Source organism: Peromyscus eremicus, chromosome 1 (genome assembly GCF_949786415.1).
Source record: "Peromyscus eremicus chromosome 1, PerEre_H2_v1, whole genome shotgun sequence".
Lineage (NCBI taxonomy): Eukaryota > Metazoa > Chordata > Mammalia > Rodentia > Cricetidae > Peromyscus > Peromyscus eremicus.
In genome coordinates, this window is record NC_081416.1 from 75,885,251 (window position 1) to 76,021,644 (window position 136,394).

The following is a 136,394-nucleotide window of genomic DNA, read 5'->3' on the forward strand; positions in this document are numbered from 1 at the left end:
CAGGTTCCTCTGGGGCCGGGGTGCACCATTTCCTGTTGCTTTGAGCTCCCTTGTCCGACGGCTCCCAGGCTCATTCTCAGGACCAGGCGGATGGCAGATGGGAGAGTCTGCGGGTGTGATGTCCCCGAGGTTGTAAATAAGTAGCCACCGAGCAGCTTGTGGTGTCTGTTTCCCACCTAACACTCTGGCCCGGTGCCAGGGCATTCATTATTTAGTTCTTTTGTTTGTACCTGTCCTGAGTTCATACGGTTCCAAGCAGGTCTGGTCCTCCCCTTTCTCCTCACCCCAGAAAAGGCTGAGCTGCATAAGAGGTGAGATGGAGACAGACAACCACAGATCCACTAATCTGTTCTTCCATGGCTTGTCTGTGTGATCTTGGCTAAGTTTGAGAACCTTTCTGGGCCTCGGTCATATTGCCTGGGTCTGAATCCTGGTTTTGCCACTCCCTTGCCAGGAACACCTGTGTGACTCAACTCCCCTGAGCCTTGGAATGCTTATGTACAAATGGGGACACTAGCAGGAACTTTACAAAGGGCTTCTGGTAAGGATTCAAAAAGGCAGGCATAAAGTGCAGTTCCTATACGAGATCTCACTGTGGTAGTCACTAATGACTGTCCCACTATTCGTTTTCTATGGGACTTGGGATTAAAGCCAAGAGTCGTGCATGTCTTGAAAATATTCTACCATTGAGCCACCCTGCTCCTAGCCCATGAGACAGGGTTTTATATGTAGCCCAGACTATTCTCAAACTAAGGATCCTCCTGTCTCACCTCCCATGTTCCGGGACCACAGGTATGAGAGCCGGCGGACTTGGCCCAGGGCAGGTCGCAAATGCAGCTTCTTCATCCCCCATGATAAAGCCCTAGACAAAGGCTTTTCTTCTTCTTTTCTGTGTTTGTTTGTTTTGAGACAGGGTCTCTCTGCTTAGCCCTGGCTGTCCTGGAACTCACTCTGTAGACCAGGCTGGCCTTGAACTCAGAGGTTCACCTGTCTCTGCCTCCCGAGTGCTAAGAGCAAAGGCGTGGCCCACCACTGTCTGTGGCTTTCATTTTCATATTAGGGATGCTGAGAAAACTCTCTCTCTCTCTCTCTTTCTCTCTCTCTCTCTCTCTCTCTCTCTCTCTCTGTAGTGTGTGTGTGTGTGTGTGTGTGTGTGTGTGTGTGTGTGTGTGATGCACCCACGCTACAGCATGTGTGTGTGTGTGGAAATCAGAGGAGTCCATTCCTTCCTCCCACCTTTACATGGATTTGGGGGGTTGAATGCAGTTCATCAGACATGTGTATACCTGCTGAGCCATCTTGCCAGCCCAGGAGCCTTTTCTTAATATCTAGAAGACAATGTTGTCTGATAGCCAATGGACGGGTTGAAATTATTAGATCAAAATGATCCTTCTCAGGGTCATGTCTGAGCTTGCCGAAGCTTCTTTCACCTGCTGGTCCCTCTGGATCTCTCAGCCAGCCCATGATGATGGGGAACATGGTATCCTCTTCTCTTTCTGGGTCAGTTCAACACTATCCTATCTGACACTCCCGGCTTTGAACTTCAGGTAGAATGAGCATGGCAGCTATTGGCTATGATCAAGTCAGTGTCTCCCTACCTCCTGCTGATGCTATAATGTGGGTAGAAGTGAGGCCTTGGCGAAGTGAGGCACATATATCATCCCTCCTATTGGCTTGTCTGGGACACTGTCTGCCCTCCTACACTCTGGAGGAGCCAATGGTAGGAACCGAGTTCCATCAGCAGTGAGTCTGGCCACTGCAGAGCATGGGTGAGCCTGGGGCCCGTGCCAAGGCTCACATCTGTCTGTTGGAAGGGGCTGAAGTTGGGGGTGGGGTGTGGGGTGGAGCTTGCATCATTAGAGACCTTTTCTACAGTGGAGATGGAAACTAGCCTCATCCTGGTCCCTGAGACTCAGAAAAAAAAAGAATCTCAAGGAGGCAATCTGCTACTGCTTCTAGTCAACAATGCTGACATCAGGGGCTAGCTGAGCACTCATTCTGTGCTCAAAGTCATCTCTGAGGAGGCTTAGAGGTGCCGAGGTGCCGTAAGGAATGGCTGGGCCCCTGGCATTGTGATTGAAGGCTCAAAGGGGATTCAGGACCCAGAGGCTCTTGGGTGACAAAACTTTTTTCCTGGGGAAACACACACACACACACACACACACACACACACACACACACACACACGATTTACTCACCCCAGATAGGCAGCCTAGGAAAGACCAAAGTACGGATACCACCAAGGTCCAACTTGGTGAACCAATAAGATTTGTTGGGGTTACTTAACAGGAATATGGGTGAGGGGTTACTTAACAGGAATATGGGTGAGGGGTTACTTAACAGGAATATGGGTGAGGGGTTACTTAACAGGAATATGGGTGAGGGGTTATTTACAGGAGCAGAAATAACTCAAAGACAGCTGCATCACCAAAGCCCACCCCGGGTTAGGTGACAGTTCACAAAACCTGAGAACCTGGAGCACGTGCACAGCCTGCAGGCAGCTCAACAGGTTGGAGAGGGTCCTTCCCACGTGACTCCGTTGGCCTAAGTCTAAAGGATCTTTACAGCTTGTCTTGTCTAAGAGTGACTATCAGCATTTGTTGCTTACTCTGGCAGGTAGAGGCCTGGTGAATCTGGTCAGACTCAGGGACTTCCTGAAGCTGTTTTGAGTTGTTTACCTTCCTGCTTACGGAGCTTCCCTGAAGGGTGGAATGCTTCAGTCTTGGAGGAAACTGCCCAATAGGGGCACAGACTTGGACAATTTTTCTTTTCTTTTCTTTTCTTTTCTTTTCTTTCTTTCTTTCTTTCTTTTTTCTTTTTTTTTTGTTTTTTGTTTTTTTGTTTTTTGTTTTTAGAGACAGAGTTTCTCTGCCTTAGCTTAGCTGTCCTGGAACTTACTTTGTAGACCAGGTTGGCCTGAGCTCACAGAGATCTGCCTGCCCCTGCCTCCTGAGCCCTGGGATCAAAGTCGAGCGCCACCACCTGACAATTTCTGTAGCTTTCTTGTGGTGTAAAAAAGCCCATGGGAGCCAGGCATAGTGGTGCACACCTTTAATCCCAGCACTCGGGAGGCAGAGGCAGGCAGATCTCTATGAGTTCAAGGCCAACCTGGTCTACATATCCAGGGCAGCCAGAGCTACATAGTGAGACTCTGGGGAAATAAAATAAAATGAAATAAAAAGTAAATGAACAATTAAAAAAAGGAAATCCAGGGGAAGCAGCTGTTGTAAGTACATCAGGGGAGGGAGGAGAAGCAGGTGTGCGGTGGCACTGTATCCCAGGCCTCCACAGGAGTTGTGTCTCTGTGTGTGCACATGCATGTGCACACTTCTGCACCCAGAAGGTTAGGAGTGACTCAGGGAAGCTGAGCACATTGGACGCCAAGGGAACAGGTGCCAGAAAACACTTCATCAGCAAGTAGAATCGGATTTGGATCTGAGTGGTTTATAGAGTCAGTGGATATTGTTTTCTGGGTGGCCCCAAGGCCAAGTGCTAGAGCTTGGGCTATGGAAACAAATCAGGAGAAGCAGCCCAGCACTAGCTGTCTGACCCAGGGGCCAGGAAGACATGGAGACATTCAGTACCCTGGGATGAGGCTGAAGAGGGCAGAACCCAATGCAGCAACTACTGCCTGAAGTGTGCAGCAAGACCCTGAAAGGGCAAAACCAAGCACCAGCCTGAGGGATGAGGAAGGAGTTCAAGAGAAAGAAAGGGAAGGATGTTCTAGGCAGAGGGAACAGCATCTCAAAGGCCTCAGAGCTGAGACTCTGGGCATGGCTCAGCATCCCTTCAGTACATCTTACATTGGGCACTGAAAGAATTGATCAGGCACAAAACCGTATCTATTTATATACGCATGCCCTGTCCTCCAATAGAATGTCAGCAGGAGGGAAGTAAATTTGCTTTATTCTTGGAGCTGTGGAGGGAAGCCAGAGGATGCTGAGTAGATGACATGGAGTCTGCTAACGCTGTGTTTTATCTTGCAGTCAGGGGGTTATGGTGGCTCAGCATAGACTAAGAACAGGACTAGGTGTGAGCATGGCACTCAGGAGGCTGAGGACTGCTGTGAGGCCCAGACATAGTGTGAGTTTCAGGCCAGCCTGGGTTACAGAATGAGACCTTGTCTTAGTAAACAAAACATGAACGAAGGAAAGAAAAAAAACGCAAAAAGCTGGGCGGGGGAGGGGGGGACAACTAAAGCTGGTGAAGTGAAACAGGCTGAAAAACATTTGATATTTCCATAAAATTAATGAGGAGCCTGGCAGGGAAAAAAGGGTAGGCCTTGGGGATGAGGAACCTGGGGATTAGTATCTCCCCTCACTTACAAGCTTTTATCTTGAGGCTCGGTTACCATTTAGTCTGAGCATCTGTCCTTTTCATGGGACCAGGGGAGTTAATCCTTCTTTTGCCCCTCTCCAGAAAACAAAGTTTAGAAACACCGTATGAACGAGGCAGGCAGTTCCCCTTTTGCAGAAGAGGGAGTGGACCCAGCCTGCCTCCTCCGGCATCCAGCATCTAACGAACACCCTTCCTGGGCCAGCGGTGGCGAGAATTCGCTATTTCCCTCTAGTTCCGGAGGGAAAGCCAGGATGGTGGCGACGACCTAGGGTAAGTGGTCGAAGAAGGCAGAGCGGGTACAGTGAGGCGGGAATGGAGAGTTTGGGTCTCTGCGGCCGCCGTAGAGGCAGCACTGCGGTCCCCATGGCAACGGCAAGAAGCAGCGCCAAGCTCCTGGGCGGTGCTGGCGCCTTGGCGGTTCGGACCCAAGGCGGCGCGGGATCTGTAAACTGCCCGCGGCCCTGGGGTGTAGGCGGTGTAGGTGCTGTGGCCGCGTGGCCTGAGGGACCGTGGCCAGGCCGGAGGGGAAGGCGCTGGACCCCGAGACCCCCGCCTGTCCAGCCGTCGTCCGTGGGCCTCAGGTTTCCCTCGCGGGAAGAGAGAGGAGATTGGGTACCCCAGCCTAAGGGTACTCGATCTTTGAGCCCAGAATCTTCTCTCTTCTGCAGCTCCTGGACGGACTTGTGTTGCCCTTCCCCATGGACGTGAGTCCAGTGTTATGTGCTGGGGAGGGGACCTTCGATCCAATAAAAACTCTTCTGGACAGGAGCTGTGAGACAGTGCCCGGGATTCACTTCCCGTGAGGAGGCACGTTTTGGGGCTTCCTAGCAAGACAGTGTACTAACAACGAGACAGCAAGCGATACAGGCAGAGGCCTAGGGGCCAGGGAGAGGATGGAGCCTCGGGAACTGCTTAGACCTCATTGTGATGGCAGGGTATGGGGCGGGGGAGGGAGTAGCTAGGGCTAGGGTGGGGGAGCTTGGTCCCTGAAATAAGCAGTTGTAGGGAGCCGTGGGTGGAGATACCAGGGCAGCTGATGTGGAAAGAAACAAGTCGGAAGAGGGACCAGTGATGAGGGCTGAGGGATGGGAAGTTTGTCAGACTGGAGTCAGATAACAAAAATCTGTGCAGAGAAGTATTCTGGAAAGAAGGGCAGTATTTCGCAGCTAATTCTAAATTGACAGCCGATACTTGGTAATAAAAGGAGGATGGCAGAGGGACAAAGTGGCGGCCAGTCAGGGTGGCACCCTATTGACCTCTGACCTTGTGCTGTGCCCCTCCTGGCATCCTGTCCAGCTCTTGCCCCACCTCCCTTTCCCCCTTCCTCTGTGCCTGTCCAGGCCTCTTCTGGCCCGTGGGATCCCGCCTCAGCTTCCATCAGCAGCCCTTCCCTGCTGCTCCCCATCCCAGCTATCGTCTTCATCGCCGTGGGCGTGTACTTGGTGCTGCTGGGCCTGGTGCTGCTGGCTAGGCACTGCCTGCTGGTGAGGAGCCTGGAGGGGAAGAAAGGGTAGGCCTCGGGACCCGGGAGATTAGTATGTCCCCTCACTTGCAAGCGTTTGTCTTGGGACACCTTTACCGTTCAGTCAGAGCATCTGTCCTTTTCATGGGACCAGGGGAATCTTGCCCCTTGACTCCAGTTAATCCTTCCCTTACCCCACTCCAGAAAGTAAAGAGAGAGTTGTCTGTCCCTCCCTGCCGGCTGGCCCAGATCCTGAGTCTTGTCATCTCCTAGGCTCAGGGCTGCTGCACAGACTGCAGCTTCCCATGCAGGAAACAAACTGCCTCAGAGACCCAAGACTGTTGCTGGAGCTGCGCAGAAGCCTGTGACTTCCCTCTGCCCAGTCCAGCCCACTACCTGGATGCCTGCTGCCCTCATCCCAGCGAAGTGAGTTCTGTTCTTCACCCACACAGCTCCCTCTCATCTGGGTATGGTCCGGGCCTTCATTTTCTTTGTTCAGCACATTTATTACTGAGCTCTAACCCTAGGCCAGGTACTGAGTCATAGGCAGACAGCTAAAAGCAACATAGCAGCGTATCAGATTGTTTCTGGTGATGATGAATGGTACTTGAAAGAAAAGAAAATAGAGTGACTGCTGGAGAAGGATGGTTTGTGTGACATGCCCAGTACATAATCAGGACTTCTGAACACGGCAGTTAAAAGAAAACAGGGCTGTAAGTAGAGTGCCTGCCTAGTGTGGACCAGGACCCAGCTTTGATCTCTGTTCACTGGGTGGTGTTTTACTCCAGAGAACAGCACTCTTGTATTCATTGTACTGTTTTCACTCTGAGAGCTGAGGATTGATTTAGATTTAACATTACTTAATTTTTAAATTTTTGTTTCAGCAGGGCCTTGCGTATGAGGCTGGCCTTAAACTCCTGGCCCTCTTGCTTCTGTCCCCCAGTACTGAGGCTGTCGGTCGGTGTGCGACACAACTGCCTGGTTTAACTGTAAAATTTTTTTCGTTTTTATTTATTTCCTTTTGGTTAGTTTAAATTTTTGAGAGGATTCTCTGACCTTGGCCTTTGCAGGAAGGTCGCTTTGGGCTCTGGCACGGACCCTGCCACTGCTTCCATGGGTCTAAGTTGCCTTCCCCAGCTGACTCTGGATTTTCAGTTTGCCCCTAGGAGTCAATGTGTTAGCCTTGTTTATACACATAAACACGTCTCTTGCCCAAGTAGAATCCAGTTTTATCTCAGCCATAACCACCTCAGTCTTAAGAAGAGCCATGTGCTCTCTTTGGTTCGGGAGACCTCGCTTCCAGCCAGCAAAAATGGCCCTGGAGAAGCCTTTCAGACGTGTTTGCCTTTTAGAGGTCCCGTTCCCAGCAGGACTTCATAGGTGCCAAGATGGTGGGAAGCTTAATTACTTCTTAAATTAAATCACATTAATTATTAAGCAAGCTGGATTTTTGCTGGCTTGGTGGTTGTTCTGTTTTGATTTTTTGAGACAGGGTCTCACTATGTAGCCCTGGCTGGCCTGGGACTTGCTGTGTAAACTAGGCTGGCCTCAAACTCACAGAGATCCTCCTGCCTCTGCCTCCCTAGTGCTGGGATTACAAGTGGGTTTTGTAATTAAAAAAAAAAAACCCTACATTTTTATTACAAAAAATATTGTCTACAAACTACTCATGTAGAGAGGCAGCGTGGTCGAGCACTTGGCTAGAGTCATAAGAAACAAGGGGAGGCGGGGAGCAGAGATGGGAAGGAGCAGTGTCTAGATCAGGTCTGCACAGTTGTCTTGGGTGTGCGTTACCCTCATGCGTGGGTTACTCCCGTGCATTACTGCCTCCCTGGCAAAGGTGGAGCCCACACACAGTGTGCCTCACCAGGACCATTTCAGCTGGACATCGCACCTTGGCCATGTGTCCATGCCTGAGCATGGCGCTATATACATGTTATTCTGCCCCCCTTGCAGAGGGGTAAGAGAGCCTCGGGATGGTTGTGGCTTCCCCAGTGTTACACAAAAAAGCCTCGGCTAGCAAACTGCTCAGTTTAAGTCGTAGTAGGATCCTCGGGGGAGAAGCTGACCCACAGAAGACAATTTTTACATTTGTGGGTTTAAAAATGTCCAGTGTGATCGACCACTTTCTTGGACAGGGACTATTTTGGGTTCAGAGATTTAGACAACAGAGTTCTTGTCCTTGGAGTGATGACCTTCCTTAGCAGAGCGGGGGGGTAACAGACTGAGCCGAAGCAAATTCATAACTTGGATTGATTGTACTTGCTACAAATCCCTGGCAGATGTTTTGAGTTTCAAAATAAATTATGAGGGTTGGAGATTTAGTTGAGTTGGTGTAGAGTGTTTGCCTAGAATGCAGGAGGCACTGGGTTGATTCCCAGCACCGCATAAACTAGGTATGGATGCCTTCTTCTGGTCCATAGGCAACAGGCATGCATCAAAACACTCATACACATGAAATAAAAATAAAATCTCAAAAAAGAAATCAGAAGTTCAAGGTAAAGCTACATCAGAAGTTCAAGGCCAGTATGGGCAAACTGCCCTATCTCAAAAAATAAGTATGAGGGCTGGAGAGATGGCCCAGCAGTTAAGATTACTGGCCGCTCTTCCAAAGGACCCGGGTTTGAGTCCCAGCACCCACATTCAGACTCAGAACTGTTTGTATTGCCAGGTCCAAGGGGTCTGAAGCTCTCTTCTGTTCTCCAGTCATACAAGTAGTGCTCAGCCATCCACGCAACCAAAACACCCACACATACAGGATAAATTTAAAATAGAGAAATTTAAATCTAGGTTGCAAGATAATTGCAGTAAGTAGGGCCAGGCATTGGCATTGTAGACCTTCAGTCCTAGCCTCAGGAAGCAGAGACAAGTGCCAGTTCAAGGGTAGTCCGGTCTGCATAGCAAGTTCCAGGCCAGCTGTGGCTTCACAGTGCGGGAAAGCAGCTAGCTGTCTTTCAAATAGGCCGCTCTGGTTCCCTAGTCAGACAGGGGTGGGCTCCCAGTGGGAGAGGGGAAAAGGGGGCCTTAGGTTCTAAGAACGCCTATCTGAAGGAGTTACAGGATGATTCATGGTCCTGACAACCCTGTCTTCTTCCTTATCTGTCCACATCGAGTGACAAGTCAGGGATCCAGCTTCTCAGCAACAATGATGAGCTGAGGTTGGCTGTGAGAAGACAGAGTCTCCCACCTGTTGGTCCAGGGCTTCCGAACCTGTGGATCAGATCCTGTCCAGTTTCTGCTGGATACAGGAAGAGATGTAGAGTGACCAAGGCTAGGGCAAGCTTGTCCTGTCCTTGATCTGTCTTTCCTCAAAGTACAGTGAAGTCCCTCTGTTCTCCGGGTTCCTTAGGGTAACAATGTCAGCCAGAAGGTTACAGGGCTTGTCCGTTTGGCAAGTGTAGATACTGAGGCTCACAAAAGATTGAGTGACTCACTTGCCTGGGGTCAGACAGATGTGCCAGCCAGACCACAACCCCAAGGTTTCCTTCCTCTCTGTAGGAGAGACCTGCTTACTGAACTACTTTGTTAGGAGGATGGAGTTCCTCCATTTCTTCCCTACCTCATGTGTACAGTACACACAGAGCCACTGTGTGAGGCTTTGTGCTGACCCTGGGGGCTCAGCAAAAATAAGCCAGACAGTATCCCTGTGCTCCCAGGACTCAAGTTGTGGTGAAGGGCAGAGACAAATGAGTAGCCAGTTCTAGATGATCAGAAATAAGTGGGAGCCTCACGTGGCAGCCCTCCAAGGCCTTTCGCCAGTGGGTCTGGGGTGGGATTGTAGTTGGTGCTTTTTAACAAGACTTTGTAATTCTGACGCACATTAGAATTAAGAACTGCCACTAAAGCCGGGCATAGTAACACACACCTTTGATTCCAGCACTCAGGAGGGAGAAGCAGGTGGATCTCTGTGAGTTGGAGGACAGCCTGGGCTACATAGTGAGTTCCAGGCCAGCCAGAGCTACATAGTGAGACACTCTCTCACACAAACAAACTACAGAGCAAAACCAGACTGTGATGACAAGTGTGGCCGGCTCCACTGAGCACTCTCTCAGGGTCTCGTTTCCGTCCACTGACGCTGAAAAGTCAGTGCTATGACTGTGTCAGAGACAGGAAACAGAGGCTCAGAATGTAGTTTAGCCAAGCAGAATTCACACCTAGGTCTTATTACTCTAGTGCTTGAACACTAACTAGCCGGTAAAAATGTCTGGCCCTCCCAAAGTCCAAAAGGTAAACCCCACCCAAGAACTCAGGAGTTAACAGGCTGCAGAGTCCTTATTTATACTTAAACAGTAGAGTTCTTCCAGAAACCTTTGCTTGTGAGAGTCAAGAAATCCATTAGCCAGTTATTAATGGCTGGACTAAACCCTTGCACAAACAGAGCCAAGAGATGCTTTTAATACCCTCTTTTCTGTGGTAAGGGCAGTGAAGTGTTCTGGCCAGTGGCTCTGTACACAGCACGATGGTGTGGTCCTCTGGAAACCCACAGACCCAGCTTCATCCCCAGAGATGCCCAAACCACTCTTCACACGGAGAAACCACTTCTCTCCCTTCCACCATTATGCCTACGGCCTTCGCCCCCTGTTGCCGGTTACACAGTCCAGTTTAGACCCCTTTCCCTGGAGCTGGCTGGTCTCCTCCCTGCTGGAGCCTCTGCTGACAGCTGATCTCACTGGTCATCTGACACCGTACCCCGAAACCTCAGCTGTTGGAAAGGTCATTTCCCTATTCCTGGCTTGGCCCGGTTTCTGATCCAACTGTGGCTGTCATTAGCTCTGCTCGTGGCCTCAAGGAGCCTGTCTTCTGTCACACAGCCACTCTGGGTGTGTCCACTCCAGCTCCTTGGCCTGCCTCCCATCCATGCCTGGGGCAGTTGCAGAACATCCCTGTCCCAGGCTAGAGGAGCTGTGGGTTGGAGTGTTGAATGTCCCTTCCTGTCTCTCAGGACATTATGTCCATGAGACAGACATCTTTCCTGCAGTTGAGAGGCCCCCTTCTGCCTTTGCCTAAAAGGGCAAAGTGATATGCTTGGCTTAATTTATACTTCAGCATTTATCTGGGGCTCAGACACCTGCTGAGCGTGAGTCCTCTCACCAAGTAAAGAACTTGAGACCAACTGTTCTTGCCTTTGAAGCTTTAGAATGAAGCTGACATTCCTGGCCTTGGGAAAGTGGGCACAAGGGAAACCCAGACCTGGGGAAACTAACTCTAGTTCAAGCCAGTTCCTCTCTCTGGTTGTATCCCTTTGGGCAAATCACTGTGAGCCTCCATTACATTTTTGTAAAGAGCCCTCCTCCCCATTCAGGGGAGTTCAATAGTAGAGTGCTTGCCTAGTGTTCATGAGGTCCTGAGTTCTCAGCACTGAGGGGAAAAAAAACTTTTTTTTTCTTTAGATTTATTTTATTTTTCTCTATGAGCACTTTGCCTGAGGAAAATGATCCACCCACCATATGTGTGCCTGAGGAAGTCAGAAGAAGGTGTCAGATCCCCTGGAACTTGGGATCTGGAGTTACAATGGTTCCGAGCCACTATGTAGGTGCTGAGAATTGAACTCAAGAAAGTGTTCTTAACTGCTGAACCATCGCTCTAGTCTCTTTTATTTTATTTTTGTTTGTTGGTTTGTCGTTTAGAAACAAGGTCTCATGTAGCTCGGGCGGACTTGAACTTCTCTTCCTGCCTTCCTGTCCCCCAAGTGCTGGGATTACAGGCTCAAGCCACCATACCTGGCTTAGAAAGTTGGGTTTTGTATTGTTTGATTTCTTTTTTGAGACAGGATCTCCCTATGTCAGTGGTTCTCAACCTGTGGGTCGTGACCCCTTGGTGGTCACACAGTTCTTTCACAGGGGTCGCCTAAGACCATCGGAAAACACGTTTATATTACGATTCATAACAGTGGTAAAATTGGTTATGAAGTAGCAACAAAAATAGTTTTGTGGGTTGGGGCACAGCACGAGAAACTGTATTAAAGGGTTACAGCATTAAGCCGGACAGCGGTGGTGAATGCCTTTAATCCCAGCACTCGGGAGGCAGAGGCAGGCGGATCTCTGTGAGCTCGAGGCTAGCCTGGGCTACAGAGTGAGATCCAGGAAAGGCTCCAAAGCTGCACAGAGAAACCCTGTTTCAAAAAACCAAAAAAAAAAAAAAAAAAAAAAAAAAAAAGGCTCACAGCATTAGGAAGGTTGAGAACTGCGTTGCGCTGTTTTGTAGCCCTGGCTGTCCTAGAACTCAATATGTAGATCAGGCTGGCCTCAGACTCACAGAGATCCACCTGCCTTTACACTAGGAATCGAATGAGCTCCAGTGTAGCCAGGCCACACAGTGAAACCCTGTCTCAAAACAAAGAACAACAGAAACCCCAAGTTCTTGGGAGGCTGAAGCAAGGGGATTGTCATGATTTTTGAGGCCAGCCTTGGTTTCATAGTTCCAGATTAGCCTGAGCTATACACCAAGTAAGTACCTGTCTCATAAAGAAAAGAAGGAAGGAGGACATCTTGCAGTTTGGCTTGATGCCAGCAAAGCATTCAGAACCGAGGAGTTATCTTCACAAGGATCGATCGAAACGTGCTCTCTGTCTTGACTTCCTCTGGGTTGCACGGGGCTCGGAGAGTAGAGCAGAACTGTCTTTGAGCCGGACACTGACACCCCAATTCTAACCAGACTTAAGGCTAGTTCTTCACTGGTTCACTCTGCTCACACCACAGAGCCCCTGAGTACTGGAGCTTGGGGGCTACTGAGGTAGGCTAGAGTACCACATCACTGCTGAATTCTCAACATGGAGAAGGGCTTTGTTTCCAGAAATGGTGGTTGGAACCCTCTGTTCCACTGGGCAGAGGGACCACCCCAGGCCCTCTGTTCACTTCTCCAATTGGAGGGAAGTCCTGGTATTCACCCTTCTCTTCTCCCTCAGGGCTGGGCGCCTCGATGCCCTCAATGCTGCCCGTTGTGTGACTGTGCCTGTGCCTGCCAGCTTCCGGACTGCCAGAGCCTCAACTGCCTCTGTTTCGAGATCAAGCTCAGATGAAGGATGGGGGTGGGGGGCTTGTTCTTTGGGGAGTGGCCTGCCCCTAGAGCCCCCTCTATAATGGCCCTCAGGACACCACTACTAGGCCCCTGGAACTTCAGCTGGCGGGCCCAGCCTAACTACCTGGGAGCCTTGAGTGGAGGGCCTGGTTCCCTGCAGGACAGGATTCTGACAGCCCTTGGACAGCTGAATTTCGACCCCTTTGGAGGGCTGGAAAGAAAAGGGGCTGGTGTTCTGGCAGTGCCCCGGCCATCATCACCCCCTCCGTCCCCTGGTAAACGATATACTTGAAGATGAGGATGCAGGACATTGCTCACCTTGGCAACAGTATGGGAGGGCTCTGCCTACCAGGAATATCAAGATGTAGGGATGGCCGGCACACCCTGTCTGTAGACTCCCTGTTAGTGTAAGAGGTGAGTATCCTGCCTGTATTTGCTCCTTTAAAAAAAAAAAAAAAAGAAAAAGAAAAAGTACAGCCACCAACAGGCCCAGAGTCAAGGGAGGAAGGGGGCCAGAGGAGTCAGTGGGAGGCAACATCCAGAGACACCCCACCAATCTTCCTTTACTTCTTGCTCTGCCTTATAGATCCCAGACTCGAGATTGATTTCTCTTGATCACTGTATTTTCAAGGAAGAGTTTCCTCTAAAGACCGGTGAGTGGGCAGGGGCACCTCCTCCTCTCCAGGCAAACCGAAGCTTTCTTTCTTCCCCGACTCAGGGGCCTCAAGCTGGCATGAATGTCAGGAGCCTCAGGTTTCCCTAAATATAGGTCCCTGCCGCGGGATTCGTGGTGGGAAAAGGGCAGGGGTTACGGAGAAGGGACACTGGTGCGGGGGTGTGTAGGGGAGGGGTGGAGGATAAGCGCTGCCTTATAACCCAGCCCAGGGCTGCTGGGCTCACTCGCCGCTGACCAGGCTCTGCGGGCTTCTTTCACAGCGCCACAGGTGGGCCGCTAGCCCTATCCCAGGGTAGGGAGGGGGTTGCAGATTGGGAAGTGGATGCTCTGCTGTAAGTGGGTGGCAGAAAGCTCGGAGACGGATTTTGTGTGTGTGTGTGTGTGTGTGTGTGTGTGTGTGTGTGTTTTCGAGACAGGGTTTCTCTGTGTAGCTTTGAAGCCCAGACTGGCCTCGAACTCACAGATATCCGCCTGCCTCTACCTCCCGAGTGCTGGGATTAAAGGGGTGCGCCATTGCCGCTCGGTGTTGGAGACGGATTTTTATTTTGGAGAAGGAAATCAGGTTTGGGGAAGACGAGTCCGGCTTGAGCCAGCCCCTGCGGATCATTTCCTCAAAGATGGTGTTTAGGTGTAGCGGGTGGTGACTCCAACCAATCTGCTAGTCTAGCCCGGACCAGGCTAGGCCACTCTTCTGCGATGTGGCTGGCGCGCTGGTCCGAGGAGGCTTTGCCTGCGTACCCTGCTAGCTGCGTCGCCCTCTCCCGATCCTTGTGGGTGCTCAGGCGGGGAGGGATCGGCTGAGCCCGGTAGCCATGCGCTGAACGAGGCAGGAAGGCGCGGAACGTCTGGGTTCTTTTCAGTGACGTCAGGCTGCCTTTGCGCAGGCCGGAAGCCAGGGGTCTAGGAGGGGAGGCCAGCCATCATCTCGCTGACACCCCCACCCCCTCGCCAGCCCACATTCCGGCTGAGTCACGATGCTCGCGCGCGCGCCAGGCGGGAGCTGGGGGAGGGAGGACCCTGGTGGCCAGCGGGATGTGGCTCGAGTCACGTCCTGGCGGAGCGGAGGAGGGACCGGGTTCTGGCCGCTTGTCTCCTCCCCAGCGCCTCCTCCTATCGTAGCATCTTGGGGCCGTGCCGCGCACAGTGCCCGCCTGCAATTGGACACTTAGTGTCCCAGCAAGGAAAAAACCTGCAGAGGGCGGAGCGGCGCCTTTAAATGTCCGAGGCCCCGCCTCTCGTCCCCCCCACCCCTCAGCTGAATAGGCTGCGTTCTTTTGGAACGCACCGCAGAACGGGGTTCTGGAGACTGTAGCATCGTTCGCTCCTCAGTCCTTTTGCTTACCCACCGCCGTACCCGGCAGATCCACCCTCCTGTGCCAGGTGAGCGCCATTTGACACGTGCGCGGGGAAGGGACCTTGGGGTTAGGTCTTGGGTCGGTGGCGGGCAGGGCCGCAGCGCGGAACCTCCATCCCCATGGCCCCTCGTTTCTCCCTTCTCTACCCCCACGATCTCTCCCAGCCCGGGTTCTCCTGCCCTCCAGCCTGAGCTCTGCCAGTGAGCTGCGCCACGCAGCAGCTTCGTGCGCTGAGTCATGGCGGAGGAGGAAGCAAGATGAGATGGAACACCAGACCCCTCTTTTATTTTTATCTTTGCAAGGACTCCCCCCTATGGAAACATTAGGGTCCCATTGCCTATTCAGGGATCCCAAGCAGCGATGGGTGTGTGTGGGGGGTCAGTTCGTATACTGCCTCAGCGTTCCTCGATGGGGTGGGGGAGTTTGATTCCTTTCTGGGGGAGTCCCCGGGAGGAGGGGAATCTCCTCAGCTGCCGCGCTCCGTGGCCCATTAACACTTCACTATCTTTCCTTATCTTGTGACCTTGATTCTGAGCCTGGAACTGCTGCCGCCGAGCAGACGGGAGCACTTTTCAGGGAAGGGGTGGGGCACGTGCCTCTTATAAACCTTTTCCTCTTTGAGCAATATGGAAGCAAAGCTTCCCTTCCACCTGGGCTCCGTAGCCCTTTCTCTGTGTTTCTGATTGCTCTGTATGTTTCTTAATACTCTTTTCCTTCCACTTCCCCGCCCCATCCAGGAGGGAGAAGCCTGACCTTGGGGTGTCCTTGAAGCCTGGGCCAGCCCTGGGTAGATTACAAGGGACGCCCCACCTCAGAAAATCTGGGTTCTACCTCAGCTCTAGCCTTTGGGTTGTTGTGTGGCTACAAGCACAGACCATTTCTTTCTCTGCTCTTTCAGATGAGGGTATTGGGCTCTCTGCCCTATTCATATCCTTATATTCTAAAATACTCCCGATTCAATTTTGTTTCTAGGCAAGGTGACCCATGGCAACGCGCAGGCCAGATGGGTCCAGCTTCAACATGACCCGCCTGTCCCTGGCTCTGGCTTTTTCCTTTCCCCCAGTTGCCAGTGAGCAACCCCACTCTCAGCTGGGCAACACCCAGCAACAGACAGAGTTAGGAAAGGTACAGGAAGAGGCAGGTCTAGTATAGGGAAGTTGGGTGTAGGGGAGAGGTCTGGGACAGGAAGTATCCCAGGACCCTCAGGGAGTGGGGCAGGGGAGGTGGGGGCTCCTGCCCTGGCCTCCAAGGAAGGAGTCCTGTCTTGCCCAGGGAGACTCTAGGATGGCCCAGCTAACCACTTGTCCTTGACTGTCTGCTTCACTCAGGAACGCGCTACCACTGGCACCATGCCCTACCCATACCCAGCACTGACCCCGGAGCAGAAGAAGGAGCTGGCTGACATCGCTCATAGAATTGTGGCTCCGGGCAAGGGCATCCTGGCTGCAGATGAGTCCACCGGTGCGGTACAGGCAGGAGAAAGGGGGAGGAGGGCCCAGGGTTGGAGGTGGCAGGCTGATCCCCTTATCCTCCTACATGACTGTCCCTTCAGGAAGCATTGCCAAGCGGCTGCAGTCCATTGGCACCGAGAACACCGAAGAGAACAGGCGCTTCTACCGCCAGCTGCTGCTGACGGCTGATGACCGTGTGAATCCCTGCATTGGGGGGGTGATCCTCTTCCACGAAACACTGTACCAGAAGGCCGATGATGGACGTCCCTTCCCCCAAGTTATCAAGTCCAAGGGCGGTGTTGTGGGCATTAAGGTAAGGGCCCTGGGGTGTGAGATTAGAGATGGATCTAGGGGGATAAAAATAGGGTAGGGATTGAATGCTGGGTTAGCAGGCCCAGAGACTTTGGTATGGTTTGCTCCCGACATAAGGGGTGCACTCAGCACATTCTTTTGTCAGTGTTTGGGGAGGAAGCCTGGGTCCTTATGCATGCTAGGCAAGTGCTCTATCGCCGAACTCTACAGCCCCCTATGATTCTGAAGTTTTTCTCATTTACAGTTGAGAAACTGAAGTCCAAAGCAGTAAAATGGTTTGCTTAGTGAGAGGTAGCTCTAGCTCCTCTAGTCTAATTAATATTCCTCTCAAATAATACATGTATCTTTCTTTCCTCATGGGACTCAGAAGAATATTTGCAGGCCATGAGAGGCTGCGGTGAGGGATAAAGTTGGGGCTGGGCGGAGGGAAGAGTAGTAGAGCTGAATTGCTGCTGCCTTGTACTCTGGCAGGTAGATAAAGGCGTGGTGCCCCTGGCAGGAACCAATGGTGAGACCACCACCCAAGGTAAGTGATTTGCCTCCTTCCCTTCCTCACCTGCTTACCACAGTTCTGGAGTGAGGAGGATCATGCCTCTGCCCCTCTTAACTGTTTCTCTTCTTCAGGGCTGGATGGGCTGTCTGAACGCTGTGCCCAGTATAAGAAGGATGGAGCTGACTTTGCTAAGTGGCGTTGTGTGCTAAAGATTGGGGAACATACTCCCTCAGCCCTTGCCATCATGGAAAATGCCAATGTTCTGGCCCGTTACGCCAGCATCTGCCAGCAGGTGGGACTGGACTACAGGGCCGCAATAGGCCATCTCCTACATCATTTGGTTCCAGTGTGGGCTAGCTTTCTGTCCATCTGCCAGGATATCTACCTCCCCCAGAGCAACTGTTCTCCATACCCACCAGGCATCAGGCTCACCATTGGAGGCCACTCTGCAAAGTGGTGATGGGAATGGGGGTGTGTGGGCAAGTCTGAGAATATTGTCCCCAGTAATCTGCTGAGGCCTTTGAAGCCTTGATTCACTATCATCAAGATAAGATCTTGGCTAATGGTGGTGGAGAACAGTGGGTGGGGTTCCCAGGTTCCCAGTCAGGAGTCCTCACACTACCCTGTCCCCACAGAATGGCATTGTACCCATTGTGGAGCCTGAAATCCTCCCTGATGGGGACCATGACCTAAAGCGCTGTCAGTATGTAACTGAGAAGGTAGGTTGCCGATCCACCTGGCCAGGGCAATGTGGTGGACTGGGTCCCACTCAGAGGTAATCCTTGTCCTCCACCATATCACCCTGCCATGTTCCAGGTACTGGCTGCTGTCTACAAGGCTCTGAGTGACCACCATGTCTATCTGGAAGGCACATTGCTGAAGCCCAACATGGTCACCCCAGGCCATGCCTGTACCCAGAAGTTTTCCAATGAGGAGATTGCCATGGCAACTGTCACAGCGCTTCGTCGCACAGTGCCCCCTGCTGTCCCTGGTGAGGCCCACTCCCTCATCTTGGCTTGGTGAAGTGGCTACGTCATCACATTGGACTCCTTTCCAGGGTAGCTTCTGGCCGCTCCTCCCTGCCCTGCATCTCTAATGAAAGCCACCCCTTTCCTTCTGCCCTTGTTTCTCCAGGGGTCACTTTCCTGTCTGGAGGGCAGAGTGAGGAAGAGGCGTCCATCAACCTCAATGCTATCAACAAGTGCCCACTGCTGAAGCCATGGGCCTTGACTTTCTCTTATGGCCGAGCCCTGCAGGCCTCTGCTCTGAAGGCCTGGGGTGGGAAAAAGGAGAACCTGAAGGCTGCCCAGGAGGAATACATCAAGCGAGCCCTGGTAAGGCAGCATGAAGGTGTGGGCAGGTGCCTGGGCAGGTAGGCTGCACTGAGAAGAGCTCTCATCTGACTTGTCTTCCATTTTAGGCCAACAGCCTCGCTTGTCAAGGAAAGTATACCCCAAGTGGTCAGTCTGGAGCCGCAGCCAGTGAATCTCTCTTCATCTCTAACCATGCCTACTAAGCAGAGTTGACCTAAGGCTGCCCCATCGACACTCCAGCCCCCTGCCTACCCACTTGCTATTCAAGAGGGGCCTTCAGGCACTTTCCCATCACTCTTCTGCTGCCCTCGTGACTGGTGTGTGGTGTCGTCTGTGAATGCTAATTCTGCCATCCCTTCCAGCCCACTGCCAATAAACAGCTATTTAAGGGGGAGTCTGTTGTCCATGTCTTGTAGGGTATAGGGGAAGTCTGAGGAGGTGGCTAAGTTCAGAAGAGGAAAGAGCCTTGTTTTGGGTTCCTCCTTCCTGGGAAGTTAAAAGGATGGAGGAAGGGCTTTGTTGGTCTGCAAATTTTTTGACTGGAGTTTTCAGAAAGGCAGAGTATTGTGAAATGTTCTGACCACATCTAATTGAAGGTGACATCTGCCTTTACCTCCTGAGTGCTGGGGTTATAGGCATGGGTACAGTGCCTAGTTTAAGCCATGCTAGGATCTAATCCAGGCTTTGTGAATAGTAGGCGAGGACGCTGAGCTACACCCCCAGCCCTCATTGCTAACTTAGGCTTTGTTATCTTGCCCAAGATGAAAGTTTCTTGGTGGGAACAAGGCATTTACTGTCTCTCTCTACCCTGCACTGTGTAGCTGTTTCCATTGCAACATGAAGTGAATTACCAACAGCTCTTAAGGCTTCTTTGGAACATGGAACATTTTGAAGAATCAAGAATTCTCTCCCGCATAGCCATAGGTACACAACCGTAAAACTCAGGATTAAGAATGGAGCCTCTGAGCTGCTGGTGTTGCTTGATTCTAGAACAAGGGCCCTGCACCAAACCGTGGGACGTTCTTTGAATCCCTGCCACCCAATGTTGGGAGTAGGGTTTTGTTTTTTTGTTTTTTTTTTTTTATTTTCTTAATGGTGTGTTCTACCTGAGTGTTTGTGTATAGTGTGTGCCTGATGCCCTTGGTGGCCAGGCCTGAACTCGAGTTACTTATGGTTGTAAGCCACCATGTAGGTGCTGGAAATTGAATCCGGGTCCTCTAGAAGAGCAAGTGCTGAGCTATCTCTCCAGCCGCATCATACCTCTAGTAATTGAAAGTTGCTGAAGATTCTGGGTCTACACAGGGTCTTAACCATTGTTTCCTTTAATCTCCCACCTTCCTGGTCTGGATCCTTTATGTTCTGTTTCCCTTTCAAGGAATTTTTTTTACACTTTTTCTGTTTTAGTGATGATCTGCATAGGACAGTTTAGGAGTATTAAAACATGGCTTCTGCAGTCTCTTTATGTATTTCCTATAGCCAAAAACCAAGCCCAGGCTGGGGACATATAGCTCAGTGGTTGAGCACTTGCCTGGCATTCATAATGCCCTGGTTCGATCACCAGCACTTTTAAGACAAGGTTTCTCTGTAGCTTTGGAGCCTGTCCTGGAACTCAAACTCAAAGATCTGCCTGCCTCTGCCTCCCGAGTGCTGGGATTAAAGGCATGCGCCACCACAGCCCAACTAGGAAACATCTTAAGGCACATAAAGACTGATGTTCAAAATTGAGGGACAGTAGAAGACTGAAAAAGACATTTCAAAGTGGAGTGTGATGGGCAAAAGTGGAGATCAGGAAGATTAAAATGAATAACCTCCATCAAAACACTAAGGAAGCAAAAGACTTCCAATGTGAACTTGCAGAGTTTTTGTGTTGCTTTGGGTTTCAGAAAGTAAAAGAACCTGCCTTTCTTGGGTTCACATTTGAGCCTTGGTTCAAACCAAATTTTTAGCTTTGCAACTGAGTAAGTTAATTTCCGAGCCACTGCCACCTTGAAGAAATGTGTTCAGGCAATAGGAATTAATGTTGGGTGTGGTTGAATAACACCTGTAATCACAGCACTTGGGAGGCTGAGACAAGATTTGCTATGAGTTAAGGTCAGCACAGATATTCTGCAAATTTTGGGCCATCCTGAGTTACAACTGAGACCCCGTTAACAGGAAGAAACATGTTAGGCTATTTTTGGAATCAAGGGAGTCTTAGAAACAAGCTTGGTGTGGGGAGAGTAGGCATTTTATTTTTTTCAATTAGACTTGTGTGTGTTTTCTCTCTGTTCACCCTGTGGGTTCTGGGGGTCCAATTCAGGTCAGTTAGGCTTGGTGACAAGTCCTTTTTTATCAAATACGTCATCTTGGTAGGTTTTGATTTTGAGCGTTTACAATGTAGCATGACAGCCTCAAATCCACGGATCCAGCCTCAGCCTCCTGAATTCTGGAAGGTTCTGAACTCCCATGGCAAAGGTTTCAGGCCCCGGCAAGATACCTGGAGAGAAGCCGGTGGTGGAGGCGCACTCCTTTAATCCCAGCACTCGGGAGGCAGGAGGATCTCTGAGTTCGAGGGCAGCCTGGACTGTTTCACAGAGAAACTGTCTCAGAAAAACAAACAAAAAAGATACATGGCTAGGGCTGCCCCATTCATTTTGCAACTATACATGTCTGCAAAGCTGGGCCTTATTCTAAACACTGGAAAAGCAATGATGAGCAAGTCAGTTTCACCCCTCGGATCTGTAGTAGCAGGACAGAAAGCAGGCAAGGGAAAAGTGTAATGTGAGATGACAAGCCTAGCACAGCTTACGTCAGTTGGCGTACACCACTGAAACAGCGATGCTTGCCTCCCAGACCCCGTCGCCCGCCCACTTCCGACTCCTTCCGACTCCTTGGTTCCTTCTTCCGTGCGCCACGATAGGGGCGTGACCTGTATATGTCACTTCCGGTGCGCGAGAGACCTGGCCTCCCTCTGCTTCCGCGGCGAGGCCGGAAGTAGCAGCGGTGGTGGCGGAGGCCCAAAGCGGAGGAAAGTGGGGAGTCGGAGAGACCCAGCCGGAGTCCTAGCGGCGGTAATTGTCCGAGGCCCCTCTAGGCCACCGTCCTTAGCGCGGGCCCGCGGGGTTCGACGGGAGTTGGCGGGGTGCGGCCAGGGCAGCGGGACGCCGAGGGTCCTGGACCGCCGTGAGGGGAGGGGGGGCGGTCCCAGAATCGAGTCCCCCCCCTCCCGTACGGACCCTCTGATTGGCTGGCTCGTCTTCGCTTTTCCCAGGAGACCCCTGTGCGGTCCGGAGGGGGCGGCGGCCCCAACTCTGACCCGCGCCGGGGGGTGGGCCATGGCGGAAATCAGCGACCTGGACCGGCAGATCGAGCAGCTACGGCGCTGTGAGCTCATCAAAGAGAGCGAAGTCAAGGCCCTGTGCGCTAAGGCCAGGTGAGCCCGCAGGCCCGCAGGAGAGGCCGGCCGGGCGCCCCCGGGTTCCGCCTGGGCAGACTCAGAACTCAGGGCTTGTCCCATCCCGGAAGCGTTCCCGGAGAGGAGCGGTCCCGAGGGCCACTTCTCCCCGGGAACCACGGGTCGCCTGTAGATGTGTTTCTAGTGGAGTGAGAGCGAGTGGCAGAAAGTTCTTAGGAAACTCAGGGAACCCAGACGGCCTTGGTGGGGCGAAAGAGAAAGTTTGTTGGAGGGGCAGAGTTCTGGGACATCGTCTTGAAGAATAAAGAGCTGGTTCAAGGAAGCAAAAAAACCCTTGTGGTTTGTCAAAGTCTCGCAATCCTTAAAGAGAAGGTGGTTTTGTGCTCAGTTTAACAAGTAAGGACTGTAATTGTTCAAAATTACCAACAAGAAAGGAATGGAATCTGAAGTCAGTTCCCTGAACACTGATCTTTTAGTTGTGATTCAAGATGGAGTTGAGTCACTCTCTTGTTCAGTTGGGATCGAAAAAACATAGTAAATAAACTAGAGCAGAACATAATGAGTTCCAGACCAGCTTGGTTTACTGAGTGAGGCCCTATCCCCACCCCCTAAAAAAAGCCACAGCCTCTGCACACCTCTAATCTCAAGCACTTGGGAGGTGAAGAGGGAATAAGGAGTTTAGGGTCATCCTCAGCTAGGTCGAGGCCACCACATGAGACTCTGGCTCAGAAAAATAAAGTAAAAAAAAAAAAAAAAACCCTGGAAGAGTTAAGCGCTGTATAGATATATAGAGAGGCAGGGCTTTCTAGGAAGTTGTAAATAAGGATCCCAGTTTTGGGATGCAATGATTAGGCTTGAATCTGAGCTCTGCAACTTTATGTGGTGATGATTTTGAAGTGTCCAGGAGTCAGTGAAGTGGAACAAATTGTGTTCAGTAAAATGATTGTGAATGTTCATTCAGTGAATCTGGGCTCGAGGTAAACAGTGTGGTGTTTGTAAGTCATGAGGTGGTGATATTTATGGCGGGAAGGACACTGACGGTGTATTTGTGGATTGAAGCTATCTGGGGGCTTCTAAGAAAGGGTAGTCCTTGAAAGAGAAGACTCTAACTGACAGAGCACAATGAGAAGGAACCTTCAAGCAGGGTAGGAGTAAAAGGGAAATATGTAGGCAACAGTTGAGGCGGGTTGCCTGCCTCTTCTGGGAACTGTTTCAGTGTGGCTTCCACCTGTTTAATGGAATAGTAGCCTGGTCCTCACCCTTGCCCTCCAAGACTGTGGGGTGAGCGCGCACGTGTGTGCGTGTGTGTGTGTGTGTGTGTGTGTGTGTGTGTGTGTGTGTGTTTCCTCCCATGTAGCCTTAGCTGGCCTTGAACTAGACTGGTCTTGAACTCAAAGATCCATCTATGCTTCAGCATCTCCAGCTGTGCTGGGCATCTCGGGATCTGCCCCAGTGTTGGCTGTCCATGACATTGACCCTAACAAAGCTGTCTGTGCTGCCCTGGCCTGCGGATGAGCTGCAGTACTTACCGCATGCACTTACCAAGAAATAGAGGGCTGCTGAGATTGGACACCAGGAACTGTCGAAGGGATTTGGAGAAGTAGTCCACACTGCAAGGACTGGAGCCAGTTCTGTGTGCTGTAAATTCATGCTATGGTGATGCAGTCCTTTAACCGCAGCACACAGAGGCAGAGACAGACAGATCTCTTGAGATTGAGACTAGCTTGGTCTACACATGAAGTTCCAGGCTAGCCAGGGATATAAAATGAGACCCTGTCTCCAAAAAAATAAATAAAATATATTGCTGACAGTGAAGGAGCAGCACAACCCTTTGAAAAAGTACATCTGGGGACATCCTGCCCTGGGCCTCACCCTTTGGATAGCATGAGAGAAGGGCTCTGATTGGTGGGGAGTGAGGTCAGAGCTCAGCCTAAGGACAGTCAGTGCTCTAAGGGAAAGGGACCTCCCTCCCAGGAGTGTGTGCTGTACTTGTGAGAGAGAACCACAGGGAGAATCAAGGCTGGAAATGTCCCAGCCTACTTGGAAGGGCTTGAAAGGGGGTTGGGGTGGGAGTGAGAACTTGGACTTTGTCCACTTGACAGCAGGAAGCCATGAGCAGGTATTGAGTGGTGGAGGGCCATGGTCAGTGCTCTCTGACCAAAATCATGGGGAAGTGCATACTTCCTTCTGTCCCATGGAGGTTCAAGGACTACCCCATGTCCTCCCTCCCTCCAAAAAAGGTCAGGAATTGGGCTGGGCTGGCCTGGCTGTGGTGACCCTGGTCTTCTCCTGTCTCCAGAGAGATCTTGGTAGAAGAGAGCAACGTGCAGAGGGTGGACTCGCCAGTCACAGTGAGTACTCTCTGTCCCTAGAACCTGACTTGGTCTTTTTTTTGTTTGTTTGTTTTTCGAGACAAGGCTTCTCTGTGTAGCTTTGCGCCTTTCCTGGAACTCACTCTGTAGCCCAGGTTGGCCTTGAACTCACAGAGATCCACCTGCCTCTGCCTCCAGAGTGCTGGGATTAAAGGTGTGCACCACCACCGCCCAGCTCTGCCTTGGTCTTTTAAGACACATGGAAACCCTGTGGTTTGATACTAAATTTATGAGAGGCTAGAGCATCTCAGATCTTTGCTTCTCAATCTTCAGGTAGCCCTGATAGAAAAATTAGATGATGGGCAGAGCTTGCAGCTTTAGTGATGGAATGGTCTCCCAGTATGTATGAGGCCCTGAGTTCTAGCCTCTGCACCACAAGAACATAAAGGATGCTGTAGGAATTTTGATTTGTTGTGGGGATGTTCATAGCCAAGGCAGAAGTTTGTGGATCAGTGACCCTGTGTTAGTGACTGTGCTGGGCACACGGGGACAAACAGAGATGAAGCTAGTCTTCCTGAAGCTGCACGTCTACCTGGAAAGACACATCCCTTGCCCCAGAGCAGCTGGCTTTCCCTGTGGGGGATAGATGATACCAGAACAGGCTCCCTTGGGACGAGAGGGTGGAATTTGGATCCTGAGATGGAGTGGTACAGCCCTGGCTAGCCTGGGAAATAACAGGTGTTTTGAAGGATGGTCTCTGGGAACAAAGGGACTATGCCTTTGTCCACTCTGTGGACCCACATTCTTCCTTTCCAGGTATGTGGTGACATCCATGGACAATTCTATGACCTCAAGGAGCTTTTCAGAGTGAGTGGAGGGACACTGGGGCTGTGAACTAGGGGTGACTGGGAGACATGATCATTGAGAGGTTTTCGGCTGCATGTGGTCTGGGTGAGAGAAGGGCTCAGCTAGTCTCTGGCTGCCGCAGCTGGAGAGGATAGTTTGGGGCCAAGCAGAGCCATATCCCTCCTCCCAGGTAGGTGGCGATGTCCCTGAGACCAACTACCTCTTCATGGGAGACTTTGTGGACCGTGGTTTCTACAGTGTTGAAACCTTCCTCCTCCTGCTGGCTCTTAAGGTGAGGACCCTTGGCCGCCACTTGCTGTCCTCGTCACCTTTCCTGTCACCTACCTTGGAACGTGGCTGTGGCTGTGGACTGTGTGCTTAGCAGGGCTGGTCATGACCATGAGTGGGGCCGTCTCCTGAGCCCTTGAGGAAGAGGCTGGTGATGTGAGTTCTGGGAAGCAGACAGGCTATGTGTTCAGGGAGCAACAGGAGTTGAGTGAACTGGGAGAGTTCATTGGTGCGGGGCCACAGTGGGGTGAGGGTGGGGCGCTAAGGACGGGAGCCTGAGTCTGGCAGGTGAGAGGAAGCATTAGTCTTGTCGTGCTTCTCTGGAAAAGGCCCCCGGGAGCCTGTGAGGCAGGGACCCTGTGAGTTATGTAAGAGACTGCAGGAGTCTCGGCCAGCAGGTTATGGTGCGGACTGAGTGAGGCTGGTGGATATGTCCCCAAGACTTGGGAGGGGTAAGTGGGAGAGAGAGACTAGAACCAGTCCTGGCTTGGTGCTGCCCCTAGGTTCGATATCCAGACCGCATCACTTTGATCCGGGGCAATCATGAGAGCCGCCAGATCACCCAGGTCTATGGATTCTATGATGAGTGCTTGCGTAAATACGGCTCAGTGACTGTATGGCGCTACTGCACTGAGATCTTTGACTACCTCAGCCTGTCTGCCATCATTGATGGCAAGGTAGGTTGGCCCTGGATCTCCTTGGGGGTGTGGCAGGCGTGGGTCTCTGGGCTTCTACCTCACTTCTCTCTGGTATTACTTTTCCTTCTAGATCTTCTGTGTGCATGGGGGCCTCTCCCCTTCCATCCAGACCCTGGACCAGATCCGGACAATTGACCGAAAGCAGGAGGTACCCCATGATGGACCCATGTGTGACCTCTTGTGGTCTGACCCTGAAGGTGAGGGCAATACCTGGGCTGGCTGTACCTTTGGCTTGTGGAGACTGGGTTAAGTAAGTATATGAAGGGAGGAGAGTCAGGCCAGGGAAGAGGAGGGCAGGGTTGGTCCACACTGCCTTCTGCCTTCCACCTGCCTGAACGGACCTTCCATAAGGAGCAGAAGGCATGAACCCCCCATTCATGTACTGAGTACATGTGTACTGAGGCCTACAGTGGGTTGGCCCGTGAGTTGCATGGCTCAGAGGCTCTGCTTAGGATGAAATCATTGCCTCCCTGGGTGGGAAGAGGCCATAGACCTTGACAGTAGCTGCTTTGGAGTTGAGACCAGTTCCCCTATAGAAGGATGACCTCTGAGGGTTCCTTATTTTGTATGGTTCCCCTCTAGTTGGGGACAGAACTGAGATTTAAAACCTGGCTTTCTGAGTACCAGTCCTAAGCATACGCTCTAATCCTATCCCTGCTATTGCAGTCTGCTCCATGTGGCATAAGGTGACCTTACTGCCAGGAAAGTCCTCGTTCATAGCTGGTGCCCTGGGTGTGAGCACCTCTTAACACTTAAGTGCTGCTTGGACTGTACATTGTATGGTCACTGTGAGAAGGTCCCAGTCATGAAGCAGTCTCTCTTCTTAGAGCTTCTCTGCTCCAGCATTTGCTATCCTGTCTCCCAGAATTCCCTAGAACAAGCCTCTGGTTAATGAGGGAAAAGGCATGGTATAGTAGGCAACCAGAGGAGCCCACGCATCGTTCTTGTCTTGTCTCAGACACAACAGGCTGGGGAGTGAGCCCCCGTGGGGCAGGCTACCTGTTTGGCAGTGATGTGGTGGCCCAGTTCAATGCAGCCAATGACATTGACATGATCTGCCGTGCCCACCAATTGGTGATGGAAGGTTACAAGTGGCACTTCAATGAGACCGTGCTTACTGTGTGGTCAGCACCTAATTACTGCTACCGGTAAGCTGCCAGGGGCAGGGCCTGGAGCCAGGGCCAGGGTAGGGACCTAGGCCTCCAGTGGCTAACTGTGTGTGCTCTTCCTCAATCCAGCTGTGGGAATGTGGCAGCCATCTTGGAACTGGATGAGCATCTCCAGAAAGATTTCATCATCTTTGAGGCTGCACCCCAAGAAACACGTGGCATCCCCTCCAAGAAGCCAGTGGCCGACTATTTCCTGTGACTCCTTGGCCCCAGCCCCTCCGGCCCTCGGACCACTGTGACTGCCTCTTCCCAGTCGGAGGCTGGGTGTGGAGGGCTGCCTGGATTTGCTTGCCCCAGGGTGCGGACTGCTCTGGAGAGGTTGGGGCCTCTGCTCCAGGCTTCCTCTCCTTTCTCCCACTTGATCCATGAAGTTTCCAGTCATTTTTTTCTTTTTTCTTTTTTTTTTTCTTTTTTTTTTTGGTTTTGTTTTTAGATAAAACATTTTGAGAAAAAAAAGAAAAAAATTCTAATAAAAGAAGAAAAATAGTCTTGGGGTTTCTGTCAGGTTTGACTGAGGTGGACATGGAGACCTGTCCTGCTTGCCCACTGGCCCGGCGCCTTCAGGCTCCATCTGCTGATCTTTCGCAAAGGCTTGCTTAGTGCTGGGTAAAAAGCAGGTTCCAGGACAGCCTTAATTCTTAAAATAAGCACTGTGAAGAAACTTACCCATCTTCCTGAAGGGGGACATGCCTGGAGCAGGCTGCTTCACGTCCACAAGGACAAGCATCTGGAAACTGCTTGGGTCTCCCCTTAAAGCTGTGGCTACCCCAGCCCCACCCAGGGCCAACACCATTAGCCCAACGTTTCCTGAGCACTAATGTCTTTTGAGTTTTATTAACAAAAATACTCTGATCCTGAGAACAAATTGGTGTGGCTTACACCAGTAATGAGGCCCCCGGGAGGTGGGGGTACTGGGCTGGGACTCCATTTGGCCAGGCAAAGTCCCTCCATTCACACTGAGGTGAGAGCTGAGAAGGGGAAGCTGGCCCCAGCTGGACTCTGAGCAGCCTTGCCTGAGCTTTGAAGCCCGAGGGGGGGGGAGTGAAATCAAGGTGTGAACTAAAGGGTAGAGGAGAGGCCCAAGGCAGCCATTTGGTGGGGGGGAGGGGCACCTGAATGAGGGTGCTGCCAGGCTGGGGGAAGGGAGCCGGAGGTTTGAAAGGGAAGATGGCATAGGCCCTGCCTTGGCTTGCTACATCATGGCTCAGTACATTGGCTTGGATCCCATGTCCAGATATCCTCCAGGTCCTGGGTATGGTAGAGGGAAGGGGCCCCCTTGAATGAAGTGTGGGGCAAAGGATGTTACAGAAGGAGCTGCCTGATAGGCAGAGCCCCCTGGTCCAGGCTGTAGCTCCAGGAACGCAGTTGAGTAGGGGGTTGGGCGCCCAGGGTCTGGAGCCTCAGGGAAGCTGGGGTTCCTGAAGTCAGGAGAAAAAGGTATCAGGAGAGGAGAGGCACACACCCTCCTGGAGCACCCAGCCCTCCGTGCACCTCACCTGGCTGGTAGGTGACTGGGGGCCCCATGGAAAGCTGCAGGGTGCAGGAGGTAGGCCTCAGCGCTGGGACCACCACATGGAGGAGCTGGGACAGAAGCAGCTTCCCGGGAGACTGGAGCCTGCTCTGGATCTGAGTCCCGAATATCCCCACCCAAGGTGGAGTCACAGGGCCCCCCGGGTGTATCTGAGGAGACAAGGCACAGGTTGGCTAGGGAAGGCTCGATGTCTCGAGTTTGGCCCGTCACCGTCAAGAGAGCACTCACCCCCACTCCCACAGGCCTCTGTAGCCACTGGCTCTGGGCCCCGAAGTTTCCTCTTCACACGGGCATCTCGCTCCCTGGGGAATGATGATGATGGTGATGATGGTGATGGTGATGATGATGGCACTAATAGTACTTACCAGGTGCCAGGTATTTCACCCTATCAGGCACCCTGTTGGGCAGGTGCTATATTATACCCATTTTACAGATAAGGAACTGAAGGCCAGAAAATTAAGCCACTAAAAACAGCAGAGCTGAGGCTTCTCTCTGACTTGGACTTGGTTAGTTCTTTAGTGCTTTCCTCCTTGGGTATCAAAATCCAAGAAAACACCTTCCCAGCTGCAAAGGCCAGGCCCTCTGCTGCATCACGGCCTGTCTGGAGTCTCCACACCTGACTATGCTTCTTGCAGGAATGCCTCCCTGATCTTCCATAGCCACACACACGTCCCTCCAGACATGTCACTGTCTACATCTGGGATAGACTAGAAGCTCTCCCAGGGCCTAGGTCAGCTCTCCCGGCTGTATTCAGAGCCCACGCCAAGTCTTTGATTGGTAGCAGTATCTGACTTCCGATCACTTCCCTGGCTTGCTTTTTACTCTTCTGCCTGTAGCATACTTCTGCCTCAGGGCCTTTGCACGTGTGCTTTGCCAGACACCCACATGGCTCCTTCCCCGACGGAAGGTCTTTCCTCAGATGTCCTCAGGGGTGCCTTTTATCTGCTACTTCCCTCCCGTCCTTCATGTCCTTTCCATGCTTCATTGCTCATTAGAATGTATAGGTTTCTCTTGTTTTCGTCTACACTGCCCACTGGATATCAATTGTATGAGGACTGAGCAATCTTAAGTATTTAAGAGTGGATAAGGTGTTTCTACTCACCATCAGGTTCCCGGTGCCCTGGCACAGGGCCGGGCACACAGTAAGCAATTAGTAGACACCCACTGAATGAATGATGCCCACCTCTTACAGTTTCTGCCGTTCTCTCGGAAACCTTTGGCAAAGGGATTGGCAGCAATCTTCAGCTGTGTGATCTGAGAACACACATCCAGGTCAAGGCCCCTGCAGCCTGGGCAGGGCACTGCCCCTCCCTCAAGCAAGGCCACTCACCCTAGGGTTCTGGTAGGCTGTCACAGAGATGAATGTGGTCTCAGGAAATCGGAAGGAGGCCACACCTCCCCAGTGTTGGCTGCAAAGCTGGGTGGCCCTCACCAGATGGATTCGGGGCTGGTACTTGTGCATGGAGTGCAAGATCAGCTGGGAGGGAAGAAACGGAGTGATTCCCTGACCTGGGCCCCAGCCTTAGCCTTCCACCCAGCATCACCCTAAAACTCCATCAAGGAGTCCCAGCCTGGGCCTCACGTGGCCATGGGGGTCCAGCGTGCTGTTGGTGAGCTTAACGCGATGGAAGGATACTGGCTGCCGCATCCAGTGGGCACCCGTGGCAGGAGAGTCAGGGTGAATGTAGACACGGTCAGGTAGGCGGGGCTCAGCCTTGCCACTAGGCTCCCAGTGCTGGCCCTGCCATCGGTATCGGGCCCCATCCACTGGAACCACATCCAGAAGGAACAAGTAGCGGGCCTCCGGATCCAGGCCAGTGACTGACACTCGGCAAGCAGGGAACATACGCCTGCACAGGGGAGGGAGGAGGAAGGGAGAGGCCTGGAGCCACCCACTACCAGACCTGAGCCCAGTACTAGCAAAGGGACTAGAACAGGCACCGCAATTTTGGCACAGTAACAGCAAGAGAGGTGTAATTAGATTCTCGAGTGCAAAATCTCAGAGCTGGAAGGCTTACTCCATTTTACAGATGGGGAGATGGGACAGACAGGCGAGGGGCTCCGGCAGGCCCCAGCAGGTCCGTCTTTCCACTTACCCCTTCACTCTCCACTGCTAGTAACAACATGGCGCAATCCTGTCTCAGAGTCCCTACCACTTCCTGCCTAGGCTTCTGACCCCTGTCCCTTCAAACTCTGCAGAAACAGTGGTGACCACCTTCTTCCTGAGGAGCCTCTCGCTCCCACCTAGCGGCAGCACAGACTAACCTTCTTCAGAAATAATAGGTGCTGGGCCTGGGGACAGGATTTATCTAGGCCTCAGGCCCTAGAGACCTTGCCAGAGCTCACACACTGACCACTTACCTTCCTCTAGGGTGAGCTAGGACTTAGCCACATACTGACCCTGACCCTGGACTGATTTTCCTGACCCTGGTCCCTGGCTGGTCCTTACTCCTTCTCATGCTGTCTCTGAGTTAGGCCACATGCCAACCTATAACCCATCCAGACTTCCTTGCCCCAAGCCCAGGCTGACCTCTCTGACCCTTAATAGAACGGCTCCTAAACCCAGCCACAGACTCTCCAGACTCATCCTTGAACCTCGCTACAGTGTAACTCCCGTCCGTCCCAGAGTCACAGACAGTGTCAGGCCACATTCAGATTTTGCTCTCTGGGTTGTACTAGCCCTGGAGAAACGCTTAAACCTAGCTCTGTCCCCAGGAATTCTATCTTTTCTAGAAACTGATTTGGCCATCCCTCACCTGCCAGCCTTGGTGATGATCATCTCTGTCCCCACAGCGCTGAACTCCTTCCACAGTTCCTGGTTCTCCAGGCTCAGGCTGACCCCAGGAAGCGAGTGAAGGGCCTCTGGAGGTGGTGGTGCTGTCTCAGGGCCCAGAGATGGCAGAAGGGGCAAAGGAGGGGGTGCAGACAGAGTGTGGGGAGCTGCCTCAATCCCAGAGAGGAAGCAATCCAGTTTAGAGGTATCCAAATCTGGAGATGTGGGAAGAATGAGGATCCAGGGGAGGGCCACATATTCCCAGTCTCCTGCCCCCTACCCAGAGCCGATCCAACCGCTCACCAGGGTAGCGGTAGCCCTCTGCCAGGGCAGGTGGGAAGCTAGAGTCTGCCCCAGGCTGGGGGTGTCCCAGACGGTAGCCAGTCCCCAGGGAGGGGTACAACTCTCGTGGATGGTACATGTTGGTAGTTTCTTCTGGCCTTGTGTCCCGTTGCTAGAGTCCAGGGTCTAAGAGATGCCCCCTTTATAGCTCACAGCACAGCCCCTTCCAAACCAGAGATCACAGCCCCTCCCCTCCCTGGGGCCCTGGAGGTGGGCAGGAATGGAGACCCCTGGGGCCTCGAAGGGGTCCAAGAGGAGGCCGGATACCTGGGTACCCTCCCCTCTCCCTCACGGCTTCACTAGTCCCGACCCCCTGCCCCCTCATTACATAATTAACTCCTCGGCCTGATTGATCCCTAGGGCTAGGATAGGGACGCAGTTTGGCGCTTCCGGCCAGCTGGTCTCCGTTCCCACGGAGGGGGGAGCCCGGCTGGGGGGCAGGGGTGGGATCTGGATCCTGGTACCAAGTCTAGGATCCCTGGTTAGACCCTAAAGCCCCAGACTTTCTGGAAGGTGACCCCTCCGTTTTCTTCACTTGGAGGACTAGCCTTGCGAAGTGAACTGGAGGACAAGTGCAGAGTTGGTGCCTGAGCTGATATATGCCAGACACTGGCCATCTTCAAGAGACCGCAGCAGAGAGCTAAAGCCTAGAGTCCTCCTTGGTTTATAGTCTGAAAAACCTCCAAGTCTCAAAAGTCGAGGGGCGTGCACAGCCTCGGGTCTCGTGCTAGGAGAGAGGTCTCGCGCCGAGAAACACTTCAACTACATTTCCCAGTAAGCACTGCGCCAGACGCGCGCAAAGGCCACAGACAGGCAGTGCTGGGGTTGTTGGGAATTGTAGTCCAGAGAGGGGTAGCAAAGCCAGAAAAGTGGTGGCCTTCCTTGAAGCTGCCTCAAAGGCACTGAAGTCAAGACTTACGTTGGCAAGAGGTCAGAGGCTAGACCAGCTTGGCCTACTGTTCCTGCCCCATCCCCCCTGCTGAGGCTCAGAATGGAACCTATCTATAGGAAAGGGGCCTGGATTCCAGGTCCCCTTCCTGTATTCCATGTGAGCCAAGGGCTGTCTCCATTCCACTGTTTTATTATTTACAAACGCTACAGAACGAGAACAGACACACTGCGGGTAGGAGGGATCCAGTGGGAGAAGTTCACAGAAAGATAGTGCACCGGGGCCATGACAGCAGCACACAGGCCATATCTACGGGGCAGGCAGGACAGGAAGGGGTTAAAAAATGAGATCCAAGCCAGCCAGATCGCAGGGAGGTACTGGGGGTGCAGTCCCCCTCCTGGTCTCCCCCCCAAGGTCACAGTGCATGCAATAAAATATATGTACAGGAGCTGGATCCTGCCCCTGTGGGGGCCCTGAGGGTCCAGAGCTCCCTTCAGGAGGCGCGAAACCAGTGGCTCCCCCTGGCGGCCAGGCCAGGATGAAGCCACATGCGTCAGGCGCTAGGTCAGTCCCAGCCGTTGTCTTTGATCATGTGGTTGAGTTCAATGATGTACTTCCCCTCTTTGTACTTCTGGCTGCTTTCAAAGGCTTGCTCCTGAAAGGAGAGAAAGGGCTACCATCCACGGACAGGACTTTCACCCCCAGGCAGTCGGGTTGGAAATGGGTATGACGGGTCTTGTTTTGTATATGAAAAAACTGTGGTCCAGAGAAGCCCAGCTACCTGCACCCTCCCACCCCCCTCCCCAAAGCTAGCAGGGCTGCTTTTCCCCTGGAACAGAACTTTGAATCAGGGGTGCCTTTTGAACATTAAAGACCACTCCACCAGGAAAGTACCCAGAAGACTTCCTAGTCCAGGGCTGCAAACTGGTGGCCTAAGGGTCATCTCAGCCTACAGGTAGTTTTGTTAGATAGCAGAGAACTTAAGAGAAATAACTTTAGGGGTTGGGGATGCTTAGCATGTGGGAGGGCCTGGATTTGATACAAGCACCACATTAAAAAAACAAAACAAAACAAAAAAACCCACTAAACTATAAACATACACGCTCACTCCATTTTGCCCCAGCCTGCTTTCCCTGCCCTAAATCGATGCTACCCATTCACAAATCCACAGTAACTGCTTGGCTTTCTAGACATTTGAGAGGTTTTTGTTGTTTTTTGAGACAGGGTCTATGTAGTCCTAGCTGTCTTGGAACTCACTATGTTATACTAGGCTGGCTTAAAACTCAGAGATCACCTGCCTCTGCCTCCTGAGTGCTGGGACTAAAGGCATGTAACACCACACCCTGATGACATTTGAGTTCGTTTTTTTGTTTTTCAAGACAGGGTTTCTCTGTATAGACCTGGAACCTGCTCTGTAGACCTGGTTGGCTTTGAACTTATAGAGATCCGCCTGCCTTTGTCTCCTGAGTGCTGGGATTAGAGGCATGTGCTACCACTGCCTGGCTGACATGAGGTTTTGTTTTGTTTTTTTGTTTGTTTGTTTGTTTGTTTTTCAAGACAGGGTTTCTCTGTATAGCTTTATGCCTTTCCTGGAACTCACTCTGTAGACCAGGCTGGCCTTGAATTCACAGAGATCCATCCTCCTGCCTCTGCCTCCCGAGTGCTGGGATTAAAGGCGTGCACCACCACCGCCCAGCTGACATGAGTTTTGAACCTCTGGTCTAGGTCACATATTTAGGAATTTCAGAGGGGCCAGGCCACCTGTCAGGGACACACAGAAAATCTGTGGCAGGGCCAGAGGTAAAGTCAAGTTCGGACTGTCCCTGCCTGGGGCATCCAGCTCACAGGAGTGATGCCTCGCCCCAACTCCTTGTACGTTCCCCAAAGCACCCCCTTTGCTACATCTAATCAGATCCTCGTGAAGCTCTTCCACGCCAGGTAGTGGCTTTACGCTCCAATGCCAGATAAGGAAATGAGACTTGAGGTTGTGAAATCAGATGCTAGACAGCACCAGAAGCAATGTGAGCTGTGCAAAGGAGATCTGTGGACCTAATTTCCATTTAGTTGTGTGATCCTGGGCAAATGTCCTCACATCTTCAGACTTGCCCTGTCTTCTGGAGTAAGATTCTGCCATCAGAACCGTTGTAATGACTGGATGAGAGACTATACACCAAGTGTGTTCATGTGCACGGCATATAAGCATGCACTAAATGCTGGCTCTGCTTGCTCTTTATCTCTAGGATGGGGGCACTAGTGCCTCTGAGGGAAGGGGAACGGCCTCAAAGCTCTGTAGAATGCAAGGGACCAGCACCAGTCACCGGGGACAAACAGTCTGTTTCGTCTGTGCTGAGCCAGCCCTACTCTGAAAGGTGTATGCTTTCGAGGAAGAAGGGATATGAGGTTAGGTCAAAGGCCAGCCCGGGGTCAGAGATCACGAACTCACATATTTCCAGCCCAAAGTGGTCTTGCAGTTCTCGCAGTGGATGTCAGCGACAGCATGAAGACCTGTCAGCAGCACCCGCTCCTCTGCTGGCCCGCAGCCCACGTTCACCCTGTGGGGATAAAGGGTAGTCCCAGGGAGGGTCTCAGCAGCCCAGAGCCCCCTCTAGCTAGTATGTTCAGTGTCTGTTCTTAGCCTCTAAGAGAGGCCTGATCGTGGCTTCCTGTCTGAAACAAGGGACTCTGGGAACATCGGCATGATGCCAGGGGTCACAGGTCACACCAGAGGTCAGGAAAAAGAAAGGAAGGAGGTGAATACTCACACAGAGTTGAAGAGGTAGGCACGGCCCTGACTGCCCTGGAAGGACTGGAGGGTAGTGGGAAGACGAGAGGAGGGGTTAGGGCTATTGGTGGGGAGTGGCCAGGCAGCCCCTTGCCATTCTAGACTCAGATGTGGCCTGCTTACCTTGGAGATGAGGTCGTCGTGGTTGGCCAGGTGAGCACGGCAGTGGGCACAGCTATACCTCCGGTGACAGTCATCCAAGTAGGCCTGAAACGTCTTGGGCTTGGAAATCCGCACCATGGCGGGGGCCAAGGGCAGTGGCCCCACGCGGGGAGCGGCCCACGGGGAGCAGAGGGAGCCCAGTGCCTGCCAGGGAGGAGAGGTGGACTGTCAGGACCAAGGCCACACATATGCAGGCAAGCCCAGAACTATGGGGACTCTGTCACACTTGGCTGCTCTCTCCTGTCCCTGGAGCCAGCAGACTCACCAGGGACCAGAGTCATCTCAGTTTTGACTCACTGAGGAGGCCTCAGGTTGCATCAGCGGGTAAACTGAGGCTAGGAGGAGCTCCAGGTGAGTCACCCACCTGCTTCTGGCCTCACCCCTGCTGAGCTGGCATCTGAAACGGGAAGAAGGGGCTTCAGAGTGGATGGGCTGCCAGTTTTCAGTTTCGAGGGAGTATGGGGGGTGGGTAAGGAACTGACTGGCCCTTGGGACCCTATTTGGACTAGGGGCAGGGGCAAATGTGGGGTACATGGAGTTCTCTTGGGGAAAGGGTCTCTCACCTGGAGACAGAAGGCCTCCCCAAAGGAGGAGGGTCCCCTAGGAAAAGGAGGGGCTTTTACCTGGAGGCGCTGAGCCTCGTCTCCGCCGAGGGGATCTTACCTGCATCGCCAAGCCTTACCTGAGACCCCAGGGCTCACCTGGGGCGAGGGGATGGGGGCGCGCGCGGGGGGGAAGGGGCAGTCCTCGCTTACGGGGCGGGGGCGACGCGCAGCGACGTCGGTGCAGGCCTCACCTCGCCTGGGCGCGCGGAGGGCCCGGTCCGCGGGGTAGCCTGGCCTGGGAGTGGGGGGCGCTCCTGATGGGCGCCGTCCCCCCCGGCCCGGTTCGCAGCCGCCTCGACTTGTTTACACCGAGACCAGCTGCTGCCGCGGCTGCGGCGGGAGGGGGAGGGGGCCGGCCTCCCGTCCCGGCGGCCGCCGTGGCCAATCGGAGCGCCGCATGCAAATGAGGGGGCGCGTCATACGGCGGCCAGCGCAGGCAGGGCCGCCCCTCCCCCTGCTCCCGGCTTCGGCTTTGCCTGCTCGCCCGGAAATGCGGCTGCGACCCGCAGCCTAGTCCGGAGGCCAGTCGGTTCCCCGGGCCTGACTTCGCTTTTCACTACCCCCCTCCCGTGCTCGAAGAGACTAGGATTCTAACCCGACGTGGGGTTAGTAGGAGGCGGTGTCTAGACGCACACTCCCGAGAAATAGTCGTAATTGTCTTCGTTTATGCACTGGCCAGGCTGGTAACCCCTGCCACAATCCCGTAGTTTCTCCGTTTGACCAGGTTCTGAGGTTTGGAGAAGAGATCCTCTCCAGAGATTATCCAGATGGTAAGAGTCAAAGTTGAAATTCTCACTTTTTCCCAAGCACGTGGAACAGACTCTTAGAAGGGAAGAGCTAACGGTCGCCCTTTTGCTGGTAGACTCCCAGGAACCAAAGCTTTAGGAGGAGTCAGTCTCCACTGCTGGGCATCATCTGCTCCGGGCATCCTCTGGTACGCCTGGCCTCCAGGTTACTGTAGGTCTGACCCCAGTGGAAATGCCTGTTTAAATATGTGTATGCATACATGGACTTGTGTTCACTGCAGAGTCCCAGTACCCAGCAGGCCTGCAAAGTACTGCATTGGGAATATCTATTAAATGAGTTAGGTCCCAGTGTTGGAGATCAGAAAGTGGACAGTCGGTACAGTGAGGGAGCCTGTGAGCTCACCCATGCCTGCCTGCTGCAGCTCAGTATGTAAAGCCAACAGCAGCAGCGTGAGGGAAATCAAGTCCTTTGTGGTATGCCTGGGTCTCTTAATGGCTTCAGGAAAACCACTCATCTATGGAACTCTAGAGTGAGGCCAGGACACCTGGGTTAGTACTACAGAGTGGAGGCCGAGCTGGCGCAGGGTGTGGTGCCACTGCTGGGTCTGGAATGTAGTGGAACAAGTGGGCCAGCCTAATTAGGCCCCCAGAATTTGGTGGTGGTGGGGATGGGGGTCTCACTTTGTAGCCTTGGCATCTAACTCAGAGATCCACCTGCCTCTCAAGGGCTGAGGTTAAAGATGTTCATCACCAGACCCAGCTCATCCCAGGTTTTCTTGCTCTCCCCTATGATGTGTGCCCTCTCACGCAGTATGTATTAAACCCAGAGCCACGTCCGTGATGTGCAAGCACTACACCGCTGAGTTCCATTTCCATCTTCAGAGTCTTCAGGATTGAACCTCCAACTCCCCGATCCATGAACTATGTGCTGACAAGAAAATATTTATTTTTCTTAAAAAGAGAGGACAGGGCCTCAGACTGAGGAGGCAGGGGCCCTTGGTTCCTTCTTGTCTAGGTAGTGTCTCAGGGCCGTGGGGAAATCCGTCATGACACCACTAGCCCCCAGGTTGAAGGCCACTTCAAAATCCGATTCTTCATTAAGGCACCAAAATAGCACCTGAGCAGGAAAGAAGGCCCAGGTTAGTTTCCAAATCTACCCAAAGCTTCCTTTAACTTCCAGGAGGTGGCACCCTGTTCTTCTGCACAGACCTCTCTGTAAATGGAAGTTTCTGTCCCACCAGCAACTCCCAAATACCTGGCAGCCGCTTCCCAAATAACTGACTTGGAGGCTTAATATTACTTATAAATGCTTGGCTGGTAGCTCAGGCTTTTTACTAACTAGCTCTTACACTTAAATTAACCCATAATTCTTACCTATGTTTAGCCATGTGACTTGGTACTTCTCCTCAGTACGGCATTCTCGGCATTCTCATCTTGCCTCCTCTGCATCTGCCTGGTGACTCCTGACTCTGCCCTTCTTCTTCCCACCATTCTTAGTTTGGTTACCCCGCCTATATTTCCTGCCTGGCTACTGGCCAATCAACGTTTTATTAAACCAGTTTGAGTGACAAATCTTTACAGTGTACAAGGGGATTATTCTACAGCAGATTTCCCAGCAATGGTGAGCTGGAGCTGATGGTTCCTTTTTAGGGACTTTCAAACTGGTTATTAAACACAGCTATTATTGATGGATGGTGGTGGCACACGCCTTTAATCCCAGCACTCGGGAGGCAGAGGCAGGCGGATCTATATGAGTTTGAGGCCAGTCTGGTCTACAAAGCGAGATCCAGGACAGGCACCAAAACTACACAGAGAAACCCTGTCTCGAAAAACAAACAAACAAACAAACAAACAAACAAACAAAGTCTATTTAAAACAAAGGTAAAAGCTGGTGGTGGTGCAGGACTCTAATCCCATAACTTGGGAGGCAGAGGCAGGCAGATCTCTGTGAGTTCCAGGCCAGCCTGGTTTACAGAGTGAGTTCCAGGATAGCCAGGATTACACAGAGAAACCCTGTCTTGAAAAACCAAAAAACAAATAAATAAACAAAAGGAAAAAGGGGTGTGGTGGTGCATGCTTGTTTTTATAGCACTGAGAGGCAAGAGACAGAGGAAAGGGAGTTCAAGGACACCCTCTGCTACATAGGGAGTTCAAGGGCCAGCCTGGGCTATGAGACGTGTCACAAACAAATAATCAAAGAGCTGAGTATCTCAGTGGTATAGCACTGGCCCGACATATTCAAAGCCCTGGGTTTGATCCCCAGGGCTGCAAAGCAAAACAAAAACCACAAGCCAGCGCCAGTGAAATGACTCACAGGTGAACACCTGAAGACCTGAGACGGGTCCCTGGGAGCCAATGGTGGGAGGGAAGAACTGATTCCTGGAACTTACTCTCTGACCTCTACATGCACACTGTGGGATGTGCCCCCCTCCCATGTACACACACAGGTAAATGTAATATGTGTTTTAAATTAAATACTAAACAGCCCATCACTAATTATTTTACCGTTTCCTATGTTCTCATCTCTTCTCTCTGTTAGGGCCTCTCTAACCAAGCTAGCCTCAAACTCTCTATGTAGCTGGTGATGACCTTGAACCTCTGTCCTCTCCTTCCATGTCCCAAGTGCTCAGGTTACAGGTATGTACCACTATACCTGTTGTTTTTATTTTGTTTTGCTTCTTGTTGTTGTTCTTTTTATGAATTATTTGTATTTATTTAGTTTTTCTTAAAGGTTTACTTATTTATTTTATAGGTATGAGTGTTTTGTCTACGTGTATGTCTGTGTACCAACACAGGTCAGAAGAGGGCATCTCATCCCCTGGAACTGGAGTTACACGTGATTGTAAGCCAGTGATTACGGGTGCTGGGAACCAAACTTGGGTTCTCTAGAAGAGCAGCAAGTATTCTCAACTGATGAGCCATCTCTCTAGTCCCGTTACCTCCTTTTCTTTTCCTGTGCTGGTGACTGAACCCAGGGCTTTGTGGCTGCTAGGCAAGCAATCTACCAACTGAGCCACATCCCCAGCCATTGGTTTTGAATTTAAAACAGTTTGATGATGTTTATTTATGTGCGGGTGGGTGTACACCACACCAGGTGTGTGGGTCAGAAGACAGCTCTTAGGAGTTCTGGGTCAAACTCTGCTGTGGGATGTTCTGTATGGCAAATGTGTTGCTGATTCGTCAATAAATAAATCACTGATTGGTCAGTGGCTAGGCAGGAAGTGTAGGCGGGACAAGGAGGAGAATAAAGCTGGGAAGTGGAAGGCTGAGAGAGACACTGCCAGCCACCACGATGACAAACACCATGTGAAGATGCTGGTAAGCCACGAGCCATGTGGCAATGTATAGATTAATGGAAATGGATTAATTTAAGCTGTAAGAAAAGTTAGCAAGAAGCCTGCCATGGCCATACAGTTTGTAACCAATATAAGTCTCTGTGTTTACTTGGTCGGGTCTGAGCGGCTGTGGGACTGGCAGGTGAGAGAGATTTGTCCTGACTGTGGGCCAGGCAGGAAAACTCTAGCTACAAAACTCAGATCATCGGGTTTGACAGCCGAAGCCTTTAGCCACTGAATCACTGTACTGCTTTTCCTGTTCATCTTTGTTTTGTTCTTTTGAGGCAGGGAGTATTATTTAGCCCAAGCTGGTCTAGAACTCACCATCCTCTTGCCTCTGTTTCCCAGGAACTATGTGTGTGAGCCCCTGCAGCTGGCTAACATGACATCTTTAGATGTCTTAGTTTCACAGGCAAGGGTCCCGTCTTTAAACTCATGGAGGTCAGAGGTGAGAGGGGGCTGGTAAGGAACAGCTGTTCTTCCTCGTGCCTCATCCATACAGGCAGTGGCCCAAGCTCCTCTCTGGGAGTTAACTGTTCTGTCTGTCCCCACTGCGGTCACTCAAGTTTGACTCCTGTTCATGGCTGCATCAGGCTCTTAATGACACCCTCCTGTCCCACTATCACACGGTCGCCATGTTGTAGACCAAGTGAATCTTACTGTATGAATTTATCTGGGCCGTGTTTCCTACGGCAGACCTTCAAAAGCTTCCCTCCCTGGGTGCTAAGGATCGTGGTCCTGTTAGACATGAGGCCAGTGGGTCTAACTGACCTCCACTGCCCTTAGCCAAGGGAACCCACCCAGTTCCTTGGAGCTCAGCCTTGTGTCCTCCAAGCTTTAACCCTCTAGATGCCTGCCTGTGATGCCCTTCTTCTCCCCAAGAGCTGTCTTCCCCTCACCCTTCTTCCAACTGATCCCACCTCCCTCTGTCTGTGGCCCATAGTACTGGCTCCTGTCCTTAGCTGTGACATCACATCCCACGCGGGGTTGACAGGCTCCTTTGTCCCCCCCCCCCCTGTTTCATAGAAAGCTCTCATCCCAGGTAAATGTGTGGCTCCATCTCAGTGAGGCTTGCTGACTTAATGTCCAAAGCCAGGCACAATGGTTTATGCCTGCAACTCCATCATTAGGGAGGTAGGGCAAGAGGATTGCCATGAGTGAGGCCTGCCTGGCCTACATAAAATATCAGATAGCTCAGTGGTTAAGATCACTAGTTGCTCTTCCAGAGGACCTTGCTTGGATTCCCAGCACCCACATGGTGGCTCACAGCCAATTTGTAACTACATTTCCAGGGGATCTGATGCCCTCTTCTGGCCTCTTTGGGTACCAGGCACACATGAGGTACATAGATACACATGCATGCAAAACACCCATATGCCTAAAATAAAACAATAAAAAAATGAAAACAAGCCAACAAAACAAAACCATGGCCAGGCAGGGTGGCACACGTCTTTAATCCCAGCACTCAAGAGACAGAGACAGGTGGATCTCTGTGAGTCTGAGGCCAGTCTGGGCTACATATCAAGAGTTATATGGTGAGACCCTGCCTCAAAAAAAAAAAAAAAAAAAAAAAGAAAACCAACAACAACAAAAAAAAAAACCAACAAAAAGGAGGCCAGTGAAATGGTTCAGCAGTTCAGAGCACTTGCTGCTCTTGCAGAGGAGCCAGATTTGATCCCAGTATCCACATGGCAGCTCAAAACTATCTGTAACTCCAGCTTCCAGGGACCTGACACCATCTTCCAGCCTCAGTGCCAGGCCAGATAGATATGCAGGCAAAACACTCATTACACATAAAAACAAAACAAACAAGTCCACCAAAACCCAAACCAAGATGCCTTCACCGCTCCCATAGACCACTGATCAAGGCAGAGCAACAGGGTAGTTCCCAGCACCTTCTCAGCAGGCCCCAAGCATCATGACCAGTGGTGAATGCTTATCAGTCCCTGATTAAGTACCAGGTACACATTCAAAAGAGCTACCGATACCATTCTCTGCATTTGGGGTGTGTGTGTGTGTGTGTGTGTGTTTCAAGACAGGGTTTCTCTGTGTAACCCTGGCTGTTCTAGAACTTGCTCTGTAGACCAGGCTGGCCTCAGACTCAGAGATCTGCCTGCCTCTGCCTCCCAAGTGTTGGGATTAAAGGTGTGCACCACTACCGCCCGGCTCCATTCTCTGCATTTTATAGGCGAAGAAACTGAGACTCAGGGGTGAGATCCTGCCCAAATGATCCACCTTGTAGCACAGAATGATGGGAACTGTATATAGACTGGGAACCAGCTCCTTGCTGGGGGGTAGTGGTTGAGTCCTCACCTGTACCCCTCGGTCCTGCAAATGTTGGATCAGGCTTTTCCTCATGATGAACCTGGGAGGAAGGATGGGGATGGCAAGGGTGACGACACAGTGATGAGAGGGACAAAGGAGAAGGGTGGTGGCAGGTCCCCGTGTGGACCCTCCCCCCAGCAGCCCTGCCCACCTCACCATTTTGTAACCGTAGCTGACAGTCGATTCATCCATCCACAGGAAAATGGGAAGTAAGTCCTGTGGAGAAGTGGCGGGGTCAGCTCCTTGGTGTGGTCCCTCGATGTCATCCCTCACTCCTCCCCCGACTCCCACCCCTCCACCCCCTCCCTGTCACAGGGATGGAGTGGTAAGGACTCTTTGACCAATGTAACCCTGGCCTGGCCTGAAGAAACTTGGAAGCTGCCTACAGTGAGAGCCTCTGTGTCCTGGAGTCGTTGGTTTAAGAGCTTGTCTCTTTCCTGTCTTTTTTTTTTTTTTTTTGGTTTTTCAAGACAGGGTTTCTCTATGTACCTTTGGTGGCTGGCCTGGATCTCATTCTGTAGCCCAGGCTGGCCTCCCGAGTGCTGGGATTAAAGGTGTGCGCCCTGGCTCCCTTTCCTATCTTTTTTTTTTTTAAAGATTTATTTATTTATTATGTATACAGTGTTCTGCCTGCATGTATGCCTGAGGGCCAGAAGAGGGCACCAGATCTCATTACAGATGGTTGTGAGCCACCATGTGGTTGCTGGGAATTGAACTCAGGACCTCTGGAAGAGCAGTCGGTGCTCTTAACCTCTGAGCCATCTCTCCAGCCCCCCTTTCCTATCTAAGGACAGGGAACTGAGTCGTAGACAGTGGGGTTGTGCTGGAGATCTAAAGCACATCAGTGATGGCCTGGGACCAGCTTGGTTCCAGAACTGGACGTCACAGGGGTCCTCCTGGTTGAGTCTGGGTGGATTTTTAAAGACCAGCTGGTCTGGAACTTGCAACCCTCTGGCCTTGGCCTCATGAGTGCTGGGATTACAGGTGTGTGACGCAGTGCCCAAATTTGGAAGGGTCTTCAGATGAGACACTGCTCAATAGGCTGGCTACTTGTCACAACTTACCTCACTTCCGGGATGATTTTAGAGCAGTGTCCTAGGTCAGACTCTGGAGTTTGCCTGGGCTCCATATTTCCAGCTGTGTGACCTTGGGCAAGTCACAGACACTCTTCGCATATCTGATACTAATGTGTGTGTGGGGGTCATGACTTTATCCTTCCGGGAGGGGGCACTGTAAGGTAATGGTCAAATACCCCCACAGTCTGTGAAAACCTTTAACCCTGTGTAAAACACGGCAAACACAACGCTTTGGAAAGGGGCTGTGGGGCTAGCTAGCTTTCCTGAGAACCAACCACATAGCTGAACCAGAGCTTTGGGGACAGTCCTGGAGAAGTTGTCAGAAAGGCAAGGGAGGAGGCAGGCCCCAGCTAAGGAAGTACCTAGTCCCTAATACTTCCTCCTATGGTCACTTTGTTAACAGCGCTGCTGTAGGGTGGACCGACCCAACCTTTTGAGAATGAGAAAGCCATGCTGTCAGCCCAGAGGGCCTGACCCAGGCTCGTCAGTTGTATTTCCTAGACTGACCTACCCACATTATTACACACTACAACTCCACTGACCAGAGAGGTTTCCATCAAGGTACTGAATGAATTCTTCCTAAAACTGCAGACTGATAACATATTTGCCTGCAAGTCAGGGCGTCACAGACCCCTTAGTGTTCATGAGTGCCAAGCAGGAACTACAGTGGTGCAGCACTAGGAAGGCTGAAGCAGGAGGATTGAGAATTTGAGGTCAACCTGGACTGTAGTGAGACCTTCGTTTCAAACAAAAAAAAACAAAACAAAACAAGATCAGGCCTTCTCGATGGCTTAGTGCAGTGGCCGTCAGCCTTCCTGATGCTGCGACCCTTTAATACAGCTCCTCACGTTGTGGGGACCCCCAACCATAACATTATGTTCATTGCTACTTCCTAACTGTAATTTTGCTACTGTTATGAATCACAATGTACATAGCTGTTTTCTGATGGTCTTAGGCTATCCCTGTGAAAGGGTCCTTCGATCCCCAAAGAGGTCTCGACCCACAGGTTGAGAAACATTTGCTTAGTGGCTAAGACTCTTGCCATGAAAGCCCAGGTAACGTGAGTCCAATCTCTGGAACCTATATAAACGCAGAAAGAGGGTTGTCTCTGGCCTCCAAATACATACCATGGCACATGCGCGCACGCACACATGCACACACGAGCACACACACACACACACACACACACACACACACGCATCTATAACAAATTAAAAACAAACCAGGATGTGACCTGGCTGGTAGACTGTTCCCCGGCATACACTGTGTCCCGTGCTGACTAGAACCAGGCAGGTGTGGTGGTGTATGCCTATAATTGAAGCACTAGTGAAGTGGAGGCAGGAGGATTAAAAATTCAATGTCTTCCTCAGCTGCTTAGTTCCAGGCCAGTTTAAGATACATGAAACGCTGTCTCAAGAAAACCAAACCAAACCAAATCTATAAAGGGCCATGGGGTTGGAGAGCTGGCTCAGTGGTTAAGAGTGCTTGCTATTCGTTCAGAGGGCCTGAATTTGGTTCTAAGTACTCATGTTGGGTTGTTCACAACCACCTGTAACTCATTCCGGGGGATCCAACCCTCTTCTGGCCTCTATCCCTGCACACATGAGGTAGGCTCACACACACTCACAGTAAAAAAAAATATTTAAAGAATCTTGGTGACTCTGAGGGAACTAGGGAACTGGGGATCCTGGGCAATGTGGCCTGAGCTGGGTGTTTCCAAGCCTTATCTCATCACTGGTACCTGTTGATGATGGTGGGCAGGAAGCAGAAGAAAAACTTCTCAGGGATGGAGACAAAAGGTAGCAGCCCCAGGTAGTAGAGCAGCAGTATCCAGATTGATCTCAATATGGTGAAGGCCATCGGCATGTCAGGGTTCTGGGTGGCGAGGGGAGAAGTGAGAAGCAGACTCATTGCGCCTGGGACATCAGAGAGTTGGTATGGGCCCATGGGGTCAGGGCTGGACATCAAAGTCACACTTGAACAGTGTAATGGTTAATTCTGTCAACTTGATTAAGAAGTGGTACCGCCGGGCGGTGGTGGCGCACGCCTTTAATCGCAGGACTCGGGAGGCAGAGCCAGGCGGATCTCTGTGTGTTCGAGGCTAGCCTGATCTACAGAGTGAGTTCCAAGACAGGCTCCAAAGCTACACAGAGAAACTCTATCTCAAAAAAAAAAAACCAAAAAAACAAACAAACAAACAAAAAAAAGTAGTAGTAACTTGGAGTTTGGTGAAACACACCTGTGGGCATGTCTGAGGATGTTTCCACAGAATTAGCTAAGGGAGGGAAGAAACCCACCCTGAGTGTGGGCAGCACCATCTCTGTAGGCTAGGAGTCTGGATAAACAAAAGGGGGGAAAAGGAAGAAGCCAGCCCAGGCATTGTCTTCCCTCTGCAGCCTCACTATTGAGTGGCTGTTTCTCATGCTCTCTACCTCTAGCAATTGGGCCAAAGTGGCTAGGGGTCAAAATCTCTGAAACCATGAGAACCTGAAGGTCTGTTACAGTAACAAACAACTGACCAACACAGCCAGTACTGGGGGGTCCCTAGAGCTGACCTCACGGCGACATCACGGCAGTGCACACAGCCACACGCATGGTCCTACTGCTCCAAGTCCCACTCTTGGGGACTGTGCTCAAAGTAGGGCCCTCCAGCATGGACTCCCTGGGCTGGGGTGGCTTCTGGCCCCATAGCAGAGAAAGGGGGACTCACGGCAGCCTTGCACTTCTTCATGACTGAGCTCTTCTCTGAAGTCCAGATGGTAATATGGCTGCGGTCAAAGCTCCTGGCCAGGTTGGCTACCTAGGACGGGAACGAGGGGAGTAAGGAAGCCAGGCCTCCTCTCTTGGGCCTGCCCTCACCTGCCTGGCTTCAGTACCACCTTGTGAATGAGCTCTTCATTTTTTTCTTTGATCTCCACACTCACGGGCAACCTTGGAAATTTCTGGAATACATCCTCCAGTCGTATCATGTGTCGATCTGACCCGTGGGCAAAATGGCCTGGGAGTCAGGTCACAAAAACTGGGGTCAGAGTGGGATAGCTGAGCTAGAGCCGGGAAGTACGGAGAGTATGTGAGAAGATGGCTAAGCAGTGTAAGCCTGGCTGAACACATCCTACCTGGTGAGAAATAGATCTCCAGTTCTTTCTTGTAGAGGGGCAGTTCCTGTGGAGAGCAAATGTCATCAGGACACACATGTGCAAGTATGTCAACCTCAGTATGAGAGGCTGCAAAGCTCACCTTGAAGTCCAGGCTGTTCACATCCTTATTTAGGCCTGACTGGCGCGACAGGTTCTTGTCGTGGGATACTACCACCACTCCATCCCGTGTGAGCTGGCAGTCAAGTTCCAAGAGATCTGCTCGCTGGGCCATGGAACTACGGGAGCAAAGGTCAGTGGGGGAAGAGGACCAGGGAAGGACCGGGGCATGTAGTGGAGGGGAGATCCTGGGACAGAGTTTATGGTGGGACGTGTGACCCCACCTGCATAATTCCAGGGGCTTCCAGACACCCAAATTAGGAAGTGAGTAAATAGCACCCTTGGCTGCCCTGCAGAGCTCACCCCACAACCTTACATGTCGGACTTACTTCTCTATGGCCTCCATAGTATTCTCCAGCCGCTCTCCAGACCCTGTGTGAGGCAGTTTGGGTGGGTCCCCGGGGCCTGGCCTGACCTTCCTGCCTCCTTCTCTTCCCGACGGCTTCCACTTGCTTCAGGTTTCCTCTCCTCCCATCGGCCAGGTTGAGCTGGTCTCTCCTCTATCGCGTGCCCTCCAGGCCCCCGGGACTCTCCTTACCTCTGTCTTCACCATTCCCTCCCACCTTGTACCTCCACTCTGCGCTGCCCACTGTGGCACCTCTCTTCCTAGGCTTCACTCCACCCAAGTGGCTGCCAACCCCTCCCGCCTCCCTGACTCAGCTCACCTCCGCGGTGGGCAGCCAGGCGGATGGGGAAGGCTGGAGCCCTGGTTGCGTGCAGCAGGTGAGGTCGGCGCAGGAAGAAGATGGAGAGCGCGATGTAGCTGCCCAGGGTGGGCAGGAGGTACAGGATGGGGACCATAGCCTCACCCCTCAGCAGGTGTCTGCCACAGTGCAGCCTCCCAGTCCCGTGGGGCTCTGCTGCCTGCTGCCGCCGCCGAGCCTGCCTGCCTGCCTGCCTGCCTGCCGAGCCAGTGTAGGCTGGCTCCACTGCTGGGCAGTACCACGCCCCGGGACCTGCTGAGCCTGCTGCTGTGTGCTCCTGGCACTTGGCCAGACTGCAGAGCTGGGGCAGGCGCAGGAACCCAGGCAGGCAGCCCTGGGCTTCATGTCCACAGACTTCACAGATCCCAACACCCCCTTCTGTTCTTGACTGGGTGGGTGGGTGGGTGTGTGTGTGTGGGGGGTCACCATGTTTTAGACCTTTCTCTCTCCCATGGGTGCTTGTGGCCAGGATCTGTAACTGCCTTTGCCACTTCCCAGGAATTTGGGGATGTAGGGTGCCCCTGAGTCACAACAAATCACCCCAGCTGGTTAAACAGGAAGCTGTCAGGGAAGACAGTGACTGAAGGAAAACTGACCCCTTTCCAGGAGACTGGAATTCCTTATACCCCATCCTCATCCCTGGCCAGCTGGAGCCAAAGACTACAGGGCCGTGGAGGGCCACAGCTGGAGGCAGGGGTCAGTTGTGAGAACAGCATGCTGGGGGGGGGGGGTCTCGTCGGCACACACAGACAGAGGCAGGGTTATCCATATACACATCTCTATATTTATATATTAGATACAGGCACAGGGAGGTGGGGAGGGGCGCCAGCTGTCCATGGCCCCACCTCCACTTCCAATAACCCACACACAGAAGCAGCAAGGGTGTTACATGGGGCAGCTTTGACAGGGAGAGGGTTTGGCCTGGCCTGGCTCCTCAGGGAAACTAGCCCTTGAGACTTAGGAATGTTCCTTCGGGGAAAACAGGGTGGGGTTCCAACCAGATGAGTAGGCAGAGCTTAGCCTGAGTCCCTACTCAGTGCCCTCCACTCCTCTGTAGCATGGGTCCGAGGGCAGCATAGCCCTTCCATTCCAGAATGGTCTGCCAGAGCCAGGGCTAGCAGGGGGAGATAGAGGCAGAGCAGCAGAGATCAGCTCTGGGGCCACCTCACCACTCAGGCCCCGGGGAGGTGGGGCAGGCAGGGGGTTGGGGTGAGAGGAGCCTGCCTGAAGCAGGAGACCCCAGCAAAGTGAAAGAAGGTGGCGAGGCCCACCCTTGGTCCAGCCTGGGCTGCCGGGGTCCGGGTTGAGCAAAGTTCATTTTCTAACAATCTGCAGAGAAGGAGCAGGTAGGAGCAGGACCTGAAGGAAGAAAGAGAGAGAAAAGAACTGTCAGCTGGGAGGATCCCACACAGCCCTGACACCAGTGCCTTTGGTCTGCCTGTGGGTCTTGGCTTCCTTCTCTGCAGCCAATAACAGCAGCCACCACCACACGCTACTGTGATGGCAGGCTCCTCTCCAAGTTGTCGTCGTGGTATACTCTGCCCCTAAGGCCCGGTGGCTCCTCACAGGGGGAGGATCCCTCACCTTTGTGGGTCTCCAGTGGAGGCTGGTGGCAGGAGATGGGCGGGGCTAGAGGATAAGTGATCTACAAAGGACCGGACGGGCCACACATGACTAGCAGGCCCTGGCCCTTCTGTTGCTACATGTGTGGATAATGAGGTACCCGGGCTGGGCAGCCTCTGACCAGGGTGTGGCTGTGCAAGGGCAATGTGAGGCACTCACCAGGTCCCGGGGGACAGGGATGCCTGTTCTTGTTAGGGGGCCTCTGGTGCCCCTGGCTGGAAGCGGGCTGTCTCTTGGAAGATCAGTTCTTTCAGCCGCTCCTTAGGGAGATCATCCAGCTCCATGTCAAAGGTGAAGGGTTCCTCAGCCACTGGCTAGGGGGCAAAGACAGTAAGGCAGAGGCCAGGCGCGGGGATACCGATCCCCCTCCCGGCACTGGTGGCCAGCCCACCTCATCTGTCGGGTCATAGTACTGTTCCAGGTACGGGTGAGCCAGTGCTTCCTCCACCGTGATGCGCTTATTGGGGTTGAAGGTTAACATCCGGTCCAGCAGGTCAAGTGCTAAGGCAAGACAGGCAGCGGTCAAGAAGAAGGCTGAAGGACTCCCATAGACATCACCTGTCCAGTGCCCAGGGGCCCATTTACTGAGGCCGGCATTCGGGTCATACACCCTTCTTTGCTGCTGAGGTTTAGCCTACCCCAGTCTTTGTCTCACTCACCTTTGGAGTCGGATTTGGGAAAAAGCTTGGCCCACGCCACCTTAGTTTTAGAGGGCAGAGACTGCAGGTAGTTTCGGGCCTTCATGTTGATGATACAGTTAAGGTCCTCCTGAGATGGGGAGCCCAAGATACCTGTGGACGAACCAGTCATCTTGTTGAGATGCCAAGTTTTCTTTCTGGGAACAGGGTAGGAAGCAAGAACAGGAACCCAAGCCTAGCCACCTGCAGCCACCTCCTCATCTACCCACTGGGGCAGTGACAGGAGCAAAGAGCTGAGGACCAGGGAGTCCTGGGTTCAAATCCTGACTGCAGTCTTCCTTAGGTGTAGGGTTTAGTCTTGCTTTTGCCATCTTTCAAATGAGAAAGAACACCTTACAGAAATGCCATGAGATGCTGGGAAGGCTCCACATGTGGTACCCCAATTCTCACCCTCAAGAAATGTCACCTCTGATAAGCTAACTCCCATCCCTTTGAGCCAGCCAGGCCCTCTCACCTAGAATGTGGTTGAGCTGGTCCAGGTAGTGCTTGCCAGGGAAGATGGGCCGGTTGGAGAGCATCTCAGCCAGAATGCAGCCCACAGACCAGATGTCGATGGATTTGGTGTAGCCCTGGGGAGGAGAATGTGCTGAACTCCCTGATCAGCCTTATCAGTGCCCTTCCTGGTATTTGGGCCAAGCATCACATCCAACTTAGATCCAACACCAAGCAAAGGGCAGAGAACAGAGGCTAGGAAAACTGATCTCTATATCTTGCCACAGCCCAAGGGCCAGAGGGATTATGCCAAGGCCCAGAGATAGCTCTAGGACTTCCTTGCAGAAGTGGGCCACTCGCCTACCTTGGAGTTAAGCATGATCTCTGGGGCTCGGTACCAGCGTGTGGCCACATACTCTGTCAGAAAGCCAGTGTGGTCATGCTCAGGGTCAGCAATCCGGGCCAGGCCAAAGTCACATATCTGGAATCAGACCCAGGTCACTGAGTTAGGTGCCTAAGGCCTCCACAGTCCAGGAGGTGCCCCTGCCCTGCCTAAGCTGTTCTTGTTTGCCATGCAACAAGGGTGCTTCTCCCAGTTCTGCCCCAGGTCCAGGGAAGGGGCAGCAGGCACGCAGCCGCTGACCTTAAGGTCGCAGGTGGTGTTGATGAGCAGGTTGGAGGGCTTCAGATCCCGGTGGAGCACATTGGCTGAGTGTATGTACTTGAGGCCCCGAAGGATCTGGTAGAGGAAGTAGCAGATGTGGTCGTTGCTCAGCTGCTGACTCTTAAGCAGCTTGTACAGGTCTGTCTCCATGAGGTCCTGAACAATGTAACTGAGGATGATTCCAGAGAGCCCCCCAGGTTGGGGGGAGTAGGAGACACTTTGTTAAGGCAAACAGGTTCTGACCAGTAGGTCACATATTCCTTTCAGCTAGGGCCCCTTCGCCTCATGAGCTTCACTAAGTCTGGAGCTGATGATGTGCAGGGCACATCTATTCTGGGCCCTCAGTTTCCCTCCTGGGCAAAGGAGGGTACTGAGAAATTGTAGTGGGAGAACTCCAGAAGAAGAGCAGTTCTAAATTAACCCACTCATGACTGACATCCCCATGCTACCTCAACAGCTCTATGTTCTTAACCTGTCCATGCCTCAGTTTCCTGACCTGACAAGCAGGGAGAGTAACTGTTCTAAAGAGGGTGGCTGTGAGAATAAGATGCTCCATGGAGAATGCTCAGCAAACGAGAAATGCTGTTGTTACTCCATGGGCAGAACCATGTGGCCGTTGAGTGGGTTAAATGAGATAATGCATGAACACCATCTGGCACACAGTAACTGTTTGCTTAAAAATAAATGCCTGCCTTATGGGAATGATTGGAGCCAGAAAAGTGAGGAGACACTCCCAACAGCATGATCCTCCAGAGTGCTTGACCACACACCAGAAAGTGGAGAATGAAAAGTCCTTTTATACTTGAAGATTAAACATAAATAGCTGGGTGGTGGTGGTGATATACCACCTGGCAGAGGCAGGTAGATCTCTGAGTTCGAGGCCAGCCTGGGCTACAGAGTGAGCTCCAGAACAGCTAGGGCTACATAGAGAAATCCTGTCTTGAAAAACCAAAAACACAAATAAGCAAATAAAGCCCAAAGCATAACAAATAAACATAAATAAGTATCATCTGGCTTGTCTATGGAAGAGGAGCCAGGAGCTCCGTGCCAAACCTCACTCTTGTAATCTCAGCACTTGAGAGGCAGGGGCCAGAGTATTGTTCCCTAGAAGTTTAAGGCCAGTCTGGTCTACAACATCAGCTGGGCCTGGTGGTACTTGGGAGGCAAAGGCAGTTGGATCTCTTGAGTTCAAGGCTAGCCTGGTCTACATGCTGAGTTTCAGGCTAGCCAGGGCTACACAGTGAGACCCTTTCTCAAAAGAAGAAGGGAGAAGAAGCACATGCAGACATGCGCACGTGGACCAACCCTGCTGCTATTTTATAAGTGCGGAAGTCTAGAGATGCAGTGACCTGCTTCAGGTCACACAGCAAACCGGAGTATGGAGATGTCATGTGATTAGATGCAGATGTTGTCCAACGAATCCTGGGGTTGGGAGGAGTGGGTAGGGAAGAGGCCATGGGTGTTACTGACTGCTAACAGCAGAGCCAAGCAGGAAGTAGATGTGGACAATGAACTAGATATTTGAACTAGGCAAGCAGTATCGAGCAAGGGCAACAAAGAATGGACTGCCTTCCCCGGGCAAGGTGCAAATCCACAGGTAACTAGGGCGGGGCTCTCAGAAAAGTAGGAAGGCTCCAAGAAACACAACTAGGGTCAGAGAGGAAGCAGCAAACAGAAACAGACCCTCCAGACCCCTTAGCCTCCCTTGGGCCCTTGGCTAGACCAGGGGCAGGAGGGCAAAGGCTTGGCTCCACCCTGTGACTCAAGAGTCCCCCCAGATGCCCCTCCCTTAACAATACAAGGTGGTTTCAAAGCCTACACACACACACACACACACACACACACACACACACACACACACACACACCCCTTGGAGAAAGTAGCACCCTGTCCCTCAGAAGACACTGCAAAACCCCACACGAGGGTCTCAGTTTCCTCCTCTTGCTACGGCTCATCTCACAGGACGTTAGAGGGCTGAATTAGAACCATCAAAGCACTAGGCATGCCCAGTACCAGCTTTCTCCCCTGCCTTCCTTCCAGTCTGAGGTCTCCAAAAAAAGAATCGTGAGTCTGTTAAGCAAGAATGGGCTGTGGGCAGAGACTGGGTCATGTCACAGAACTGCAGATGTCAGAAGACAAAGCGCCCATAGAGGTCATTTTGCCCAGCACTTCCCCCGCACAGCACCATACTGGGGTACAGCAAAAAGGACTTGTCCAAGGCCACCCCAGCTGGCTGCAACACCGGGATCCATCTAAGGCCCACTCTGTGGACTCTCTGCTAAAAAGTTATTTTGCTGGGTGGTACAAAAGACGGAAACAGAGGGCAAACCCAAGTTCCCTAGCCTCACTCTGGCTGTGAGAAGGTGAAGGATACACATCCCTCATGGCTTCCAGGGTGGGTGCTCTGAGGATGTCTCGGATGCCTATGACATTCTCATGGCGGAATCGCAGCAAGATCTGGATCTCCCTCAGTGTGCGCTGGCAGTAGGTTTGGTGCTCGAAGGGGCTGATCTTCTTGATGGCCACTCTCGTCTTGCGCACGTGGTCATAAGCAGAGCTGAGAGGGGCAGAGAGATGTGGCCTTACAAAGGGGGAATCCAGGCCTGCTGGCCCCACCCAGGCCTTGGCAGGGACGGGAGAGAGCAGGAGAGGGCTCTGGCCAAGTCGTAAACAATGCTGGCTCCTTCCTGCTGTGAAGGCCTGGAATCTCCAGGGAAAAAGCTGGGGACCAGCCAGCAGCCTTTCAGTGACTTCACAAACAGAGGAAGAGAGTGGCCACTCACTGACTTCCTTTCTCCTGGACCCTCTTCCATTCTAGATGCCCTGACCCTCCTCCCCTTTCCCAAGCAGGGCCTCTCTCAATCCAAGACAGGTCCAGGGCACAGGAGTTGAGCAGAGGATGTAGATGAAGCCAATATAGCCTACAAGATTCAGTAATGGGACAGGAGAAAAGAGATAAGGAGGGATAGGTCTCCCTGTGAGGTACCTGGGTCACAGAGCTGTTCCCACATGAACAAAGGTCCAGAGCACACAGTGGGGCAGCGAGAACTCACAAACCCGTATCCCACAAAATAAGGCCGACTCTCCGGACCCCTCCTCCTTTTTTGGGCGCTTGGCCTTGTCAGTGGCAGCGGTGCAAAGGTTTGCCCCACCCTGGGCTTTGCTCTTCTTTCTGAAACTCTCTGACACAGCCTCCCCAGGGGAACCAAGGCTCCCACTACCTGCTGAAGGGTCCTTCACTCCCCCTTCCGCAAGAATACTCATTCTCCTAGCTCCACCCTGTTTCTCTAGGGTCCCCCGGGTGCCCCTCCCTTAACAATACAAGGTAGCTTCAAAGCTCCAAACGCCCTCCCCGGAGAAAGTAGCGCCCGGTCCCCCAGAAGTCACTGCACGATCCCTCCCTGCGACACTCCCCGAGCCCCCCACGTCCCGGGCACGCACCTGCTGTCCCCACTCTGCAACCCCCTCCCCGGGACGCCCCCTCACCTGACCATGCCGTACGCGCCTTCGCCGATGTACTGCAACTGCGTGTAGCGTGGGCCCACGTCGAATGGCTGTCCCTTCACCACCTCCACCTCCCCCGGGACCCCCGGGCCGACCCCAGCGGCTCCCCGGGGCTCCCCGCCCCCGCCCCCCGGAGCCGCCGCCGCCGCCATCTCCACTCCTCCCGCCTCCCCCCGCGGCCCCGCCCGCGGCCCCGCCCCTCCCGCCCGCCCTGTCACCCGCGGGGCCGCGCGCCAGGCTCCGCCCCCGCCCCCGCGCGCCCCGCCCCCGCGCTTGCCCGGCGAGCCTGCGCGGGCCCGCGGAGTCACGTGGTCTACTAGGCGCGCTCCCGGCTTTCCCGCCTAGGTACGCAGGGCCTTCCCTTCCTTGGCCACTGGGGTACTCTGGTCTGCCAGAAGAGTCGTGCGGCCCGAGGGGACAGTGGCCCTCAGGGATGTTAAGGGAACCCACCCTGTTTCAGTTACCTTTGGAGACCTGCCTCTTACCTTCTTTTGTTTTAGAGACTGCAGTAATGCAGGCAGGCCCCCAAACCCCTATGTGCTGGAAGTTGTCCTTGAACTCATTCTCTTGCCTTCACCGCTCTAGTGCAGGGACTACAGGCTTGAACCAGCATATCTCCATCTTCCTTTTCTTTTTCTTAAAAAAACAGGGTCTGGGCCGGGCGGTGGTGGCGCACGCCTTTAATCCCAGCACTCGGGAGGCAGAGCCAGGCGGATCTCTGTGAGTTCGAGGCCAGCCTGGACTACCAAGTGAGTTCCAGGAAAGGCACAAAGCTACACAGAGAAACCCTGTCTCGAAAAACCAAAAAAACAAAAAAACAAACAAAAAAACAAAAAACAAAAAAAAAACAGGGTCTGTCTGCATAGCCCAGGCTGTCTTAGAACTCACTATGTAGACCAGGCTGGCCTCGACATAAGGAACATACAAAGATCTACCTCCCGAGTGCTGGGATTAAAGACGTGCATCACCATGCCTGGCTTCCACACCTTTTGTTTGTTTGTTTGTTTTTTGTTTTTGGAGACAGGGTTTCTCTGTGTAGCTTTGGCTGTCCTGGAACTCACTCTGTAGACCAGGCTGGCACCTCCAACTCACAGAGATCCACCTGCCTCTGCCACCTGAGTGCTGGGATTAAAGGCATGTGCCACCGTGCCTGACGATACTTTCTTATTTATTTATTTTGTGTTTTGGGGGCATGAGCATGCCACAGAGCCCTTGTGGAGATCAGAGGACTTGTGACTCTTTCCACCATGTGGGTCCCGGTATCCAACTCGGATGTCAAGCTTGGTAGGAAGTGCCCACATCCGCTGGGCTGCCTGCGATGTGGAGGGAGCATATCTTCTTCATTTTATAGTGAGGAAAGAACCTGAAAGGGGGTAGGTGTGCACAGTCCAGACTCCAGTGTGACGGGGCAGGCCTGAGTCTGGGGTCAGGTGTGCTCTGAGGCCTGGTTGTTGTCCATGTCCTCTGCCTTATTTGCCCAGAGGACAGGCAAACCCAGCCCACCTCACATGGGAAGTAGGGAAAGGGTTGGAGTTGTGAACAAGGGTGACTAAATCAATTAAAATGTACTATTAGCTTCTCTCTGTCACACACACACACACACACACACACACATCAAACAGCAAAACAAGCCCCTGGATTTGGGCTGGTAAGATGTGTAGGTGTGTGCACATGAGTGCAGGTGTCCACGGAGACTGGAGAAGTCAGGACCCCTGGAGTTGGAGTTACAGGCAGTGTGAGCCTCCCGACCTAGGTGCTGGGAATCAAACCTGCGTCCTCTGGAAGAGCAGTGCGTGCTCTTCACTGCTAACCCATCTCTCCAGCACGAAAATGTAATTTCTAGGTTTGGATTTGAGAATCCAGAGAGATGGCCCAGAGGTTAAAAGTAATATTGCTTCTGCTGAGGAACCGGGTTCAGTTCGAAGCATCATGGCGGTTCACAGCTGTCTAGTTCCAGGGGATCCCACACCCTCTTCTGACCTTAGAGGGTGCCTGCATGTAACATCATATCCCGCTAAGTCCAAAATTCTGAGTTTGGACCTGAGGGGTCTGGTGGGATCTCTGTGCTTAGCAAGGCTAGGGTGGTGATGGGTCACCAGATTAGGGAAGTTACAGCACCCAGAACCAGGCACCTTGTAAGAAGCGGCACCCACAGGATTTGGACCCGCCCTGGCCCCTGAGCAATCAGTGGACCATTGGCTCTACAACCCTGTGGGCCCTCCCCCAGCCTGCATTCAGGTCAGCTGTCAGCTGTTGCCGGTCCTCACCTCTCTAAACTGTCATGAAGTTAACAATAAAGTATCACTGAGATGCTCCCTCCTCCCATCCCCCCCACCCCCAACTCCCAGCAAGGCCTGGCAGGGTTGAAGAACTGACTTATTTTTTTTCCTTCTCCCTCTTCAGTCTTTAGTAACTCAGTGTGCTGGCTAGTTTATGCCAACATGACACAAGCTAGAGTCATCTGTAAGGCATTTTCTTAATTAGTGATTAAAGGGGGAGGGCCCAGCCCATGGTGGGTCGAGTCATCCCTGGGCTGTGGTCCTGGGTTCTACAAGAAAGCAGGTTGAACAAGCCATGAGGAGCAAGCCAGTGTGGCACTCCTCTGCATCAGCTTCTACCTCCAGGGTCCTGCCCTGTTTGACTTCCTGTCCTGACTTCCTTCAGTGATGGCCCGCAATGTGGAAGTGTAAGCCAAATAAACCCTTTCCTCCCCAACTTGCTTTTGGTCATGGTGTTTCATCATGGCAGTAGTAACCCTACTACTCAGCAAACATTCCCCAGAAGTCATCTGAGCTCCAAGTTTTCCCGCCCCGTCCCTGCCCCGGATCTGTTCGATCTGTTTGGTTGATGTTTTACCTGGGAAGTGGTCCCAGGCTCACAGCTTCAGCGATGCTTTGGGGCTGGTCACAGGGGCTGGTTTCCTGTCCTCCCTACCCCCCATCTGTTCTCTGCCCCGGAAGCTCTCACCCTCTGCCTTCCACTTGGGTTCAGCTGAAGAATTGCTGAGTGCGGTGACACACGCCTGTAATGCCCACACTCTGGGGGCTGAGGCAGGAGGATGGAGAGTTTGAGCCTGGGCTGCAGAGTGAGACACTGTCTCGAAGGATACAGTTTCTCAGTTACACTAGGTACATTTCAAGTGCTCGGTAGTCAGTGTGGTGAGTAGCTCTCATGAACTTCACGGACACAGAAAAGACCTTCGCCACAGAGTCACCACTACATGGTTCAAGAACCTTCTGAGGCTAGGCCTTTTACAATGACTTTTTAAAATTTTTATTTTTATTACTTATTTTTTGTGTGCTGGGTAGTGGTGGCTCACTCGTTTAATCCCAGCACTCGTGAGGCAGAGGCAGTTCGAGGCCACCCGGGTCTAGAGAGTAGTTCCAGGACAGCTAGGGTTACACAGAGAAACCTTGTCTTGAAAAACAAACAAAAATTTAAAAATATATATTTTTAAGGGACATAGGTGGGAGCTTGGCTTGTCTGGCAGCTGCAGAGAGAGAAAGGATCCAAGGAAGGCCCAGGATCATCCTAAGGAGGCAGGCCAGACTGATGAAGGCCTTAGCCTGAGGCCCTTGGGATGCTCCTCGGGAAGCAGTGAAAGCTCCGGAGGGACTTTTGCCAGATCATATTGCCACTGCGGGAGAACACTGTGACTCAGACAGCAGCATCGTGGGGTCCCACTTAGGGTTGGTTTCCTGAGCACAGTCAGTTTTCCTTGCCAGGGAAAGGTTGGAGAGATGGGCGTGGTGTACGGCCACCCTCAGGCCTCTGGGTAAGGGGGTGCCACTGCGCCCTCCCCCTAGTGGCTGAGGCTGGAATTTCCTTTAAGGATTGGATTACTTTATGGATCAATATTTAAATGAAGTAAACCATCAGGGAGACAAACACTCTTTAATCCCAGCACTTGGGAGGCCGAGGCAGGAGGATCTCTGTGAGTTCCAGGACAGCCTGGTCTACAAAGAGAGTTCCAGGACAGTCAGGACTACATAGACCCTGTCTCAAACAAACAAAGGCAGACTGAACATCTAGTCTCCACCAGTCACCTTCATATATATCATCCCCTACGATCCTCCCATCAGCCGAATGAGGGCGGTAACACTGCCGTGTAGCTGGGGAAAAGCAGACGCTGCACTACGGAGAACGGAAGGACTTGGGAATTGTGTCCTCCAGCAGCTCGTGGATAAGAGTGGTGGTCTGAAAGAGAAGGGTACCCACAGACTCATATTTTAATAATTGGTCCCCAGCTGGTAGAACTGCTGGAGAGGATTAGGAGGTGTGTCCATGTTGAAGGACGTGTGTCACTGGGGGTGGGCTCTGAGGGTTCAAAAGACTCACTGTCTTCTGAGTCTGTCTCTCGATCCCTCTCTCTCCCCCTGCCTCCCTCTCTCCCTGCCTCCCTCTCCCCCTGCCTCCCTCTCTCCCTGCCTCCCTCTCTCCCTGCCTCCCTCTCCCCCTGCCTCCCTCTCCCCCTGCCTCCCTCTCCCCCTGCCTCCCTCTCTCCCTGCCTCCCTCCCTCTCTCCCTGCTTCCCTCCCTCCCTCCCTCCCTGCCTCCTGGTTGTGTCTCAAGCAGTGAGCTCTCACCCACTGCTCCAGAGCCATGCCTGCCTGCTTACTGCTGTGCTCCCTGCCATTATGGCCCTGAACTCTAACTCTCTGAAACGGTGAGCCCCAAATGAAGGACTTGCTTTTATAAGTTGCCTTGGTCACTGAGTTCTATAACAGCAATAGTAAAATAACTAAGACAGAGTGTTTTGTCTCTATGTATGTACATGTTCCATACATAGGTGCCCAAGGTCAAAAGAAGGCACTGGAACACCCATAACTGGAGTTATCAGTAGCTGTGAGCAGCTATGTGGTGCTGGGAACAAACCCCAGATCCTCTGCAAGAGCAGCACGTGCTGAGTCATTGAGCCATCTCTCCAGCACCACCACTGTTTACTTTCATTTTTATATTATTTATACATATATGTATATTGTGTGTGTCTGTGTGAGTGAATGTCACATGTGTGCAGGTACCTGAGGAGGCCAGCAGAGGGCGTGGGACTCCCTGAAGCTGGAGTCACAGGAAGTTGTGAGCCTCCTGACATGGGTGCTGGGAACCAAATTCAGGTCCTCTTATTTTATTTTGAATTGTGTATAATATGTATCTTTGTGGGTATGTGCAGTGCCATGGAGGCCAGAAGTATTGGCCTCACCTGGAGCTAGAGCTAAAGGCAGATGTGTGCCCCACCCCCCACCCCCACCCCCGCCCGCCCTAATCAAACACTGGTCCTCTGCAAGAGCAGCACATGTTCTTAACCACTGAGCCACCTCTCCAGCCTGATTACAAGCGCTGCATTGCACCTTACGACTAACTGTTGCCTAGGAACCTCGACGCATGGTTGTTAAAATGCGTCATGGAAGGTAAGACAGAGCTCTGGGTGTAGAAGTGCAGGCCAGACACCTGAGCTTGATCCTAGAACCCACGTGGAGAGAGAACTGATGCCTCAAAGTTGTCCTCTGACTCCATGAATATGCAGGGGCACAGCCTGCATACCCCTGTGCGTGAGCATGCACGCGCGTGTACACACACACACACACACACACACACACACCAAATGAATAACAAACAAAGCTAGGACTGGGGATGTAGCTCAGTGGTAGAGAACTCATCTAGTATACGGGGGGGGGGGGGGCTATGAACTGAAAGAAAGTATAAAAATACAGGTTTGTTTTATTGTTATTATTTAATTATTTATTTTTATTTTATATGTCTAGGTGTTTTCCCTGCGTGTCTATCTGTGTGAAGGTGTCAGAACTCTGGGAGCTGGAGTTACAGATGGTTGTGAGCTGCCATGTGGGTGCTGGGAATTGAACCTGGGTCCCCTGGAAGAACAGTCAGTGCTCTTAACCGCTGGGCCATCTCTCCAGCCCACGTTTTATTATTTGTAAAGTTGAGTTTTGTTTTTAGGTTTGTTACTCTGTGACAGTTCAGTGCATGTATATAGTGTATTTGCACCATTTTTACCCCAGTTAACCCCCCTGAATGCCAGCTGCTTTCCCCAGGCCCCTTTCTGTTTACATGCCTTCAGTTTACTTCTTTTGTTGCCCACTGAGTTTAATTAAAGTGACTTGCAGGGGCATGGGGGAGGGGTGTTTTACCTCCCAGTGACTATATCGCTAAAGAAAATGACCCCCACTACTGTGGGTGTTTGGTTTTCTGAGAAAAGGCCTTAAATAGCCCAGGCTGGCCTCAAACTCACACGTAGCCAAGGATGACCCACCTGCCTCCACCTCCTAAATTCTGGGATTATAGGCATGTGCCATCATACCTAGCTAAAACCCCATTTTTCAGATGTTGGGTGTAGCGGGGCCATCCTTCCCCTGTATGGCTGGTGTTTTATTCACTTCCACAGATGCCTGTTTCCGAGACCCACCTGAGCTCCTTTCGTGCCTTGCGTGTGCTGCTCCCTTTCAGGAAGCTCATCACGGGCTGTCATAGGCTCGTTGGTGGGGCAATGCACCGTAATGATTACATACGTGGGAGCTGGAAGATCCCTTTGCTCTTTTGGGATGTTTCTGAGAAAGGGTCTTGAACTTATTATGTAACTGACGGTGACCTTCAGCTCCTGAATCTCTTACAAAACCTCTTCTCTTTCTGCATCTTCCAGTTCACTTCCTGCCAGCTGCAGAAGCAATCAGCTGCCATTACAGCATGCATTGACTTCCAAGCCTGGTGGTGCACACCCATATACTTGGTCCTTGGGGGGCCTAAGGCAAGAGGATGCAGTATCTGGGGCCATCCTGGGTTACATAGTAAGTTTCAGGCCAACCTGAGCTATAAAACAAGATTCTGTCTCAAGAAAACACACACACACACACACACACACACAAAAAAAATCATGCATTTACTGAGTGTCTTAATCACTGTTTTGTTATTGTGAAGAGACATTATGACCAGCATAACCCTTGTAAAAGAAAGCATTTAATTGGGGGCTTGATTACAGGTTCAGAGGGTTTCTCCATTATCGTCATGGCAGGGAGCATGACAGCAGGCAGGCATGTGGTGCTGGAGAAGTAGCTGAGAGCTACATCCTGATCTGCAGGTAGAGGCCTGGTATTGGCTTTCGAGACCTCAAAGCCCACCCTCAGTGGCACACCTTCTCCAACAAGGCCACACCTCTCCTCTCTCCTAAACCTCTGCCAGCTGGGAAGCAAACATTCTAACATATGAGCCTATGGGGCCATTCTCATTCACTCACAGGACACTGAGCATCTCTGTGCCAGGTAAGCCTTGGCTAAATTGGAGAGGAGAATGATGCCCCATCTTACTTTATAACAACTGTGTGAAATTCATTCATCTTTGTGATGTGGCCCTGGCCTCCAGCTGTGTGGTGCCCACTTGGCGCCACAGCCTGTGGGTGTGGGAGGTTGTAGATTCATCTTCCTCATCTCAAAGTGTTTTCTACCTCCTTTGTGATTTTTCTCTTTGACTTTTAAGTTCTTGAGTCGTGTTGCTTAATTTCCACATATTTCTGAATTCCTTAAATCTCTTTGGTTATTTTCAGGTTTTGGTTCTTGTGATGGAAACATTCTTTGTATGACTTCAGTCCTTCAAAAACTTGTGGAGAGCAGCTCTGTGGCCCAGCATACAGTCTGTCCTGGAGAGCATCTCTGTGGTGTTGTGCACACCTGCTGTCGCTGCGTGGGGCATCCTGCTGGTGACTTTTAGGTTTGTTTTGTGCACACTGTTCAAGTCTTTTGTTCACTGGTAGCATTGAAGTCTCTCACTGTTGCTGTTGAATCAGCTCTTTTCTCGCTCAGTTCTGTCAGATCAAGCTCACAGATGTTGCTGCCCTATGTTTAGCTACAGTGATTAGATCCTTACACATTGCTGAGAGACTGACATTTTGGGTTACTGTATCCCAGACTGGAACTAGCAGTGACCCTTCAGCTTCAGCTTCCCGAGTACTTGGAATACAGGTATGAACAGGTGTGCTCAGTATTTAAAGGGTCAGGGTGGGGTGGGGTGAGGAACACCCTATAAAGTTTATAGGTTCCGGTTTCTCTCTTAGCTTAGTTTAGCCAGGTTTAGTGTTTTCTGTCTCCTCCTCCTCCTCCTCCCCTTTCCTCCTCCTCCTTCTTCTCCTCCTCCTCCTCCTCCCTTTCCCCTCCCCCTCTCCTTCCTCCTCCCTCTCCCTCTCCTCATTCTTGTTTTGTTTTGAGACAAGGTCTCATCACTAAGTAGCTTTGGCTGGCCTGGAACTCACTATGTAGACTAGAATCTCACAGAGATCCACATGCCTCCACCTCCTGGGTGCTGGGATTGGAGATGTGCAATACCAAGCCTGACTTTTTTTCTCTTTTCAAGACAAGGTCTCAGTTTATAGCTCAGACTGCGATCCTCCTGCCTCAGCTTCAACTGTTGGAATTGCAGGTCAGTATCATCCTGCCAAGTTTTCTGCAGTCTTTTTTTTTCATTTTTTGGTTTTTCGAGACAGGGCTTCTCTTGTGTTGCCCTGGCTGTCCTGGAACTCACTCTATAGACCAGGCTGGTTTTGAACTTGGAGATCTGCCTGTGTCTGCCTCTGGGGTGCTGGGATTAAAGGTGTGCACCACCACCGCTTGGCTGTGATCTTTTTTTTTTTCTTCCTTATCAGTGACTTTTTGAAAAATAATTTATTTATTTTTATTTTATGAGCAGTGATTGGTGTTTTGCCTGTACGCATGTCTGTACAAGGGTATCAGATCCCCTGGAATTGGAGTTACAGACAGTTGTGAACTGCTATGTGGGTGCTGGGAATTGAACCCAGGTCCTTTGGAAGAGCAGCCACTGCTTTCAACTGCTGAGCCATCTCTCCAGCCCCTTGTACTTTAATTGAATGCTCCATTCTGTGCTCTTCATTGGTGCTAACATTGCTTAAAATGCTCCCAGGTGTAGTGATGAGGCGCTGTCTGGCATGCCTCAGCTCACAGAGGCTTAGATGTGTTATGGAGGAAAATCCATGAGTCTTCTAAGTTGCACCCAGACATGAATTGTGTCATTGTTAATTATGAGTTCAATGTTAATGAATCAATACTGTATATTGTAGCTAGAGTTTTCCTGCCCGGCCCACAGTCAGAACAAATCTCTCTCACCTGCCAGTCCCATAGCCGCTCAGACCCAACCAAGTAAGTAAACACAGAGACTTATATTGCTTACAAACTGTATGGCCGTGGCAGGCTTCTTGCTAACTGTTCTTACAGCTTAAATTAATCCATTTCTATAAATCTATACCTTGCCACGTGGCTCGTGGCTTACCGGCATCTTCACATGCTGCTTGTCATGGCTGCGGCTGACAGTGTCTCCCCCCTCCTTCCTGTTATCTCAATTCTCCTTTCTGTTAGTCCCGCCTATACTTCCTGCCTGGCCACTGGCCAATCAGTGTTTTATTTATTGACCAATCAGAGCACATACAGACCATCTCACAGCAGTATATTTTCCTTAATAGTGTATATGTTCCCTAAGACCAATATTCAGCTTTATATTAAAAAAAAATTGTAGCTTGGAGGTGGTGGCACATACCTTTAATCCCAGCATTCAGGAAGCAGAGGCAGGTGGATCTTTGTGAGGCAAGCCTGGTTTATAGAGGTAGTTCCAGAACAGCTAGGGCTGTTACACAGAGAAACACTGTCTCGAAAAAACAAAACAAAACAAAACAAAAAACAAAAACAAAAACCAAACAACAACAACAAAAATATTTGTTTGTATTTTTAATGTGTGAGTGTGTGCATGCATGCACACATGCCACCAAGTGTGTGTAGAAGTCAGAGGAAAACTTTCAAGAGTTTATTCTTTCCATCTCATGGGCTCTGGGGATCAACAAATTCAGATCATCAGCTTACATATCCTGAATCACAGTCCACTGGGGAAGCCCAGGCAGGACTCAAACCAGGAGGGACCTGGAGGCAGGAGCTGATGCAGAGACCATGGAGGAGTGCTGCTTACTGGCTGCTCATGGTTTGCTCAGACTTTCTTATAGAACCCAGGACCACCAGCCCAGGGGTGGCTCCACCCACAATGGAGCCCTCCGGCATCAATCACTGCTAAACAAATGTCCTATGGTAGGCTTGCCTATACCCAGTCTTATGGCGGCATTTTCTCAGCTGAGGTCCTTCCTCTCAGACGGCTCTAGCTTGTGGTAAACTAGGCAGGACAATGACGAAGAGGGAGTTAGTTCCCTTCTTCCGCCATGTAGGCCACAGGGATCAAACTTGAGTTATCAGGCTTGGCGACACGTGCTTCTGCCCGCTGAACCATCTTGCTGTCCTAGGGTTTTTGGTGGTTGTTGTTGAGATAAGGGTTTGCTGTGTAGCTCAGCCTGGTCTTGAGTTTGCAATCCTACTAGATTAGGATTAGAACAATTTAAAAAGCCTCAGAGTAGCTGGGTGTGTGTTCCAAGCCTTTAATCTCAGCATTTAGGAAGCCAGATAGGACTACATAATGAGAACTTGTCAAAAAACAAAACAAACAAACAAACAAAAACCCCACAAAGGTCTTTACCAACATTCATAATTAAGCTATTTACTCAAACGTTTTATTTATTTATACATTTTATGAGAATGAGTATCTTGCCTATATGTATGACTAGGCACTACATGCATGCCTGGTGCCCCAGGAGGCCAGAAGAGGGCATCAAATCTTCTGGAACTGGTATTACAGATGGTTCTGAGCCACCATGTGAGTGCTGGGAATTGAACATGGTTCCCCTGGAAGAGCAGCCAGTACTTTTAACTGCTGAGCCATCTCTCCAGCACCTCAGCTATCCCTCTTAAATAAGTATTCCTCAAGTTGTCGCCAGCCTTTGGCTGGCTTTCAGTTTGGAAAGCTGATTTTGAGTTTGTTTGTTTTTTTCATTATTTTTATTAAGGAATGAATTCCCATAGATCTTTATGTTGATATTTTTGCTGACTCTATAAAGCTTAGTTTACAATCCTTTTTTTTTTTTTTGAGACAAGGCCTCACTACGTAACTCTGGCTAGCCTTGAATTCATTATGTAGATCAGGCTGGCCTCAGACTCAGATTCTTTTTTTTTTTTTTTTAATTTATTTTTTTGGTTTTTCGAGACAGGGTTTCTCTATGTAGCTTTGCGCCTTTCCTGGAACTCACTGGTAGTCCAGGCTGGCCTTGAACTCACAGAGATCCACCTGGCTCTGCCTCCCGAGTGCTGGGATTAAAGGCGTGCGCCACCACCGCCCGGCTCAGACTCAGATTCTTATGCTTCCGCCAAGTGCTGAGATTAAAGGCATGGGTGACCATGCCCTGCCAGATTGTTACTCTTGCTTCTGTTTTTCTAGTCCTGGAAATTTGAACCTCATGCATGCTAGGCAATGCTCGGTTACTTAGCTACAACTTTTGACTTTGATTTTGTTTGCTTATTTTTTTTTTTTTTTTTCAGGCAAATAGCTCAGGCTAGTCTTGAACTCGCCATGTCACTGGGGATAACTTTGAACTCCTGATCTTTGCTGTTTTGTTTTGAGACTGGGCCTTGATAAGTCACCCAGCATACTCTTGAATCGTCTTGAGTCCAGGCTGGCCTTCAAGCTGTGTTCCCTTGCCTTGGCCTCCTGAGCAGCTGGAAGTTCAGGCCTTTGGCAGCAGGCCCAGCTGATCTGGTAGGTTTTGAAGTCGAGTCTCCCTACCTAGTCCAGGCTGGCTCTGAAGGTGCAGCTCCTCTGCCCATGCCTCTCAGGTGCTGGGATTCCAGGCGTGCGCCACCACACTTGGCTAAGTTCAAACTGTCGGGGAGCCACCAAACGGCTATGCCGTGCTCATGTTTCCGAATGTCACCTGCGTTTCCCAGAAGACTTTATTTCTTTCTTAGATCAAGACAGAAAGCAAAGGGAGCCCTCGGAGTTCTCCTATCAGTCCTGGAGAACCGCTGTGGCGGTGCAGGAGAAAGGGAAGTGAAGTCATTCAGCTCATGCAACTTCTTACCATTCCTGCTGGTGCACTGCTAACAGATCACCAGAGACACTGCACTGCTAACAGATCACCACAGACATTGCACTGCTAACAGATCACCAGAGACACTGCACTGCTAACAGATCACCAGAGACACTGCGCCACTAACAGATCATCAGGGACACTGCGCTGCTAACAGATCACTAGAGACACTGCACCGCTAATGAATCACCAGAGACACTGCACTGCTAACAGATCACCGGGGACACTGCACTGCTAATGATCACCGGGGACACTGCACTGCTAACAGATCACCAGGGGTACTGCACTGCTGACGGATCACGGGGACACTGCACCGCTAATGGATCACCGGGGACACTGCACTGCTAACAGATCACCACTGCACCACTAACGGATCACCAGGGACCCTGCACTGCTAACAGATGATCACCAGGGACACAGAAACCAAAAGCTCACAGCTGAAGCAGTTAGGATAGTTGATATGCACATGGCAGAACAGTAGTTATCATCCTCACTATGTTTGTTTTTTCAAATCTCTCCAAGTTTGTCTACAATGGTTGCAAGGCTGCACACAGCTTCTGTCGGGATCTAGAGGGAGACCCCGGTCCAAGTCTGTGGTCTAGAACGTTTTTGATGGGGTTAGTGCCCTCACCCCCTCCTTTAAGGACTCCATTTCCTCTGACTACAACTCCTCTTTTGTTATTTGGTTTGCTTCTTCTTCTTCTCTTTCTTCTGGGGAGCAATCAGGCTTGCTGTGCTGGCAGTCGCTTTGACCCCGGCCCTAACTGCTATCTTAAGTCGTTTTAATCCTGATTATCTTCTTCTGGTTGAAAAGACAAACAACACGAAAGTTGCGAAGTCCTGCTTCCTCTTGGTCATCTGTTGAGATTACACCATCCGCCCCAAGCACTGGGTCAGTCTCTTCCTTCTTCCAAATATAGCTGTGGCCTTTTTGCTGCTGGTAACCTGTTTTGTAATCTCAACTCATGCACTTGCAGCCAACCTAATAGTGTCCATACGAGTTATAGCAGCCTTTTCTTTAAACAAAACAAGACTTCTTCACACGTGTGTGTGTGTGTGTGTGTGTGTGTGTGTGTATGTTATGCACATGTGGAGGTCAGACAACTTGTAGAGCCCCCCTTCTGCCCCACAGAGTCCAGATATTGAACTCAGGTCAAGCTTCGAGTGCCTTCACCTGTTGGGTTACCTCTCTGGCCTCCTCCTCTTCCTTTTAAGGCAAGGTCTGGCTACACAGCCCAGGCTGGTCTTGAACTTGTGATCCTCCTGCTGCTTCTTCAACAGTGCTGGGATTGTAGGTGGGTGCCATTATGCCCAGCCTCTTTTTGATCAGAGGATTTCCTGTCTGCTCCTTTAATCCCTTTAAGTCTTCTTCCTGTGGCATCTCCATCAATGACCAAAAGGAAAGAGAGAAAGATGTTTTGTTTTTCTCATTGGATAGTCTTGAAATTTATGTACATATACATTTCCTGTACATGTAAATTTATATAACTATATATCCCTATATATTCAGTATTGGAACAGGGTAGGTGGCTAGTGCGTGCATTGCATTTGCATGATTAGCTCAGTGACCTTCGATTGATTTAGTATCCCAGTCGTCACAGACATTTTCTGCTTTACTCTAAGTACATTAATGCACAGCTACACACTTTCTCCACAGTATTGAGTTCAATTATCTGTTACTGGGCAAAACCCCACCAGAAAGCCCGTGTGCTGGTGCATGCCTGAGTTCTGGCACTGGGGAGGCTGAGGCAAGAAGGGTGCAAGTTTGTGTATAGGCTGGGCTACCTAGGGAAATCCATCTCAAAAACCAACGAACCAATGCATGCCTTTAATGTCAGCACTCTATAGGCTGAGGCAGGGGGATACCGTGTTTAAGGACTGTGGCTGTGTGGTCTATACAGAAAGATGTTGTTGTGAACAAACAAATGTAGAAACAAACCGAACAAAACCCCCACATTTCATGGCATAAATCAATACGTGGTGGGGTTTTGTTGGTTTGTTTTTTATGCTCCTTGGTTCTGTGAGTGTAGTTTAGAAAGTGCAGAGACAAAATTGCACCCTGCTCCCCTCTCAGCCTCATCTGGAACCACTGAAGCCCAGAGCAAGAGTAGGAACACCACAGCTGGGGTGGGAACCCGCTTCCAAGCCGGCTTCCTCACTCCTAGCCTGTGCTCTGGGCGGCTGAAGGGTGCCACTGTCGGCCACAGAGCCCGGAAGGGCCCTGCCTGATGGCTGTGCCAGCTGCTGCACAGTGGCTACGGTGACTGGTTCTTTTCCCTGTTCTCTTCCTCCACTTCCTCCTCTTTCGGATACAGTGTCTAGCTGTATGTCCCAAACCGGACTAGAACTCACTACATAGCCCAGGCCACCCTCACACTTACGCTCCTCCTGCTTTCTCCTGCGGGGTGGGGAGTCAGGCCTGTGTACCAGGCCCAGCTTAGCTGTGTTTCTTCTGTGAGCATTCCAGACTCCAGCAGTGAGTTTGCAGTGAGCAAGGTGAAGACTGCTTGCTATCTTCTAGTCCAGCCTCGAAAGCCCCATCACACCCTTTCCACCACATGCTATTGAGGGACAGTCATAACCAGCTCAGATTCAAGGGATGCCCTTAGACCTCTTGATGGGGAGGGGAGTAAAAAAAAAATCACAGATCGGAATTTTCCAGCACACCCACCGAATTGAAAGCTGAATAAAATAACTATTGCTTTAAGTCATAAAAATCATGACCATATTTTGATCGCCACAGCTTTACAAACCATTTGTCATGAAGATGAAGGAGGGATCATCGAAAGGCCTCCAAGTTATTTGTCAGGTGTTTTTCTTTCTGACCACCTGCTTCTTTTGATGATAAGACTATGCGGCCCAGGCTGGCCTCACACTTGATGTCCTCCTCACTCAGACTCCCAAGTGCTAGAACTATATGCATGTCCCTGCCAAACATCTTTTCTTTTGTTCTTTTGAGACAGGGTCTCTCTACATAGCTATCCTGGAACTCACTGTATAGACCAGGCTGGCCTTGAACTCACAGAGATCCACCTGCCTCTGCTTCCCGAGTGCTGGGAGTAAAGGTGTGTACATCTGGTTTAAAATTTCTTTTTATAAAGAAACAGAGAGAGCTGGGTGGTGGTAGCACACTCCTTTAATGAATACAGTATTTGCCTACTATGTGCAAGGCCCTGCACTGTAATTGTTTATTATTGTATTTCCTGGGTACAGTTGTTTGGCCTGTATGTATATGTGTGTACTATGTGCATGGCTAGTCTGTGGAGGTCTGAAAATGGCGTGTGGTCCCCTGGAACTGGAGTTACAAATGGTTGTGAGCCACCATGTGGTGCTCGGAACCAAACCTGGGTCCTCTGAGAGGGTAGCCAGTGCTCTGAACTGCTGAGCCGTCTCTCCAGCCCTGATATTTCTCCTTCCCTTTCCTTTTTTTTTGGACAGGGTCTCACTATGTAGCCTCAAACTCACAATGATTCTCCTGCCTCAGGCTCCCACCTGCTGTTACTACACTCGGGAGCCACCACACTCGGCGGACATTCCATGGCTCTCAAAAGCATTCTCTCTTTCTTCTTTGTTTTCAAGACAGGGTTTCTCTGTGTAGCCCTGGCTGTCCTGGAACTCACTCTGTAGACCAGACTGGCCTTGAAGAAAGAGATCCCCCTGCCTCTACTTCTCGAGTGCTGGGATTAAAGGTGTGTGCCACCATTGCCGGGCTTATTTTTATTTGTGAGTTTTGTGAAGGTAAAAATGTACATGTTAGAAATCTGTGTGGTTTAGATGAAAAACCGGGGCTCCCCAGACAGCTATTTCCTGTTCTCTAGAAGAGGCTGGCTCGGCCCCTTCAGCTTATCCTCCTGTCATTAGTCCTGGGGCCTCCTGCCGCACTGTTGTTGATCAGTTTGGGGGATTATCTGATCTGTGTGTGCGCGCATGCGTGTGTGTGTGTGTGTGTGTGTGTGTGTGTGTGTGTGTGTGTGTGTAGTGGTTCCACCTAGGCCTTCGTGTGCATTCATCTTCATGTGAAAGTTCAATGTGTGACTCTTTGCTCCTCTAACGTATACACCTATTCAGTACACACTCACACTGTGTCTGCTTTTCCCCAGTGCTCCTCTAACGTATACACCTATTCAGTACACACTCACACTGTGTCTGCTTTTCCCCAGGCACTAGGTTACTTTGTGTGCTCTGGAACTCTGTCCTCTGGCATGACAAAGCTGTTGCCATGTTCAAATCAGAGAACCTGTGGATATCTGCATCGGGCTCTTCCAGGAGTGGGAACACTCCTTTATAGGAGGGAACAGGGTTTGTGAGGCTCCCTGGACTCAAGGGCACAGGAGGCTTATGAGGCTCAAGAGGCCCCTTCTCTCCCTGATGGTATGTAATCCGTTAACAGTTGCCAGGGAAGCTGAGACTCTTCTCTGGTAATGTAGCTGCCAGGAAGTTGTCCATGATTTGGCGGGTTACTCTGTAACCATTGGCCCATCCAGCTCAGACTTGAAACATTTCCTGGACTGTGGTTGCCCCAGTTGGTGTAAATAGAAAACAATACCCCAGGAAAAGTCACACCGGGACAGGATGGGGCAAAGGTGACTTTGGGAGGAGCAGTTGCCTTGGCCCTGCTGTAGGTGGCATAAGATGGGCACCCGGAACTGTGCTGCCTGAGGGTAGGATGTCTGTGGGGACAGTCTCCGTGTGGCTGTCCTTCCACATGCGTCTGGAATGGCTTGTCTTCTTAGTGTGGCAGCACGTGTATTACCTCTGCTCTGGGTGGTGAGACCTGAAACCAAGGCTGTTGAAGGAGGAGACATGTATGTGGGGATCCTAGGGTGGCCATCTTGTCTGTGTACAGAGAGCCATGCCTCCTTGATGAAAGAAATCTTTCCTGGCAGTATGGGGATGTTCTCAGTGTTGCTGATGGACTAAGAACATTTCACAGTGGCTGAAGTAGCATCGTGGGGCGGGGTCTCAGGTAGACCGTGAGGGCCATGAATCATTAGACATGCGGCCAAGGCACCTGTGTAAGCCAATGATCGAGAGAACGAGACACGCAGCACTAGCCTTGACTTGGTAGGAAAAGTGGAAGACAGGAAAGAACCAGACAACAAGGAGGGAGGAAATGAGGTAGAAGTGATAGAAGATACCCTTCAGGTCCAATCCTCAGCACAGAGTTAGGGAAAATTTAGACAAACAGACAAACAGACAGAAGCCCCAGTTATGGCCCAGCACAGGAACTGGTGCTCAGGGACACTCAGCCTCCTAACTGCCTGAGTTGGGAAAGACTTTAAACACAATTGAAAGAGCATCACGGTTTGGCTCATGAGGCTGCAGGACGTGATGGAGGTGGGAGGGGTCCGCGTGCCGTCAAAGTGGACAGACCACATAGCACAATCACTCCACGTTGAGACAAAGATTCCATCTTCCAAGACAATATGAGAAAGTCAGTTCCTGAGCTTATACTTGTCATTAGGAACACTTGGTTATCACTGGCTGGGGTCGATATGAATACGAGGGGCTGGAAAACAGTGGAGAAAGAACAGAAATTACTGGGCAAACTGGGCATGCCAGGGCAGCATTTGGTGCCCAGTTCACTGGCCCAGATAGGATTGTAATTAGTCCCCCCACCTGTAGATGTAACCTTCTTGTTAAATAAGAAACAGAGCCAATGCAGAGATGAAATCCCAAGAGGTCAGAGCTATTAGAGCCATAGCAGAAGCTGGGCGGTGGTGGTGCATGCCTTTAATCCCAGCTCTTGGGAGGCAGAGCTAGGCAGATCTCTGTGTTCAAGGATACAGCCAGCATGGAGACACATACCTTTAATCTCAATACCAACCATAGAAGACCTGGAGGTCTGTACAGACAGGCAGTGATGAGGAGGTAATGTGGTTGGGTTTACAACCAATGAGAAGGCAGAAGAGAAAGTCAATAAAAAGGACAAACAGACAGGAAGTAGGTCTCTTGTTGAAGAAGACAGCAGAAGCAGTGAAGGGTAAGGTTTTTTAGCTCTTAGCTCTGACCTCTTGGGCTTTCATATCTGCATTGGCTCTGTGTTTCTTATTTAACAAGATGGTTACATCTACACCTATCTTTGTTTGTTCTGTTTTGAGACAGGGTCTAGATACGTAGACCAGCCTGGCCTGGAATTCACAGAGATTCACCTGCCTCCCAAGTGCTGGGACTAAAGGTGTGTGCCACCATCCCTGGCTAATTACTTTTCTATTGCTGTGAGAACATCATGACCAAAGCAGCTTATATAAGAAAGAGTTTATTTGACTTTCAGTTCCAGAGGGTTAAGGGTCCGTCATGGTGATGAGGCATGCAGGAGCAGGGAGCTGAGCACTCACAGGATCTTATAGTTCTTTTCCTGGGTCTGTTTCACTCACAATGTTGAGTGATTCCATCTCAACCACCAGTTCGAAGCAGAAAGAGCCAACTGGAAATAGGGCAGAGCCTTAAGTGCTCAAGCCCATCCCCAGTGACATACCTCCTCCAGCAAGGCCACACCTCCTCCAGAGAGGCCACACCTCCTAAACCTTCCCAAACAATGTCACCAGCTGGAAACTCAGTGTTGAAATGCCTGAGACTGTGGAGAACATTCAAGCCACCACAAGGACTGTGTTCACCAGAGAATTAAGAAACAGGTTAATCTGGCAAGGACTTCAGGGCTAGGCTGGGGTTTTCCTGGCTTTGCTGAGTCCCATGGTAGGTCATGAGCAGCTCTGGCAGACCTCAGTAACTTAGATTGGCTTTTAAATAGGGTTTATAAAGTGCTAAAAGAATCAAGGAGTGGGGAGCTGGAGAGATGACTCAGTGGTTAAGAGCACTGACTGCTCTGCCAGAGGACCCAGGTTCAATTCCCAGCACCCACATGGCAGCTCACAACTGTCTGTAACTCTAGTTCCAGGGTATCCAATGCTTTCATACAGACATACATTCAGGCAAAGCACCACTGCAAATAAAATGAGAAAAAAATATTTTAAAAAAAGAATCAAGAGGGGACAATAAAAAGAAAAAGCTGCAAAGGGATCTGTCTGGGTCACTCAGGAACAATGTCACAACAATTGTGCCAAACCAGAGTTCCTAGAAAAAAAATGACAAGTCAAACTGAGGTCTTGTGAGTGCCTGGGAGCCTAAAGCATGAACACTATTCGCCTAACAGGGAAAGGGGGACTAGATGGTAGAAAGAGTAGTGCAGTGACGAAGATGAATTTTGTTCCAGGCCGTTCCCCTTACAGTGTACTGTGGACACGTCTCTCCTGGTGATGCAGGTGTTTGCGTATAATCCTAGCATTTGGGAGGTGGAGGCAGGAGGATCAGGAATTCAGTGTCATCCTTGGCTATAGATGAGTTTGAGTGAGGCTAGCCTGGGCTATGTGAGACTCTGTCTTTTTTTTTTTTGAGACAGGGTCTCTCCATGGAACCCTGGATATCCTGGAACTTACTATATAGACCAGGCTGGCCTTGAACTCATGGAGATCTGTCTGCCTCTGCCTCTGCCTTCTGATAGCTGGAACTAAAGGCATGCACCATGCTTGGCCAGATCCTAACACACACACACACACACACACACACACACACACACACACACACACAGTGGGAAAGTGGGGGGGGGAGAGAAATGGGATCCACTCTCACTCTAGGTTATGATACTCTCGAGAAGCCTGTGGGGTCTTTCCTGCCCACAGAATCTTAAAGTCTTGTTCTGGGTCTGTTTCACTCGCTAAGCTGGCTGATTCTACCTGGAGGCTAATTCCTGTTTTCTTCTATTATTATAGAATTGGGTGTGAAATGTGTGAGGACATTGCAAGAAAATCTCAGTCTGAATTCCACTTCTCAGGAGTGGTAATGTCCTTTTTCAGCTGCCACAATACAGCCGAGGGTGTCACATAGTGAGTCACAGCCGTCCCTTCCTCCAGCCCCCACCCCCCACCCCTTTGAGACAGTCTCACTATGTAGATTGGGCTGGCCTGAAACTACCAGAAATCTGTTCAATTCTGTCTCAGCGCTGGCATTAAAGGCATGCGCCACTGTGTGAAGCTTTCTTCTTCTAAACCCTGGTATGATACAGAAAATGGGCTTCATTAGATGCCTGTACCCTGATAGTAGACTTCCCAGCCTCCAGAATGGTGAGCTAAATGAACCTCTATTGTTTATAAATCACCGAACTCCAGTATTGCAAACAGAAGACAAGTAAAGACATTACCCCTTGGGGGAGGCAAGAGGGGAGGCCGGGGTTTTGTTAGGTTGTGCACATGAATTTTACATCGGATGCTGTTTTTAGTGTCTGGTGACTCGGGTGTCTGCTTATACTTAGCATGGGGCTTCTGGAAGCTGGTTGAAAGTTTGTAACATGATTTCAGGGCTGACTCATTGGTATTGGATAACCAGTTGAGGGCCTTTTTACTTTTTAATGGAATCAAGAAAACAATTTTTATATTTATGTCTGGGGCAGAGAGATGGCTCAGTCATTAGGACCAATTGTTGTCCTTGCAGAGGACTTGGGTTCAGTTTCCAGCACTTACCTGGTGGCTAACAACTGCCTGGAACTCCAGTTCCAAGATCTGATAGCCTTTTCTGGCCTCTACAGGTACCACACACACGGTACACAGATGTAATACAGGCAAAAAACTCAAACCCATAAATAAGAAGTATTTTTTAAAAATATGTGTGTGTGTATGTATTGTAGGTAGAGTTTTTCTGTCCTGCCAGCTGGTTCCCAAATAACCACACAGACTTATTATTAATTATAAATGCTCAGCTGATGGCTTAGGCTTGTTACTAACTAGCTCTTACAACTTAAATTAACCCATATTTCTTATCTATGCTCTGCCATGTGGCAGTACCTTTTTCAGCACAGCATGTCCATCTCCTGCTTCCTCTGTGATTCCTGGTGACTCTGCCTTCTTCATCCCTGCACTCTCTTTTTGTCTCACAAGCCCTGCCTGACCTCTACCTGTCCAGCCATTGGCCATTCGGCCCTTTATTAGACTAATGAGAGCAACAAACATTTTCAGTGTACAAAAAGACTGTTCCACAGCAGTGTGTACATGTGCTTGACTGTGTGAGTGTGCAGAGACCAGTAGAGGGCACTAGATCCCTCAAAGCTGAAGTTTCAGGCATTTGTGGGACTTTTACATGGGTGCTGGATCCCAACTCTGGTCCTCAGGATTACATAGCAAATGTTATTAACCACTGAGATACCTGTCGAGCCCTAAGATTCTATCTCAAACAAACAAACAAACAAACAACACAAAAAAGAAAAGGTAGAATCAAGTATGTTGATGTACATGTTTAATCCCAGCATTCAGGAGTCAGAGGCAGGTGGATCTCTGTGAGTTCCAGGCCAGCCTGGTCTATACAGCAAGTGAGATCCTGTTTCAAAAAAAAAAAAGTAGAACACCAGGGAGCAACAGCTGGTGTTATCCTCTGTCCTCCACATACATGTGTACCTGCATACACATATATCCACAGCACATGAACATATACACACTCACACTTGCCCCTCAGAGTAGAAGGGCACAGAGGGAAAACCAAGATGGCAGAGTAGCAGGTGAGGCTGAAGGTGGTTCTTAGCCATGGGACAAAAAACGAAAAAGAAACTCGGTGTTGGCAACCTGAGCCAGTGAGGCCTTTGCTGGAGGGTAACCTTGACAGCAGTTTCAGGGAGCTCTTGGGGTCTTCTCGGGTTATTCACATCGCTTCCAAGATCCTTGATTGAAGGGGCCCATTTCTTTGTCTTTGGAGATGAAAATCAGGAGCTGTGGGTGCACACCTTTAATCCCAGCCCCCAGGAGGTAGAGGCAGGTGGATCTGAGTTCCAGTTTAGCCTGGTCTATGGAGAGAGTTCCAGGACAGCCAGGGTTACACAGAGAAACCCTGTTTTAAAAAAGAAAAGACAATCTGTTCACTTCTCCCCAGCCCCCACATCACACTAGCTCAAGATTTTGCTTCCTGTTCTAGTAAATAACTTACCATGTGTCAATCAGCTCCCTGGCTTTAAAGGATTACTCCTGGGTCAATGCATGTCCTTCAATGAAGGAATTAAGATTAATGAGCTGCACGGAGGCCCCTGAGGACCAGGATGAGGAGGTCAGGGTCTCTGCTGGTAGGAAAGGGAAAAATGAAGATGTTAGTCAGTTTCTGGGTGTGATAGTGAAACATTTACACATTCCAGTGTTGATGAAGACATCTACAAATATAGACAAAATGTGGTAATTTGTGCCATTTCCCGATGAGAGCCTCAGCTGGTGTTGGTGATGTCATATGATCACACTAGTCACGTGGGTGAAAAACGTAGGTAATACCAAGACTATATGTATGAACAACAGATGTGAATTTTAAGGACAGGGAAACTATTATCTCAGGCAACAGCAACATGGAACCTGCTACCTGTCATGGTTTCGATACGAAATGTCCCTCGAGGCCCTCGAAGGATTGTGTGATGAGCTCATGACCTTGAGCCATTGGCTATTGAGCAGCATTTGGACGTCAAACTGCTGAACTCACCAACGAAATAACCCATCAGTGAATTCACAGCTGAGTGGGTTGTTGGGAGGTGGTCTAGGTGGAGGAAGTAGGTCACCGGCTGGTGCCCTGGAGGAGGAGGTTCTGTTTCTTTACTCTCTGTTACCTGACTGCTGTGAGGTGAGCAGCTTACTTCCGCCACGACCTTTCTGTCTCTCCATAGTTCTAAAAGCAATTGTGCCAGCTGACCGTGGACCGAAGCTTTCCTCCTGTAACTGTGCTTCTTCCCCACCCGAGTGTGTTCTCACAGAGACAAGAAGTAACAGATGACACAGCAGATCTGAGGCAGCTTAGCTGGATGCTCATTTATTGGAAGGCTGAAGCTGGCAGGACACTGCACATGGTTACTTAAGGTCCGGCCTTCATCACAGATTAACTAGACGCTCCAGCTGCCCTTCCTGCAGGCCCCATCATGACGAAGGGGACCCTGATGTTCACAGGATGCTGGTCCTGGATCCAGAGACCTGAGGTCATACTTGCAGGAACAGATTGTTCCCTCAGCTCAGTCTTTGGAGTAGAAACCACAAGAGAAAACCAGGTCTAGGAATATTGGCAAGGGCAATACAAACATTTCAAGATAGCACTGTAGAACATAAAGACATTTCCAGGTTATATTTAGGTATAGAAACTTCTAGAAGTGTTGCTTTTTTCTTTTTAACTATGGCAGAAGTAAGATAGACAATTACATTGGCAGCCAGTGAGTGGCATATCCTTGTAATCCTAACATTTGAGACATGGAGGCAGGAGGATCATAAATGTTCACGGTCTCCTTCACTGTATGGTGAGTTTGAAGCCAGCCTGGGCTACATGAGATTGGAGGGAGAGAGAGAGAGAGAGAGAGAGAGAGAGAGAGAGAGAGAGAGAGAGAGAAGAAAGAAGCTGTTTGCCTTTCACGGTGTGAAGGAACAAAGGAGGAAGTTAGAGCAGGGGTGGACGGCCTCCAACGCCAGTGTGTCAGGCTCAGCAGCAGGTAACTGGTGTGGGAGCATGAGCTCTCGCCGGCTGTACTAAGTCCTCCTCATCAAATCCGTCTCACAGGACTGGAGGGACGGCTCAGTCATTAAGAGCATTTGCCACTCTTGCAGAAGACCAGAGTTCAGATACCAGCATCCACACTGGGTGTCTCAAAACTGCCTGGAATTCCAGTCTAGGGGATCCAACACCCTCGTCTGGACTCTGAACAACCCACACACACAAATAAAATAAAATTTTAAGGCTATGTGTTGGTGGAGCACACCTTTAATCCCAGGCAGAAGCCTGAGTTCGAGGCCAGCCTGGTCTACAGAGCGAGTTCCAGGACAGCCAAGGCTACACAGAGAAACCCTGTCTCAAAAAAACAAAACCAAAACCAGAATATAAATAAAAATAAAATAAAATGCTTCACTGTTCTTTAAAACATTATGTTTTTGTGTTAGAGTATGTGTTTATGTGTGGACCCACATGCCCCACAGCGCGTGTGTGTGTGTGTATGTGTGTGTGTGTGTGTGTGTGTGTGTAGATCACAGGACAGCTTTTGGGAGTTGGTTCTCTCCTTCCACCATGTGGGTCCTAGGGATCAAACTGAGCCATCTTGCTAGCCCACCAAGCTAATTTTTATTTCTACAGATATACCTATTTTGGATAGTCTATATGTGAAATGTCTCCTAAGACATATGAGCTAATTTTTAGTTACTGTAGTTTGACAGATAACATTTTAAGTCAGTGAAAAATGACATTTAGATCTGGGCACAGTAGCATAATGCTGGCATTGGGAGTCTGAGACAGAAGGACAGAGCAAGGGTAGCTTGGACAACATAACATAAGCTATATATAGAGAGGGGATGGGATTTAAATATAGTACTGGCCTCTGGAAATCTCTTACTAGGTTCAAGTGATTTATTCCTACTACCGCTTAATTAAAGTAATTTTCTTCTAGAGACCAGGTCTCACTGTGTAGCCTTGGCAGGCTTGGCATTTGCTATGTAGGCTGGTCTGGTCTTGAACTTACAAAGAACTGACTGCCTCTGCCTCCAAGTGCTGGGAGTAAAGGCACTTCCATGCCTGGCAAGCTGATTTCTAGAGACCTCAGGGTCTCTAGACCAGCCTTACAGAAGTCGAAGGGATTATAATGGAACACAATGATCACTAATACATCAATAAATCTGATAAAAGAAAATCTGAATAGATCTATCATGAGCAAAGAGACTGAATTGATAATGACAAAATTATCACACACACACTCCAGGTCTAGACTGCCCCATTGGTGAATCTGAGCAAATATTTAGAGAAGAATCATATCAGTTATTAATAAACTCTTCCAAAGAAAAAGCAGAAGCTGTAACACTTCTAATCCTTTCTGTGAGGCAAGAAAACTCCGATCTCAAAATCAGAGAAAGAAAACAGTTTGCCAATGTCTTATAAATAAGAGTCAGAGGCTCTCAGAACAAAACCCAGTAACATAAAAAGAACAGCACACCATGACCAGTGAGGCTTTCCCAGGAATGCAAAGTTGACTTAACATTTAAAAGTAAAATAATGCAAGCCTGGTGGTGGTGGCGCACACCTTTAATCCCAGCACTTGGGAGGCAGAGCCAGGTGGATCTCTGTGAGTTCAAGGCCAGCCTGGTCTACAGAGTGAGATCCAGGACAGGCACCAAAGCTACACAGAGAAACCCTGTCTCAAAAAAAAAAAAAAAAAAAAAAAGTAAAATAATGCACTATGTTATTAGAATAAAGGAGGGAAATCTACATAAGAACTTAACAGAGGGTTTGGTGAGATGGCTTAATGAGTAATGGTACTTGCCATGCAGGCCTGACCTGAGTTTAACCCCAGATCCCACACATGGTGGAAGGAGCGGGCTGATTCCCAACAGCTGTCCTCTGGCCGCCACATGTGTGCTGCAGCGTGCGTGTGTGTGTGTGTGTGTGTGTGTGTGTGTGTGTGTGCGCGCGCGTGCGTGCGTGCACCTGCACTCACACACACACATCATATATATAACATCAACAAAAATAAGATAGGGGCTGGAGAGAGGGTTCAGAGGTTAAGAGCACTGGCTGTTCTTCCAGAGGTCCTGAGTTCAATTCCCAGCAACCACATGGTGGCTCCCAACCACCTGTAATGAGATCTGGTGCCCTCTTCTGGCCTGCAGGCATACATGCAGACAGAACACTGTATACGTAATAAATAAATATTAAAAAGTAGTTTTAAATTCTTGCAAAAAAGCCTTTAAAAATGTCACATCCTTTTATAGTGAAAATCACAAAAGCTGGTGAGATGGCTCACTTGCTGCCCAAGTCTGGTGCCTGGAGTTTAATTCCCAGAACCCAGGTAAGGGTGAAAGGAGAGAACAGATTTCACAAAATTGCCTTCACACCTTCATGAGCGCCATGGCATGCATGCACCTTCAGTAATGTGTAAAAAGTCTGGGCATGATGTCACTCAAGAGGCAGAGACAAGTGGATCTCTGTGAGTTCCCAGCCAGCCAGGACTACATAGTGAGACCTTGTTGCCAAAACCAAAACAAAACAACACTCAATAAGCTAGGAACTCCCTGCCTGATATATTCAACCTTAAAGTTGAAAACTGCCGACCAGTGTCTTTTCTATTGCTGTGATAAGACATGACGATCAAGGCAACTTATACAAGAAAGAGTTTATTTGGGGCTTATAGTTTCAGAGGGTGAATTTATGACCATCACGGCAGGGAGCATGGCCACAGGCAGGCAGGTGTGACCTTGGAGCAGTAGCTGAGAATTCATATTTCAAGACAATCATGAGGTAGAGAGAGACTCAGAAGGAAGTGAGTTTTTTGTAATCTCAAAGCTCACCCCTCCTTCCTGCCCTCACAGCCCCGTCCCCCACCCCGTGACATACCTCCTTCAATAAGGCCACACCCCTCAATCCTTCCTAAACAATTCCATTAACTGAGGACCAAATATTCAAATATATGAGCCTATGGTAGGTGTTCTCATTCAAACCACCACAGTCAGGGACCAGAAAAAATGATCTTACTCTGTACTGTACTAGAAATTCTATTTAGGGGTGCCAGGGCAGTGTGCCACACATGCACACTGACTCTCCTCAGCCTCTTGCTTGCAACCTACGCACGCACTAGCCCCTGGTCACTGGCTAGGGCAGTGTGCACAAGCCTGGTGGATTCAGGCAGTGCAGGTGGGTGCATTCCTTCCTAGGCTCTGGGATAACGGGCCAGAAGACTGGCATCTTCTCCTTCGCAAGCTCTAGCAGGAAGCAAAGTGCCTGTAACCCTAAGGCAGATGACCTGTAGCTGGAAAAAGTGAGGCCGTGGTCAGGCCCGCCAGACAGGATGACTGTGCCTCCCTTCTTACTGGTCCCGATGCAAAGGGACAGGGTGATTGATGGGCTGCCTTAGATTCATGGCCCATAGCTTGTGGCCTTAGTAAGAGCTTGAAGGAGCACCTTCAGGGAGAACACAGTGGACAACATCTCACAGAACTAACGGAACTGGTGTACAAGAAAAAACAAGACACAAAACACAACACTTGGTATTCTGGCTGGCCTGAACTTGCTATGCAAACCAGAGCTCACAGAGATCTGCCTGCCTCTGCCTCCCGAGTGCTGGGTTTAAAGGCTTGAGCCCCACTGGCTTCCCTTTTAAGTACCCTATGTAATGAGGAGAGCTGTGTGCAGCCAGGTCTCCAGCAACTGGCTCTGGAGTGAGCCTTGCAGGAAGGACGAGGTGAGAGCCCTCACCAAGTGGAGCTGGCCTCACTCAAAAGCATCCACTACACTCAGGTCAGGGAAGCAGGTAGCTACTTCCTCTTCACCAGTTCTTCACCTCTCCCTTCTCTCCTTCAAATCCAATCCCCCAGTCTCATGCCCAGCTCTGTAGCGGACCACCTGCAGTGGCCTCCACTCCTGTCTGCCCGCCGCCATCTCCGGCTGATCTTTTCCTTCAACCTTCCTTCCCACTTAGCCTGTTATCCCAGCCCCAACTCCAGCAGGCATTCAGGGGAACCTGGCAGCCCAGCCAGCAGGCAAGCTTCAGATTTTCACTCTCCTTTCCTCCAAATCCAATCCCCCAGTCTCATCCCCAGCTCTGTAGCAGACTACCTGTTGTGGCTCTTTCTTACTATCTGTCCCCATTGCCAGGGGACTAAACAGATCCTGGTGGAACACCCTGATTTCCTCCTTCCTGTGGACCCACTCAGCCCACACCTCCTAGCCCATCCCCATTCCTCAGTGTTAGCTCCAGTACCCAGAAACACATTTTACCCAGAACCCCTATTGGCTACACCTAGCACGAATCCAGAAGACTTCCCTACCAGCAACACACAGCTACCACACCCTCCCGAGGGAGTACAAAAGAACCCAAAGAACAAAACACTCGCCCAACAAAGATAAGACCAATTACCAGCACTTAGAATACAATCTAGAATACAGTACTTAGAATACAATGAGCCTAGAAGCAGGGTAAAAGCCCAATCAATAACAGCCAGACAATATGTCTCCTCTAGAACCCAGCAGGCCCCGAATGTTCCAACACAGCTGAAGCACAAGACAAAGACTTTAAAACAGCCTATATGAAGATGATAGGGGTCCTTAAAGAAGAAATGAATACATCCTTAAAGAATCTGATTTCTCTTTATATCAATGGTCTCGCTCTCCCAATAAAAAGACACAGACTAACAGAATGGATTAAAAAACAGGATCCAGCTGGGCGGTGGTGGCGCACGCCTTTAATTCCAGCACTTGGGATGCAGAGGTAGGCAGATCTCTGTGAGTTTGAGGCCAGCCTGGTCTACAGAGCAAGTTCCAGGACAGCTAGGACTGTTACATAGAGAAACCCTGTCTCAAAAAAAAAAAAATCAAAAAACAAAAACAAAACAGGATCCATCCTCTGCTGTATCCAAGAAACACACCTTAATGTCAAGGATAGACATCACCTGGGTAAAAGATGGAAAAAGCTATTTCAAGCAGATGGACCTGAGAAGAAGCTGGTGTAGCCATTTTAATATCTGGCAAAATAGACTTCAAACCAAAGATAGGGAAGGACACTACATACTCATCCAAAAAAAAAAAAAAATCCACCAAGAGGACATTGCAATTCATAACATCTATGTACCAAACACAAGGGCACCCCAGTCCATAAAACAAACAAACAAATAAAACTCCACTACTACAGCCTAAATCACACACTGACAGTGAGACTTCAGTACTCCACTCTCACCAACACACTGGTCACCTGGACAAAACTGAACAGAGAAATGCTGGAGCTAATTGATGTTATAAACCAAATGTACCTAACAGAAGTCTACAGAACATTTCACCCAGACACAAAAGAATATACCTTCTTCTTAGCACCTCATGGAACTTTCTCCAAAATTGACCACATACTTGGACACAAAGCAAATCTCAAGAGATACAAGAACACTGAAATAGCATCCTGTATCCTCTCTGACTACCATGGATTAAAGCTGGTACCAACAACAACAGGAACAGCAGAAAGCTCACAAACTCATGGAACCTGAATAACTCTCTACTGGATGAAAATCGAGGCAGAAATGAAAAACTTTCTAGAATTGAATGAAAGTGACACATAACAGACCCAAACTTCTGGGCCACAATCACATGGTTATAAGAGGCAAATTCATACACTAAATGTCTGTGTGGAAAACTGGAGGGCTCTCATGCTAGCCACAGCACACCTGAAAGCTCTGGAACAGAAAGAAGAGATCACACTCAACACAAGTAGAAGACAATATAATCAAACTCAAAGCTGAGATTGATAAAATAGAAACACATACAAACAAAATTACAAAGATTCAATGAAACAAAGAATTGGTTCTTTGAAAAAACCAGTAAAATTGACAAATCCCTATCTAAATGAGCTGAAAAGCAGAGAGAGAAGACCCAAAGTAACAAAATTAGGAAAGAAAAGGGGTGGGCATAACAACAGACCCCGAGGAAACCCAGAGAACCATAAGGACATACTTAAAAATATCCACTCTACCAAACTGAAAAATCTAAAAGATATGGATAATTTTTCAATACATACCACCTACCTACGTTAAATCAAGATCAGATAAGCAATTTAAACAGACCTATAACCCCTAGTGAAATTGAAGTAGTCATCAAAAGTCTACCAACCAAACAGAGCAGGACCAGATGGTTTTAGCACAGAATTCTCCCAGACTTTCAAAGGAGAGTTAGTGCCAATATCCCTCAAATTATTTTACAAAATAGAAACAGAAGGAACATTGCCCAGTTTGTTTTACAAGGCCACAGTTACCCTGATACCCAAACCACATAAAGACCCAACAAAGAGAATTATAGACCAATTTTCCTTATGAACATAGATGCAAAAATAATAAAATACTTGCAAGTTGAATCCAAGAATATATCCAAAAGTTCATCCACCATGATTAATTAGGCTTCATCCCAGAGATGCAGATGTAGTTCAACATACATAAATTGATAAATGTAATCCACCATATAAACAAACTGAAAGTCAAAACCACATGATCATCTCATTAGATGCAGAAAAGGTCTTTGATGAAATCTAATATCCCTTCATGATAAAAGTCCTGGAGAGATCAGGGATGTAAGGGATATACCTCAACATAATAAAGGTAGTTTGCAGCAAGCCCACAGCCAATATCAACTTAAATGGAGAGAAACTCAAAGCAATTCCGCTGAAATCAGGAAGAAGACAAAGTTGTCCACTCTCTCCATACCTATTCAGTATAGCAGTGGAAGTCTTGGCTAGAGCAGTAAGACAACTGAAGGAGATCAAGAAGATATAAATTGGAAAGGAAGAAATCAAAGTATCTTTATTTGCAGGTATATGATAGTATACATAAATGACCCGAAAAATTCCACTTGGAAACTCCTACAGCTGATAAACATTTCAGCAAAGTAGCAGAATACAAAATAAGTAGCCTTCCTATATACAAACAACAAATAGACTGAGAAAGAAATCAGGGAAACAACACCCTTCACAACAGCTTGTGAATATTTTGAGGTAAATCTAACCAGGCAAGTGGAAGACTTGTTTGACAAAAACTTTAAGACATTGAAAAAAGAAACTGAAGAAGATGGAAAGATCTCCCATGCACATGGATCAGTAGGATTAATCTAGTAAAAATGGCCACCCTACCAAAAGCAATCTACAGATTCAACAAAATTTCCATCATATTCCAACACAATTCTTCACAGATCTGGAAAGGACAATTTTCAGCTTAATGTGGAAACATAAAAATCCCAGGATAGCTAAAATAAATGAACTGCTGCAGGTATCACCATCTGTAGGCAGAGTTTCTCTGTGTCTCAGCAGCTGCTCCCAAATAACCACAAAGAGGCTTAATTTTAATTATAAATGATTGGCCAATAGCTCAGGCTTGTTACTAGCTAACTCTTACAACTTATATTAACCCATTTATATTAATCCATATTTTGCCGTGTGGCATTAACTCTCTTTCATCTTGCACCTCCTGTTTCTTTTCTGTGTCTGACTGGCTCTCTGTCTAACTGACTCTCATTCCTCCCTCCTTCTTCCCAGCACTCTCTCTGCCCCCAAAATCTTGCCTAGCCATTGGCCAATCAGCTTTTTATTAACAATGAGAGCAATACATATTTACAGTGTACAAAGATTGTTCCACAGCAACCATGCCCAACCTTAAAATTGTACTACACAGCTACAGTAACAAAAACAGCATGGTATTAACACAAAAACAGACATGTCAATCGATGGAATCAAATTAAAGATCCAGACATAAGTCCACACGTAAGTGTACACCTGACTTTTGATAAAGAAGCCAGAAATACACACTGGAAAAAAAAAAAACAAGCATCTTCAACAAATGGTGCTGGTCTAACTGGATGTCGCATGTAGAAGAATGCAAATAGATCCATATCTATCATCCTGCACAAAACTCAAGTTCAAGTGGATCAAAGACATCATCATAAAACTAGATACACTGAACCTGATAGAAGAGAAAGTGAGGAATAGCCTTGAACTCATTGGCACAGGAAAAGACTTTCTGAACACTGATAGCACAGGCACTAAGATCAACAATTAATATACAGGACCTCATGAAACGGAAAAGCTTCTACACAGCAAAGGACACCATCATTGGGACAAAGCGGCAGCCTACAGAATAGGAAAAGATTTTTACTAACTATATACCCAATATAGGGCTAATATCTAAAATACATAAAGAACAAAAAAAAAACCTCAAGATATCAAGAAAACAAATATCTCAATTTAAAAATGGGATGCAGATCTAAACAGAGAATTATCAAAAGAGGAATCTCAAATGGCTGAGTAACACTTAAAGAAATGTTCAACACCCTAAGTCATCAGGGAAATGCAAATCAAAACTACTCTGAGATTTCATATTAAACCCTTCATAATGGCTAAGATCAATAAAACAAGTGACAGCTCATGCTGGCGAGGATGTGGAGTAAGGGCAACACTCATCCATTGCTGGTGTGAGTGCAGACTTGCACAGACACTATGGAAATCAGTGTGGCAGTTTCTCATAAGATGGGAATTGATCTACTGCAAGACCCAGCTATACCACTCCTAGACATATACCCAAAGGACACCCCATCTTACCCCAGAGACACTTGCTCAACCACATTCATTGCTGTTCTATTCATAATAGCATATATTCATAATAGAAATTCATAATAGAATTCATAATAGAAATCCCTCAACAGAAGAATGGGTAAGAAAATGTGGTACATTTACACAATGGAATATTACTGAGCCATTAAAAATTGAAATAACGAAATCTGCAGGCAAATGGGACGAACTAGAAAAAAAAATCATCCTGAATGAGGTAACCCAGACCTAGAAAGACAGATATGGTATGTATTAGCTTATATGTGGATATTAGCTGGTAAGTTCATAATAAACAAGCTGTAATCCATAGCACCACAGAGGTTAGTTATAGAGTAAGAGACTAGGGAGTATGGGTAGATCTCTCTAGGAAAGGGAAATAGAATAGACAGTTATGGATGGATGGGGAGGGGACTAGAACAGGAGGATCAAAGGGGAGGGGAAGGGAAGAGGGGGAATATGAAGAGAGACTGCCAAAATGAAGGGCCATTTGAGGGGTAGTGTGGAAACCTAATACAGTAGAAACTTCCTAAAATATATCTATGTATGAAGGTGGTCTAAATGAAATCACTGAATAATGGGGGAGACAAAGCCCTAACTGGACATCTCTTGTCACCAAATGGAGCTTCCAGTACTGGGACTGGGTTACATCTAATTGAGTTGTTGGCCAAAGGGGCCCATGGAAATCCCCACACAAATCAAGCTGTTGCCAAGACTCTGAGTTGCTCTTCACAAACTGATAGCAAGGCCCCATGGCTGAGGAAAACACACAGACAACTCATTGAACCTGGAGAGGTCAAGCTGGTGCCCACAGACAGCCTTCACCTCTACATGCTAATTTCTTCGCTACAAGAATGTCCAGTGCACACTACCAAAGGAGAAATGTAACACTAACCCAGACACAAACACTTGGACCTACAATCGTGCCTGGCCTGCAGGATATACTAGTGGGAGAGTGGCACACAGCTTGTGGGAGTCACCAACCAAGGTCTGATTTGACTTAAGGCCCACTCCATGAGCTGGAATCCATACTCAACACTGTTTGGGTGATGAAGAACCTGAGACCAGATAGCTCAAGTATCTAGGGTAAAACCAAATACTACTTAAAAAATAATAATCCAGCACCCAGGAGGCAGAGGCAGGCAGATCTCTGAGTTCCAGGACAGCCAGGGCTATACAGAGAAACCCTGTCTCGAAAAACCAAAACCAAAACCAACAAAACAACCAAACAAACAAACAAAAAAACAAAGAGTAGTAATAAAATGACTACTAATGACATTATTAGATCAATGATTTGCTCAGGCCGTCATAAGAGAAGCTTCCCCCTGCAGCGATGGGAAGAAATACAGAGACCCACAGCCAGACAGTACAATGCAGAGTGAGAGACCTTGGAACATTCAGCCCTAAGTAGGGTGGCTCTCCCAAATCCCTCTCCTCAGGACTCAGGGAACCCTGTGGAAGAGGAGGCAGAAAGAGTGTAAGAGCCAGAGTGGATGGAGGACACCAGAAAGCAAGGCCTTCTAAATCAACATTATCAAGCTCACATGAACTCACAGAGACTGAGGCAGCATGCACAGGGCCTGCATGGGTTTGCACCAGATGGGTGTTCTAGAGCTGAAGGAGAAGTGGACACATGCCCCCATCCCTAACCCAGAAGCAATCTCCAACTGATAACCACTTGCATATGAAAATTTAGCTTCCTCCAAGGGAGTCTCCCTGGGGAAACAAACTACTCTTAAGGGTAGGCCCCATGCCCAGCAGTAGACAGCCAACAGAAAATGAACTCAATGGCATCTTTGACGGTTCCTTGTCTCATAGTGTCAGGGCTTTTCCTTTCAAGTTTTTTAAATTTTAATTAAACTTTAGTTTAGCCCACCAGGCACGGAGTGGCCCAGACAGGCAGGAGTGAGGTGGTGGGGGTTGGGCACCACTACGATGAACAGGTATATGGTGGAGAAATGGGAGAGGAGAAGCCAAAAGGTCAGGTCCATACGCTGTGGGGCCATGTGATGTCGGGCCTGTGCTGCTGCTAAGGGCCGTGTCTGGATCTGTGGCCCTACTGCAGCAGGGTCTGTGATGATGTCCACGGTCCCTGGTACCACCAAGGCCCATACACAGCCGTACCTGAGGCCATGCTGATGTTCAAGGGCCATGATGCCACTGAGGCCATACTAATCTGAGTGCCCCGTGCTACCACCTGAGAGACCATGTTGATGTTGGGGGCCCGAGCTGCAGCTGCGGGCCATGTCTAGCTCCATGGCCCTACTGCAGACAAGTCTATTATGATGTCTGTGGCCTGTGTTATCACTGGAAGTCATGGGAGAGCTGGCCCTGGTGGCCTGGGCACAGGAGAGCTGGTCCTACCACTTGCCAGGCACCTCAGTGGGAGAGCTGCACCACATCCCCACCAAAACTGGCCCCAGTGCTGTGGACATGTGAGAGCAGGCCTCCAGACCCTCTCGATGGCCCTGGGAAAGCAGCCTACCTCTCACCTGTGCTTGCCCTCAGTTTTTTTTTTTTTTTTTTTACTCTTTGGGGTGCTGCCACTCAGCTCCCAAATAAAATACATGGAAATTTATTCTTATGAATCCTGGCCTTAGCTTGGCTTGTTTCTAGCTAGTTTTTCTAACTTCAATTATCCCATTTCTCTTTAACTACATTTTGCCTCTGGGCTTTTTACCTTTCTTTATTCTATATACCTTTCTTTCCTTCTTATTCTGTGGCTGGCTGTGTATCTGGGTGACTGTGTCCTCCTCTTCTCTCAAACCTAGATTTCGCCTCCTATGTATTCTTTCTGAGAGCTGGCCTGCAGAAGAGCAGGCTCGACCCCTCACCATTTGTGTGGGAGAGTGGGTCGAGACTGCATGGGCAAGAAAGAGCTGGTCCTGACCTTCGCCTGAGGGGGACAGTATTGGTGGAGGCCCTGACTGACCAACTCAGCCACCACCCAGGCCACATCCAGAGCTTTGACTTGGCCCATCCCAACATCTACCCCATCTATGACCTGCTGGAGCATGTGAAGGGGCCATTCCTGCAGAACCACAGCTGCAGGATCTCCATGGGGCAACAGCAGGATATCTGAGAGGAGTCTCAGTGAGGGTCCTGTATTGATGGTGTAGCAGAAGCCGGAGGCCTTGAACCAGACCAACAACTCACTGCAATGAACATTTGCAAGTAAAGTTGTTTGGACACACGGAAGTTCCCAGGCCACTATGACAGATGAATATGTGTTGGAGAGGCGTGAAAGATGGAGGAGCAGAGTGGGTTGTTTTTTTTTTTTTTAAAAATTAGTTTTCTTTGTATTTTATTTTATTCTATTTTTGGGGGTCGGCTACAAGGGTGGAGGGTGGACATGGAAGGACTGGGAAATGAGTGGGATTGGGGTGCATGATGGGAAATTCCCAAAGAATCAACAAAAAATTATGTTAATACAAAGTTTATCTTATTTTTAAATTTTATTTATATATTTTTCTTCTCTCTTTTTACCCTACAATTCCCTTGCATGTATATTATGGATTCTAGTTCAGTGGGTTTTTTTTTTTTTTTGTTGTTGTTGTTGTTGTTGTTGTTTTTTCTCCAGACAGGGTTTCTCTGTGTAACCTATCCTGGAACTCTCTCATTAGACTAGACTAGCTTCGAACTCACAGAGATCCACCTGCCTCTGCCTCCCGAGTGCTAGGATTAAAGGTGTGTGCCCGGCTTAGTTTAGTGTTTTTTTTAATGGGATTCCTGAGTGTGTGAACAAGTAGGTCTTTGCACCTCGGTCAGTTTCTTGTGCCTTTTCTTGGACGACTTTCCTTCTGCTTGTTCTGTCCTATTCTGGTGTGTTAGTTTTTGTTTTATCTTATTATATTATACTATATCATATCACATCATATCATATCATAATCTCTTAGAAGCCTGTTTGTTTTCTTTTTCTTTTCTTTCTGCTTTGGTTTTTCGAGTCAGGGTTTCTCTGTGTAGTGCTGGCTGGCCTGGAACTCACAGAGATCCACCTGCCTCTGCCTCCTGAGTGCAGGAATGAAATGTGTCAGCCACCACCACCCTGTTTGTTTTCTAAAGAGAGACAGACAGCGGGTGGAACTGGATGAGAGGGGAAGTGGGGAGGAACTGGGAGGAGTAGAGGGAGGGGAAAACATGATCAGGATGTATTGTGTGAGAAGAAAATCTTATTTTCAATAAATAGAAGAAAAAAAAACCACACCCACTACTCAAAAGCCAGAAGAAGTCAAATACCTGGTCCTCTCTTCTCTCCCTTTGCATTAAAGGGGAGATTTGGGCCTTTTTGGTCAGACAATAGTTAGATGCCTTGGGCTGGAGAGATGGCTCAGAGGTTAAGAACACTGGCTGCTCTTTCAGAGGTCCTGAGTTCAATTCCCAGTACCCACATGGTGGCTCACAATCATTCATACTCGGATCTGATGCCCTCTTCTGGAGTGCAGGTGCACATGCAGGTAGAGCACTCAAATATACATAAACACATCTTGAGAAAATATTTAGACACCTGTTGCTACTGTTTCACGATAGACTGGATAATAGTTTACAAAGTTCCTGGTGTTTATTCTCGGACAGGCCTCGGCTGTCTTTCAAGGAGTCCTCAGACCCCTCCCTGGGAAAAGCCTGAGAGGGTCGTACAAGTTTCTAGAAATCTGCCCCCCAAATTGGGGGCCTGGGGTGAACCTTCACAGATGTATCTCTGTGATCTGATGCCTCATCTCCACCCTGCCCTTCTTTAAATAGTTTTCTTTTGACAATTTTTTATTTTTTTGTAATTACTGTGTGTGTGCACAATGCATGTACATCGGTGTACATGTCAGGGCAAGTGTCAGAGGACAACTGTGTGGAGTCGGGTCTCTCCTTCCAGCTTCACCGGCTCCTGGGATCCAGCCATGGTTTGCAGGTCCAGCGCCTTCACCGGCCCACTCACCCTGTCATCCTCCTGATCCTTTACAATGTGATTTAGTCTCTGGATCTTTCCCTCCAATAAGATGTAGAAGTTGAGCAAAGGAAGAGAGCGGGTTTTGTTTGCTTGCTTGTTTGTTTGTTTAAGTAAGGGGTGGTTGGCTGTCCTCTGGGCTGCACTGTGGTGGGATTTTTTTGTTTTGTTTTGTTTTGTTTAAGACAGGGTTACTCTGTGTAGCTTTGTGCCTTTCCTGGAACTCACTCTGTAGCCCAGGCTGGCCTCGAACTCACAGAGATCCGCCTGGCTCTGCCTCCCCAGTGCTGGAACTAAAGGCGTGAGCCACCACCACCCGGCTTCCGTGGGATGTTTTAAGGCAGGCGCACACTGCCAAATGATGCCATCTTTGTGGTTCTGGGGCTCCAACCCACAGTTCTGTTTTGTTATGGACTAGATCCATAAAAAACTTAAGGAATTGTTTCTCTGCCAACACTGGAGAATGCCATGTTTTTATAAAACACTTTGGCAGATGGATATATTTTCTCACTCTTTTAAAAATATCTACTTTATTTTTGTGTATGTGTGATGTGCACATGTGTATAGGTGCCCACTGAGGCCAGCAGAGGGTGTTGGATTCCCTGGAGCCAGAGTTACAGGCAGTTCTGAGCCACCCAACAGGGGTACTGGGAGAAAAACCCTGTCCTCTGCAAGAGCAGCAGGTGTTCTTAACCAGTGACCCATCTCTCTAGACCTTTCTCTCTCTCTCTCTCTCTCTCTCTCTCTCTCTCTCTCTCTCTCTCTCTCTGTCTCTCTCTCTCTCTGTCTCTCTCTCTCTCTCCCTCCCTCCCTCCCTCCCTCCTTCCTTCCTTCCTTCCTTCCTTCCTTCCTTCCTTCCTTCCTTTCTTCTTTTGAGACAAGGCCTCACTGTGTAACCCTGGATGGCTTGAAACTATGTAGACCAGGCTGCCCTTAAATTCACAGAGATCCACCTGCTTCTGCCTCTCAAGTACTGGGATTAAAGACCTGGCCTTCAGTCTTTTTTTAAAAAGAGATAATATTTACCAGGTTTGAACCTCCAGCTTGGATCTCAATGAAGATGCTGTTTTTGCTGTTGATAGGATTAAAGATTTAACCCTAAGTTAGAAAATAAAAGATTGTTAAGTGCTTTGCAGGCTACTGGAGGAGAAAAGTCATCGGTGCTCTTACCCAGTGGTGAATCCTGCATGCTACTAAAACTGACTTGCCAGGCAGGACATGCCCATTGGTGCAATGGTGGCATTATGGAGTAACCAAATTCTTTCTGATTGCAGTTGAAGCCCACTTCACAGAAGGGACTTTTTTTTTAAGTGTATGAGAGTTTTGCCTGCATGTATTTATGTGCACCATACGCATGAAGTGCCTGCAGAGGTACGAAGAGGGAGTCAGATCCTCTGGAACCAGAGTTAAAAACTAGCACCACTATATGAGTGTTGGGACCAACCTGGGTCCTCGAGGACAGAAAGTGCTCTCAACCACTGGACAATTTCTCCAGCCCCAGGAGGCATTTCTTGCCTGACTGTAAACCTAGCTGAAAGCCCATGGCCCTGGAGTTCATAGGCTCTAGGTGGAGGGAACCTACTACTGTTGTTTGGATATGTTTCAAACTGCTTTCTAAATACTTAAGATAATAGCCACAGATCCATGCTGTTCTCAGCTTGGTAAGCTTCTTCTGCAGTGGGCAACAGTTAACGCGGAGTCTTATAAACAATCAAAGTTCTGAGAATAAATCACCATTGACTGCTTAGCTCTAGGTGTGTTTCAGGGAAATAGAAGAGAACGTGAAAGTGGGAGGGGGAGATGGGGTGCCTAGGGGAGGAGGAGGGGGATGTATTCATGTATTACATTCCCCAAAAATAAATTAAAATGCTCTTTAAAAATGTTGATGTTTGAAAAATAAATTCTATCTAGGAAAAGTAAGGAAGAAAAATACATAAAAGGTACCTCAGAATTAAAAGTATAGCTTAATGGTAGGCCACTTACCTAGCAAGCATGAGACCCCAGGTTTGATACCATAGAAAGGAAATTAAAACTATGTCTGTAAATGTCTTGACTTCATACACAGAAAACCCTAAGGAATCCATGGAAGATAATTGTTATGGAAAAGCAACTGAAAGGCCTGATGATATTTCACTCACAGCTGTTAGGACGCCTATGATAAGCACACATGGACAAAATCAGAAAACCTAAGTGTTGGCAAGAATGTCAAGAAATCTGGGTGGTGGTGGCGCCGGTGGCACACGTCTTTAATCCCAGCACTCGGGAGGCAGAGGCAGGAGGATCTCTGTGAGTTTGAGGTCAGTCTGGTCTACAGAGCAAGTTCCAGGACAGCTGGGGCAACACAGAGAAACCCTGTCTTGAAAAGCAACAATAACAACAACAAAAAAGCTATAAAGAAATATAAATCTTGGGATGAGTGAGATGGCTCAGTGGGGGGATGTGCCTAACACCAGCCTGAGTGTCCAAGTTCAATCCAAATGACCCACGCTGGTGACAGGAGAGGTACCTAAAAGTTGTCATTGACTTCTACCCGTGCATGGTGCCCCACCACAGACACTAAACAAATATCCTGTTTTTGCTTTGTTTTGTTTTGTTTTGAATTCAAGTATTGTTGTTGGGAATGCAAAGGTGCAGTTGCAGGGTAAACAGGGGTGCAGGAGTGCCTCTGTAACTCCAGCGCTCCTGCCGCAAGGCTGAGGTAGACACAGCAGAATTCTCTGGAGCGCACAGGCCAGCTGGTCTGACACACGGAGCAGCAGGCAGCAGCAAAGAGACTGTCACAAATAAGATGAAAGGTAGGGACCTGTGTCCTCTACATATGAGCTGCAGTGTGTCCATTCACACATGAACATGCACACACAGGCATTTATTTGGTGTGCATGCAGGTCAGAAAATAACTTAGGAGAGTCCATGCTCTTCTTCCTCCATGTGGAACCCAGGGCAAACCCCAGGGATCAAACTGGGGTCATCAGGCTTAGTGACAAGCACCTTTACCTTCTGAGCCATCTTGAAAGCCCACCAAAATAAAGAATTTTAAAAAGGTGTAGTTTTTCTGGAGAGCAGCGTGGTGGTTGCTCCAAAAGGTAAAAATAGAACAGTGCCTGCTCCAGAAATCCCGCTTGAAAGCATTCAGAAGAACTGAGCTCAGGCTCTCAAACGGCATTATTCACAATCACTAAAGGTGGAAACAGCCTACCTACCTACCGACCGGCATGAATAAAGGAAGTGTGGGACGGTGGGTGGGTGGAAGAAGTGTGGAACGGTGGTCGGTGGGTGGAAGTGTGGGACGGTGGTCGGTGGGTGGGAGTGTGGGGCGGTGGTCGGTGGGTGGGAGTGTGGGACGGTGGTCGGTGGGTGGGAGTGTGGGACGGTGGGTGGGTGGGAGTGTGGGGCGGTGGCCGGGTGGGTGGGAGTGTGGGACGGTGGGTGGGAGTGTGGGACGGTGGGTGGGTGGGAGTGTAGGACGGTGGCCGGGTGGGTGGGAGTGTGGGACGGTGGGTGGGAGTGTGGGACGGTGGTCGGTGTGTAGGAGTGTGGGACGGTGGGTGGGTGGGAGTGTAGGACGGTGGCCGGGTGGGTGGGAGTGTGGGACGGTGGGTGGGAGTGTGGGGCGGTGGTCGGTGGGTGGGAGTGTGGGGCGGTGGTCGGTGGGTGGGAGTGTGGGGCGGTGGTCGGTGGGTGGGAGTGTGGGGCGGTGGTGGTCGGTGGGTGGGAGTGTGGGACGGTGGGTGGGAGTGTGGGACGGTGGGTGGGAGTGTGGGACGGTGGGTGGGAGTGTGGGACGGTGGGTGGGAGTGTGGGACGGTGGGTGGGAGTGTGGGACGGTGGCTCGGTGGGTCCAGTGCTTGCCAGGTAAGCCTGACAATGTGGGTTCAGATAAAACTGGATACGGTGGGGTGTGGGTGGGATGCGTCTGTCATGCCAGCATCCCTGCAAGGAGATGGAGAGGAAGCGACAGGAGAGTTGTTGGACGCACAGAGGCTAGCCTGGTGTAAGTGACAGTGAACAAGAGAGACCCTGGCTCAAGAAGGTGGGAGGCAAGGATTGGCACCCATGGCTGCCCTCTGACGACCACAGATGTGCTGCGGCACGCATGTGCCACACACACACACACACACACACACACACACACACACACACACACACTGAGAGGAGAGAGAGAGAGAGAGAAACAAAAGGAACTGATATTTACATACAGGTGGACTATTATTATTCAGCTACAAAAAGAATTTTATCACATGCTACCATAGGCAAGCCTTGAAAACATTGAATCTAATGAAGTAAGTCAGACACAGAACAACAAACTGCAGGTTCTGTTTACGTGAGGCATCTAAAATGGTCACACTCAAACAGAAACTAGAATGGTGGTTTCCAGGGGCTTGAGGAGCTGCTGTCAGTGGGTATAAAGTTTCAGTCACAAGTCTCTCTCTCTCTCTCTCTCTCTCTCTCTTTCTCTCTCTCTCTCTCTCTCTCTCTCTCTGTCACACACACACACACACACACACACACACACACACACACAGAGGCATGCATACACACCTTTAGTTCTTTTGGTTTTTCGAGACAAGATTTCTCTATGTAGCCCTGACTGTCCCTGAACTTTCTCTATAGATTAGGCTGTCCTTGAACTCAAAGATGCACCTGCCTCTGCCTCCCAAATGCTGGGATTAAAGGTGTGTGCCACCACTGCCTGGAATATTTTAATTTTTTAAAAAGTTTCTGCTTAGTGTGTGCATGCATATGTGTGTGTGTGTGTGTGTGTGTGTGTGTGTGTGTGTGTGTGTGTGTGTTTGGGGGGCATGCACAGGAGAAAGTCAGAAGACAGCTTTCAGGGGTTGGACAGCTTTACAGTCATCCTTCCTTCCAATGAGGGTTTTATAAACTAAACCCAGGTTATCAGACTTCCACATAAAGTGTTTTTATCCACTTAACCATCTAACTCATCCTATAGTAACCTTACTTCATTTTCTTCCTCATATTTTTTCTTTATTTTATTTTATTTATTTTGTGACATCTCACTATGTAGCCCTGGTTGGCCTGAAACTCTCTATGAAGACCAGGCTAGCCTTGAACCCATAAAAATCTGCCCATCCCTCCTAGGGCTAAGATTAAAGGCCACTGTGACAGAGTGAGGGTCTCCCCATAGCTGCCGCCATCTGAGCGCTTGCTCCCAGTTAGTGATGCTGTCTGGGGAGCCTGTAGAGGAATTCTGCAGGAGGAAGTGCATCACTGGGGGCAGGCTTTGAGGGCTTAAGGTCCCACTCCACCTCCAGTGCGCGCTCCACTTCATACTTGCAGTTAGAGATGTGATCACTCGGCTTCCTGCACCTGCCTCCACACCTGCTGTCGATGTTTGCTTCCCGCCACACTGAACTCTGATCCCCCAGAACCATAACCCAAGGTAAACTCTTCCTTCCGTAAGTTGCTTTTGATCATGGTGCTTTACCACAGCAACAGAATGTAGCTGACACAGTCACCATGCTAGGTTCTTTTTAAACAAACAAACAAACAAACAAAAAATCTGAGCCTGGCATGGTGGTGCACACCCTTAATCCCAGCACTTGGGAGGCAGAGGCAGGTGGGTCTCTGTAAGTATGAGGCCAACCTAGTCTACAGAGTGAGTTCCAGGACAACCAGGGCTACACAGAAAAACCCTGTCTCAGAAAAAAAAAATCTGGTATGGTGGTATTTTATTTGTACTGAAATGTGATTTTAATTGTATGTTAATAAATAAAGTTGCCCGGGGGTCAGAGCTATTAGAGCCATAGCAAAAGCTGGGCGGTGGTGGTGCATGCCTTTAATCCCAGCACTTGGTAGGCAGAGCTAGGTAGATCTCTGTGTGTTCAAGGATACAGCCAACAGACAGTGACGAGGCAGTCATGTGGTTGGTTTTACAATCAATGAGAAGGCAGAACAGAAGTCTATATAAAGACAAACAGACAGAAAGTAGCTCTCTTTCGGAGAGGTCTCTTGGCTGAAGAGGCTAGCTGCAGCAGGCGGGTAAGGCTCTTAGCTCTGATCTCTTGGCTTTCTTCTTTGCATTGGTTCTGTGTTTCTTATTTAATAAGACGGTTGGTTATATCTACAATCTGGTGTCTATGATGTATGTGTGTACATGTATGTAAACATACTCATGCTATACTGTGGCGTGGGTGCAGAAGTCAGAGGATAGCTTGGGTGTATGATGTATGTGTGTGTATGTATGTAAGCATGCTCATGCTGTGCTATGGCATGGGTGCAGAAGTCAGAGGACAACTTGGGTGTTAGTCTCTGCTTTCCACCTTGCATCTCTTGTTCCTCTCAGCATATGCCAGGATTCTCTTGTCTGTGGTTCCCATCGCACTGTATGAGCTCTGGGATTACAGACCATGCTTGCCTCCTGCTTTCCGTAAGTTCTAGAATCTGAACCCAGGCCTCCTATTTGCCTGGTGAACACTCTCCCCACAGATCTCTTCCCCAATTCCTTCCTCTTCTTCCTTCTTAAAAAAGTATCTATGTCATATGTGTAAGAGTGCATGCACACATGTATGTGCACCTCAAGCATGCCTTATGCTTGAAGAGACCAGAAGGGGTGTCAGATCCCCTGGAACTGGGGTTAGAGGCAACTATGAACTACCATGTAGGTGCTGGGAAACAAACCCAGCAAGAGCAGCAGTGCACTTAACTACTGAAAAAGCTCTCCAGGCCCGTCTCCTTCTCCTTTTTTTTGAGACTACTCTGTGGGCTGGCCTGAAAACCATGGTGATCCCCTTGGTGATCTACTTCCTGAGTTCTGGGATTACAGATGAAAATTGCCATGCCCACCCAGGTCACCATAGTAATCTTGAAAAGGAACAAAGTTGACAGACTTATGCTTCTCATCTTTAAAACTTAACGACCTAGCCACAGAAATCAATACCTGGTGGCATTGGCTTGAGAATGGATCCACGAGCTAGGCATAGTCATACACACCTTTAATCCCAGCCCTCAGGAAGCAGAGGGCAGATATAGGGTTGTGAGTTCAAGGCTTGGTCAACATAGGGAGTTCCAGGCCAGCCAGGGCTACATAGTAAGAACTTGTCTCAAAAACAGAACAAACAGAAAGAGTAGCTCTGTAGATCAATGGGGCAGGATAGAGTTCAGGGAGAGACCCACGTGCTAACGTCAATTGATTTTGGACAAGGACACCAAGTAATTCAATGGAAGAATGAACAGCCTTTGAATAGATAGATGGTGCTAGAATAATCATGGACAAAACACACACACACACACACACACACACACACACACACACACACACACATTAAACCATAACTATGGAGTTGTGACTTTATGCCATATACAAAAACCAACTAAACAGATGAACTCCAAATGTAAAAGCTAAAGCAGTAAAACTCTTCCAAGAACACTTAGGGTAAGTCTTTACAGTCATGAGTTCGACTACGTCTTCTTCCATATGTCAGCAAGGCCACAACAGAAGGAAAAAATAGACAAGCTGGACTTCATCAGAACCCTGAAGACTTACTTTTATTTTCTCCAAGATTTACTTTCTTTTCACCTTTCCCCTGACATGGTGGAGTTGGGGAGGCAGAAACTTGGGAGCACTGGTTTAGCTTCTCCCAAACACACTGCAGCCCACCTCCGTGGCTGAGGAAGGCTTTGCTGGCAGGAGGTGTAATGGACATTGATACTGCTCCACAAGAGTTGAAGAAGGCCCTCAACCGTGGTGGAATTCATGAAGCTGCCAAATCTTAAGACAAGTGTCAAGCCCAGGCTTGTGTACATCAAACCACGGTGAGCCAACACACGTCAAATTAGCGGAGGCCCCTTGTGGTGAGCACGGTCATCCTAACTAAGGCTGAAAACAAGCAGAACCCAGGTGTTATAGAACACTGTTCTAAGGTGTGTTCCTTTTGTTTATGCTGCATTTGTTTAACTCTGTGAAGCTGTGTTACTGTGCCTGTCTAAAACACCTGTTGGGCTAATAAAGAATTGGCCAATCACAAGGCAGGAGAAAAGAGGCGGGGCTGGCAGGCAGAGAGAATATATAGAGGGAGAAATCTGGGTGGAGAGAGATCAAGGAGCCAGAGAAGAAGGAGGATTCCGGGGGTCAGCTACCCAGCTTCACAGCAAGCCACAGAGTAAGAAACAAAGAGAGGTGTACAGGAATAGAAAAGGAAAAGCCCAGAGGCAAGAGATAGTTGGGATAATTTAAGAAAAGCTGGCTAGACACTAAGCCAAGTTAAGGCTGGACATTAATAATTAAGACTAAGCCTCCATGTGTAATTTGTTTGGGAGCTGGGTGGCGGGCCCCCCCCCAAAAAAAGACTAAAAACCCCCAACAACACCCAGGAGAATGGGCAGGCCTCTGCAGAACTGACAGAAAGGGAAACCCCCCCACAGTGGCTGGTTGCAGTTTGTGTAGTGGTTAAGGGCTGTGGAAAAGAATCTCAGGCCCAGGATGTCTTTGAAGAGTACTTCAAATACAAGAGAGGGAAAAATTTTAAAAATATTATGCTCAAAGCCAGAGCATAACACAGCTTAGGGTGATGGAGTTTTCCAGTGTAGGCATAAGTAAAAAAAACCCATCACGGTAGCACATACCTGAGGTTCTAAAACTTGGGACGCTGAGGCAGGGGGATCATGAACTTGAAGCTTGTCTAGGCTGTATAGAGACCTGGCGGAAGACAGAAACGGAAAAACAACAAGGCCATGCTGATTAGATTTGCCTCTTAGGACGTGGTTCTGGCAATGTGACAATGGGCTGAATCGGAGGAAAGGAAGGTAGCTAACTGATTGGTCAGGGCCTAGTGCAATGGACTAGTGACTCAACTCAGCCTTGGTAGAGATGGAGAGCAAGGGAGGGACTCAAGGTCAAGACTTCCTTCTCCCCAAGGTGAAGCACCCTGAGGTGTTACTGGGACAGACCAGTCAGAGCCACAGGGCCAGGGGGTTTGAGTTACAGACATGGGCCGAAGGTGGTCCGGCCGAAGGTGGTCCGGCCGAAGGTGGTCATTGAGGCTACAGTGCGGGTGAGATGGTGTGGATGCCGGGGTACCACAAGAAACGACGGTGTTCTAGAATCTTGGGATCAAGCGGAGGAAGACAGTGGAGGGTTGGCGTGGTGGCTCAGTGGAACACCTGCCCGAACCACGGAGAGAAGGAAGTGTTTCATGAGGTGGTCACAGGATCATGGGCGGCCTTGTCCAGGCCGAGTCCATGCAGCAGGCAGAGGCCTCAAGTGGGAAGAAAGGAGGTGATGAGGAAGTGGGGGCCATGCAGAAGCAGGCCAGGCACAGACTTGAGTGTGAACAGTGGGGGTGGGGGTGGGGGTGGGGAGCGTTTGGGGCTGCAGGTTCTCCTGACACACAGGACAAGAACTATGTTTTTCTTTGTTCCTTTCTTCCTTCTTTTCTGACAGGTTCTCGCTATGTAGCTCAGGCTGGCCTTGGACTCTTCTCTTGCCTCGGCCCCTCAAGTGCTGGGGTCACAGGTGTATACCACTGCACCCAGATTATTTGCTTAACTTTTTTTTTTCCCCTGTGGTTCTGGGGATGTAGCCTAGGGCCTGTATGTGTTAGGTAATTGCTTCACCACTGAATTACACTCCCAGCCCTTAAGTGGTTGGTTTTTTTTTAACTTCTCTTTCTCCCTCCCTCCCTCCCTCCCCCTCCCCCCCTGTGTGTGTGTGTGTGTGTGTGTGTGTGTGTGTGTGTGTGTGTGTGTGATACCATGTGTACAGAGGTTAGAGGACAATTTGCAGGAATCACTTCTTTCTACCATACAGGTTTGGAGGCTCACACACACTCAGGGAGTCAGGCTAGGCAGCAAGTGTCTTTACCCGCTGAGCCACATCACAGGCCTATTTTAAAAAAAATAAAATTTGTTTGGAATGAGCACACTATGTCAGAAACATAGATAGGCTGAGGGGGGTGGCACACACCTTTAATTCCAGCATTTGCGAGACTGAGGCATGTAAGTAAGTAAGTTTGAGGCCAGCCTGGTTTACATAGTGAGTTCCAGACAAGCTAGAGTTACATGGTGAGATCCTGTCTCAAAAAGAAAGGGGGTGGGTGGGTGGGGGAAAGGAGGTCTGTGTCTTTCCACAATGTCAAAAATGAAATAATAATAAGTTCACAAAGAAGGGTTGTCAATGGCAACAGTTTGTTGACAACCCTGCACTTCCGTGGTAACCCTGGCTGAAGCAGACACAAGCTCTTTTTTAAGGTTTGTTTTTTTTTTATTTTATGTGCATGGCATTTTGCCTGCACTTATGAACATGTGCAGTGTTCATGGAGGCCAGAAGGAGGAGTTGGAGCCTCTGGAATTGGAGTTTCCTCTTTTTGTTTTTGTTTTGTTTTGTTTTGTAACATGGTCTCTTTCTGTAGACCCAGCTGGCCTAGAACTCACAGAGATCCACCTGTCTCTGTCTCCTGTGTGCTGGGATTAAAGGAGTGCTACACCAAGCTTGGCTTGAAACTGGAGTTACAGACAGTTGTGAGCCACCATGTGGGTGCTGGGAATTGAACCTGGGTCCTATGCAAAGCAGCCACTGCTCTTAACCACTGAACCATCTCTCCAGCCCCAGCCCAGAACATGAGTTTTCTTATTCCAATTTTAATTGCTATACTAACTCTTTGGGGTGGTTTGGATGAGAATGAACCCCATAGGCTCATATTTTTGAATTCTTGGTTCCCAGTTAGTGGGCCTGTTTGGGAAAAATCAGCTGTGCCACTAGGGAAAGGCTTTGAGGTTTCAAACACTCCTGCAGTTCCCAGCTCTCTTTCTCCGCTTCACGGTTGTGGGTAAAGATGTGAGCTCTCAGTTACTCCTGCCTTCGAGCCTTTGCTCTGCCATCATGGACTCCAACCCTCTGAAATAAGACAAATTAAATGCTTTCTTTTATAAGTTTCCTTGGTCATGGTGTTTTATCATAATGATGGGAAAGTAACTAAGACAGCCTCAAATCTCATGTTATGCAGCACACAGTGAATATATCTATACATGTGTATATGTAGGTAGGTTGTGGGGTACTTACAAAGGATTGAAGAGGCAAAGACAAAAAAAAAAAAAAAAAAAAAAAAAAAAAAGCCCAAGAAGTGAAATTTGGGAAAGAGATTGGGATGGAAAAGTCTGTATTGGTAAGATAATGACCCTGCTGTTGTGGGTCACAGGTTTGGGAGTGAAGCTGTAGGGCCGATCCCAGCTGCAGGACTGGATGCAGAGAAGGAACGGTTGAACAGATCCAGATGAACAAACAGGACAGACAGATAGCAACTGAGTAAATACACACTGAGATAGTTAAATGACAGATTGGTGGGCCATCACAATTGCAGCAACTACTTTGTGGATTACAAGTGAGGGAGTTACCCCTTTTCTTCTGACTGGTGTGTCTGATAGGTTTGCGGATTTGGTTTACTGAATTTTACTGTGCCCATGTTCCTCTACACCACAGTCTCAATTCACCCAATAATCAAAGTGTTGTAGATTATTTTGTTTCATGTATATGAGTGTTATGTCTGTGTGCCTGTTGACGTCAGAAGAGAATGACAGATCCCCTGGAACTAGAGTTATCGACAGTTGTGAGCCACCATGTGGGTGCTGGGAACTGAACCCAGGCCATCCGTAAGAGCAACAAGTCTTTTTAACTGCTAAGCCTTTCTAGCCCTTCCCTGAATAAATTTATAAGAGTGGCACCCTATCTGCTCCCAGGAATAACTCATGTATCAGTGTGTGCTGTATGAATGGTGCCAGAGAGATGTGCTGGTCACGTGTTCACTCAGATGCAGTCATCCTCATCCTTAAAGGCTACTTGTAGCCAGGTGTAGTGTTACACACCTTTAATCTCAGCACTTGGAAGGTAGAGGCAGGCAAATCTCTGTGTGTTCAAGACCAGCCTAGTTTACAATAGCAAGTTCCAGGCCAGCCAGGACTATATAGTAAGACCCTCAAAACAAAACAACAAAAAAACACCCACAAACAAAACAAAAAAATGCTGCTTGTTAAATGGAGTCTCTCCAGGCAAATTATTCTCTAAAAGAATGACTGTTCTATACAGTATGGAGTAACTTTGCACATGGCATAGCCTGATCTCAACACTACTCCAGAATGAATGAACCCAAAGGACATTGAAATAAATCCTTTATTCCTTACCTACAGCAGCTGCTCCTGATGAACCTTGAATCACACCCCCACCCCCCAACCCCCCCAACTCCCGCACTACAGCACCGTATTCAGGGAGGTGGGTTTGAGACTTGCATGCCCATCTCCACACACAGCTGCCTTAGGAATAAAACCTCTTTTGCAAAACTGTACCCTGTGCAGTAAGTCTGGCTAGTAACAGTGCCAAGTGACCAGACTGACCACTTGTTCAATGCAATCCTGTCTCTGTGTGATGGCTCATCCTCATTGCCAACACAACCAGGTCTGGAATCACCTGGGAGAGACACTGGGTGTGTATGTGTGGGTATTTCCAAAGAGGGTTGAGTGAGGAGGACAGACCCAAACAAACGTGGGTGGCGCTGTTCACAGGCTGAGGGCCCAGACTGAACAGAAAAGGGAAAGAGAAGGAGTGAGCCAAGAGCAGAATTCAGCTCCCTTCCTTCTCCTTCCTGGCTGACAGCACAGTGGCTGGCAGGCTCCTGTCCCTGCCACTACCCGCCCCCCCCAGCATGGTGGACTGCATTTCTCTGAACTGTGAGCTAGACTAAACCATTCCTCCACTAATCAATTTCTGCCAGGTATCTGGTCACAGTGATGAGAAAAATAACAACTACACATTGCTGTGCTTGGCCACAGGGGCAAACTTTACTCAAGCTGGCCTGAAACTCTCCACCTTTGTTTTAGCCTGCCAAGTGCTGGGCTTACAAGTCCATCCCACGCTTCCCCCACGTGCTTTTACTGCCATTTATTTGTCAAAGCCAGGTCGTGTGTCCTATGACATTTCCCACATTGAAGATTCATGTAATTGCCTCCTAATAGCATTACTTTGTCTATTCTTCTATCTTTAGTTCCTATAAACCAATAGTTAGAGGCATATCTGGATTCAAGATCATTATAGCTATTATTATTATTTTCCTAACATTAATACTTCCAAGATGTTTCTGTATATTCATAGCATGAGCATAGTGTTTGGTTGTCTGATTCTTGGTAACACTGAGATGGAGTGATATGAACCAGGCACCTGTAATGGGTGAGCTGGAAGATCAGGTGACTGAGGCCAGCCTAGGATACAATAGCAAGATGGAGGAGAAGGAGGGAGAGTGGGAAGGAGAGGGGGAGGTGGTAGTTTGAATGGAAATGGTACCCATAGGCCCATGTTGGTCCCCAGTTGGTAAAACTGTTTGGGAAGAATTAGGAGGTGTGGCCTTGTTGGAGGAGGTGTGTCACTGGTGGTGGGCTTGAGGTTTCAAAAAAGTCTGTGCCATTCCTAGTGTCCCATCTGCCTAAGGAGCAAGCTGTGAGCTCTCGGCTGGTCCTGCTGCCACGCCTTTGCTCTCCCATCATGGACTCTAACCCTCTGATACCATACGCCCAATTAAACACTTTCTTGTGTAAGTTGCCTTGGTCATGTTGTCTTATCACAGCAGTAGAAAAGTAACTTTTTTAGAGGCAGATAATTTGTTGTTTCACAGAAATGGAACATCCTTCAATTATAGCTGGGTCCAGGGCGGGTCTGGAATATAGCCCTCAGGTCCCTGTCTTGTTCTCTTTTGTACCTCTCTTGTCCTCTGGATTGGTTCTATCCTCAGGTAGGCTTGTTTCACATGAAGGTGAGATGACACCAGAACCCTGACTCTGGCATGGCATGCATTTGTCGTCCTACTCCATTAAACTAGCAAGTTCTGTACTTTCTAGACAAGTTGACATCACTTGGAGAAGAGCCACGAGGAAACAGCAGTCACTGGGCCCTGTCATGTTCCACAACCTCTTTAGGCAGACAGACTAGAGAAGGCCTTGAGAACCTCCTGCAGGAGTTTGGACTTCCTATATTTTGGTCCATCTTTACTGCACATATCTGGCTCCTTGGGTCTCTGATCCTGTCTCCCACCAGGGTAGGTAGACCAGTTGGCACTCAAACTTACTGGTTTATGTGAGGGAAAACCCAACTTATCTCACAGAAAGGCTGAGTGATTCTGACATAGCTTGATCCAGACACTCCAACTATGCTTAGGATCTGTCTTTGTATCCTGCCTCTTTGTATTCAATTTGTATCCACTTCTCTTAACGGACTGTTCTGACTAGTTTTTTCTATATGGTGACAAGATACTCCATTAGGGTTGTGTTCACTTTTTCAGGTTATTAACAAGAAAGCAAAGAGGGTTTCCCCCACCTCCTGCAGCTCCAAGATGAATCTCTTTCTCACAACACAGACTTGAATCAAATCAATGGAGCTAAACTAGTGAAAAGGGGTTTCACTGGACAGAGAAGCATAGCTCATGCTGAGTCCCAGATGGTCTATGATGGAACGCTACATCCCCCAAAGAAAATCAAGGCGATGCCACAGATGAGGGCTGGGGGTATAGCCTAGTGGCAGAATGCTTGCCTAGCATTCTCAAGGCCCTGCTCTTAGATGCTGGGCCAACCTGCCACTGAGCTAATGCTCATTCTTGTGCTCTGTAGACATCTGCTTTGGAGACGCCCCTCCCACCGGCTTGTGTGTCTGTCCTCTACAACAGCCCATGTCACCCTCTCCCCGCACTGCAGACTGTGCCTGGCATCTAGGAGCAGTGTGGCTGCCTAGTTTTCTCTCTTTAGCCTGAACAGCTCACTGCCCCCAAAGGCACGGGTTTTATCAGTGTGCTTGTTCTCCACATGAGTGTGAGTATTTGTCCCTTCCCGGGCGAAGGTGGTGTATGCCTATGTACTCCCTGAGAAATGGAGAGTACCACCAAGTTCTAGCCACTCTCAGGGTGGGCATGTTTTTGAGATTTGGTCTTGCTGTGTAGCCTAGGCTGCCCATCCTGCCTCAGGCTCCAGAACACTGGAATTGCAGATATGTACCTCCACGCCCAGGGAGCATATACATCTATGTTTAGAACAGTACAGTATATAGTAGCCGCACAATAAACACTATTAGTATTTGCAGGAGACAGTTGAGTCAGATCTCTTGTGTTTTTTTTTTGGGTTTTTTTTTTTTTTTTTTTTTTTTTTTGGTTTTTCGAGACAGGGTTTCTCTGTGTAGCTTTGCGCCTCTCCTGGAACTCACTTGGTAGCCCAGGCTGGCCTCGAACTCACAGAGATCCGCCTGGCTCTGCCTCCCAAGTGCTGGGATTAAAGGCGTGCGCCACCACCGCCCGGCGAGTCGGATCTCTTATAGCCCACGCTGTCCTTGAACTCCCTAATGTAGCTGAGAATGATCCTGGATTTCTGAGCCTCCTACTCTCTACTGCCCAGATATTATAGGCATGCACCATCATACCTGTTTTTGGTTTTAGATATTTAACTTTTTTTCCGAGACAGAGTTTCTGTGTAGCCCTGGCTGTTCTGGAACTCTCTCTGTAGACCAGGCTGGCTTTGACACCAGAGATCCACATGCCTCTGCCTCCTGAAGTCTGGGATTAAAGGCGTGTGTCATTACCACCTGGTTTAGATTTTTAAATTTTATGTGTGTGGTGGTTTGAATGAGAATGGGCCCCATAGGCTCATATGTTTGACTGCTTGGCTTCCAGCTGGTGAACTGTTTGGGGTTAGGAGGCGTGACCTTATTGGAATAGATGTAGCCATGATGGAGGAAGTTTGTCACTGGGAGTGAGATTTTGAAAGCCCATACCAGGCCCAGTCAATCAGTCTGTCAGTCTCTTTCTGCCTGACTGTGGATGAGAACATAAAGCTCTCAGTTACTGCTCCAGAACCATGATAATCACAGACTAACCCTCTAAAACTGTAAGCAAGCTCCCAATTGAATGCTTTCTTTTAGTCAGGTGGTGGTGGCCCATGCTTTTAATCTCAACACTTGGGAGAGGCAGGTGGATCTCTGAGTCCAAGTCTAACCTGGAAGTCTAACCTGGTCTACAGCCTGGACTACACTGTCTAGAAAAACAAAACAAAAAAAGATTGAATGTCTTCTTTCATAAGAATTGCCTTGATCACAGCAATAGAGCAGTAACCAAGGCAATGTGCATGATGTTTCACTTGCCTGTATGTATGTGCATCACATGCATGCCTACAGATGGTTGTGAGCCACCATGTGGATGCTGAGAACTGAACTCAGGTCCTCTGCAAGAATAGGAAGCGCTCTTAACCACTCAGCCATCGCTCCAACCCCGACACCTAGTTTATGTGGTGCTGGAGGACATGGCTTTATGCATGCTATGCAAGACTCTGCCAACCAAGCTCATTCTCAGCCCCACTACTGTTAACACTTTAGCTGGAGACTGTATAGTCCCTGCCCACAGTTACAGATCCTCAGGCACAGTACAGCCCTGTACGGAGTAACTGAGCACTACTCAATCTACATCACTTCATCTGAGTCCCATCAGCTGAGGTGGGCAGGACACCTTTGCTTGTTCCTCGCCTACAGAAACTGAGGTTTGGAGAGGTTGGGACTCTTGTCTAAGACCACACAGCTAATCACAGAACTGGAGCAGGCCTCTTGTCCAGGACCACACGGCTAATCGCAGAACTGGAGCAGGCCTCTTGTCCAAGACCACACGGCTAATCGCAGAACTGGAGCAGGCCTCTTGTCCAAGACCACACGGCTAATCGCAGAACTGGAGCAGGCCTCTTGCTCCTTCGAATTCTTCTTTGAAGAACAGTTTCTTCTGACAGGGTCTTGCTATGTAGCCCAGGCTGGCTGCCTGCCTCAGCCTCCTGAAGTGCTCAGATTACAGGAGATTATCAGCACACTTGCTTCCTTGAACTTTGCTGAGACTGTGCCTCAGGCCCATGCCTCTCCAAAGCTATGTCTGGTGCTTCCTCACCCCCTCAGGACAGCCCAAAGCTTGGGCAAGTGACAATAATGAAAAGAACCAACACCTTTTAGTTTCTTGAAACAGGGTCCCATATGAGGCCCTGGCCTGGAACTGTGAACCATATAAGTCACTGTGTTCCTTCTGCCTCTGCCTCCCCGGTGAAGGCCACCACATCTGGCTGTAAGACCTAACTCTACTCAGTACCTGCCATTCTGTAGATGTGTGTCCAGCTCTCCATATGAGGCAGCTAAGACCATTATAGAGGGAAAATTGGGGCTGAGATGAAATTAAGTGACCGGCCAAAGGTCACTCAGGAGTGACAGCCAAGTCACAACCATGATTCTAGCAAAGGCCTTTCTTGCCCCGCCCTCGCTTCTGCGACAACCCACCACCCATTGAGGGACAGGTGGTGTGCTGTCAGACTCCTGTCTGTACTCAGTGGCCTTGAAACTGACAGACCGCCCCCACCCCAGGCTGAGAGCTCTATAGTGGGGAGAGCCTGACTCAGTTGTCCTCTCAGCCCGAGCACAAAACAGGTGCTCCATACTGCCCAATTTCCGGGTCTCAACCCTGTGAAGCAGAGGGCAAGGGTGTCCCCGTTGAAGCCCTGAGCCCCGAGAGAAGAACTATGACTCCCAAGGCCACCCAGGGGTCTGTTTCGGGGCAGCAACAAGAGCGGTCCCTCCTGTGGCAGCCAAGGCTCTCAAGCTGGTCGCAGCCCTTCGGGAGCTCTCTCCGGTGCCAGGGAAGGGACCTCGAGGAGGCTGCGGGTGGACGGGGGAGGGATGGAGGAACGGGATATTTTTGCGTTTTGACATTAAAAGAAGAGCTGACTGGCGTCAGCATCTGTTCGGGGGTTGGAGCTGACAGCGTGGAGAGCGGGTCTCAGCGTCGCCACCCCGGAGTGAAGGGCCGGGCCTCCAGGAGCTCCGCCCAAAGGGGCGCTGCCACCCCGAGGAGGCCGGCGCTCGGCCGCTGCTCATTCATTGTCTTGACAGAGCATCCTCGGCGGCCAGCCCGCGGCTCCTCCATCCTCTTCTCCTTCCTCCTCCACTTGGGGGGTCACGCTTAGCTCCCCGCCCGCAGCAGGTAAGACTGGGCGCTGGGGGAGGGCTGGTCACAAGGGCCGGGCATTGCTGCTATGGGCCACCTGTGGGGCCAGCGCCAGCGTGGGAGCAGGGCTGTGGGGGCGAGCGAGCCAGCTGTCAGGGCCACCAGGCTGTGCTCAGGGAGCCTGTTCGTGAGCCTCGCCGAGAGGGCCCGGGACCGAGGAGTGCCGAGCCGCAAGCAGGTCCCAGAGTGCTCCAAGGTGAGGGCGAAGGACCATCGTGACCAAGATGGAGGTGGGCGCACTGGGAGCGGCGGCAGCTGGTCTCGGGACCTATGTCCCTGGGAGGGAGCTTCTGGGCGGTGAGGGTGGGGGCCAGGGTGGGGTGAGCCGAGTAGCTGCCCCAAGCTTTGAGACAGGAAGGGGTTGAGTGCAAAACAAGAAAAGACCAAGTTCCCCTTTCCGTGGTTTCCGGGCTTGGTACCTGGGTGGGGGAGGAGGCCGGGTGGGGCACATCTTCCTGCCCCCACCTCTAGCTTGGGGTTTCCTTCCCCCAAATCTAGACTGGTCACTGGGGGCTTATGTCCCTTCTTGTCTTGGAGACTTCACTCACGCAATTCACCTGCTTTCTGTGCAGACCTGCGAGCCTCCTTAGGGTTAGCAGGGTGGGTGAGGGTCGAAGTGCCGGCAAGAAGGGGCTCCCCATTCTGGCAGAGCAGACGGGTGAGGCTGGGGAGATGGGCAGAGGCTCTGGGAAGGATGCTTTCCGTTGGGCAGCCGAGGCTCCTTCACTGGGCACAAGGATGGGGCTCTGGAACACAAGGGTAGAGGCGGCCCCTGGGCTTCACTGGCTGGCTGCCCAGCCACAGCGGGTAACCATCTTAGCACACCTCAGGGTGGTCGTGGTGGGCCTCTCCTTCCTTGACGGAAGCAGAGATGGCACAGAAGAATACCTGTTTTTTCTGAGCGGAGGTTGAGAGGCAGAGGTGTGGGGAGATGCTGGAACCCAAGCCATTGCTGACGCTTGTCGCCGGAAACCCGGGGAAGCCATCCTGCTACTTCATTCCCTCCTAGGCAGGCTGGCACACATCCCCCCATGTGCCATCCCTGAGCTGGAAGGCTAAGGAGGAGCAGCCCTGCCCTGTCTCTAGGAAGTTCTGTGTGGGTGTGAGGGATCTGGAAGAGGTCAACAGGAGGGAACCCACCTCCCGGTGTCAGGACTAGAAAGGAGCACTGTGTCTCAGTCAAGAACCAGCCCCTGGGTGCTTATACCACACCAGGCTCTGTTGTAGGGGCTGGTGGTGCAGGATCGAGGGTGTGGCTTGAATGTCTGGGAGTTTGACACAAGGAAAACTGGGGAGGGTAAGCAGGGGATACACAGGCTTGTCAGTCATGGAGAGCAGGTCAGGGTGCCTCAGACATGATGCTGGAACCCTAAAAGCCAGGCCAAGGGTTGCTCTCGGGCTGACAATGTTTGGTCAGAAGTGACTCAGAGGAAACTTTACAATCTGTGTCCCTCAGGATGAGCCGGCAGGTGGTTCGCTCCAGCAAATTCCGCCACGTGTTTGGACAGCCAGCCAAAGCTGACCAGTGCTATGAGGACGTGCGGGTCTCACAGACCACCTGGGACAGTGGCTTCTGTGCTGTCAACCCCAAGTTCATGGCTCTGATCTGTGAGGCCAGTGGGGGAGGGGCCTTCCTGGTGCTACCCCTAGGCAAGGTGAGCTTCTGGTACAGCAGCACTCCTGGGGGCTTCTGCTGTCCATTGAGACTGTGGGGTCCTGAGTAGGTTACCAAGACTTCCGGGGGCTCGGTGGTGTTATCTGTAAAATGGGACTGGGCCATTTCCTCCTTAAGCTCTCCGGGGACAAAACAAGGGAGTGGGAGGCAGGTATGCCAAGTCTCAGCCTGGGGTTTTCGGCTCAGGGCAGGGCTGCTCCAGGGTTCTTATGAGTGAGGACTCCAGGTCTGGCCTGTGAGGAAGCGAGCCTTTGGGGACTCACCAAGTGTAAGCCCTGGCTCGCAGGTAGAAATGAGGCAAAAGCCTTTTCCTGTCCTCTAAGCTTGCTGCCCTTCAGCCTCAGTACACTCCTGGACTCTTCAGGGGGTGAAACAGGAAGGGGAGATAGTCCCCGAGTTGTTACCTTAAAAGGGCCGATGGAAGCAGAGAAGAAGAGGAAGTGGTTGTCGGGGTGAAGCTGGGCCTGCACCCTGCACAGCTCTCTACACAGGAAGCAGTTGGCTCTCGGAAGAGGCCATTTCCAAACCTCTGCTGCTGTCCAGAGGCATGGGGACAGACGTCCAGGCCCCTATCTATCCATCAGGACACATCCTATGCCCCCCCACACACACTCATACATTCTTTTCTTGGGGACCCCAACCCTATGCTTGTCCTGGGCCTAGGGCCTGTGCTGCCCACAGATGACATGGAGATGAGGGGGGTTAGGATCTCATGCAGCTTGGTGCTAGCCTTCTTGGGACTGGGACAAAGGCCAAATTCTCCCACCCCAGTACTCCCAGGGACCCCACGGCCTTCCTCCGTGTCCCTTTGCAGGGGTGTGGGGAGGTTGGATTGGGTCTGGAGGTCAAAAGCACCTCCATCAGAAGACTTGCTGTGCCCTCTAGACTGGACGAGTGGACAAGAACGTGCCCCTGGTTTGTGGCCACACTGCCCCTGTGCTAGACATCGCCTGGTGCCCGCACAATGACAATGTCATCGCCAGTGGCTCTGAGGACTGCACAGTTATGGTGAGTCTTTGTAGGAATGTGGGTTAGGAGGGGTCTCCAGGAAGAACCTGGTTTTTGAAGCCCCAGAGACTCACTTGCCCCTTTCTGCAGGTGTGGGAGATCCCTGATGGGGGCCTGGTACTGCCCCTGCGGGAGCCCGTCGTCACCCTGGAGGGCCACACCAAGCGGGTGGGCATCGTGGCCTGGCACCCCACAGCCCAGAATGTACTGCTCAGTGCAGGTGCTCTAAGGGTGAGGAGGGGAGGGCCAGGGGCCTGACAGGACGGCAGAAGCTCATGGTTCAACGCTGGGCAATTGTGCAGGTTGTGACAATGTGATCCTGGTGTGGGATGTGGGCACTGGAGAGGCTGTGCTGACGCTGGGCGCGGATGTGCACCCGGACACAATCTACAGTGTGGACTGGAGCCGGGATGGCGCGCTCATCTGTACCTCCTGCCGAGACAAGCGTGTTCGCATCATTGAGCCTCGAAAAGGCACTGTTGTGGCTGTAAGTTGCCATGAACCGTAAACCTTGGCCTTTGCTCTCCCTGAACCCACCTAGGGTCTAGTCCCTTGGTGAGACTGAGAAGCTGACCTACCACATTTCTTTCCTCTCAGGAAAAGGACCGTCCTCATGAGGGAACTCGGCCAGTGCACGCTGTGTTTGTGTCGGAAGGAAAGATTCTGACGACCGGTTTCAGCCGCATGAGCGAGCGGCAGGTGGCGCTGTGGGACACGGTGAGTCCTGGGAATCAGGACCCTTTAGACTAGGGATCAAGGCTGCAGGCTAAGTCTCTGCCCTACCACATGACCATGGCCTCAGTTTACCTCCAAGATGGGGAGTTTCCACTGCTTAGTCTGAGGGCCCTTGCCTGCTCACTGTCCAGGGAAGACTTGACATGGCCCGGCCTGTTGCCACCCCCACCTGTCTCCACAGAAGCACCTGGAAGAGCCACTGTCCCTGCAGGAGCTGGACACCAGCAGCGGAGTTCTGCTGCCTTTTTTTGACCCTGACACCAACATTGTCTACCTCTGTGGCAAGGTGACTGACTGTCAGGCGGGCTGGGGGCAGGGAAGTGGGTAAGTGGCTCAGTGGGCACAAAGGCTGGCAGCCTGTGCCGGTCCTGACTCTTGCCCATACCACCTACAGGGTGACAGCTCTATCCGGTATTTTGAGATCACTTCTGAGGCTCCGTTCCTGCACTATCTTTCCATGTTCAGTTCCAAGGAGTCTCAGCGTGGTATGGGCTACATGCCTAAACGTGGCCTGGAAGTGAATAAGTGTGAGATTGCCAGGTGAATGACCCCCTGATCCTGACCAGACCTTCAGCGCCCAGCCAGCCATGCTGTAGAGTGCCACTCACCTTCCTGTCTCCACAGATTCTATAAGCTGCACGAGCGGAAGTGTGAGCCCATTGCCATGACAGTACCCAGAAAGGTGATGCTCCTCTGCTCCTCCCTGGGCGCTGGGACAGGAACTGACCATGGGGGCTTGTAGGGAGGGGCAGGAACATAAACACTCTCGTGACCAGCCTTGGTCTTGCCCACAGTCGGACCTGTTCCAGGAGGACCTGTACCCACCCACTGCAGGACCGGACCCTGCCCTCACAGCTGAGGAGTGGCTAGGTGGCCGGGACGCTGGCCCCCTCCTCATCTCTCTCAAGGATGGCTACGTGCCCCCAAAGAGCCGGGAGCTGAGAGTCAACAGGGGCCTGGACAGTGTCCGCAGGAGAGCCACACCAGAGGCCAGCGGCACTCCCAGCTCGGTGAGGCTGCTGGGGAGCTGGAGTAGCAGGGCAGGAAGATGGACTAGGGCAAGGGATGCGTGGATGTGCTCAGTGTCTCCCAGGAGAAGAGTTGGGTGTTTATAGAGATTTCCAAGCTCCTGATGGTGGGAGATTCTTGGAGGGCAAGGAGTGGGTGACCCCAAGGCCTTAGAAGCCAGGTGGCAAGCTTCGGGCCTACAGTAATCGGGTAGTAGCTGTTGGGACCAAAGGGCCCAAGCCTTGGGTTTCTTGGAAGGGTAAGCTGATGTCGGAGGAAGGGAAGCTACAGAGAACTGGGCCTAACGCAGTGCTGGCTCCTCCAGGACACTGTGTCACGGCTGGAGGAAGAGATGAGGACTCTGCAGGCCACGGTGCAAGAGCTACAGAAGCGCATGGACAGGCTGGAGGAGACTGTTCAGGCCAAGTAGAGGACCCCAGAGCCTTCAGCTGGGCCAGCCGTTCACTCTGCCCCACCCCAACCCTCAGGCCATATGGTGATAAGACAAAAATAATAAAATGGCTTTATTTTCTGGTACCTCTCAGACTCTGGTGAACTGAGCAGCCCCAAGGCTTCCCCCGATAGTTCTGAATACATTCAGGTTGTGGGTCACTTGGTTGCAGGTCACTTCCAAAAGCACTCTAGCAAATGAATGGGGCCTTGGTTGGTAGGCTACCCAGTGATGAAGCTGAGAGACTGTTCCCTGTTTCCTAGCTCCATCTTGGAATGGAAGGTCTGAGTCATCAAATCCCTGTCTTAGAGCCCCAAGATTTTCCATATCACCCAAGTCTTTCTTGTGTTTTCTTTGGTAGTGCTGGGGACCAAAGCCATGGCCGCTGACCTGCTAGGGAGGCTCTTCATCATTCTAGCTCTGTCCCTAGCCCTGACCCCAAATTAGCACTTCCTGGTCAACTTGAGCAGAAACGGCATACATCTGTCCCGACACTGGTGCTTATGGGGAAACCAACAAGCACACGGTGACACTTCAAACCACAGACTCTAAGAACAAAAAGAACGAGACTTCTGATCAGAAGCGACTCACACCTGCAACCCAAACACTTGGGAGACTGACCAGAGACTCAACAGAGTGGTTATCAAGTGAGCTACTGCCTCAAAAACCAAACCAGACCAGAAATGGAGCTGGGATGTAGCCTGGGTGGCAGCATGCACCAGGCCCTGGGTTTGATTCCCAGCACTGCAAAAGCCAGGTGTCGTGACCCACACCTGTAATCTCAGCACTTGGGGAGTAATGGCAGGAGGATGAGAAGTCAAAGCTAGCCTAAGATAGAGACGCTGTCTCAAAAAACCAACTGTAATAAGACAAACAATAACCACAAAAAAAGGAGGCCAGAAAGATGACTTAGTGGTTCAGTGTTTGCTCTGCAGTCATGAGTGCTGAAAGTCAGATCCCAGCACCCATGTAACAAGATGGGTGTCCCTGCATACCTGTAGCCTCAGCTGTGATGTGAACAGAAACAGGACTGTGCAGCTGGCTGGCTTCCAGCCTAACAAAGACGCAAGCACCAGGTTCAGGGAGAGAGCCTGCCTCAAAGGAATAAGTAGAAAGTGACAGAGGACATCTGGCATCCTCTTCTGGCCTCCACTCATGTGTAGACATGTACACATATACATGTACACTCATGACACCTGCATGCACATACATTCATACACATAAGTGGAAATAAATCTTGTGCTGGAGACATAGCTCAGCAGTTAAGAACATTTGCTGCCCTTTCAAGGGACCAGAATTCAGATCCCAACACCCACATCAGGTGGCTCACAACCACCTGCAACTCCAGTTTCAGGAAACTTAACACCCTCTGCAAGCAACTACACCCGAATCCACAACTACAAATGAGCCAGGTGTGGTGACACGGGCCTTTAGCCCAGCACTGTGGAAGCAGAGGCAGGCAGATCTCTAAGTTCCAAGACAGCCAGGAGAGAGCCATAGAGAGTCCCTGTCTCAAACAAACAAACCAACAAACAAAAACAAAAACAACTTGGAAGACAAAGAAAGTCCCATAAGGGCAAAGCTTAGGAAACAGGGAACAGCCTGACTCTGGACTGAAACACAGAGCAGGGCAATGGTTGGCGGAGGGCAGTTCTGGAGTTATGGTTTAAGTAACCCCTTTCATTCACAGCATCCTGCTGCCTCGGAGCATTTCCTGTGGGTTTCACAGGACCTGGCACCTGAATAAGAGACAGAAAAGATCAGATCTCTTAAACCCTGTCTACAGGAGTATTTGTTTTTGTGTGTTTTGTGACTGTCTCACATAGCCCAGGGTGGTCTTGAACTCCTAACACTTCTATCTCTACCTCACAAGTGCTATTCTAGGAATGTATCACGATGCTGGTTTATATGGTACTAAGGACTGAACTTAGGGCTTCATGTGTGCTAGGCAAGAGCTCTGCCGACTAGCTATATCCTCAGTATGGGATAGCTTTTGGTGCCTAATCGTCGGGAGACTCCAGAGCTGGGATGAGATACAGGGGCTCAGGAGGGTATCATGGCCATCACAGGGCTGAAGTCATACAGTTTAGAGAATACCCAGGACCCCAGCCCTTTCCTCCTCAGCATGCCATGGAGTCATCTGGATATAGAGAATGACACACAAACATGCCTGCCTACCCAGCTGTGTTTCGCCCTCTGACAGGACATGTGAGCCTGGGCAAGTCCCTTCTCTCCTATAAACTGGAGGAGGGCCATCAATGGAGAATGAAGGGGTTACTCCTCTGGAGATGCATGCTAGGCTACTCTCTGCATCTTTCCTGTGTCCTCTTTTAGGATCCTTGTGAGTAGATTGAATCACTAGTTCTCCAGAGGAACTACAAATGTTCAGGAAATGATCCTGGGGATGGAGAAGGCCTGACCAGTGACTATGACTCCAGCTTGATCAGTCTCTTTGATGGAAGAATGAGAAGGTGGAGGTAATGAAGTGTTAAGTGTCAGAGACAGGCCTGGACAATATGGGGAAGAACTGAGCATGGTGATGACATCTGTAGTCATAGATGCAGGGAAGACGACGGGGAGAGGACCATCTGAGTGGTCCTCTCTGAATTTAAGAGCAGCCTGGAAAACACACTGAGAGCCTGTCTAAAAGACAAACCAGGACAAAACCAAAGATCCACAGAGGAGAGGAAATAGATGTGCAGGCGCTGGACTGAACATCATGCTCCCTGAGGCCTGAAAAGAGACTGACAACATGACTGGAAATGTATGTCTTGTTTCTCTCTGATACCTTCAGGAGCCTAGACAGAGGGAGACAGTAGGAAAAGGCTCAGGGTTTCTGGTTCCGGAGGGCTGGCAGAGCAGGAACACCCTGCTTTCTGAGGGCTGACCTTGGTGACGGTATCGAGACCACAGGAGCAGACAGAGAAGGTTTACAAGGCATCCTTGACAGAGACTAAAGGACAGAACAATGCCAAAACAATGGCTGGAGGAGAGGCAGGGGAAAGCGAAGTTCCTGCCTCAGCCTCAGAGCCTTCAAACAGCACACTGACACAAGGTGGACCTGATTTACAATTTAATGGCTGTTCAGGCCTGGGTCCCTCACTTCCGCCACTGCTCTGGGGTCAGAGTTTTCTGCTCAAAGGCATGGATGAGCGGGAGCTCTTCAGCTAAGCATTCATTCACCAACCTGGGGGAGAGATGGGATTGGGAAATGATCGGCCTCGGCTAGGGTGGTAGGCTCCGAAGCAAACGTGACCAGGGAGATCGGAGATGTCTCCAGGAACTGGGGATTCGGAGGAGAGGACAGAAATCCAACCACAAAGGCAGGGGCACTCTCGGGTTACGGGCCACATCACTGGGCTTTGGGCGTGAGTTAGTCCCCACCCGAGCAGGCAGCGACCTGGGCTGCCGTCCCGCGCCCGAAGCGCTGGGCGGTGGCTCCCGGGGGCTCACCGGTGTCTCTGGAGCAGTGGCTTTCCCTCGAACTTAGCCGACACCACCAGGACTCGGAAGCTGGTCGCGCAACGGTTGAGAGTCGTGTCCTCCACCTCCTAGCCGGCAGGAGACCCGGACCATGAGGCACTCGCCCTCCCGGGAGCCCTTCCCCACCTCCCGAGGCCCCGGCCCCGCACTCACCACATGCTCTGCCTCCAGGTCCCGCCGCAGCTTCTCGCGGAGGTAGTCGGCGCTGAGTTCCATGGCCACAGCCCGGTGGGGGCACAGGCAGGAGCGCCCAGAACCTCGCCTCGGATCCCGCCACCCCGCCTTCCGCCCTCACTGCAGCCACTTCCTCCACGCCGCTCACTTCCGCCCTTCCTGGGGCGGCCTCGAAAGCCGCACTTCCGTCTCCCAGCACAGCGGAATGCGCAAGCCTTGGGAGGTTCCGCCCCAGCAGTTAGCCAATCCGAGCCGGGCTGGAAGGCGGCGGGCCGTGAGGCGGCGTTTGCTCATCCTCCTCCTGCCAGCAGGCGGCGCACCAAGCCGCGCTGCCGGGTTTCCAGGGCGCTGCACGATCATCCTCGAGTGCTTTTTCTTAAACGAACGTTTTGCAGTCCTGGCTACCCAGCCCTTTCCGAGGTCCAAGGTCCCAGAAACCACCCCCCACTTCGGACCTCCAACCCAGAAAGTCCAGATGGGACCTACACCAAGGCCGGGGCGCTTCTTCGGTGTCTACCTGCTCTACTGCCAGAACCCTCGGCATCGGGGCCGCGTTTACGTGGGATTCACTGTCAATCCTGCTCGTCGGGTCCGGCAGCACAACGCCGGTCGCAAAAAAGGTGGCGCCTGGAGGACCAGCGGGAGAGGACCCTGGTAAGAGGGCGCTGGTGTCTTGCCGGAAGGCTCCGGATAGGAGGCGGACCGCCTGGACAGAAGCCCTGAGACAGAGGCGGGGCCGTTTCTGTGATCATGGGCGGTGCCGAGTCCCTGGCCTGTCACCCGTAGCGGGAAAGGCGGCACCTCGTGAACTTTGTTCAGGTTAGATTCAGATTTGGGATGGTAGCCGGGCGGTGGGGGTGCACACCTTTAATTCCAGCACTCGGGAGACAGAGCCAGGCGGATCTCTGTGAGTTTGAGGCCAGCCTGGTCTACAGAGTGAGTTCCAGGACAGGCTCCAAAGCCACAGAGAAACCCTGACTCGAAAAACCAAAAAAAAAAAAAAGGGGGGGCTGGAGAGATGGCTCAGAGGTTAAGAGCACTGACTGCTCTTCCAGAGGTCCTGAGTTCAATTCCCAGCAACCACCATCCGTACTGAAATCTGATGCCCTCTTCTGGCCTGCAGTCATACATGCTGTATACATAATAAATAAATAAATCTTAAAAAAAAAAAAAAAAAGATTTGGGGTGGTTAATTGGTGAACGGGGTCACAAGCTAAGGGCTGGTCTGTAACTCCAGTACCAGAGTATGGAACGCCCTCTTCTGACCTCTGCTCCCACCAGGCACGCACGTGGTGCTCATACATAAATACGTACATACAGGCAAAAACACTCATACACATAAAATAATAAAATAAATCTAAGGAAAAAATTAAATACAAAAGCTAAGTTATGGGATCAGACTAAGTGCTTGTCTTAGGGTTACTGTTGCTGTGATGAAACACCATGACCAAAAAGCTTACTGGGGAGGAAAGCATGTATTTGGCTTACTCTTCCACACCCCTGTTCATCATTGGAGGAAGTCAGGATAGGAACTCAGACAAGAAAGAGTCGATGCAGAGGCCATGGATCCAGGACCACCGGCCCAGAGGTTGTACCACCGACAAAGGCCTGGGCCCTTCCACGTCAATCACTAAGAAAATGCTCTACAGGCTTGCATACAGCCCGGTCTTATGGAGGAATTTTCTCAATTGAGGCTCCCTCTTCTCTGATGACTATCCCTTGTGTCAAGTTGACATAAAACTGTCCAGCACAGGGCTCATCAACAGGTGAAGAAAATGTGACATATGCAAGGTGTAGTTTTTAAAACCAGTTTGTTTTAATTTGGTTTATATGAGTGTAAGTGCACCGTGTTCATGCAGTGCCCGCAGAGGTCAGAAGAGGGCGCCGGATCCCCTGGAATGGGAGTTACTGACAGTTATGAGCCCAGGTCTTCTGCAGGTGCTCCTCACTGAACCACCTCTCCAGCCCCCAAATGCAATTTGACTCAGCCATAACGATGAATGAAATTATACCCTTGTGAGAAAGTGGATGGAACTGGACATCATCATGTTAAGTTATATAACAGATATTTCAAGTGTTCTCTCATTCGGAATTTAAAGAAAAAGTTATGAAATTATGTAAGAAGGGAGCTATTTGGAATGAGGAAGAAGACAAAAAAAAGAGGGAAGTGGTTATGATAAGCAATGTCAAAGTACATTACATAAATTTAACTATTATTTTGTACAGTTAATATACACCAGTAAAACTTGTTTTAAAGACTGGGATCAGGAGACAGGGGCCCTAGTCAGCGAGGCTGGGGCTAGAATAATAACAAAGGAGAGGTCAAGGCCTGGGTGAGGGGCCTGAGGTTGGCAGGTGCAGGGCTCTGACATCTCCATGAAAGGTTCAAGTCCTGATGGCCAGGTGTGAAGTGGTGTGAACTGGAACCCGGGGGGAGGGGGGAGTCAGTGCGATGGGGACTTACTGGCCATGCCCTCTCCTCCCAAGGGACATGGTGCTGATCCTGCACGGTTTCCCGTCTGCTGTGGCCGCCCTTCGGGTAAGAAAGGTGTCTTAAGGGCAGGCTAGCCTGGGGCTTTGAGTTTGTCTAGACGACCTTGCCCAGGACCACCCTGACCTCGTTGTCCGTGTCCCTTCCTATAGTTTGAATGGGCCTGGCAGCATCCTCAAGCCTCACGCCGCCTGACTCACGTGGGGCCGCGCCTGCGCAGCGAGGCCTCCTTTGCCTTCCACCTGCGCGTGCTGGCGCACATGCTCCGAGTTCCTCCGTGGGTGCGCCTCCCTCTAACCCTGCGCTGGCTGCGACCTGACTTCCGCCACGAACTCTCCCCGGCACCACCACCACACATGCCCATTGCCTTTGGGCCGCCGCCCCCCCAGCCCTTGGTCCCGAAGCGACTCACTGCAAGCGAGGCTGACAGCGAGCGCCCGCTCGATCTTGATGCCAAGGCCAGCTGCATGCTATGTGCGCGTATGGTGCAGGTAGGGGCACACAGGGGCGGAGACCCCGGAGTTTGCCCTCCCTGGCACGGTCTGATGAGGACGATCGCACTCTCAGCTGTTTCCTGGCCTGTCAGTACCTGCCAGGGGCAACCAGCCACCGTGTAGATCTTTCCTGGCCTCCTTTTGAAGTCATGGCTCTTTTCTGTGCTTCCTGCTTTATTTCCTCTCTTTCTTGCCTCACAAGCTGTGTGCTGCTCTCTCGAGTTACTTCCGTGTCTCCTTACCTGCCACCTCTGACAGGATGAAGAGGGCCCCCTGTGCTGCCCCCACCCTGGTTGTCCCCTAAGAGCCCATATCATCTGCCTGGCAGAGGAGTTCCTGCGGGAAGATCCTGGGCAGCTTCTACCCCTAGAGGGCCATTGCCCTAGGTGAGTCCAGGCCCCCTTCCCAGCCTGTGTAGGCAAGGAAGGAAGGTGCTCCGTGTTTCAGTCCTGGCTAGGGAGTCTCACCTTGACACTCAGGGCCTGGTGGAGGGCCGGGGGTGCCTGACTCTGCCCTCTCCACCAACTGCACCCTTTGGCAGCTGTAAGAACTCATTGCTTTGGGGAAGCCTGGTCGGGCAGTGCCACATGGACACGGAGGAGGAAGAGGACTTGGAATTGGAAGAGGTGAGAGGTGACTCTGGCCCCACTCTCCCCCAGTCCTCCAAGACTACCCTGACCTACCCTTTTGTCCTTACAGGAGCACTGGACAGACTTGCTGGAGACCTGATTCTAAGTGTCCCCAACTTTCACCCTCTTCCTTCTCTGCCTCCGTCTTCAGGGCTTGGCAGCTTTCACTTGAGCACAATAAAAACGCTGAGCTAAGGGTACCTTCTGGTGTTTTCTCAGAGAAAGGGAGGGAGGGAGGGAGGGAGGGAGGGAGGGAGGGAGGGAGGGAGGGAGGGAGGGAGTGAAGTCGAGGTTTTGGGCCTGACTGCGTGGCCCTGCTACTTCCTTGCCTTTCTCTTTTCTGTGATAAACACTGGGACCAGAGACTTGGGGAGGGAAGAGATTGTTTCATCTTACACTTCCAGGTAATGACCTCCCATCAGGGAGGGAAGTCAGGGTGGACACCTGGAGCAGAAGCCATGGAAGAAGGCTGCTGACTGGCACAGTCTCTCCATGGTGCTTTAGCAGCACTCTCACACGGCCCAGGACCACCTGCCTAGAGAGGGCTGGGCCCTCTCACGTCAATCGACACTCAAGAAAATGCCCCCACAGACATGCCCACAGGCCCATCCGGCTGAGGCAGTCCCCCACTGAGGATCCCTCAGACATGGCTGGGCTGGGTAAAGCCGACAGCTGGGGCTGGACAGGTGGCTCAGTGGTTAAGCACACTGGGCTGCTCTGTGCTCTTCCAGAGGTCTTGAGTTCAATTCCCACGTGGTGGCTCACAATCATCCATAACGAGATCTGATGCCCTGTTCTGGCATAAAGTTGTACATGCAGGTAGAGCATTCATACACATAAAATAAATGAATAAATCTTTAAAAAATAAAGCTGATAGCTGAAGCTAAATAGAATAATTAAAAACCCAGGAGACCAGCACCTGTGGCTTGGAGACTGCGTGCCTCTGCTGGGAGCACAGAGGTCCTTGTGCTCACAGATAAGCATTAGGGAAAACAGGAATGCTAACCGAGAGAGATTGTCTTTTCAAGGGACAAGATGTTTTCTGCCCCGAAGGCTGGGAATGAGGTGGCTAATAGCCTGGGCAGTCCAGTGCTATCTGTAGGGCCATTCCATACCTGGCACCCCCGAAGCTTCCCCAACCAGGACCAGAGGTGGCTAGTAGCCCAGAGGACCTCTGCACTAGCTGTGTGACTGAGACCACACCAGATCCCCCCAGGCTCTTAAGATAACACATGTAGCTTCTCTACAGAATCCACCTTCATGGAAGAAGTGACTGGTACTTTGAGAAGAGTTTTGATGTAATCATGTCTCCTTGTGCACAGGGGATCATGTTACATTGGGAAACGCCCCCCAAATTGTACTGTCCTTAAATATGTGTAAAATAAGCTGCCCGGTGTCAGACTCTAGAAGCTTGAACCAACACCGGCTACTGAGTTGTGCTGAACTGTATTTCCTTCCTGCCTCACTCAGGCCATTTCTCTGCCAACCCCGGGGTTGGCAGAGAGCCCCACACGCCTCCAGAGCCAAGCTTGCTGCTAGATCTTCATCTAGATGTTACTGAACTTGGGAGTCACAACCTATACCAAGTCAGTCTGACCACCTGTGCTGAATAAGCCAATTAAAAGAGCCAAATTAAAAGTTCAAAGCAGAAAAAGGAAATTTATTCAGTGTGGTCATACTGGGGAGAGGGACAAAGGTCCAGCAAACCCCTTGGGCATATCTTCAAGGTCCTTCAGTGAGGTCAAAGTTTAAATGGAGGTCCAAGGACATGCTCACCTAAGCAGTTCCCGTCAAGGTTTGCTCACACCCACCACGGACATGCTATCTGGGCTTCCATCTCGTCCTGTAAGGTGGTTGGACAGGTGGTTGAACTATGTGAAATCTCTTTCAGGGAGACAACTTCCCTCTCCAGCTGGGGCCCTTTCTTTTCCCCAGCATGATTTTCCTGGAGGAAATTCCCATTTCTTCATTGTTTCAGGAGTTTGATAGTCAGCTTGAGAGACACAAGTGTCTACTTAGGTCTTCATTTCTGCCAGGCCAGTGACATAAACACTGAGACTAAGGTGATGGCTGTCTGCTCTCCACAGAGCCCTGTGGCTCACTCACATGTTACTCTCTGGCTCTCTTCCCAGGAATCATGAGGTGAGGCTCCCTCCTGGAGCCTTCAGGAGACTGCCCCACTAACTACCGTTCTAATGAGGGTCCTTCTAGGACCCTTAGGTGCCCGCCCTTCCCACAGCTCACCCTGCTCTGACCTACCCATGGTCCCTTCACAGGGTCCACTCTATCACTCTGGTTTCGATGCTCGCAAACCAGGGAGTTCTCAGAAAACTGGAGGAAGCCCCAGCCTCAGCTCTCCTCACTGCTGGTCTGCACCGGGCGGAAAGGAAAGCGGCCCCGCCCACCTTGTCCTGTCATTCTCCCCCTTGACCTCGACCTGGTATGTTAGAAAAAGGCCATCCTGCAGGGCACAGAATTTCCAGGGCCAACCAGGTGTAGATCACTGTTGGGAAAACAAAGCCCACCTGTGGGTGCCTTCTCTGCTGGCTGTCCTTTCATGCTGTGCCCAAGGGCCAGCCAAGTTTTGGTTTGCAGATGCGATTAGCTTGGTTCTAGCTGGGGTTCTCTAGAGGGAGACTGAGTACCCCATCTTCAACCCCTGCTTCCTTCATGAAGGACAGCCAGTCTTAGTACTTAAATAAAGCTTCCTCTGCTTCACCCTTTCAAGGAAACGGCTCTAAATTCCTCCCACATGGGACCTTCAGAACCCCCCCGCCCCCCCCCCCCCGAAAGAACCCTGTACCCAAGGCCGCATACACAGTAAGCTGTGTGCCCAGGAGGCCACAAGGCCGGGTCCTCTTACGTCAGGTGAGCCTTTGCTCTGCCCAGCACCTCACTCCAGCATGCTCCACCTGAGGCTTGCTCTGGTTGTGGGGGCAGCTCCTGTCTGGTCTCTGCCCGGCCTCTTCCTTTCTGTGTTCTTTCTCTGTGTTTACCCCATCTCAGTCATCTCCAGCTGAGCAGAAGTTTTGCTCATGCATGGTAGAAGCTTCTAACCCCCCAAACAAGCTCAGTGCCTCAACTAACTGTATTTGTCCCTGGTGCCAAGTTGAAAACGGGCTGGGTAGGTGGGATCTAAGGAGTGCATACCCTGAGTGGCTGCCTTACGTGGATGGCCTGAGAAGCTGAAGAAGGGACTTAGTGGGGACAGGAGGTCACGGCGATAGACTGACAGCTGCAGTGGGAGGTAGTTGGAGAATAAAAGCAGGCTGAAAGCCGTGAGCATGGGCAGGTGCCAGGGGACCTTCTATGGTACGGTATGGCATCTCCTGGGAAGCTGCCAAACTTTGCATCTGGGCTCTGCTCCAAGAGTTCTTTAGTGGTCTGGCTACCGGTGGGGTACTGAGCTCAGGAAATGTTCTGCAGGTAAACTGCTATTCAGCCAGACTGGGGACCACTGCCCTGAAGTTAGAGCTGCCTTCCAGTCACAGCCCTACCAACTTGCTGGCTCTGTGAGCTCCAGCAGAGTGCTCAGCCCCCCAAAGCCTCTTGCTCTTTATTTCAAGGCAAGAGTGCCTCAGATGGTAGCGATGTGTACTAACAGAAGTGGGCTGTCTGTCTCAGCAACATGGAACTGGTTCAGGAAACCCCCGCCGGCCACTAGTGTACCTGCAGGTCACCCTGATCGGTGAAATTGCAGAGGGGACTGCCAAACTGCAAAACTTTCAAACCGTTCCTGATGACCTGCTCATCAGCACGTACCCAAAGTCTGGTAAGCCAGTAGAGTGCCAAAACCAGGCCTGCAGCTTCCAGCTCAACAGGCAGAGACAAGCCCTCAGCCTTCTTACCTTCCTCATCCTCCTTTCCAGGGACTGCCTGGGTCAGGGAGATGCTTGACATGATCTATCAGGATGTTAATCTACAGAAATGTCACTGGGCTCCCATCTATATCTGGGTGTCCTTCCTAGAGTTCAAAAGCCCTGGTGTCCCCTCAGGTATGTGAGGGAATGCTGTGGGATGGTCTGTATGTCAAATTGCTCTGATTGGTCAATAAATAAAACACTGATTGGCCAGTGGCCAGGCAGGAAGTATAGGCGGGACTAACAGAGAGGAGAACAGAGAAAACAGGAAGGCAGAGGGAGTCACTGCCAGCCGCTGCCATAACAAGCAGCATGTGAAGATGCCGGTAAGCCATGAGCCACGTGGCAAGGTACAGATAATGGAAATGGGTTAATTTAAGCTATAAGAAGCCTGCCACGGCCATACAGTTTGTAAGCAATATAAGTCTCTGTGTTTACTTGGTTGGGTCTGAGCAGCTGTGGGACTGGCGGGTGACAGAGATTTGTCCTGACTGTGGGCCAGGCAGGAAAACTCTAGCTACAAGGGAACCCTGGAGAAATGACATCGAGGCAAAGAGGACCAGGGTTCTGATCACATCACTTCCCTACACATGCTTAGGTCTTGAAGCTCTGGAAAACATGCCAGCCCCGCGGCTCCTCAAGACGCACTTGCCTGTGTCTCTGGTCCCCTAGAGCTTGCTGGGTCAGAAGGACAAGGTGAGAAGTCAGGACAGCACTGGACAGTCCTGGAGAGACCACTGTTCCTGTGCTGCTGTCTCAGCTGTTTCATTAACGAGAGGCCATCTGCCTATCAGTGATGTGGGATGCAGATGCAGATCTAAGAGAAGTCACAGAACATGGGGGAGAGCTGGCAAGACCCATGCCTGCCTTGTCCCAGTACAGGTGTGTGGCCCCTCAGGGGACCAGCCTGACCTTAGACCCTTGTATTGGTTTGTTTACCCTCACTGTGAGTAAAATGGAACTCAAGGTCTGTTCTGACTCATGGCTTCAGGACGTAGTGTATCTTTTTCCTGGGTTGTGGTAAGGCAGGATATCCTGATGGAAGCGCACGGGCAGGGAGCAGTAAGGAATACAACACTTGGTGCTGTACAGTTCCCCAGGCAAGCCCCACCTCCTCGTATACACCGCCTCCCAGGAATGCCATCCAAACATAAACCATGAGTGGATCAATCTCTACATATTAGGTCAGTCCTCACTAGCTAGTCACTTCACAGTGGCGCTGACCAGCTAGAGCCAAGCCTTCAACAAGAGTGCTTTGGGGGATGCTCCAACCCATGCCAGGGACAAGCACGGTATAAATCCCAGTTCCGTGGTACCTGACCACAAGGTTGAAAGAGTCCAGGCTGTTCCTCCCTGGCCGCTTCAGGAGACAGTTCCCCCATGGGTGCTGTGAAGGGGGACAAGAATACAGGATGGCCCAGGCATGGTGTCACATGCCTTTAATCTCAGCACTGGGGAAGCAGATAGGTCTTCATGAGTTTGAGACTAACCTGGTCTACACAGTAAATTCCAGGCCAGCACTGGTTACATAGAAAGACTCTGCCTCCCACTCCTAAACAAAACTACAGGCAGACATGTTGGGACATGCCTTTAATCACAGCATTAGGAAATCAGAGACTGGCGGAACTCTGAGTTCAAGCCCAGTTTGTTCTACATAGTGAATTCCAGGGTCTCTCTACATAGAGAGACCCTCTCCCTTCACAAACAAAACAATAAAGCAAAAAAAAAAAAAATTCCAATCCCTTTCCAGCCGAATATATGTGTGTGTGTGTGTGTGTGTGTGTGTATTTGATATGTATTTGGTGGCAGCAGGATTGGGGTAGGCGTGGTGTGTGAAGATTGCTACTGAGGGTGGGGTCATCTGCCCCTGCAGGTGATCTACATCGCTCGAAATCCAAAGGATGTGGCTGTCTCCTACTATAATTTCTACAACATGGCCAAGGTGCACCCTGATCCAGGCACCTGGGAGAGCTTCCTGGAGAACTTCATGGACGGGAAAGGTGAATCTGAGTCTGTAGCAAGGAGGGGGCTGGACCCAGGGGCAGAGCTGGAGCTAACAGGGCCTGTGTCTGTGCTGTCTTGTCCCCAGTGTCCTATGGGTCGTGGTTCCAGCACGTGAAGGAGTGGTGGGGGCTGACACACACTCACCCTGTTCTCTATCTCTTCTATGAAGACATGAAGGAGGTGAGGATGCCTGCTACCACTTCCTTCTGGGTCCCACAGGCAGGAACCTCAGGAACCTGGCCCTGTCCTGGCCCTGAGCCCCATCCCTATCCCTATCCCAGCCCCACCCCAGACAGCACCTCTCATCCTACCTCCTGGCTCAGGATCTCAGCACAGCTCAGCACAGAGCATTCTCAGTCCTTATCTTGGAGGAGGTGTCAGTCATGTGCCAGCACTGACCTGGTGGCTTGCTGCTCTTGCTTCTCCCTATTCCAGAGGTGCCAAGTCTGGGCACCAGTGATCAAAGTCTGTCCCTGTCCTCTCTAGAATGAAACCAGGGTAGGGTAGGAAGCTACCTACTTTGCCCCAGGGAAAGAGGTTCAGACTTAAGACACAGGGAGTCAAGAGGTCCCTAGTGGAAAGGCATAGATAGCTTCCTGTCACATCACAGAGGTGCCTCCCCTTGTCCCAATGAGCATCATCAACCTCCACTGAAGGCATCCTTCTGTGCTCCAGGACCCCAAAAGGGAGATCAAGAAGATTCTAGAGTTTTTGGGGCACTCCCTGCCTGAGGAGACCGTGGATCTCATTGTTCACCACACATCCTTCAAGAAAATGAAGGAGAACCCCATGGCCAACTACACCACCCTCTCTTCTCACCACATGGACCACTCTGTTTCCCCCTTCATGAGGAAAGGTGGGTCTCGGGAAGGATGGGTATTAAGGGATTTGGAAAGCTACCAAAGCCACTTGAGTCTCCTTTGTGATTGTCACTCCGTCTTTTTCTGTCCCTCCCAGGCATTGCTGGGGACTGGAAAAACACCTTCACTGTGGCCCAGAATGAGCGTATTTATTTATTTATTTATTTATTTATTTATTTATTTATTTATTTATTTAGAGCTGAGGATCGAACCTAGGGCCTTGCACTTGCTAGGCAAGCGCTCTACCACTGAGCTAAGTCCCCAACCCAGAATGAGCGTTTTGATGGTCAGTATGCTGAGAAGATGACAGGTCTGAGTGACAATATGACTAATCACCCCAGAGAACTGTCGACACCACCATAACACCTCCTTGGGGATAAATGAGCATGTCTTCAACCTACCCCTCCATTACAAGTCAAGGGGAGAACCTAAGCTGCAAGACTGAAGACCAACAAAGACAAACCTTGAGTTTAAAAAGGACTGGGAGTTAGTTCAATGTCATCATGCTTGGCTGGCTTGTCAGGTCCTGGTTAGATAACATCAAAAAGGAAAAAACATTTTTTTTGCTTGTTTGTTTTTGTTTTTGTTTTTTAATGCCATAGGCATAGGATTGAGAAATTAAGGACAACCTAAATACTCTAAAACACAAAAGGTGAGGTGTGGTGGCAGCACATGCCTTTAATTCCAGCACAGAGAGGCAGAGGCAGGGAGATCTCTGTCTGAGAAAACATAAGGGGTTCCAGACCAGCCAGAGCCCCACAGTGGTACCTGATTAAAAATAAGTGCACACTTGTAACCCCAGCACTTTGAGATAGAGACAGGAGAACCATATAGATGTTCAGGGTCATTCTGCTCCACTACAGAGCAAATTCCAGGCCAGCCTTGGCTCCTCACAGCCTGTATCCACGTGAGGAAAAAGAGGAGGAGGAGTGCGGCCAGGACGTGGGCTCCACAGCAGTCAGGTCCAGCTGGGGCCACAGGGCAGGGCTGTTTCCACAGCACTGGAAAGAATCGGAAAACAAAGAACTGGTACTAGAACAGCTGGACCTCTTCCCATCGCACATCCTGCCGTGTGTGGGGGGGGTGTAAGCTTGATGGGGGCTGTGGTGCAGTATTTAAACTTGATCAAAATAAAACCCTAGTTGTCTTTTCCCAAGAGGACACCACTGGCTGACATAGGCCTGCCAGTCAGCTTTCCTTTTCTGGGCTCCATGAGGTTGTGGGTCCCTAGGATGGGTGAAGGGGGACCTAATATCCATTTGTGCGTTTGTTGGCTTTCTACCCTTAGCAACAGGTGGTAAGCATCCATTGCTTTATGAGTCTCTCCCCCAGCAGAGATTCTCTGTGTCTGAAACCCAGCCCATCTCCCCTGTATGTGATGGGTCTCTCTGTACCTGTCATACCACAGGGAGAGGAGGTTGGGGTGCCCATTCTTACTCTAGCCGAACAACAACCACAGAGACAGAGACCCAGTCCCTGCTACAGAAGGGGCTCATAGAAGCTTTTCAGGAGTTCTCAACTTCCTAATGCTATGACTCTTTACTACAGTTCCTCATGTTGTGGTGACCCCCAACCATGAAATTATTTTGTTGCTACTTCATAACTGTCATTTTGTGACTGTTATGAATCAGAAGGTAAGTATCTGATATGCACGATATCTGACATGTGACCCCCGTGTAAGGGTCATTCTACCCCCTTACAGAGTCATGACCTACAGGGTGAGAACTGCTGCTTTAGACAAATATGAAAAATGGAGGGAGAGCCAGGTGGTGGTAGCACACACTTTTAATCCCAGCACTCGGGAGGCAGAGGCAGGTTGATCTCTGAGTATGAGGCCAGCCTGGTCTACAGAGTCAGTTCTAGGACTGCTGTGGCTGTTACACAGAGAAACCCTGTTTCAAAAAAAGACAAACAAACAAAATTGAAAAAGGAGGGAAAGGAATCACCAGATAGTAAACTCTAAATCCAAATAAATCCCAGGCCTCACAGGCTGGAGAGATGGCTTAGCAATTAAGAGCACTTGCTGCTCTAGTACAGGACCTGATTTCTGTTCAGTATCCATACTGGGCACCTCACACCAGCCTGTGACACTAGCTCCAGGGAAAAGATGCCTCTGGCCTTCACAGCCACCTACACTCACAGACATATATATCACCGAACACACACCCATAATTAAAAATAATAAAAATCTTGGCAGGGTTAAGAGCACTGGCTGCCCTTCCAGAGGTCCTGATTTCAATTCCCAGCATCCACATAATGACTCATAATCATCTATAATGAGATCTGATGCACTTTTTTTTTTTTTTTTTTTTTTTTTTTTTTTTTTTTTTTTTTGGTTTTTCGAGACAGGGTTTCTCTGTGTAGCTTTGCGCCTGTCCTGGAACTCACTTGGTAGCCCAGGCTGGCCTCGAACTCACAGAGATCCGCCTGGCTCTGCCTCCCGAGTGCTGGGATTAAAGGCGTGCGCCACCACCGCCCGGCCTGATGCACTTTTCTGTCATGCAGGCATACATGCAAATAGAGCACTCAAATACATAAGTAAATAAAACTCTTGAAAATAATAAAATAGTAATAAAAATACAATTCTTTAAAAGAAAGGGCTAGTGCCAGCTGGTGGTGGTGCACACCTTTATTCCCAGTCCTCGGGAGGCAGAGCCAGGTAGATCTCTGTGAGTTCGAGGCCAGCATGTTGCTGCTCTTCTATGGGACTTCAGTTCAGTTCCTAGCACCCACATCAGGTGGCTCACAACTGTCTGTGAGTCAGCTCCAGGGATCAGATGCACACGGCCTCCACAAACTCCTGCACTCATGTGTAATGCCCATATGCAGACATTTACACCTACACATAATTTAAAATAATAAAAATAATTACTTAAATAAAAGGGAAAGTAGCTGTTGGTGGTGTTGCATGCCTTTAATCTTAGCACTAGGGAAGCAGAGGCAGGAGGCAGGAGACAAGAGGGCCATCCATCTTCAATATACAGGCTTAGCATATCTGACAAACTTTTCTGTGAAGCAGGGTATTTGAAGGACCTTCCTACCTTGTCTTGGCAAGGTTTGGCCGTCTTTTCTTTTGTGTCCTACTCGTCCAGTTTGGACAGCATCCTGTCAGCAGTCAAGACAAGGGCATTTTCTTGCCCAGTGGCTAACCTTTGCCACAGTGGAAGTAAACTCCATAAGGAGTTTCTCCAGTGCCCATCATCTTCTCTGAAGTAGATTGGTGCTGCTAGGAGCAGACATGTCTCATTGTCATTTAAAAAAAATCTATGTTATTAAAACATCTTAAATGCCATATTCTGTAGATCTCTGAAGTGTTTGAAGATGACCTGTCTATCAAAAATATATCTGTTTAACCTTAAAAACATACCTAACTGGACTACAAATTTGATTGTAATGACTAACTACTAACTTGAATTTCTTTATATCCTAATTAGCTTTCAAGGACTGTCAATTTGCATTACATTGTTAAATGAACTGTCTAGGCACAATACCTTGAACAAGAGTAGAAATATATGTACAATATATTCTAACAAAATTAATCTCAAATATGTGTCAACATACAAAATTTGTATACAATATACAAAAATCCAATCCAATGTAAAATATTTAAAACTAGTAGTTGCTTTTTAAAAGTAGATTCAATAATCTATGTTTTTATCATATCCATATTCTCCCTTTTTTCTTTTCAGAGTAGATTCAATAATCTACTCTTTTATCCTAACATTTCTATATATTTTTTTCAGAGTAGATTTAACAATCTACCTTTATCTTGTTGTATCTATATCATCTTTTTTTCTTTTCCTTTTTTTCAAACAAGAACCCTGAATCTAATCTCCTTTGTTTAGCTTTTTTCCTGACCATTACCAATAACAACTTCAATCAACCACCAAAACAATGACAAATATCCATAACTCATGGAACAACCAACAACCACCCACCCCGCCTCTCGGGAATGTGTGGGTCCTGTTCTTCAATTTACTTCCTGCCATCTGAGGGTGAAGGCATCTTTAGGGGATCCTGAAAAGAAAAATTTGGGGCTAATTGTCAAATCATGGAAGAGGTAGCTGTATCATTTGTTGTCCAGGCTCTGTATAAGGGGAAAGTGCTGGGCTAGTTTCCAGTCCTGGCTAGATTATGTTAGCTAGGCATCTTAATTGTCCTGAGCAGTTTGTAGTCCAAAGCCGATCCTTAGGTGGTGTTTGTCAGCTTAGTGGTGTTATCATCATCCTGATGGAATCATCATTGTGGGATCCCGTCATCTTTTTGGAGACTTCAGAGATAGCATTAGGTCAGATTATTCCTTTTCTTGGTGATTTTTTTGGGATAGTTCTCCCTTCTTCTTTGGATGCTTATTTGTCCAAATGTCTTTAAATTATTTAATATGGTTGTTTTTAGTTTCCTGAAAAGACAAAAACAAAATCCTTCCCCAACCCTAACTTTGGGGAGTTTCTAAATTTAATCTTTATCAATTTTGATTTATGGTTTCTCCTGATTTTCTGTTCTCTCTTCTATAGCTGTTCTATCTTCCAGAGCAGTGTGGTTTTTTTTTACAATAGACATTAGGTTCTTTAATTGCTCTGGGAAAGCGTTTCTTCCATGATGGCAGGAAAGGAATGAACTAAAGTTCCCATGGGGGCCTGTGAGAGGCCCCTCGGGGTGATTCATTACAGCAAAAGGTAAGGGATTACTTGTCTGTCCCTTGTTGATCTCCATTCACTAGTCCAATGTCTGCCTTTACCACACTTTCTGCATAATCCAGAAGGGAGGGGCATTCTGTTAGAATTATTGCTTGAAAAAATATTATTTTTAGGAATGCCCTGCTTACAGTCCTTTTCCAGGTGACTTTGTTTACTGCAATCGAAACCTTTGAAATTAGTATTTTTCTTCAAACCTCTTGAAATCACCTCTCCTATCCAAGCATCATCATGATCATGAGATTCAATATTGATTGAATTGAATCCATCCCTCCAAGGGTACTGGTCTTGCTTTTAGTGGCCTAACTATCCTTTTGCATTGTGCATTCACATTTTCAAAAGCCAGAGATTCAATTATTACTTGTCTAGCTTCTGAATTTGGTATCATTCTATTTACTGCTTCGGAACATGAATAGTCCTGTCTCCACCTGGCCATTTCCCTCCTTTTGCTAGACTGTGCCAATTGTCTGTTGAGCTACCCTTAAGTTTAAGTGAGTGAGGAAGGAGCCAGAAACTGGGCAAAAATAAAACTACCTTCCTTTCGACATCCTGGTTTTTTTTGTTTTTGTTTTTTTCTTGTGAATGGTCCAGGAATATAGGAATATAGGTATATATGAATAGGACAGGAATATAGGAATAAGACAGGAATATAGGAATAAGACAGGAATATAGGAATATAGATATATAGGAATGACAGGAATATAGGAATATAGGAATACAGGTATATAGGAATAAGACAGGAATATAGGAATAAGACAGGAATATAGGTATATAGGAATAAGACAGGAATATAGGTATATAGGAATAAGACAGGAATATAGGGATAAGAAGTTATAAGCAAAAGAGATGGAAGCCGACAGCCATCAGCTCTGACAGCAAATAGGGATTAACCCCTCCTCCCAGGCCGAGCCAAGGGACCCTGCATAGGCCCCAGGTTTCAAACAGCGGACTCATGCAATGAGCACAGGACCCGGTGCCACTGCCTGGATGCCTCCCAAACAGATCAGGCCAATCACCTGTCTCACCCACTCAGAGGGCCTGATCCAGTTGGTGACCCCTCAGCCATTGGTTCATATTTCATGTGTTTCGGTTCGTTTGGCTATTTGTCTCTGTGCTTTATCCAACCTGGACTGAGTCCACCAGGTTGATCTCAGTCTGTGGGGAAGGCTTTGCCCTGGAGGAGATTGGAATGGGGGGCAGGGTGGGGGGAAGGTGAGGGGGGGGAGGGGGAAGAACAAGGGAATCTGTGGCTGATATGTAGAACTGAATTGTATTGCAAAATAAAAATTAAAAAAAAATAGGGATTAACCTTTAACTAGGCCTTTCTTTGTTTTTCGATGGGCATCGCTGTCAGCAACCCAAATGTTATTTTTTCCCTGCAGCCCTGGGATTAGCTAGTCTCGATAACCTCCCCCACTCACAACCAAAACCAAAGTTAACTTTTAATGAGTTCTTCCTGACAACCTGCTTTGCACTGTTTCGTATTCTCCCTGCCATGGGAGCCCAGCTATGTCAGGAAAAGCTGCAGGTTTTGGGCAAACATCAGTTAGCCATGTTGGGAAAGACTTCAGGAATATCCACCTAGCAATGAGTTGAAACCCTCTAAACCTTGTTAATGGAAAACTGTTAATCCTAAAAAGCAATTTATCTCGAAAAGTTTGACTTCGAAATTGTAAAAATTCTTTTGTCCATGCCTAATGTCTGCCCCTTACTATAAAAAGGGGCTCCCTTACTATAAAAGGGGCTCATAACGCCCCCTACAGTTGCTACAGTTACAGAATCCCGAACTCTGGCTGTGGTCTCAGCTAGCTGACAAGATTTGGTGCCCCGCGGTGATTTTTTTTTGGGATAAAGTTTTGCTTCTGGTTTTTGACTGTGGTTTACACCCCATTATTTTGCATGTTCACCTTGGACCCAACACTTGTTTTCTACAGGCTAAACCCACAGTCCATAGTGGGGGTAACAGAGTTCCGCCCCATCTCCACCCCCTTTGTTTGGGAGAAGAGCCAGTCTTAGTACTCTTTCCACTCCCTCCCACTTGGGACCTACAAAATCTCCAGCTCAAAGTCCAGTTCTGCATTTCCCACATTGCAACACCCACACAAGGATCCCCGCCACTGTGCACCGGGGAGGAGAGGCTCAGAAACTCAGAATCAGGTGAGTGGCAGAGTGGGGTGGTCACCATTGCCCTGCCCAGCTACAGGTTCCAATATTCTTCCAGGGCCAGCTACTTCCTACACCTTGATTAGTCTATCTGACCCCTGCCTGGGCCTCTAGCCTCTCTGTTCTTTCCCCACACATACTCCACCTCAGAAGAGCTTGTCTGAGGTCCCCCTCCCCCCCCCCCCCCCCCTTTCTTGGCTGGTTTAGAATCCTTTTTAGTAGAAAATCTCTCCCTGGCCTGCAACACGCTTAGGAACCAAACTGGTTATGCTCATCTCAGAGCAAGAAAGGTATCATGTCTGGATGGTGTGGGGCATTTCTGAAGGTAACAGAAGCTCAAGGAGGAGAAGTGAGGAGAGGCACCCACGCGCCAGGGGCCGACCTTCCAGCTGCACAGGGCCAGTGCTCAGTTTCCTGAAACATGCTGGAATTTTCCCACAAAATGTCAAACCTTGTATTGATTCAACCTTAGAGTGCTTTAATGTCTGGACTATGCTCGGGCACCACGGACATGCAAAGTTCTGCAGGAGAGCAGTGATGTAGCCACAGTAGTGACCTTTGCTGGAGTTAGGCTTGCCTCTGATCCCAGGTCTACCTGCCACCTCAGGAGCTGTCAGAGCCCCAGGATCCCAATCTTAAAGCAAGAATTCAGCACGGTATTGTGAACTTGTTAGAAAAGTGAGTCTTATATTCTATTCTCAATGCAGCAACATGGAGTTGATGGAGGATTTCTCCCGTCCACCACTGGTGCCGGTGAAGGGCATCCCACTCATCAAATACTTTGCAGAGGCTATTGGGCCATTGCAGAACTTGATAGTCTGGCCTGATGACTTGCTTATCAGCACATACCCAAAGTCTGGTGAGCAGGGTGTTATCAAATGGTGCTTGGGAGGCCTTTGTGGGTTGGGCCAAGGTGCCCTGGTGGGTGAGGGAGACAGCTGTCTGCAGCATGGAGCGGTGGAAAGTTAATCACACCATGCAGATACATGTCCATGTGGAAGCTTATTACTAAAGGGAGAGAGGAGAGAGGGGGGGGGAGGTGCATGCTACCTTTGGTGGTGGGGAGAGAGAGTGAAGGGGGAGG

The 136,394-nt window shown here is 50.0% G+C and overlaps 11 protein-coding genes, 1 long non-coding RNA gene and 1 pseudogene across 23 annotated transcripts in view; 8 read left to right on the forward strand and 5 right to left on the reverse strand.

Moving 5' to 3' along the window:
* Window positions 1-4,650: 4,650 nt before the first annotated feature.
* On the forward strand, window positions 4,651-13,076 carry LOC131906995 (uncharacterized). The gene is made up of 6 exons (XM_059257922.1): window positions 4,651-4,782; window positions 4,856-4,919; window positions 5,007-5,042; window positions 5,635-5,822; window positions 6,074-6,226; window positions 12,705-13,076. The coding sequence occupies exons 1-6, from the start codon at window positions 4,651-4,653 to the stop codon at window positions 12,816-12,818; spliced, it is 687 nt and encodes a 228-aa protein (XP_059113905.1). The 3' UTR covers window positions 12,819-13,076.
* A 30-nt stretch (window positions 13,077-13,106) lies between these two features.
* On the forward strand, window positions 13,107-18,811 carry Aldoa (aldolase, fructose-bisphosphate A). Of its 6 annotated transcripts, none has more exons than XM_059266742.1 (11): window positions 13,107-13,231; window positions 13,404-13,470; window positions 15,821-15,973; window positions 16,177-16,309; window positions 16,401-16,612; window positions 17,083-17,137; window positions 17,236-17,396; window positions 17,740-17,823; window positions 17,921-18,095; window positions 18,239-18,438; window positions 18,525-18,811. In XM_059266742.1, exons 3-11 carry the CDS (start codon window positions 15,833-15,835, stop codon window positions 18,618-18,620), a joined length of 1,257 nt encoding a protein of 418 aa, XP_059122725.1. In that variant the 5' UTR covers window positions 13,107-13,231; window positions 13,404-13,470; window positions 15,821-15,832; the 3' UTR covers window positions 18,621-18,811. The 6 variants fall into 6 exon arrangements, with proteins under 6 accessions (XP_059122725.1, XP_059122736.1, XP_059122742.1 ...); XM_059266740.1 differs by lacking the exons at window positions 13,107-13,231; window positions 13,404-13,470 and adding exons at window positions 14,715-14,873; window positions 15,013-15,212; XM_059266753.1 differs by lacking the exon at window positions 15,821-15,973 and having other exon boundaries at window positions 13,108-13,231.
* Window positions 18,812-21,337: 2,526 nt separating this feature from the next.
* Window positions 21,338-27,499, forward strand: Ppp4c (protein phosphatase 4 catalytic subunit). 2 transcript variants are annotated; one of them, XM_059266769.1, is made up of 9 exons: window positions 21,338-21,467; window positions 21,668-21,829; window positions 24,111-24,162; window positions 24,940-24,990; window positions 25,160-25,261; window positions 25,761-25,934; window positions 26,026-26,152; window positions 26,914-27,103; window positions 27,194-27,499. In XM_059266769.1, the coding sequence occupies exons 2-9, from the start codon at window positions 21,732-21,734 to the stop codon at window positions 27,321-27,323; spliced, it is 924 nt and encodes a 307-aa protein (XP_059122752.1). In that variant the 5' UTR covers window positions 21,338-21,467; window positions 21,668-21,731; the 3' UTR covers window positions 27,324-27,499. The 2 variants fall into 2 exon arrangements, with proteins under 2 accessions (XP_059122752.1, XP_059122758.1); XM_059266775.1 differs by lacking the exon at window positions 21,338-21,467 and having other exon boundaries at window positions 21,733-21,829; window positions 24,052-24,162.
* A 484-nt stretch (window positions 27,500-27,983) lies between these two features.
* Window positions 27,984-32,748, reverse strand: Tbx6 (T-box transcription factor 6). The gene is made up of 8 exons (XM_059266817.1): window positions 31,732-32,748; window positions 31,412-31,643; window positions 30,238-30,505; window positions 29,986-30,132; window positions 29,839-29,909; window positions 28,884-28,957; window positions 28,621-28,804; window positions 27,984-28,542 (listed from the first exon to the last, which is right to left on the reverse strand). Exons 1-8 carry the CDS (start codon window positions 31,847-31,849, stop codon window positions 28,329-28,331), a joined length of 1,308 nt encoding a protein of 435 aa, XP_059122800.1. The 5' UTR covers window positions 31,850-32,748; the 3' UTR covers window positions 27,984-28,328.
* An 87-nt stretch (window positions 32,749-32,835) lies between these two features.
* Ypel3 (yippee like 3) lies at window positions 32,836-36,550 on the reverse strand. Of its 4 annotated transcripts, XM_059266792.1 has the most exons (6): window positions 36,400-36,455; window positions 35,968-36,000; window positions 35,565-35,747; window positions 35,422-35,465; window positions 35,103-35,211; window positions 32,836-33,314 (listed from the first exon to the last, which is right to left on the reverse strand). In XM_059266792.1, exons 3-6 carry the CDS (start codon window positions 35,679-35,681, stop codon window positions 33,225-33,227), a joined length of 360 nt encoding a protein of 119 aa, XP_059122775.1. In that variant the 5' UTR covers window positions 35,682-35,747; window positions 35,968-36,000; window positions 36,400-36,455; the 3' UTR covers window positions 32,836-33,224. The 4 variants fall into 4 exon arrangements, with proteins under 4 accessions (XP_059122775.1, XP_059122781.1, XP_059122768.1 ...); XM_059266798.1 differs by lacking the exon at window positions 35,968-36,000 and having other exon boundaries at window positions 36,400-36,550; XM_059266785.1 differs by lacking the exon at window positions 36,400-36,455 and having other exon boundaries at window positions 35,869-35,978.
* A 138-nt stretch (window positions 36,551-36,688) lies between these two features.
* Window positions 36,689-40,295, forward strand: LOC131899525 (uncharacterized). The gene is made up of 3 exons (XR_009376095.1): window positions 36,689-36,978; window positions 39,494-39,591; window positions 39,707-40,295. It is a non-coding gene; the product is annotated as an uncharacterized LOC131899525 (long non-coding RNA).
* On the reverse strand, window positions 37,889-47,793 carry Gdpd3 (glycerophosphodiester phosphodiesterase domain containing 3). Its single transcript, XM_059251006.1, has 10 exons — window positions 47,610-47,793; window positions 47,274-47,316; window positions 46,928-47,063; window positions 46,807-46,852; window positions 46,570-46,688; window positions 46,401-46,490; window positions 45,432-45,565; window positions 42,771-42,830; window positions 42,603-42,654; window positions 37,889-38,071 (listed from the first exon to the last, which is right to left on the reverse strand). The coding sequence occupies exons 1-10, from the start codon at window positions 47,743-47,745 to the stop codon at window positions 37,928-37,930; spliced, it is 960 nt and encodes a 319-aa protein (XP_059106989.1). The 5' UTR covers window positions 47,746-47,793; the 3' UTR covers window positions 37,889-37,927.
* Window positions 47,794-48,409: 616 nt separating this feature from the next.
* On the reverse strand, window positions 48,410-54,723 carry Mapk3 (mitogen-activated protein kinase 3). The gene is made up of 9 exons (XM_059251022.1): window positions 54,552-54,723; window positions 53,440-53,622; window positions 51,045-51,234; window positions 50,766-50,882; window positions 50,424-50,538; window positions 49,931-50,062; window positions 49,663-49,772; window positions 49,431-49,585; window positions 48,410-49,007 (listed from the first exon to the last, which is right to left on the reverse strand). Exons 1-8 carry the CDS (start codon window positions 54,719-54,721, stop codon window positions 49,463-49,465), a joined length of 1,140 nt encoding a protein of 379 aa, XP_059107005.1. The 5' UTR covers window positions 54,722-54,723; the 3' UTR covers window positions 48,410-49,007; window positions 49,431-49,462.
* Window positions 54,724-109,463: 54,740 nt separating this feature from the next.
* Coro1a (coronin 1A) lies at window positions 109,464-114,544 on the forward strand. The gene is made up of 11 exons (XM_059266827.1): window positions 109,464-109,557; window positions 111,038-111,236; window positions 112,142-112,264; window positions 112,355-112,484; window positions 112,567-112,751; window positions 112,862-112,981; window positions 113,181-113,285; window positions 113,394-113,539; window positions 113,624-113,681; window positions 113,794-114,009; window positions 114,333-114,544. The coding sequence occupies exons 2-11, from the start codon at window positions 111,039-111,041 to the stop codon at window positions 114,435-114,437; spliced, it is 1,386 nt and encodes a 461-aa protein (XP_059122810.1). The 5' UTR covers window positions 109,464-109,557; window position 111,038; the 3' UTR covers window positions 114,438-114,544.
* Window positions 114,545-117,518: 2,974 nt separating this feature from the next.
* On the reverse strand, window positions 117,519-118,375 carry Bola2b (bolA family member 2B). Its single transcript, XM_059251045.1, has 3 exons — window positions 118,095-118,375; window positions 117,912-118,009; window positions 117,519-117,645 (listed from the first exon to the last, which is right to left on the reverse strand). The coding sequence occupies exons 1-3, from the start codon at window positions 118,155-118,157 to the stop codon at window positions 117,558-117,560; spliced, it is 249 nt and encodes an 82-aa protein (XP_059107028.1). The 5' UTR covers window positions 118,158-118,375; the 3' UTR covers window positions 117,519-117,557.
* Slx1a (SLX1 homolog A, structure-specific endonuclease subunit) lies at window positions 118,289-121,929 on the forward strand. 2 transcript variants are annotated; one of them, XM_059251033.1, is made up of 6 exons: window positions 118,291-118,769; window positions 120,603-120,654; window positions 120,759-121,097; window positions 121,359-121,486; window positions 121,642-121,726; window positions 121,800-121,929. In XM_059251033.1, exons 1-6 carry the CDS (start codon window positions 118,321-118,323, stop codon window positions 121,827-121,829), a joined length of 1,083 nt encoding a protein of 360 aa, XP_059107016.1. In that variant the 5' UTR covers window positions 118,291-118,320; the 3' UTR covers window positions 121,830-121,929. The 2 variants fall into 2 exon arrangements, with proteins under 2 accessions (XP_059107022.1, XP_059107016.1); XM_059251039.1 differs by lacking the exon at window positions 120,759-121,097 and having other exon boundaries at window positions 118,289-118,769.
* Window positions 121,930-125,357: 3,428 nt separating this feature from the next.
* LOC131907066 (sulfotransferase 1A1-like) lies at window positions 125,358-130,163 on the forward strand (annotated as a pseudogene).
* A 5,858-nt stretch (window positions 130,164-136,021) lies between these two features.
* The window catches only part of LOC131914244 (sulfotransferase 1A1-like), a 10,339-nt gene continuing 9,966 nt past the window's right edge, over window positions 136,022-136,394 (forward strand). For both annotated transcript variants that reach the window (XM_059266843.1, XM_059266837.1), the window contains exon 1: window positions 136,022-136,169. In XM_059266843.1, the coding sequence (XP_059122826.1) occupies window positions 136,022-136,169 (148 nt within the window). The remainder of the gene's footprint in view (window positions 136,170-136,394) is intronic.

Coding starts and splice junctions, on each gene's coding strand:
- LOC131906995 (XM_059257922.1), top strand. CDS start 4,651: ATGGAGAGTTTGGGTCTCTGCGGCCGCCGTAGAGGCAGCACTGCGGTC. Junction 5,823..6,073: donor TGGCTAGGCACTGCCTGCTG/GTGAGGAGCCTG, acceptor GTCATCTCCTAG/GCTCAGGGCTGCTGCACAGA. Junction 6,227..12,704: donor GCTGCCCTCATCCCAGCGAA/GTGAGTTCTGTT, acceptor CTTCTCCCTCAG/GGCTGGGCGCCTCGATGCCC.
- Tbx6 (XM_059266817.1), bottom strand. CDS start 31,849: ATGTACCATCCACGAGAGTTGTACCCCTCCCTGGGGACTGGCTACCGT. Junction 30,133..30,237: donor CGCTGGACCCCCATGGCCAC/GTGAGGCCCAGG, acceptor CTTCCCTCCCAG/CTGATCTTGCACTCCATGCA. Junction 28,805..28,883: donor AGAGGCCTGTGGGAGTGGGG/GTGAGTGCTCTC, acceptor TTGTCTCCTCAG/ATACACCCGGGGGGCCCTGT.
- Coro1a (XM_059266827.1), top strand. CDS start 111,039: ATGAGCCGGCAGGTGGTTCGCTCCAGCAAATTCCGCCACGTGTTTGGA. Junction 112,265..112,354: donor CTGAGGACTGCACAGTTATG/GTGAGTCTTTGT, acceptor CCCTTTCTGCAG/GTGTGGGAGATCCCTGATGG. Junction 112,485..112,566: donor GAATGTACTGCTCAGTGCAG/GTGCTCTAAGGG, acceptor GCAATTGTGCAG/GTTGTGACAATGTGATCCTG.
- Ypel3 (XM_059266798.1), bottom strand. CDS start 35,681: ATGGTGCGGATTTCCAAGCCCAAGACGTTTCAGGCCTACTTGGATGAC. Junction 35,466..35,564: donor ACGACGACCTCATCTCCAAG/GTAAGCAGGCCA, acceptor ACTACCCTCCAG/TCCTTCCAGGGCAGTCAGGG. Junction 35,212..35,421: donor GCCTACCTCTTCAACTCTGT/GTGAGTATTCAC, acceptor TTATCCCCACAG/GGTGAACGTGGGCTGCGGGC.
- Mapk3 (XM_059251022.1), bottom strand. CDS start 54,721: ATGGCGGCGGCGGCGGCTCCGGGGGGCGGGGGCGGGGAGCCCCGGGGA. Junction 51,235..53,439: donor CTGGAAGCCATGAGGGATGT/GTATCCTTCACC, acceptor AATCATCCTCAG/TTACATTGTTCAGGACCTCA. Junction 50,539..50,765: donor AGATCATGCTTAACTCCAAG/GTAGGCGAGTGG, acceptor TCTCCTCCCCAG/GGCTACACCAAATCCATCGA.
- Ppp4c (XM_059266769.1), top strand. CDS start 21,732: ATGGCGGAAATCAGCGACCTGGACCGGCAGATCGAGCAGCTACGGCGC. Junction 21,830..24,110: donor GCCCTGTGCGCTAAGGCCAG/GTGAGCCCGCAG, acceptor TCCTGTCTCCAG/AGAGATCTTGGTAGAAGAGA. Junction 24,991..25,159: donor ACCTCAAGGAGCTTTTCAGA/GTGAGTGGAGGG, acceptor CCCTCCTCCCAG/GTAGGTGGCGATGTCCCTGA.
- Slx1a (XM_059251033.1), top strand. CDS start 118,321: ATGCGCAAGCCTTGGGAGGTTCCGCCCCAGCAGTTAGCCAATCCGAGC. Junction 120,655..120,758: donor CTGCTGTGGCCGCCCTTCGG/GTAAGAAAGGTG, acceptor CCCTTCCTATAG/TTTGAATGGGCCTGGCAGCA. Junction 121,098..121,358: donor TATGTGCGCGTATGGTGCAG/GTAGGGGCACAC, acceptor CACCTCTGACAG/GATGAAGAGGGCCCCCTGTG.
- Gdpd3 (XM_059251006.1), bottom strand. CDS start 47,745: ATGGTCCCCATCCTGTACCTCCTGCCCACCCTGGGCAGCTACATCGCG. Junction 47,317..47,609: donor CCTGGCTGCCCACCGCGGAG/GTGAGCTGAGTC, acceptor TGCCTCACACAG/GGTCTGGAGAGCGGCTGGAG. Junction 38,072..42,602: donor TGCAGGACCGAGGGGTACAG/GTGAGGACTCAA, acceptor TTTCCTGCTCAG/GTGCTATTTTGGTGCCTTAA.
- Aldoa (XM_059266742.1), top strand. CDS start 15,833: ATGGCAACGCGCAGGCCAGATGGGTCCAGCTTCAACATGACCCGCCTG. Junction 16,613..17,082: donor GCGGTGTTGTGGGCATTAAG/GTAAGGGCCCTG, acceptor GTACTCTGGCAG/GTAGATAAAGGCGTGGTGCC. Junction 17,824..17,920: donor GTCAGTATGTAACTGAGAAG/GTAGGTTGCCGA, acceptor GCCATGTTCCAG/GTACTGGCTGCTGTCTACAA.
- Bola2b (XM_059251045.1), bottom strand. CDS start 118,157: ATGGAACTCAGCGCCGACTACCTCCGCGAGAAGCTGCGGCGGGACCTG. Junction 118,010..118,094: donor ACCTGGAGGCAGAGCATGTG/GTGAGTGCGGGG, acceptor CCTGCCGGCTAG/GAGGTGGAGGACACGACTCT. Junction 117,646..117,911: donor CCACTGCTCCAGAGACACCG/GTGAGCCCCCGG, acceptor TCTCTCCCCCAG/GTTGGTGAATGAATGCTTAG.